The 144,179-nt window shown below is 34.9% G+C and overlaps 3 protein-coding genes across 3 annotated transcripts; 1 reads left to right on the plus strand and 2 right to left on the minus strand.

The window, feature by feature from the left end:
• Positions 1–4,216: 4,216 nt before the first annotated feature.
• Positions 4,217–4,600, minus strand: LOC139874843 (uncharacterized). The gene has a single exon (XM_071862236.1). It carries the CDS (start codon positions 4,598–4,600, stop codon positions 4,217–4,219), a length of 384 nt encoding a protein of 127 aa, XP_071718337.1.
• Positions 4,601–56,127: 51,527 nt separating this feature from the next.
• Positions 56,128–106,490, minus strand: LOC139877500 (cytochrome P450 87A3-like). Its single transcript, XM_071864932.1, has 5 exons — positions 106,288–106,490; positions 57,033–57,354; positions 56,674–56,823; positions 56,334–56,585; positions 56,128–56,223 (listed from the first exon to the last, which is right to left on the minus strand). Exons 1-5 carry the CDS (start codon positions 106,488–106,490, stop codon positions 56,128–56,130), a joined length of 1,023 nt encoding a protein of 340 aa, XP_071721033.1.
• A 13,991-nt stretch (positions 106,491–120,481) lies between these two features.
• LOC139874844 (uncharacterized mitochondrial protein AtMg00810-like) lies at positions 120,482–120,973 on the plus strand. Its single transcript, XM_071862238.1, has one exon. The coding sequence runs from the start codon at positions 120,482–120,484 to the stop codon at positions 120,971–120,973; it is 492 nt and encodes a 163-aa protein (XP_071718339.1).
• The last annotated feature ends 23,206 nt before the right edge of the window (positions 120,974–144,179 follow it).

The raw sequence follows: 144,179 nt of genomic DNA on the forward strand, positions 1-144,179 counted from the left end.
TTGAATATATCAACATAGTTTGAGCGTGGCCAAGCATCTTAATCAATTTAAATCATCGAGGGGCCCATAGATGTCAATCTCTCATCCAGATGAGAGGAACAAATCCCGTCTAGACTACACACGTCTCTCATGTGTCTCATATTATACTTAACAATAGCTTTTATGATTCCCTGGCTAAAGAACAATGTTTAACTATGTCAAAGTATAACAATCCTCACACTTAAGACCCAATATGTATCTACGGTCTAAGGATATAAAGATATTACCATTTTCAAGAATCACTTATGACATCGATCCATGAAGTGATCTTGAAACGGGTCATGTCCAATGTTTATTCTTCAATAAACATAGGTGAATTTGGTTGCAACTCCCTTGCTCTACTTTCATCTTCATGAAAGTCAACCAACTTATTCACATTAGTCTTAACTCATAACTATTCCCATAGTTGTGATCGACTATGGACGTTTTTGAATAACGGGGTTATTTAAGGATTTAAACATACTAATAAAGAACACAACAATTATTAATGAGTATGATTATCTCCAAATACATCATATCATTTAATATAAATGTTGCATAAATGTTCCAAAATATCATAATACTAAATTACAAATCATTCTAATCATTAACATTACGAAGCCCTATGCACCGAGCATGACCCTCGTGTTTTGATTGTACCAAAGCCTTTGTAAAAGGATCAGCAAGGTTTTGATCTGTGTGAACTTTGTGAATATAAACATCTCCGTCTCCCACTATGTGTCGTATATAGTGGAATCTCCTAAGGATATGTTTGGTGCTGTGATGCGATATAGGTTCTTTTGCTTGAGCAATAGCACCATTGTTGTCGCAAAATATTTCTATGGGGTCTTCTATGCTTGGCATCACCCCTAAATCAGCAATGAACTTTTTCATCCACGCAGCCTCTTGTGCTGCCTCCGATGCAGCAATGTATTTAGCTTCTGTAGTAGATTGTGCAACTACTTTCTGTTTAGAACTTTTCCAAGTTATAGCTCCTCCATTCAAGATAAAGACATATCCAGATTGTGATCGTGAATCATCTCTATCAGTTTGGAAGCTAGCATCTGTGTAGCACTTTACATTAAGATCTTCTTCCACACCACCATAAGTCAAGAACATATCTTTAGTCCTTCTCAAGTACTATAGGATGTTCTTGACAGCCATCCAGTGGCTTTCACCTGGATTTTGTTGGTATCTACTCGTCATGCTCAAAGCATACGATACGTCTGGTCTTGTGCATAACATGGCATACATAATGGATCCAATTGCAGAAGCATATGGAGTTCCATTCATTCGTCTAAGCTCATCATTTGTGCTAGGACTTTGAGACTTGCTCAATATTGTACCATGTGACATTGGCAAAAATTCGCTTTTGGAATCTTGCATCTTGAATCTTTTTAGAATCTTTTTAATATATGCACTTTGGCTCAAGCCGATTAGCCGCTTTGATCTATCTCTATGAATTTTTATTCCTAGAATATAAGCAGCATCGCCAAGGTCTTTCATTTGAAAACACTTCCCAAGCCAAGACTTTACCTTTTGTAAAGTTGGGATGTCATTTCCAATAACTATTATATCATCTGCATATAAGATTAAAAATACTACTATGCTCCCACTAGCCCTTTTGTAAACACATGGATCATCTTCATTTTGGATTAAATCAAACTCTTTTATTTTCTCGTCAAAACGAAGATTCCAGCTTCTAGATGCTTGCTTTAATCCGTAAATGGCTCTTTTAAGCTTACACACTTTATTAGGATACTTAGGATTTACAAAACCTTCAGGTTGTTCCATATAGACATCTTCACTTAAGTGTCCATTAAGGAATGCGGTTTTGACATCCATTTGCCATATCTCATAGTCATAATATGCAGCTATGGCGATGAGTATTCTAATTGATTTTAGCATGGCTAATGGAGAGAAAGTTTCGTCATAGTCAACACCATGAGTTTGAGTGAAACCTTTCGCCACTAGTCTTGCCTTAAATGTATGTACATTTCCGTCCATATCGATTTTCTTCTTGAAAATACATTTGCTCCCAACAGCCTTGCTATCAGGAGGTAGATCAACTAAGTCACATACTTCGTTGTCATACATAGACTGCATCTCTTCATTCATGGCTTCATTCCATTTCTTAGATTCAGGATCTAATGTAGCATCTTTGTAGTTAGTGGGCTCACTTTCATCCACTAAGAAAATGTCGTCATATCTTTAGGGACTATGATGAGGTCTACTAGATCTACGAATGTCTTGTGTTACTTCAGGTTCCTGAGCAACCAATTGTTTAGGTTCTTCAACAATTTGTTGATAGCTAGTGCCAACCTCAGGTGTGATATTTTGTGGTTCTTGAATTTCTTCAAGTTCTACATTACTCCCACTTGCTTTATTTAAAAGAAACTCCTTTTCTAGAAAAGTAGCGTGTCTAGAAACAAACACTTTGTTCTCGGTAGGATTGTAGAAATAATATCCCATAGAATCCTTTGGGTATCCCACAAAAATGCATTTGATAGATCTGGGGTCAAGTTTGTTGGAAGTTTCTTGTCGAACATGAGCTTCGCAACCCCAAACTTTCAAATAAGATAAATTTGGAACCTTTCCATGCCATAACTCATATGGTGTCTTATTTACCTTTTTGGTTGGTACCATATTTAGTATGTGAGCAGCAGATAATAAGGCATAGGTCCAGAAAGATGGAGGAAGTGAAGTATGATTCATCATAGATCGAACCATATCAAGTAGGGTTCGATTCCTCCGCTCAGAAACACCATTATGTTGTGGTGTTCTGGGTGGAGTGCGTTGTGAAATAATTCCACAATTCTTTAGATGATCGTCAAACTCTTGACACAAGTACTCACCTCCTCGATCCAATCGAAGAACCTTTATCGTTTTGCCTAGCTGATTTTGAACCTCATTTTGAAACACTTTGAATGTTTCAAATGCCTCATGTTTATGTTTCAATAAGTAAACATAACCAAATCTACTAAAATCATCAGTAAATATAATGAAGTATCTTTCACCATTTCTTGACATAGTTCTAAAAGGACCGCATACATCGGAATGTATAAGTCCCAAAAGATCCTTTGCTCTTTCTCCGGAACCGGAGAAAGGTGCCTTTGTCATCTTCCCGCTTAAACAAGATTCACATACATCAAATGACTCAGAGTTAGTTGATTTTAAAATTCCATCAGATTGGAGTTTGGTTATGCGTTTCTTGTTTATGTGACCAAGACGACAATGCCATAGATAAGTTTGATTTAAGTCATGCTTGGATCTTTTGGTGTTTATGTTATACATAGAACTATTATTGGATGAATCTTGTATGTCAACTTCATATATGCCATTGTGAGGTCGTGCCTCAAAATAAAAAAATATCTTTATTGAAAACTGAAATATTTCCATTAGGAAAAGCATACGAGTATCCAGATTCATACAAACGTGCAGCTGAAATAATGTTCCTAGTTAGACTAGGGACATAATAACAATTATTTAATATTAAATACAGGCCATTTAGTAATAAAAGTTCATAAGTGCCTATTGCTACGACTGCAACATGTGCTCCGTTGCCAACATGCAATACCATATCGCCTGGTTTCAGCTTCTTAATCTTTCTTAGTCCCTGCACATTATTACAAATGTGAGTTCCACAACCAGTATCAAATACCCATGAATTACTAGAGAAAGCAAATAGTTCTATCATATAGATACCTGAGGTGCTAGCATTGCTAGCCTTTGTCTTCTTCAGCTCTGCAAGGTAAGTCGGGCAGTTTCGCTTTCAATGACCAATTTCTCCACAATGGAAACAAGTGGCATCTTTGGCAGGTTTTTTTTTCTTCTTGACAGAATCCTTTGGGACAAACTTTTTGCCTTTGTAGTTGCCCTGAATCTTAGGTTTGCCTTTACCTTTGCCTTTGGCTTGTGGCTTCTTGATTTTTCCTTCCCGAATCATGAGGACTTTAGAGGTTTTGGATGGAATATTCTTCTCGGCAGTCTTAAGCATTAAATGCAACTCCGAGATAGATTTCTCCAAATTGTTCATATTGTAGCTCAAGACGAACTGGTCATATGACTTTGGTAGTGAGTTGAGGATCAAGTCTATTGCCAACTCAGGACCAATGGAAGATCCAAGCCTCTCAAGTTGATCTATGTAGCTCTTCATTTTTAGAACATAAGAGCTTACAGATGTCCCCTCTGTCATCTTTCATGCGTGTAACGCTCTGACAGTTTCAAACCGTTGTTGCCTAGCTTGTTGTTGGAACATTTCCTTTAGCTGCTTAAGCATCTCAAAGGCATCATGATGTTCCAGGTCCTTTTGCAAGTCTGGAATCATGGTGGCTAACATGAGGCATGCTACCTCTGTGGAGTCATCCGTGTGCTTAGTCCAAGCATCTCGGATGCTCTTAGTGGCATTAGCAGGGGGTTCCTCGGGAACGGGTCCATCAAGTATATACGACTTCTTTTCGACTTTGAGAACATTTCTCAAATTACGATACCAGTCTAAGAAGTTCGTATCATTGAGTTTTTCCTTCTCTAAGACAGATCTTAGAGAAAGGTGGTGAACGGGTGTAGTTGAATTGGGTGACATCTACAAAATTAACAAAGTTCTTTTAGTATTTTAATATTTGATCCTTTAATAATTAATTACCCTAACTTTCTTATGAAAAATTAATTTGTTAAAGGCTAGAATCCAAGTTACATTTAACCTTGAGTGGTTGGCTGATGCTCTCTCCACTAAGTTTAAATTAACAAGGTAGGTAGCGATTACCAATTGCAAGTCTAATACAATTTCTATATCTTAATGGGATCTTTAACAACAATTGTCAACTGGTATGCTTAATCCCATCTATGCCTTGGGCCTCTTGTGTTTGGCTGATACTCTCTCCACAAGAAGCACCAATTAAGTTGTCCTATTTAAAAACTATGATGTTCGGCCCAAGACTGTCATGGGAATCGCGAAACACCATCCCGGTAATCACAAGACGACCATGGTGGTTGGCTGATGCTCTCTCCACAACGACGTACAAATGACAAGCGAGTGTCTTAAAAAGGATGGCATAAACTTACATTTTAAAAGGGATTTTGTGTTTTGTATTATTTCAATTTGACAAAACATTTCGTATAATAATTGTTGCATGCATTCAACAATATATTATACGTATACTTTAGATAAAATCATATTTTATATGTTGGTCTTGAGTTTATAGAATCTCTATTTTAGTCACTCACGGCGTGTCCAATTTTAAACTAATATCCTATATTAATATGTATACATTGAGCGCGCTAACTTAAGACCAATTTTAGTTTCTAATAAAACTCATTTTATTTAAAACTTTATACAAGAGTTTGGTTTAAATTTATTAAATTCATAATTTATTAAAATTCATAATTTTAATGTTAACTTTGAGCTTTATGTAAAAACTCCGTTTTATTAAAACTCATTTTATACTTTTACGAAAAACCATTTTCAAAATTATATATAAATTTACCAAACTCTTATTTGTGTTTGATTTGTTAAAAAAAAAATTTATTTTCTAGCATGCAAATATCCTATATTCAAACATGCAACATACAAACATAAACACAACAATTAATAGGTGCATAGCCAAGCCTTTTCCTAATCGATTTTCGTGAGCCAAACGAAGGGACCGGGTCAATCTAAGGACATAACAAATATCCATGCTTCATTGTGATGTCTTGAAGCTCCCACTTGCCTAGTCAACATTTGGTGTTGCAAATGGCTCCAAAATTGCTTAGAACTCCATCTTGAATTTTCTTCATGTCTTGTTACATTTTTATAGATAAAATATACAAGTCTACACTAATACTTTTACATATCAAAATTAAACAAAACATGAAAAATAAAATTATTACAAACCATTATAAATGAAAGAATAATTTACAACCCAATCGAATTTCAACACAACCAAACATCCCAAAATGGTCTAAAGGCTTTCTATGCACCATGCAACTTAATATATCAACTATTATATATATATATATATATATATATATATATATATATATATATATATATATATATATATATATATATATATATATATATATATATATATATATATATATATATATATATAGCAACTTCTACAACTATACATGCATGTAAAAGGAATGGTTGTAGAAAATAAAATAACTAAGTTGCATTTTAGAAATCTACAACTTTTCCTTTTTAGAAAAAAAGTTGTTCATTTCTAATAATAAGAACAAGTTCTTATTGTATATAACATAAGTTTCTTAACACATGCAAAAGCGGCTCTTGATACCAATGAAGGGGTTTGTATGATTTTTCATAAAATTATTTAGCAGCGGAAGCATGTACAACAATTTTTAAACCTTTCAAAAACTCCCCACCAAAGATCCAATTGCATGTTGTTAAGAAAACTAAATAATAAATAGTGAGTTTAAAGACTACAACCTTTGAAGACTTTGAACTTGAGAAGTTATGGATACTAAGAATATCAAGAAGCCAACGTAGCCTTCCTCTATCGGTAATCCACACTTGAGCAAAGTTCCAATACCAAATGGATGCTAGTCCTTATCAACCAATAATAAGTGAAATAACAAGATGAAGAACACTAACACTTTTACTTACTAAAAGAGTTACTTGAAAGTTATTTGCATGGGTTAAAATGAAATGACACTTGAATCCATTTCATTCATATGTGTGTACGTATATCAATTGCAAGTGTATGTAAGTCACTTATTTAAGAAGTGTTCTTACACACATCACACATACAAAAGCAACAATAATTGCTGGACATAATGATGGCATAAGAATTATGATCATATCACTCATGACTTATGACCATACCACTCATGATTAATGACCATACCACTCATGACTTATGACCATACCATATTGTATTTTTCTAATAAATATAACACAAGAGAATGTTACTTGTAACATTACTAGTTCATGTGTACATACTTATATTCTCATGCTACATCATTATTTCTCCTAAATAATAATGTTATTAAACATTTTATGGTTGATGATATCTAAATCCCATTTAAATACTTAATTGATATTTATTTGCTATTTGCGTGTGACCCTATAGGTTCATATGTTATTAGTAGTGTATACATATATCGTGTCTTGAGCATATAAACCAACACAACGAAGCTCAAGAGAGTGATTGTGAACCTCTAGCAATTCTAAATTTGATCTCCTTAGCGTTAGAATACTCAAACGCATGTTTTGGTCAAAGTAGTTCAAACGAACAAACGGTGACAAATTATACGATTTAAACACAAAAGTGATGAAACATATCGATTAGGAAGCTCCTATTGCACTATGATACTGTATGAAATCACGTTTGTTTTGTTTATAAATCGATCACATCGAGAAATTATGATGTAAATGATGAAGATGAACAAAGTAGAAGAACATGAGTATGTAAATTTGAATTTGTATTACTTGCAAGTGTTTATTACAATATGTTGAAATTGGTTACAAGATGAGAGGGAATTTGTTATGTGTGTGAGATAAGGTGCGAGTGTAGATGTTATATGGTGAAAAGGTTTCATTCTTGATGTATGTAATTGTTGGAAATTATTTGTGGTACACCCATAAACTCATTGTGTTTGACCCACCATTAATGAGTTGTAAACTTATTTACTTTGGTAGTACACTAATGGTAATAAGTACCATTTACCCTTTGATAGTACACTTACAAAGGTAATAAGTACTATGTACTACACTAATGGTAATAAGTACCATTTACCCTTTGATAGTACACTTACAAAGGTAATAAGTATTATGTACTTTTGGTAGTGCATGGTAATAAGTAATCTATTTGTATCTATAAATAGGGAGTTAAACTCTTCTTGTAAGATACACAAAAAATACAAGAAACACACAACAAATCATTGAGAAAATCATACTCTAGTAAGTAGTAAAATTGTGAGTATAGTTGTTCAAGTGGAACATTGCAAACCGTAGAAGGAAGTTAGGCCGTGAAACTAGAAAGCCTTTCTATTGGTGATCGCTTTCCCGACCGGTGATCTAAACATCGATCCTACTCGTTCCGCTGCTAGTATTCGGTATGTCCCGAATCACTGATTTATACTACATTGGTATCCGAGCCAGGTTGTTTATTTCCCGGTTAGATGTTATTTGCTTTTCGTTATTTGATGTTGCATGAGTTATATCTATTATAGGCTAAAATAGATATACATAATATAACGATCTGCTAGGTAATTTCTCTTGTCAAGTTATTGTGAATGCTAGTTTTTATAAAGATGGATTATATTGATGTAATATTAGTAAATATTCAACACTCTTATGGGTCCATGTTTCTTTTTGTTTCGTAGCAATTAAGAAAAATGTGATGAAATGAATACATCCACTTATAACTTAATAATATTTATAATCACAGTAGATGATTTTCAACGATTATTGAAATCATGTTTTGTATCAACTCATATATGCTTCGTTGTTTGTGATTTTTAATATAATTGATTAGTATGTTTATTTATAAAATAAATAAATAAATAAATATATAAAGGGTGTTAGAAATTGAACTAGTGTTATGTCTTCTTGTGGCCTGTTATTTTTTTTTTACTTTCATGTTATTGGATTCATGTTGTTGAATTGCTTGATATAAATATGTGTTAAAATATTTTTTTAATTTAGAATTTTATGAAATGTCATATATGTCCACCATTTATTTTCTTAGAAAAAATAATATGGTTAAGTTTTAGTATTCGAAACAATTTGCATCAGATATTAGTTGAGAAATTAATTTTAAATTCAACTCAGTGCTCCGTAACTCATATGCATTTGTTTTTGTAAGGTTTAAACAAGTTCTTTTGTGACGTTTAAACATAATATGGTTAATTGACATTCGATATGAATTAATATATTTAATTTAACTTTTGGCATTTGTAACTACAATATATTAAATCATGATTAGTATTCGTCTATTAACTAGTGATTTTTGTAATCGAAAGGTTAGATTTATTAATCCATGATCAATATTGTTTATTAACTTTTGGTTTTTGTAACCGAAACGTTAAATACGTATACATTGTGTGATATTATATTTCTACGTGAAATATAAAAATATAGCACTTAAAAGGTTTCTAAGTTGAAACGTGGTATCGAAAAGTCGTACCAATTCGGATTTATAAGAATTTATAATCTTGTATATTTTTTGTGTGTGTTAATAATAGTTTCATAATAAGTTTTATAGATGATAATTGGAAACATAGTGACCTTTTTCTCTATAGCCTATAATGAACTTTTATTAATAAAATAATATAGTTGCAAGATGATTGCATATTTGGATGGATATAACTAACCTTGTATAATTGTCTTAAAAATAGAACTTTTGTGTTCAATCATGGCTTCCGCATCAAAGAACATTGTTGCTGAACTTAACAAGGGTGTTAAGTTGAATGGTGACAACTACGAAATATGGAGCATGAAACTCGAATATGTGTTGGAAGAGCAAGAGGCTCTTGTTACTCTTACTCAATCAATGGAAGTACCTGAGGTGGGTGATACGGAACAACATAAAAGGGATGCTGAAGTGTACATCACTTGGAAACGTAAGAACACCATTGCTCGCATTACGTTGCTGAGCAGCATGGATGATGACATCATGCGTGATTTTTGCAAGTATGAACTAGCAAAAGATATGTGGAAAGCATTGGCTGACAAGTTTGGTGCAACCTCGCTGACCAAACTAAGATCTCTCACTATCAAGTTTGACCAATATAAAAATAAGTCTGATCATACCATGAAAAAGCATGTCAGACAAATGTCAAACATGATAAGTGAATTGAGAAACGCAGGTCATGTTCTTACTGATGAACAACAGGTTCAAGCTATGATCCGTTCCTTGCCTCAAAGTTGGGAGCAAATGAAAATGCATCTCACACATAATGAGAACATCAAGACTTTTGAGGACTGTGCGCGCCATTTAGAGCTAGAAGAAGATCAGATTGAGGCCGGTAAATCAATCACTGAGGTGAATATGGCGACAAGCTCTAAAAATGCTTTTGGGCATAAGCGCAAGTTTCGTCACCATAAGGGTAAAGAAACTTATAAGTCCAACAAAAGGCCAAACACCAATCATCGTGGCAAGGGAACACGTCCCTCCAAGAAGGTGAACATTGCAAAGGTGAAATGCTATAATTGTAGCAACAAAGGGCATTTTGCTCGTGATTGTCCTGAGCCTAAAAAGGTATATTCTTATAATGCTTATGTTAGCAAACTTTGTGTTGCTAGTTCTGTTTTCTTAACTGAATCTCAACCTTTGTGGATTGTAGACTCAGGAGCAGCAGACCATGTAGCTAAGGACAGAGACACCTTTATAGAATTTCGGCGAGTTTCTCATGGAGCTATGTGGATTTATGTGGGAAACAACTCAAGAGTTCCAGTTGAAGGGATCTGGTCATGCAAGTTAGTCATGCGTGAAGGTCGAACCCTAATCCTACATGATGTTTTATATGCTCCTCAAATTCGTCGAAATTTGATTTCTGTTTTGGTTTTGTTAAGACTTGGTTTTCATTTGTACTTTCATGATAATGTTGTTAAGTTGTCTTTGGGAACAAACTCTTATGGTTTTGGTTATGTTCTTAATGGTTTTATCGTGATGGATATTGATTATCTTAATAATAAACCATGTTTTTCCTTAGTTGCATCTTCTAATAAGTTTGATAATGATGTAAATAACTGGCATGCTAGACTTGGTCATATCGGCCAACAAAGAATGAATAGATTAGCTAGAGATGGTTTACTAGCTAATATTGATAAAGTGGAATTGTCTACTTATGTGCATTGTCTGGCAGGAAAAACTGCGAGAAAACCATTTGGAAAAGGAACTCGTACCGATTATCCATTGCAATTAATACATTCGGATATATGTGGTCCTATGAATGTTCGATCAAGGCATGGAGTGTATTATTTCATCACATTCATTGATGATTATTCTCGATTCGGTTACGTCTACTTGATCTCTCACAAATTCGAAGCGTTGGATTGTTTTCAAAGTTATATGAATTTTGTTGAGAATCAATTAGAACGTAAGATTAAAGCATTAAGAACCGATCGAGGATGTGAATACCTATCTGATTCGTTCAAAGCTCTATGTGATGCTAAAGGTATTCAACGTCAATTAACTACTCCTAAGACTCCGCAACAAAATGGTGTTGCAGAAAGGCAGAATAGAACGCTTCTTGAAATGGTTAGGTCAATGATGGCACAAGCAAATTTACCTATCACTTTTTGGGGTGATGCTTTGTTAACTGCCACATTTATACTTAATCGCGTGCCTTCAAAATCAGTAACTTCCACATCATATGAGTTATGGATAGGTCGCAAACCTGACTTGAATGTGTTAAGACCTTGGGGTTGTGCAGCGTACACTTTGGATTCCTCACACAAATATGGAAAATTAGGTCCAAGAGGAAAGAAATGTGTTTTCATAAGATATTCTGAACAATCAAAAGGTTTTGTGTTTTTGGGCGAACACGAAAGTGGGAGCATAACTGAATTTGAATCTCGAGATGTTACATTCTTGGAAAACGAGTTTCCAAAACAAGGGGATCTTGATTAAGTTTGGTCTTTATTTGAGACTACAGAATTACCTCATTCGAGTGGGAGAAATTTGAGGAGTCAAGATGAAGAATTTGTTTCTTTGAATATAACTCCTCAACCTATTGCGAATGAAGATAATTCTGATCCGAGTGGGAGCAATATAGCAAACCAAGAACATGTTTTCTAAGAATCTCAACCCTTTGCTACCGAGCATAATTCTGATCCAAGTGGGAGCAATTTGGTAAACCAAGAATCTGTTTCAATGGATAACCAACCACGACGAAGTAGTCGTCAAAGTAAACCTCCACTTCGGTATAAGATCGAAGATGGTTATACTTTTATGGTTCAACTAGAAGAAGATGAACCAAGAAATATAAATGAAGCTCTCACTTGTCCTGCAAAGGATGAATGGTTCAAAGCAATGGAAGAAGAGATGGAGTCTATGAGATCCAACAACGTTTGGGAATTGGTTGATCTTCCAAAAGAAAGAAAATCCATAGGAAGTAAGTGGATTCTCAAAATAAAGTGTAAAGCTGATAGTAGTATTGAAAGATACAAAGCTCGACTAGTGGCAAAAGGCTACAATCAACAGGAAGGGATTGACTATGATGAAACGTTTTCACCTGTTGTAAGACTCACATCAATTCGTTTGATTCTAGCAATAGTGGCAAGTATGAACCTTGAATTACATCAAATGGATGTAAAGACTGCTTTTCTCAATGGAAATTTAGATGAAGAAATCTATATGGAACAGCCGACGGGTTTCATTAAAGAAGGCCACGAACATAAGGTTTGTAGATTACTTAAATCAATATATGGCCTCAAGCAGTCATCAAGACAATGGTATATACATTTTCACAATGAGATCACGTCACATGGCTTCAATGCGGTCAATGAAGATAATTGTGTTTATACCAAAAGGTCTAAAGGAAAACTAGTCATATTGTCATTATATGTTGATGATATATTGATTGCTGGAAATGAAAAGGAGTATGTTTTCGAGGTTAAAAGATGGTTATCATCTAACTTTGAAATGAAGGATATGGGTGAAGCTGAATATATCCTTGGAGTTAAGATTTCAAGGGATCGCTCAAGGAAATTGTTGGCTCTTTCACAAGAGACTTATATCAACAAGATTCTTGAACGTTTTAACATGCATAAATGTAACCCCATAGACACTCCTATGGCGATTGGTGATACGTTGAGCATTAGAGAGTGTCCGCAAACTCCACAAGAGAAACATAAAATGAAAAATGTTCCTTATGATAGTGCGGTTGGAAGTCTCATGTATGCTATGATGTGTACGAGACCGAATATCTGCTTTGCTGTTGGCATGGTAAGCCGATACCAATCCAATCCAGGTTTAACCCATTGGAAAGCCGTGAAAAGGATACTTAGGTATCTTAAGGGTACTAGTCATTACTCTTTGTGCTACGAAGGAAATGATCTACAAATGAGAGGCTATACTGATGCTGATTGGGGAAGAGATATGGATGAAAGAAAATCCACCTCTGGCTTTGTTTTTCTGTTAAACAAAGGTGCTATATCTTGGAGTAGCAAGAAACAATCATGTATAGCATTGTCTACAATGGAAGCTGAATTTGTGGCATTTTCAGCTGCTGCACAAGAAGCTGTGTGGCTTAGTCGATTTTTGAGTAGCTTGGGGGTTGTTGGCAATACCATTGATCGAGCATTGATATACTCTGATAATGAGGCTGCCATTGCATATTCAAAAGACCCCAAGTTTCATTATAAAACAAAGCACATTGACATAAAGTATAATTATGTTAAGGACAAGATTGCAAGAAAGGAAGTAAGTATAGAGTATATATCTACGCATGATATGGTAGCAGATCCTTTGACAAAACCCATACCTAGAGATGCATTTGTTAAGCATGTTAGGTCTCAAGGATTGCGTAGATTGTGATGAATGTACTATTTAGAAAATGTACTTACAAATTTGTGTTTATATCCAATGCAATAAGTTTTCTTTTAAATCGTTGTTTTATTGTTCGCTCTTTGTGTTGCGAATCAAGAAAAGTATGTCAGACAGATATAAGATTAGCCTACTCACATGGGTAATCAATTCCATTTCATGTGACAAATGGAAAACTGGTGTATATTAAGCACATTGTTTTAGTGACAATTGAGAGCTCAAGATTGAGATAATTAGACGCCACATTCATAAGTGTATAAATATTATGTGAATATTCAGAATTCACCCTATCTGTCATGAGTATCCAGATGTGAGTTCTTAAGAGTTTTATGAGTAGATAAGTGAACTCGAGTTTTGAACATTGAGTATGTTTGAACTATCATCTGTGCAACATTAATTTAAAGACATACCTCCATTGTGAAAGGAGAAATGTTGCAGCATGTGATTCATACCACATGTGATCAAGACGACCAATAAGAGAAATAGAAGAAACGATCTCTACTTCTATGTTATGTGAGTCCCTTGAGGTATTAGTAACCTCAATTTAATGTCCTTATGACTTTTTCTTGTCTCTTAAAGCTTAGTTTAATGTTTGCTATCTTAAGGCGTTGCTTAAGGGTTATGAGTGATTCAACCTGGCTGGACGTTCTTAGAAAAGCAAATTGAGCTAAGGCCAATGGATTCTAAGAGAAGGGAAGATCATTTGAAGTTCACATTAACTTTTATTCACCGGTCGACCAATTATCTTTTGTCTTAGTGACAAGTCTTAGTGATAAATGATAATTGTGAATACAAAATGGTTTTATGAGTAAAACTGAAATCATGCGAGTTACTAATGTGATTAATGATCTAGGATATTGCATACTAAATCTACTCTTTCCAAGTTTATTGAGATGCTATATATTCCTAACAAATGTATAGCAATTGAGCTCTCAAAGTATGCCGGTCGTACAGCCTAGTTCCCAGTATGAATGGTTTGCGTACTACACGATATGTTTTTCAAGATATATGAGTATATCAAAATTCGTTTGTGTGCGAGTGGGAGATGTTGAAAATTATTTGTGGTACACCCACAAACTCATTGTGTTTGACCCACCATTAATGAGTTGTAAACTTATTTACTTTGGTAGTACACTAATGGTAATAAGTACTGATGTCAAAGCAGAGGGGTATAAAATACTATTAAATTTTAGCAGAAAACACTATTAAATACGATACAATTTTACACAAGATATTTATTTATTTATAGAATGGATATACTTAAACCTTGCTACAACACTTATAGGCAGTGTACCTAATCGTACAGTAGTGTAGTTTTTAGTAAGTCCGGTTCGTTCCACAGGGAAATCTTTAAACAAAGCTCAACGCTATATTAGTTTACTTTTATAAAAAATACAAATATATATATAAGTAATATTATTATTATAAAGGGGGGTTTTTTTTACCGTTTAATGACCGGTTTGTCGATTTTAAAACTTTAGTTGCAGTTAAAACCTAATGTAAAATATAAAATAAATACAAGACTTTAAATTAAAGCGTAAAGTAAATAACGATAATGAAATTGCGAATAATAAAAATGCGATAAAATTAAATTGCGATAATTAAAAGTACGATAATTAAAAGTGCAATTAAATAAAATAACAATAAATAAAAGTGCGATAATTAGAAGTGCAATTAAATATAAAATAAAGGAAATTAAATATGAAATAAAAGAATTATGCTTATTTAAACTTCCGTAATCATGATGTTTGACGTGTTGATTTTAGTTCTATGCCCATGGGTTAATTGTCCTTTGTCCTGGATTATTCAATATGTCCGTCTGGTTTTTGTCCATAACAGTCCATCAGTCATAAATATAAATTGCAAGTGTCCTTGTCAAATTATTATTATACCCGAAGATAAATATTCCAACTAATTGGGGATTCGAATTGTAACAAGGTTTTAATACTTTGTTTAATGAATACACCAGGTTATCGACTGCGTGTAAACCAAGGTTTTACTACTTTGTTAACAATTACACCAATTACCCTTGAATGTAATTTCACCCCTGTTTCAATTATTCTAGTGGCTATTAATCCATTCCCGTGTCCGGTTAAATGAACGATTATTCGTACATATAAATACCCCGCCCATCGTGTCCGATCGAGTGTATATGGTAATTTATAGGGACGCCCAATTGTAAATCTTTATATTAACATTAACAAACTTTCATTTAGTTAAACAAATATAAAGCCCATTAATAGCCCATAGCCTAGTTTCCACAAGTGTCGTTCTTTTATCCAAACCCCAATTATGGTACAAAGCCCAATTACCCAATTTTAGTAATTAGCCCAACATCATGATTACTTCGTTTTAAATAAGCATAATAATAACTTAGCTACGAGACATTAATATAAAAAGGTTGAACATAACTTACAATGATTAAAAATAGCGTAGCGTTACACGGACAGAATTTCGACTTACACCCTTACAACATTCGCTAACATACCCTTATTATTAGAATTATAATTAAAATTAAAATATAAATTATAAATATAAATATATATTACTTCGTATGAAGAGAAGAAAAAAAATGATCATATTTTGATCAGAATTCGGGTTGATTTATAGCCAGGAATGATTTTTGGGGCTCCGCGACTCGCGGCCAAATAGCCTTCAAACTCCGCGAGTCGCGGAGAGGTATTTTCACTTTACACCCTTGGAGTTTCTGGCTGCCGATAGTTTTTAATATATATATATAATATATATATAATTAATATAATTAATTATATATTATATTATATTTATATACATAGTTAACTTGTAATTTTTAGTCCGTTGCGTCGAGCGTTAAGAGTTGACTCTAGTCCCGATTCCGGATTTTCGAACGTCCTCGCGTACAATTTAATATCTTGTACTTTGCGTTTTGAATCTTGTACTCTTGTGATTTTGAGACGTTTCTTATCAATAATTGGAACCTTTTTGATTGTCTTTTGTTCTTTTGAGCTTTTTGGTCGTTTGCGTCTTCAAATCTTCGTTTTCGCCTTTTGTCTTCACCTTTTATTATTTAAACGAATATCACTTGTAAATAGAACAATTGCAACTAAAAGCTTGTCTTTCTTGAGGAATAATGCTATGAAATATATGTTCGTTTTTAGCATTATCAAATATTCCCACACTTGAGCGTTGCTTGTCCTCAAGCAATATCGTCTTGAAATACTAGAATCACTTTTTTATTCTTCACACTTTGTACATCAGTGATTTCTATACGGCGGTATAAACAATGGTAGTAACGATATGGTTTACAGTCCCACATGACTATAAAAATTTAGATCCATTAAGGAAATTGGATCTTTATGAAAACATTTGATCTTTTGAAAATTAAATCTAGTTTTTACCCTTGATAAGTTTTCCGGAATAACTCTTTACCGGTGTTTGCAAAATATTTTTGTGGGTTTGGTGGGTTTCAGATTTGAAAATTTTAGCTCAAAACTTGCGGTTTTGTGTCACCCACTTGCTAACCTTGTATTAGGAAAGCAACACGTCCAGTTTACTTATTCCGTATATTACCTTTCGGCAAACTACCGTCCGGTTGTAAAGGAAAGCGTTGAACAAGCAACTGTTTAAGGCAATGTCCCGTGACATGCTTTTGATTATGGTCTATAACGTGTCGGACGCAATTACTATCCTTGGTAGGAGCAATAGTAAAGCTCACCCTTATAATTTGTCGGTCTGGCACAAGGTCCTGTCTTTGACCATGCTATGCAACCACCGTTCTTACGGTTGACACCCGATTTAGTTCAGGTGACCTAATGAATTCTAGGTGAATTCCTAGGATTTTACGTTCAATCGTAATGAACGCATTGAAAAATAGGGTTTTCAGAAAACAAATCGGTTTGTATTTTTGATCAAAATATTTTCTCGTTTAAGCTCGAGTTTAGATATCATTGAATTCCATGAGTTTGTAATTCTCAATCTTTAAGGTCAATCTCAAGGATTGAGTAATATCAGGCTTAAAAGCTGATTTTTAATCTTTAAGGAGATTATCCTTTCTGGGGATCTGATTCATTAGTCTTATCAAGCTAATTTGCACGGTGCCCCCCCATTGTACGAGATAAATCCTTCTCATGGTTAGGATAAATCTGACCACTTGGCGACCCTGTTTAATGCTGAGGTCCGTGGATTTCCTGCTGATTTTAGTAATGACTTTTCTAGATTTTTCGTCAACCTACAGCTGGTCTGAACGACAACTTCATGACCTAAATCAAGAAGCGCGTGTCTTTTTCGGAAGACTTTACTTCCTTTTAATGATGGAATTGATTCATCGTGTAGATCCATCTCTTCTTTTCTTTCATTGGGTAAAACAGTTTAGTTTAGTCCAAAGCAAAAGTATTTTCAGTTATTTGTTACAAATATATGTGACATATGTTTAAAATAACTTGGTAAATTTTCCCACACTTGGCTTTTTATTTTTCTTTTTATCGTCCTCTATTCCATTTTAAATGAATTTTGACATTTTAGTTTGTTTCTCAATTTATGTCCTTTTTGAGGTAACAATAATTTCGGTGTTAAAACCTAGTTTTATCGTTCATAAATATGTATAAACATGTTTTTGAATTCATTTAATTGAAAATTTTGAAAAATTTTACTAGAATTGGGTAGTCAGTATATAAGACTAGTGCTGTTCTTTTTTATCAGAGAGCACTAGATTCTAATACAACTACTGCTTTACTAGTATTTTAATGGTAACCAAGTGTTTAATAAAAATTTTTAAAATCCGAAAGAATTTAACCCCTTCCCACACTTAAGATCTTGCAATGCCCTCATTTGCAAGAAATCAGTAACAATTTAAATTATTGAGGGTGATTTGTGTGAAAATGATTAAATTTTTACCAAAGTTTCCAAATATATTGGCGTTTGTTTGCTGAATGATAAATGGTGCACGTCATTTGTTCATTCCGTCTTGTTGTTATTTCACATATATTTTGCATCATTGTCGTCAAAATTAGTTGCTTTTGCTGAACTTAATGCCAGTCTTTGAAAATGCGTTGTTTTACCCTGTTGTGTACATAAGATAAACTGCAAACATATATACATATTTTTGAAGTTTGGTTTATTACCCCACATTCAAAAATTATTAAAATCTAAGAATAAAAGTTAGATAATTATAAAAATGATTATAATATTAACAAAAGTATTAAACATATCAATAAATACAAATTACAAAATAAAAATAAAAATAAATAAACTAAGGATGATATTGGTACCAATAGGGGTTCCACGCATAACCATAAGTGCTATAGAATGCTTCGGCAGGGTCATACGTAGGATATGGTGGCTGCATCTCTATCGACCAAGGAGGGAAGACGGGTTTCGGTGTAGGAATATAGTTTCTACCTATATGTTGGCAATGCGCTATGATCTGGTTCTGATGAACTTGCCAATCTTCAAATGCTCTCTGTCTAGCATTTTCGTATTCCTGAGAAGCTATAAACCTTTGCATTTCTTGCATCTGGTTCCCCCCTCCTACATTACCTTGTTCTTGGTTTCTCTCTACCTGTGGATGTCTACCATTGTATCGTACTGCGGCGTTATTTCGCCGCTTCAACACTTTCGCACCATGGTATACATTTAAACCTATAGTGTCGCGGGGTTCCGGCTCTTCTACTAATAATCCCCCCCGACTTATATCCACACCGAGATATTCACCAATCAAAGTAATAAAAATACCACCTCCTATTATGCTATGTGGACGCATCCCTCGAACCATAGCTGATAAATAATAACCCACACAATATGGTATACTTACAGCGCTGTGTGGGTCTCGAATACACATATGGTAAAACAAATCTTGTTCATTTACCTTTTCTTTGTTTTTACCCCTTTGTGTAATCGAATTAGCTAAAAACCTATGTATTACTCTTAATTCGGCTCTATCTATATCCAAATAAGAGTAGTTTCCCCCTTTGAAACGGTGGTGGCTTGTCATTTGACTCCACACACCGTGTGTATCAAAATTCTCATCTATTTTCCTACCGTTTAGTATCAATCCTCTACAATCGGCAGACGCTAACTCCTCAGGCGTATATATACGTAAAGCCTGAGCCATGTCTAGTAAAGACATGTGGCGCATCGAACCGCCTAACAAAAATCTAATAAAAGAACGATCGGTTAAACTAGCTACCCGATCATTCAACTCTATACTACATAACAACTCTTCACACCATACTTTATATACAGGTCTGCGTATGGTGAATAAACATATCCAGTCATTAAAATAAGAATTACCATACCTCTGTACCAGTAATTCCCTAATTGGCCCGGCCAATTCTACAGCTTCCAAGGGTCCCCATTCTATGACCCTCGGTACCTCAACAACCTTAGAGTGAAGAGTATGCAAACCCCGTTGATATTTTGGATAATCTATCCAAAGTCTGTCAAATCGCAAGTTTGGGTGCAACTGTTCCAAGTGCATATCTGAAAAGGTCATGACTGGATGAGGTACATCCTGCTTGTAGTAGTTATCTACCTCCTGTTGTTCCAAGTTCTCAGCAGGAGCATGGCGGGCTTGGGATGAAGATTCACCCCTTTCATTCTGCAAAACACATCAAACACAAATTTTGTGCATCCAAATATGCATTAGTGTCAGCAAAATCATCAATTAAAATAATTACAATGACATTATCAATTTATATCAAACTTAAGCTTATTTTCACATTTTTATCAATTCTACACTTTTTCAAATAAGCATATACGAAAATTTTCGCCAAGTTCATAAGCATTCAACTCAAATAACATGTCAAAATAATCATTACTAGCAAATAAACAAGTCTCAAATGGCATTATCTTTCAAAAATCAAGTTCATGAATTTTGGACTTGAAAAAGTCCACTTTAATTCTCAAAATCATGTTTAGGCTCAAAGTTTGGATCATTTAACTACCTAGACATGTTACACTACTCAATTTAGCAACAATTCATGACAAAAATCGGCCATAACCTGTTTATATCAAAAAGCCCCAAATTGCTCAAGAACACAAACCCTAGATTCTAAAGATTTTGAAGTTTTTGGCTTCAAATCATGTTAACAAGCATCAATCTAGGTTATACATGCATAATATACTAACAATTTAACACTAATTACACTAAAAATTAACAAAATTCAAATTATGAAAATATGCTCAAGAACACACTAAAATTCGGATTTAAAGGTGATTTGGGGTGTAATTGTACCTGTTTTCTTGAGTAGTTCCTAGATATCATCCTTCTCAACATGATTGTAGTGAAAAATTTGAAGATTAACGGTGAAAAATCGAGTTTTTGGGATGATTTTCGTGGGTTTTCTTGGGTTTTTTCGAGCTGTATTTGGGTGTTTTTGTGTGTGTGTGAGTGATCAGTCGAGCAGCTCTTTTATTTTTTTTTCTGGGTTTTGGAACCTCCGCGAGTCGCGGAGGTTTTCACTGAAAACTCCGCGAGTCGCGGAGTTTATTATATATATTTTTTTTTTTTTTTTTTTTTTTTTTTATAATCTTTATAATCTTTAACTTATAAAACAATTAAGAAATTAATTTTAAAATTTTGTTTCCCTTGTTATTTAGGACGAGATCGTTTCGGATCGATGTCCTAGTCCGTCCTTCGACAAAATTTTAAAATTTGTCTTTTTGTAGCGATTGTTTTAAAAGCTAAGATTTTTGGGTTTTTTTAATGTTTTTGGCATACTTTAAATCAACAAGATTAAAAATAATGATAATAAAAGTTCTCGTCCCTCCCTCGGGTAAAGCAATTTCGGTTCAGAGACCTAGTCTTCAACTTACGACGAATTTTAAAAATCATATTTTTAACTTAATGAGATAAAGTAAATTTTTGTTTTTAAATTCACACAACTTAAATATAAAATTCAAAATTAATATTAAAAATTCAAAATTCACACCAAACTTAAAATTTGAAATGCATAAAATTAAAATTTCATATTTTAAAACTTAAAAATTCACACCAAACTTAATTTAAAAATTTATAAATTCATACCAAACTTATATTAATTTTTCAAATATTTACAAATTTTAAAATATTGTTTTTACAAAGTTTACAATATTAATTTAAGATTTAAATATTAAGATTAAAAACATGGTAAAAATAAAATTAAAAATCTTTTTGTCTTTTTATCCCACTTTAATCAATCAAATATTATCAAAAATATGCGCCCCTCTTTTCGGTAAAGTAATTTCGGTTCCAAGACCTAATTTAACTCATGACGAATTTTTGAAATATTTTGGGTTGATTGATTAAAGATATTTATACCTTAAGAATAAACGTTAAATTTCGCAGTGATGTAATAAATTTTTGAATGATATCAATAATTTCGGTCGCCAAACCTAATTTTATTTAATACCAATTTAATACTTTTTAGCGAACAAATTAGCGTTTATTATCAAAAGGTTAAAAATAAAAATAAAAATAAAAACTGTACAGACATACCTGTGAAATAGATTTCTTAGTTATATGATCTATTATATTCATAAGATAGTCGGTTTAATTGGTCTTCCATGGCTGCATAGGCGTAACCTCGAGCATTCATTGTCTTTTCTTCTAAACATATGAATGGTCCGTCTCTGCATAAAGTAACAAATTCGGTATTTGAATAGGTTTGATTATTTGAACATTTACCTCCATGTGACCATTTTCCGCATTTGTGACACTTTTCTAGGTGTCGTGCTCTTCTTTTCGCTGCGGATTTTGATTTTCCTTTACCAAATTGTAACTTATTATCTTCGCATCTGGATCCTTTTCTAACTCCGTCCATTCTTTCTCTGATTACTGATACTATTTCACTCGGTAGTATGTCATTATTACGTTTAGTGATCAAAGCGTGTAGCATTAGACCATGGTTTAGTTCACAGGCAGTCTTCATTTTGTAAAAACCTAAAAAAAAATAAAAATTCAGAATGGGGGGAGAAGACTAGTTCTTTAGGGTCTGCTAGGGAAAGACCATACGTGTTCCATTTTCGAGAATTACACGAAAACAGACAATCTAACTCTAACAGAAATATATATTATCCTTTAAAGACTTGATTCTCCCCATACTTAGTTAGCTGTGGTGTCGAAATTGTGATTAACTTCGTTGTCGACTTCCATCGGACCATGTATGTAATGTTTAACTCTGTGACCATTAACTTTAAATTCAATCCCATTTGAATTTATTAATTCTATCGTTCCGTATGGGAAAACTCTTTTGACTATGAATGGTCCAGACCATCTTGATTTCAATTTTCCAGGAAATAGCTTGAATCGTGAATTGAAAAGAAGAACTCTGTCTCCTTCTTTGAATTCTTTTGATCTTCTGATTCTTTTATCATGCCATTTCTTCGTTCTTTCTTTATAGATTAACGAATTTTCGTATGCTTCATGTCTTAATTCTTCTAATTCGTTTAGTTGACTTAATCGTAGATGTCCAGCTTCATGTAAATCAAGATTACATGTCTTCAAAGCCCAAAATGCTTTGTGTTCAATTTCTACTGGAAGATGACATGCTTTTCCATAAACAAGTCTAAAAGGTGTGGTTCCAATTGGAGTTTTGTAGGCTGTTCTAAAAGCCCAGAGTGCATCCTCCAATTTAATGGACCATTCCTTTGGATTTGATCCTACGGTTTTCTCTAGAATACGTTTTAAAGCTCGGTTGGTATTTTCAACTTGTCCACTTGTTTGTGGATGATATGCGGTGGAGATTTTATGAGTTACTCCATATCTTTTAAGAACTTTCTCAAGTTGATTATTACAGAAATGAGTACCCCGATCACTTATTAAAGCTTTCGGTGTTCCAAACCTTGCAAAAAGACGTTTTAAAAAGTTGACTACAACTCGTGCATCGTTAGTTGGGAGAGCTTGTGCTTCCGCCCATTTAGATACATAATCAATGGCTACGAGTATATATAGATTATTATGAGATTTTGGAAATGGACCCATAAAGTCAATACCCCAAATGTCAAATACTTCACATACTTGGATGACATTTTGTGGCATTTCATCACGTTGACTTATTTTTCCGGCCCTTTGACATGCATCACAGGATTTGCAAAGAAGGTGTGCGTCTTTGTAAATTGTAGGCCAATAGAATCCAGCTTCATAAACTTTTCTTGCTGTTAGTTGAGGCCCATAATGCCCTCCTGTTGGTCCTGTGTGACAATGGTTTAAAATTTTACTAGCTTCATCTCCAAATACACATCGGCGTATTATTCCATCGGGACAACTTTTAAACAGATGTGGATCTTCCCAGAAATAGTGTTTTATATCACTGAAGAATTTCTTTCGTCTTTGGTACGATAATCCTTTTTCAAGGAATCCACAAACTAAGTAGTTTGCATAGTCTGCAAACCATGGGATTTCTTTATAATCTATCTTCAATAGATATTCATCAGGAAAGTTGTCTTGTATGGCTGATTCATTCAAAACTTCTAATTCGGGATTTTCAAGACGAGAAAGATGATCAGCGGCGAGATTTTCTGCTCCTTTTTTATCTCGGATTTCAATATCAAACTCTTGTAAGAGTAAGATCCAACGGATTAATCTTGGTTTAGCATCTTGTTTTGAAAATAGGTATCTAAGAGCAGAATGGTCGGTATAGACCACCGTTTTTGCTAGAACGAGATATGATCGAAATTTGTCAAAAGCAAAGACAATAGCAAGGAGTTCTTTTTCAGTAGTTGTATAGTTCGTTTGTGCTCCTTGTAACGTCTTACTAGCATAATATATAGGTTGAAATCGTTTTTCAATCCTTTGTCCTAAAACGGCTCCCATTGCAAAATCACTTGCATCGCACATTAGTTCAAATGGTAGATTCCAATTTGGTGTTATCATGATCGGTGCATTAGTGAGTTTTTCTTTAAGAATATTAAAAGATTTGATACATTCATCTGAAAAGATGAATGGCGCATCCTTTTCTAGGAGTTTATTCATAGGAGTGGCAATTTTAGAAAAATCTTTTATGAAACGTCGGTAAAAACCGGCATGCCCTAGAAAACTCCTAACTCCTCTAACATTGGTGGGATGTGGAAGTTTAGCAATTACATCTACTTTAGCTCTATCCACTTCAATTCCTTCTTTTGAAATTTTATGTCCAAGAACGATGCCTTCTTTAACCATGAAATGGCATTTCTCCCAATTAAGTACTAGATTTGATTTTTCGCATCTAATTAGCATTCGTTCCAGATTAACTAGACATGATTTAAATGTATCACCGAAGACTGAAAAGTCATCCATGAATACTTCCATGCATTCTTCTATCATGTCGTGAAAAATCGCCATCATGCACCTTTGAAAGGTTGCAGGGGCGTTACAAAGTCCAAATGGCATTCTTTTGTAAGCAAAAGTACCATAAGGGCACGTGAATGTGGTTTTCTCTTGGTCCTCGGGTGCTATTGGAATTTGAAAATATCCGGAAAATCCATCTAGAAAACAATAGTAACTATTTCCGGCTAATCTTTCCAACATTTGATCTATGAAAGGTAAGGGAAAGTGATCTTTTCTGGTGGCGTCATTTAATTTTCTATAATCAATACATACACGCCATCCTGTTACAGTCCTAGTAGGAATAAGCTCATTTTTCTCATTTGTAATAACAGTCATGCCACCCTTCTTAGGCACGCATTGAACTGGGCTTACCCATGGACTATCAGAAATTGGATAAATTAAACCTGCATCTAGCAGTTTAATAATCTCTTTCTTAACTACGTCTTGCATGTTAGGATTTAGTCTTCGTTGGCGTTGCACATACGTTTTATGACCTTCTTCCATAAGGATTTTATGTGTGCAATACGAAGGACTTATTCCTTTAATATCATGAATCTTCCATGCAATGGCTGGTTTATGAGCTTTCAACACAGAAATGAGTTGTGATTTCTCATTTTCAGTAAGAGAAGACGATATTATTACAGGTAATTCAGATTCACCATGTAAATAAGCGTATTCCAAATGGTTTGGAAGTGGCTTTAACTCTAATTTCGGAGGTTCTTCTATCGATGATTTATATCGATATCTGTCTTCTTCTTTTAGCATTTGAATTTCTTCTGTTGTTGGTTCATATCCATTAGCTATAAGTGTAGCTAACATTTCAGCTTCATCAATTGGTTCATTACCTTCTCCTAAAGAACATTCTCCTGTTCCTTGTAATTCTGGAAATTCTTTTAATAATTCTGCATGTGCATCTATAGTTTGAATATAATAACATGTATCATCTGCAGATTGTGGTTGTTGCATGGCTCTATCCACTGAAAAGGTAACACTCTCATCCTCTATACTTAGGGTCAGTTTCTTACCGAACACGTCTATCATTGCTTTAGCCGTGTTTAAGAATGGTCTTCCTAATATGAGAGGAACTTGAGAATCTTCTTCCATGTCCAAAACAACAAAGTCTACTGGAAATACTAAAGTACCAACTTTAACTAGCATGTTCTCCATTATCCCTCTAGGATATTTTATTGATCTATCGGCTAGTTGTATGCTTATTCTTGTTGGTTTCAATTCTCCGAGGTCTAGTTTAGCGTATAGTGAATACGGCATTAAATTTATACTAGCACCTAAATCAGCCAATGCTTCTATTGAACTAAGGCTACCCAGAAAACATGGAATTGTGAAACTTCCTGGATCAGATAGTTTTTCTGGTATCTTATTCAACAGCACTGCTGAACAATTAGCATTCATAGTAACAGCCGAGAGTTCTTCCATTTTCTTTCTATTCGTGATTAGATCTTTCAAGAATTTAGCATATCTTGGCATTCCTGAAATCACATCAATGAAAGGAAGATTTACATTTATCTGTTTAAACATATCCAAGAATTTGGATTGCTCGGCTTCAAGTTTCTCTTTCTTCATTTTACTCGGATAAGGAAGAGGTGGTTGGTATGGTTTAACATAAGGTTTATCCTTAACTGTGTTATCTTCATTAACCTTCTCAACTACCGGTTCTTTTTCCTTATCTTGATCAGGTTCTGGTTCTTGTGGAGTAGGAATAGTTTCATCAGAAGTTACAGGTATTTCAGGTGTTTTAAGTGTTGTACCACTTCTTGTGGTAATAGCTTTAGCTGTCTCATTCCGGGGGTTAGCATTTGTATCACTAGGTAGACTTCCCGGTTTTCTTTCACCTATTAACCTTGCTAGGTTACTTACTTCTTGTTCCAGATTTTGAATAGAAGCTTGTTGATTTCTAAGTGCTTGAGCATTTTGTTCATTTGTTTGTTTTTGAGATGTGAAAAACTGCGTTTGAGTTTCAACTAGCTTCGTCATCATATCTTCTAAATTCGGCTTTTTATCATCGGTTTGTTGTGGTGGTTTGTTTTGAAAATTTGGTCTTTGCTGATTGTAAGTATTATTGGATACTTGTTGATTGCTAGGACCTTGTTGGTTGTTGTATGGAATATTTCGGTTATAATTCTGGTTTTGATTGTAAATCGGTCTTGGCGGTTGATAATTATTCTGATAATTATTTCCAGGCCTTTGGTTTATGTATGAAATATTCTCTCTTTGTTCCATTGTTAATTCAATACTGAGACAATCTTTTGTCAAATGTGGTCCTCCACACTGCTCACAACTAATTCGTATAGCATGAATATCTTTAGTCATCTTTTCCATTCGTCTCTCGAAAGCATCTATCTTTGCGGAAATGGAATCTAAGTCATGGCTAGAATCGGCTCTAGCTGCTTTAGATGATCTAATGATATCTTTTTCTTGGTGCCACTCATGTGAGTGGGAAGCAGTGTTATCAATAATTTTGTAAGCATCAGTTTCGGTTTTCTTCATAATAGAACCACCAGCTGCTATATCTATATCTTTCCTTGTAGTGATGTCGCATCCTCGGTAAAATATTTGTACTATTTGACAGGTGTCTAAACCATGTTGCGGACATCCTCTTAACAACTTTCCATATCTTGTCCACGCCTCATATAGAGTTTCATTTGGTTTCTGTGTGAACGTAACAATTTCTGCTTGAAGTCTTACGGCTTTAGATGCGGGAAAAAATTGTTTAAGAAATTTGTCAATTAAAACATCCCATGTATCGATCGCCCCTTCAGGTAACGATTCCAACCAATCTTTGGCTTCTCCCTTTAAAGTCCAGGGAAATAACATGAGATATATTTGTTCATCCTCCACTTCTCGGATTTTAAATAGTGTGCAGATCCTATTAAAGGTACGTAGATGTTCATTTGGATCTTCCTTCGGCGCACCACTAAATTGGCATTGATTAGTCACCATGTGTAGAATTTGTCCTTTGATTTCATAATCTGGCGCATTAATGTCTGGATGAGTAATTGCGTGACCTTGGCCAGTGCGTTTAGCTCTCATTCGGTCTTCCATACTTAAAGGTTCCAGATTCTCCATAATTGAATTTGTTGACTCGGTATCACTAGATAATTCAGATTTAATGGTTCGTTCCTCAACAATCTCTGTTTGAATGATTGGTGGTTCCGGAGGAAAGTTTAATGGTTCAGGATCTATGAACCGTTCCTGAATATTTTCTGGATTCTCAATTGTGAGGTTTGTTTCAAAAAATGGATTATCGGAAATTTGAACTGAAGTACTTGGTCGACTGGATGACGATTCTAAAGAAAAATCAACAGCGGTTATATTTGTTAAACGATGTCTTGATCGAGTTACAGGTGGTGAACGTACAAAAGGTGATGAACGTCTTGCTCGGTGCATTCACTGAATATCCTATTAGTTTTAAAAAGGAAAAAAAAATTATAATAAGTTATCCAATCAATAGACTTTTCTGATTTTGCCCACGTTTCGAATAGCCAAAAGATGCAGCAGAGGGGCAGGATTCGTTTGGTCTCAATATAATTGAGGACTGTTTGGCTCCAATAACCCGGTCCACGTACAAATCCAACTATTACTACGAACCAGAAAATTTTGATGTCTATCAATTTAACCACTTAAAATAAATTTTCGTAATTTTTAGAAATTTAGATAAGAAGTAGAAAAAAAAATTCTATGTCCTAAAACTAGAATAGCGAGAAATAAGAGAGAAAAAGATTGCGCGTCGAAAAATGTCGAAAAAGAAAAAAATGGTTGAAAAATAAAAGGTGACGGAAAAATAAAAGAAACTTATCAAAACTTAAAAATACTTAACTAATTTAACCTTATTACTACAACTAACTTAAAATTATAATCGCAAATTGAAATTACTAATTGGAATGATAATTGATACATAGTAAAAGGTCTAAAAATATTAAAACTTACAAGAGAAACTAAATCCCAAATGAAAATAACTTAAAAAGAAACTAAAACTTAAAAAGGCGTCGCAAAATTCTAAGCACCTAAATCTTAGTCTAAAGAAAAAGCACTTAAGGAATTCTACGGCAAAGCCTAAAAATCTAGGAGTAAAAATAACTATAGTAAAAACTAAGTTTAAAATTAAATATGAGCTAAAAAATACAAATATTACGCTACAATGATTAAAAAGGTACAAAATATAAAAATATACAAAAAGTTGTAAAAGGTACAATTTTTATAAAAATATTATTTTTATATTATTTATTTAATAAAACTACTAATTTTACAATTTAATTAAACTTATTTAAACTAAATACATAAATTAAATAAAAATAAAGCTTAAAACTAATAATAATAATAATAATAATAATGTTTAAATAATAATAATAAATAATAACCCGTGATTAATGCGGTTTTAGGGTTTTTGTCCGTGTGTCAGAAGGTCTCCGCGAGTTGCGGTGAATAAAGAGGAAAACCCCGCGAGTCGCGGGGTTCAGGAATTCAGTTGACAGGTTTTGTTTTTACGCGTTTTTCTTTATTTTTTTTTTTTTATTATTTTCTGTTTTCTGTTTTTAATTTAAATAAACGATTTTTAATAAAATTTATATTTTTATAAATTAAAATAAAGATAAAGAAACTTATAAAACTTAAATATTTAACAAAATCCTAAAAATGCTTATATTTTTGTTTTTTATATTTTTGAATAATTAAAACGTATTTCTACAAAAGCAAATTTTTAATAAAAGTAACTAAAAAATCTTGTTTTTTTTTTTTTTATATATTAGCGTTGCGCTTCCGGCTTTTAAGAGTAATTCCCCGGCAGCGGCGCCAAAAATACTTGATGTCAAAGCAGAGGGGTATAAAATACTATTAAATTTTAGCAGAAAACACTATTAAATACGATACAATTTTACACAAGATATTTATTTATTTATAGAATGGATATACTTAAACCTTGCTACAACACTTATAGGCAGTGTACCTAATCGTACAGTAGTGTAGTTTTTAGTAAGTCCGGTTCGTTCCACAGGGAAATCTTTAAACAAAGCTCAACGCTATATTAGTTTACTTTTATAAAAAATACAAATATATATATAAGTAATATTATTATTATAAAGGGGGGTTTTTTTTACCGTTTAATGACCGGTTTGTCGATTTTAAAACTTTAGTTGCAGTTAAAACCTAATGTAAAATATAAAATAAATACAAGACTTTAAATTAAAGCGTAAAGTAAATAACGATAATGAAATTGCGAATAATAAAAATGCGATAAAATTAAATTGCGATAATTAAAAGTACGATAATTAAAAGTGCAATTAAATAAAATAACAATAAATAAAAGTGCGATAATTAGAAGTGCAATTAAATATAAAATAAAGGAAATTAAATATGAAATAAAAGAATTATGCTTATTTAAACTTCCGTAATCATGATGTTTGACGTGTTGATTTTAGTTCTATGCCCATGGGTTAATTGTCCTTTGTCCTGGATTATTCAATATGTCCGTCTGGTTTTTGTCCATAACAGTCCATCAGTCATAAATATAAATTGCAAGTGTCCTTGTCAAATTATTATTATACCCGAAGATAAATATTCCAACTAATTGGGGATTCGAATTGTAACAAGGTTTTAATACTTTGTTTAATGAATACACCAGGTTATCGACTGCGTGTAAACCAAGGTTTTACTACTTTGTTAACAATTACACCAATTACCCTTGAATGTAATTTCACCCCTGTTTCAATTATTCTAGTGGCTATTAATCCATTCCCGTGTCCGGTTAAATGAACGATTATTCGTACATATAAATACCCCGCCCATCGTGTCCGATCGAGTGTATATGGTAATTTATAGGGACGCCCAATTGTAAATCTTTATATTAACATTAACAAACTTTCATTTAGTTAAACAAATATAAAGCCCATTAATAGCCCATAGCCTAGTTTCCACAAGTGTCGTTCTTTTATCCAAACCCCAATTATGGTACAAAGCCCAATTACCCAATTTTAGTAATTAGCCCAACATCATGATTACTTCGTTTTAAATAAGCATAATAATAACTTAGCTACGAGACATTAATATAAAAAGGTTGAACATAACTTACAATGATTAAAAATAGCGTAGCGTTACACGGACAGAATTTCGACTTACACCCTTACAACATTCGCTAACATACCCTTATTATTAGAATTATAATTAAAATTAAAATATAAATTATAAATATAAATATATATTACTTCGTATGAAGAGAAGAAAAAAAATGATCATATTTTGATCAGAATTCGGGTTGATTTATAGCCAGGAATGATTTTTGGGGCTCCGCGACTCGCGGCCAAATAGCCTTCAAACTCCGCGAGTCGCGGAGAGGTATTTTCACTTTACACCCTTGGAGTTTCTGGCTGCCGATAGTTTTTAATATATATATATAATATATATATAATTAATATAATTAATTATATATTATATTATATTTATATACATAGTTAACTTGTAATTTTTAGTCCGTTGCGTCGAGCGTTAAGAGTTGACTCTAGTCCCGATTCCGGATTTTCGAACGTCCTCGCGTACAATTTAATATCTTGTACTTTGCGTTTTGAATCTTGTACTCTTGTGATTTTGAGACGTTTCTTATCAATAATTGGAACCTTTTTGATTGTCTTTTGTTCTTTTGAGCTTTTTGGTCGTTTGCGTCTTCAAATCTTCGTTTTCGCCTTTTGTCTTCACCTTTTATTATTTAAACGAATATCACTTGTAAATAGAACAATTGCAACTAAAAGCTTGTCTTTCTTGAGGAATAATGCTATGAAATATATGTTCGTTTTTAGCATTATCAAGTACCATTTACACTTTGATAGTACACTTACAAAGGTAATAAGTACTATGTACTACACTAATGGTAATAAGTACCATTTACCCTTTGATAGTACACTTACAAAGGTAATAAGTATTATGTACTTTTGGTAGTACATGGTAATAAGTACTCTATTTGTATCTATAAATAGGGAGTTAAACTCTTCTTGTAAGATACAAAAAAAATACAAGAAACACACAACAAATCATTGAGAAAATCATACTCTAGTAAGTAGTAAAATTGTGAGTATAGTTGTTCAAGTGGAACATTGCAAACCGTAGAAGGAAGTTAGGCCGTGAAACTAGAAAGCCTTTCTATTGGTGATCGCTTTCCCGACCGGTGATCTAAACGTCGATCCTACTCGTTCCGCTGCTAGTATTCGGTATGTCTCGAATCACTGATTTATACTACAGTAATGGTATTTATACCTCCATACTATCTATACTTACATTACTAATTCTAATTACAACATACATCATTTTTGAACTTAACCGTACGTAAATTGAATTATAAACTTTGTATAAAGTGTTAATCATATCTATTTGGATTAAATGAATACATTGCTGGAACATGTATCTGGTATGACGTGGTTACATGACAATAATATGTATGTATGTTTCTTGTAGGTTTAAACGTTTGGGATTCTTCAAACATCTAACTATTCTTATGACAAATAGTGGAATTAAGGAATGCTCCATGGCTCTTAAAATACTTGTTCACATTACTATTTATATTTGTCACCAAATAATTATTGACAAGCGCGGATCTACTATGATTTTAGTGGTAGAACGGGCTACGAGTGAAGATACACCGGAAATTCTTTTGGACTTTTAACTTGTGATACAACTAGATAATGTATTTTTTTTAATGCCACCATGACCATCGTAATCTTTTGTTAGTTTTAAATTAGTGACACTCGTGACTATGAATCCTAAATCCGCCACTGATTGTTGATCTAAAAAAATAACTATTGAATTCATTCTATTTTACTCTCATTTATTTATCCCAATGATTTATATCTAAAACAAATTTCAGTAAAACACACTTTGAATATTATTTAGAAAACTAATATTTACTACATATATCTTAAATCTAACAAAACATTATTTTATAATGCACTATAATAGTTAAGAATTTTCCTAACGAAATCACCCAACAACAAACCTGCAACTTTTTTTCTAATGACGTATCGTTAGTAAAGATATTAAATTTATTATATAAGTATTATTTGAGATAATATTTAATAACATTCAAAGAAGACTTGTCGTCAGTAAAAAGGTTCGTAACTTTGACCTTGTAAGTCAAAGTGGGACTCACTTGTCATCAAAAAGAATAAATTATTGTTGTTGACATAAGGTTTTCCAACGAAGATTCTCTAACGACACAGTTTGTCGACGTGGTCGCTAAAGAGTTATACCAACGACAGGTTGCCACTTATTGTTATCGGTATATCCCTTCATTCAAATAATGAGGCACCGGGACGAAGGGAGTATAATTCTTGCGACAAAGTTCTTATAATGGAGTTGATGTAATTTCATAAATTAAACACAACCTAGTAAATGGAGGGCCTGCTTAGCTGGGCCCCGTTGTTTGCATGCGAGATGGTTATTAATTATATGTTTTCTATTAAAATATAATAAAATTGATTCAAATGCTTGCACAAATAATAATAATAATAATTGTTAAACGGAAGTAAATAATAATCGATATGAACAATCTAGTTATTTACGTTAACAACATCTATCTAATAAGGATATAATTAGAAAATCCAAAAGATATATAATCCTTTAAAATATAGTATAATTGATTAAAATGTTTTCACAAATAAATAATTGTTAAGCAAAAGTAATTAATAATCAATATGGACAATCTATGTATATACGTTAACAACATCTAATAAAGTTATAATTAGAAAATCCAAAACATATATAATCATTAAATTCAAAAATAATAAATTATTTTTTAATAAATTTAGGAAATTAAACACTTAAAAAATAAGTTAAAATAATCACTTATGTGGTATTCATGTGTGAGTGATACGTGAATTGGTATTGGTAACGAATGTTAAAAAAGAATTTGATTAACCACATGTACCTCATACAAATTGAAAAATATAAATTAGCATTGATCATACATGAAATAAATACAGTGACGATTCCAGAATTAACAGTTAATGGGGTCCCGAATATTTTTTCCAGTAGTAATTATATCTGCATACTATTTTAATGGTAGTTTACTCTGAGAGGCATACGTTGTCAAGCATTGTAAGACTTGGTTTTCGTTAAATAAATGAATGCTACTTTTTGAAAACGTCGCATATAGTGCGTCGACTGGACTTTGACCTCAAATGTAACACGCCACGTCAAGCCGCATTTTGACGGGGTGTTATACCGTCCATAATTTATGGTTCAATATTTTATTTTGGGATGTTCCAAATTAATTGTCCACTTCTATAAATAGAAAATAATAAGAAGATTAAGTTCTATTATGCCTTTAAAGTGTGTGTATAGAATTAGAAAATGAAAAGGTAAAGGTAAAACTGAAAAGCATATAAAAAGTATAACTTTTATGACATTTTCTTACACTATATATGTTTTGTGTGAGGACAACTTGTAACGACCCGAATTTTTCAGATCGTTTTACACTTATAAGATTAATATTTACATAAATTAAACCTTACCAACATGATAAGCAATCTAAATTGTTGAGACTTATGTTTTTGAAAAGAGTTTTACACAACGTTTGACCGTCTAGTTGACCGATGATATCACGAACTATATAACATATGATAATTATACGTTTGTGTATATATATGTATATATACATATTTAACATGATCTAAGGATGTTTTAATACCTCATTTTGTATTAATAACAATAAGTTATAAGTATATTTTGAAACTACTAACTTAAGTTTTCAAAACAATAACCATACGTAACGTTATTTGACATAAATACTTATGACCTATAATGTTTATACATATATCGTATATGTAATGTATTTAATCACTTTTAAGGACTTAAATACATAAAACAATATAAGTGTATTCACAAAAGATAGCTATATTTGAATCCTCGTTCCGTTTTCACAAGATTTCTATACGTATATCTAGAGTATATGTACTCGTATCATACCTAGCTTCAATACATATTTACTATTGGTATATACACATCAAATCACCACCAACCAGCCCTTGTTCATGCCTTATGTATAAGGTAACTACTTTGTTATCTAGTATGACTAATTATACAAGAAAACAACCTAAAATCTTGTCTTTGTTCATCATAAATCACGCCACCACCATCATTTATACATGCATCCATTTTCAATTTTTGATACATCATTTCTCTAGCTAAACACACACACTTACTAGCCTCATGTATCTCTAAGAACTCCAGCAAAAATCCTCTCAAGAATCACCTTAAACACCACCATAACAAGATCAAACAAAAACACTACAAAAATACAACTTTCAATTCAAGTTTATGTCTTAAGTTGCTTTCAAACTTTCATCCAATTCCATCACTCTTTTGGTTCTAGGTTTTTACTCCTCTTTTACAGCAATCTTGTCCAAGTAACTTGAGGTAGTAACTTTGTTCATAACCTTATTCGATTCATATATATATAGCTATCTTATTTTATGGTATACAATTTTAACAACAAGAACATAGTTTGAATGATTTCAAACTTGTTTGCAAACTAAATAGATCCTTCTAACTTAACTTTTAAAATACTTCAAGACCTGTAATATATCATAAATATATGTTAATTTAACAAGGTATAACTTGGTTTTTCAAAGAACACCTTAAAAACTGAATTTACGACGTCGGAGTGCAACCGGGGGCTGTTTTGGGTTGGATAATTAAAAACTATTTTGAACCTTGAATTGGAGGTTTATTTTCTGGAAAAATGATTTTTACTATGAATATGATAACACATAAAAATTTCATGATTTAACTCAAAGTATAAGTATTTTTAGAAAAATAATCATTTAAGGTTGTTTACATGATGGAAAATGATTAACTTCATAAGTTTCACTAAAGTTTGACCTATGACCTGTGATTTCGAATACAAACTAAGGTATTTACAGTTCATAGTCTTAAAGAGGGACTCGATCCAAGGAAGTGGCAAGTTGAATCAACGAAAACGGAGTTGTAACGAAGAAACTATGACCAAAACGAGATCGGATATCTAAGACTAGTTTAGCTACGAAAATAATTGGAGAAAATTAAATAAATCACATCTTTTTAAAATAACATGATATTTTATATATATGTACTCATAATTTAATTTTATATGGTTCAGGATCACCCGTAAACAATACGAGAAGATTAATTATAAGATCCCATGATTGTACGCAACACGTCATTTGACAACACCGGTACTTTATGTACGCAACACGTCATTTGACAACACCGGTACCGTGGGTCAAGATTAATCCCGACCAATACGAATACGATGGGGGTTTTATTTATTTCGATGGGGGTTTTATTTATTTATTAAACACCTAAATATGAACCATTAAAAATTGAATTGCTAACTACGGACTAAGAAGACATTAAAAGTATTATAAGTATATATATGTGACGATTGTTTAAAATGAAAATATATTGATAAATTATATATGGATAGGTTCGTGATATCAACCGGAGACCAAGTCAAAATATATATATCTTCAAGGCAAAAGTGAGTATATAGTCCCACTTTTAAACTCTAAATATTTCGGGATGAGAATACATGTATTTTATGTTTTACAATATGGACACAAGTAACTGAAAAATATATTCTACGTTGAGTTGTACCACTGGCATACTTCCCTGTAGCTTGGTAACTACTATTTACAGTGGTATTGTAAATGCGAATCCTGTTGATAGATCTATCGGGCCTGACAACCCCAACCGGACTGGACGACCAGTATTCAACGGTTGCACAGTACTTCGTTTCGGTGACTACACTTGGTACGGTGTAGTAAGATTTCATAATAAAGGGAATATGCGACGTTGATTAAATGTTAAGTATGGTTATCAAGTGCTCAACAACTTAGAATATTTTTATTGAAACGTTTATATATGAAATCTTGTGGTCTATATTTATACCGCTGCCGGCATTAAACCTATATCTCACCAACTTTATGTTGACGTTTTAAGCATGTTCATTCTCAGGTGATAATTAGAAGCTTCCGCTGCAACATGTTGAATTTAAGCAGGATCTTGCGTACTCATATTTGTGTCAAAAATAAAACTGCATATCCGAGGATTTGTATTGTAAAATATGCTAGAAATCGTGTTGTTATCATCATTTGTAAAGTTTGTAAGTCTAAGATTATCGCTAAACGATAATCATCTTTATTTTGTCTAAAGCTTGTATCAAAATAAGAATTATGGTTTGTAATGTAAAATATATGCAGTTGTTCTTTTAAAAATGTCGCATATAGAGGTCAATACCTCGCAATGAAATCATACGTTATCTAACACGTTCTTATGGTTAAGGACGGGTTATATCATGTGGTATCAGAGCGGTGGTCTTAGCGAACCAGGTTTGCATTAGTGTGTCTAACTAATAAGTCGTTAGGATACATTAGTAAGTCTGGACTTTGACCGGGTCTGATTTAAAAACCATTGCTTATCATTGTTGGTTAAAATTTATATGTAAATATTATGTAGTACTAATGGGTTAGTTGTTATGTGATAGATGTCGGGCTCGAAACTTATTATCACATTCAGCGACTCCGAACCAGAATCTTCAGATGGTGTTCTAGACATTAACCTATCCGATGACGAAAATAATATCTTTGGGGAAGACTCACAAATTCCGGATGAACCGACTATAGAGAACCCGGAAAGTGAACCCGAGGAGGAAAGTGAACCCGAGGAGGAAAGTGAACCCGAGGAGGAAAGTGAACCCGAGGAAGAAATACAGGAAATTACAAAAGACAAGTTCAAACTAGGAAAGAAACGAAAGGCTAATGAATTAGAAAATTCAAATCCCGAGTTTAGTGAGGATGATGTGGCACCAACTCCACTAGACACTACCACCCCTATTCCCGCTATTCCTATTCGTTCTATCCCGGCATCCAGTTCTTCAGCCCCACCGCCAAAATATAGGCAGACAGCTAGGATAAGCGTTAGGCCATTCCTTGAACCTAAACGTCCTAGAAAATAGACCAAACGATGCGCTGCCGTATTAAACCATGGGATCATATAATGTTTTGTATAATATTATTATAGTGGTTTGCTTAATGTTCGATGTAAGATAAGCATATGTAAAATAGTGAAGTATGAAATGCAATAATTTTCCATGGTTAAGTATTATTTAGATTGTAGTAATTGGTTCCGTACTAAGCTATTAAGTATGAACTTTAACGGGTAGGTACTACCCTAGATATAATTATAAAACGCTAATAAGAAGAAAAGGCTTTTATAATAATAACTGGTTCATATTATTAATAAGCTATAATGTACTATAAATACACACTACATCTATAATATTCCATGTGAATAATTATTTTCTTTCATTAGGAAATGGCGCGATTGAATCGAATGACGGAACAAGAAGTCGAGGAATTCATCAACCAGCGAGTCAATGATAGAATGTTATGGGTCGAAGCTGCAAGAGCTGCTGCAGTTAACCCAAATCCTCGTGTAGGATGCACCTACAAGACGTTTCAAGCTTGCAAGCCCTCATCATTCAGTGGAACGGAAGGACCGATCGGTTTAACCCGGTGGATAGAAAAGATGGAGACTGTGTTTAAAATCAGTGGTTGTGTTGAAAAGGACATGACCAAGTATGCATCGTGCACTTTACAAGATAGTGCACTCACGTGGTGGAAAAATTATGTGAAGGCTATAGGAGGAGATGTAGCTTATGATACTCCATGGGAAGAATTCAAAATAATGTTAATCAACGAGTATTGTCCAAGGAACGAGGTTAGAAAGTTGGAAGATGAATTACGAAGTCTGAAGGTTATTGGTACTGAAATCACCAACTACAATCAGCCATTCATGGAATTAGTTTTGCTATGTCCTGAATTGGTTCCAACCGAAGAACGGAAGATTGAAATGTACAAAGATGGTTTGCCCAAAAAGGTCAAGGCAAATGTTACAGCATCGAAACCTAAGACAATTCATGAAGTTATAACCATGGCAAACGAGCTAATGGATCAGGTCATCATGGATAAGAAAGTATCCAATACTGATGTGAAGGTATCAGGTAACAAAAGAAAGTGGAATGGAAATTATGGTCGAGGTAACCAACAACAATCTTTTAAGAAACAAGAAATCACGCAAGGTGCGGGTAGTGGTTTAAGCTTTGGTTACAAAGGACAAAATCCTTTATGTAACCGATGCCACAAACATCACTCTGGCTACTGTAATGTGGTATGCAACAAATGTAATCGAAAGGGTCATCTTGCTGAAGATTGTAGGGCTCTCGTTACAAATACAAATGGTATCAAGACTCCTGCCACCAATGCAAATAGAACTGCTTTGGCTACCATTACTTGTTATGGGTGTGGAAAACAGGGTCATTATAAGAGCCAGTGTCCGAATCCAGAGAAGAATAATGGATCTGCACGAGGAAGAGCATTTGTTATTAATGCTAGAGAGGCACGTGAAGACCCGGAGCTTGTTACGGGTACGTTTACCATTAATAACTTATCAGCGTCTATTATATTTGATACTGGTGCCGATAGAAGTTACGTGTGTAGAAATTTTTACACTAAATTGAATTGTTCATCATTACCTCTAGATGCTAAGTACATGATTGAGTTAGCTAATGGTAAACTAATTAAAGCCGATAAAATTTGTCGTGATTGTGAAATAAATTTAGCCGGAGAAACGTTTAAAATTGACTTAATACCCGTAGAATTAGGAAGTTTTGATGTAATAGTCGGCATGGACTGGATGTCCAAAGTAGGAGCTGAAGTTGTGTGTGCCAAGAAGGCAATTTGCATTCCTAGTAAGGATAAAATGCCGGTGATGATTTATGGAGAGAAGGGTAATTCAAAGCTAAAACTCATTAGCTGTTTGAAAGCCAAGAAGTGTTTAGAAAAGGGATGTTATGCTATTCTAGCACATGTTAATAAAGTCGAAAAGAAAGAAAAAGAGAAGTGCATCAACGATGTGCCTGTGGCAAGAGATTTTCCTGAAGTTTTTCCGGAAGAGTTGCCGGGATTACCTCCATTTAGATCTGTAGAATTTCAAATAGATTTAGTACCAGGAGCTGCACCAGTGGCTCGTGCTCCATATAGACTTGCACCGTCCGAATTAAAAGAAATTCAAAGTCAGTTAAAAGAATTACTAGACCGTGGATTCATACGACCAAGCACTTCACCGTGGGGAGCTCCAATTTTGTTTGTTAAGAAGAAAGATGGATCTTTTAGGATGTGTATAGATTATCGTGAATTAAATAAGTTAACTATCAAGAATCGGTATCCACTACCGAGAATTGATGACTTATTTGATCAACTGCAAGGATCATGTGTTTATTCGAAAATCGACCTAAGATCGGGTTATCATCAATTACGTGTCAAAGAAGAGGACATTCCGAAAACTGCTTTTCGGACACATTATGGTCATTACGAATTTTTGGTCATGCCGTTTGGATTGACGAATGCGCCAGCTGTATTCATAGACCTCATGAATCGAGTTTGTAGTCCATATTTAGATAAGTTTGTTATCGTTTTCATTGATGATATTCTTATCTATTCCAAGAGTGAGCAAGAGCATGAACAGCATTTAAGGTTGATATTAGAGTTGTTGAGAAAAGAACAGCTATATGCTAAATTTTCTAAATGTGCTTTCTGGTTGAAAGAAGTGCAATTTCTTGGCCACGTTGTTAGTAGCAAAGGAATTCAGGTTGATCCAGCAAAAATTGAAGCCATTGAAAAATGGGAGACTCCTACGACACCAATGCAGATACGCCAATTTTTGGGTGTAGCCGGTTATTATAGAAGGTTTATTCAAGATTTTTCCCGAATAGCTAAGCCGTTGACAGCATTAACGCAAAAAGGGAAGAAATATGAATGGACTTCTGAGCAGGAGAGTGCATTTCAATTACTGAAAAAGAAGTTGACTACGGCGCCTATTTTATCGTTACCAGAAGGGAACGATGATTTTGAAATATATTTTTACGCTTCGCGACAAGGTTTTGGTTGCGTTCTTATGCAACGGAAGAAAGTTATTGCATACGCATCCCGACAATTGAAGATTCACGAGCGGAATTATACGACGCATGATCTAGAACTGGGAGCAGTCGTGTTTGCATTGAAGATATGGAGACACTACTTGTATGGGGTTAAATGCACTGTGTTTACTGATCATAAAAGCCTTCAACATATTTTTGATCAGAAACAGCTGAACATGAGGCAACGTAGGTGGGTCGAGTTAATAAACGACTATGATTGTGAAATTCGTTATCATCCCGGGAAAGCGAATGTGGTGGCTGACGCACTAAGCAGAAAGGAACGAGAACCAATTCGAGTACGAGCGATGAACATAAAAATTCGCATGAATCTCAACTCACAAATCAAAGAAGTTCAACGAGAAGCACTTACTAAAGAAAATATAGGAAATGAAATAATGAAGAAGTATGAGAAGCAACTCGTTATACGGGAAGATGGAATTCGATATTTTGCAAATCGTATTTGGGTACCGAAGTTGGGTGGATTAAGGAAGTTGATATTGAACGAGACACATAAGACAAGATACTCGATACATCCTGGAGTGGGAAAGATGTACCAAGATCTTAAGACACATTATTGGTGGCCTAATTTAAAGACAGACGTTGCAACATATGTTGGGGAATGTTTAACTTGTTCCAAAGTCAAAGCAGAACACCAGAAGCCGTCAGGGTTACTTCAACAACCAGAAATCCCAGAATGGAAATGGGATGGTATTACCATAGATTTCATCACGAAGTTACCAAAGACTGCCTGGGGATACGACACCATTTGGGTCATTGTTGATCGTCTTACCAAATCTGCACATCTCTTGCCTATAAAGGAAACGGATAGAATGGAGAAATTATTACGATTATATATAAAGGAAATAGTTTCAAGGCATGGAATACCTATTTCCATTATATCTGATCGTGATAGTAGATTTACCTCAAAGTTCTGGCAATCACTACAGGAGGCACTAGGAACTCGTTTGGATATGAGTACCGCATATCATCCGCAAACCGACGGGCAGAGTGAAAGAACAATTCAGACTCTTGAAGACATGCTCAGGGCATGTGTGATCGATTTTGGAAACGGATGGGATAAATATCTGCCATTAGCAGAATTCTCGTATAATAATAGTTATCATGCGAGCATTAAAGCTGCGCCATTCGAAGCATTGTACGGAAGGAAGTGTAGATCTCCTATCTGTTGGAATGAAATAGGAGATCGACAATTAACTGGTCCCGAGATCATACATGAAACTACTGAAAAGATAGTACAAATCAAGGAGAGATTGAAAACAGCCCGTAGTCGCCAAAAGAGCTACGCCGATGTCCGAAGGAAACCATTAGAGTTTCAGATCGGTGACATGGTTATGCTAAAGGTGTCACCTTGGAAAGGTGTAATACGTTTCGGTAAAAGAGGTAAACTGAACCCAAGATATGTAGGCCCGTTCAAAATCATCGAACGCATCGGACCGGTAGCTTATCGACTCGAGTTACCACAACAACTCACCGGGGTACATAATTCATTTCACGTCTCAAACCTCAAGAAATGTCTTGCAAAGGAAGATCTCACCATTCCTCTTGAAGAAATCCAAGTCGACGAGAAACTACAATTCATAGAAGAACCAGTCGAAATCATGGACCGTGAAGTTAAACAACTCAAGCAGAGCAACATACCAATCGTCAAGGTTCGTTGGAATGCTCGAAGAGGTCCCGAGTTTACTTGGGAACGAGAGGATCAGATGAAACAAAAGTACCCACATTTGTTTCCCGAGAACGCAAAATAGGTACAACTTTAAAATTTTGGGACGAAATTTATTTAACGGGTAGGTACTGTAACGACCCGGATTTTTCCGATCGTTTTACACTTATAAGATTAATATTTACATAAATTAAACCTTACCAACATGATAAGCAATCTAAATTGTTGAGACTTATGTTTTTGAAAAGAGTTTTACACAACGTTTGACCGTCTAGTTGACCGATGATATCACGAACTATATAACATATGATAATTATACGTTTGTATATATATATGTATATATACATATTTAACATGATCTAAGGATGTTTTAATACCTCATTTTGTATTAATAACAATAAGTTATAAGTATATTTTGAAACTACTAACTTAAGTTTTCAAAACAATAACCATACGTAACGTTATTTGACATATATACTTATGACCTATAATGTTTATACATATATCGTATATGTAATGTATTTAATCACTTTTAAGGACTTAAATACATAAAACAATATAAGTGTATTCACAAAAGATAGCTATATTTGAATCCTCGTTCCGTTTTCACAAGATTTCTATACGTATATCTAGAGTATATGTACTCGTATCATACCTAGCTTCTATACATATTTACTATTGGTATATACACATCAAATCACCACCAACCAGCCCTTGTTCATGCCTTATATATAAGGTAACTACTTTGTTATCTAGTATGACTAATTATACAAGAAAACAACCTAAAATCTTGTCTTTGTTCATCATAAATCACGCCACCACCATCATTTATACATGCATCCATTTTCAATTTTTGATACATCATTTCTCTAGCTAAACACACACACTTACTAGCCTCATGTATCTCTAAGAACTCCAGCAAAAATCCTCTCAAGAATCACCTTAAACACCACCATAACAAGATCAAACAAAAACACTACAAAAATACAACTTTCAATTCAAGTTTATGTCTTAAGTTGCTTCCAAACTTTCATCCAATTCCATCACTCTTTTGGTTCTAGGTTTTTACTCCTCTTTCACAGCAATCTTGTCCAAGTAACTTGAGGTAGTAACTTTGTTCATAACCTTATTCGATTCATATATATATAGCTATCTTATTTTATGGTATACAATTTTAACAACAAGAACATAGTTTGAATGATTTCAAACTTGTTTGCAAACTAAATAGATCCTTATAACTTAACTTTTAAAATACTTCAAGACCTGTAATATATCATAAATATATGTTAATTTAACAAGGTATAACTTAGTTTTTCAAAGAACACCTTAAAAACTGAATTTACGACGTCGGAGTGCAACCGGGGGCTGTTTTGGGTTGGATAATTAAAAACTATTTTGAACCTTGAATTGGAGGTTTATTTTCTGGAAAAATGATTTTTACTATGAATATGATAACACATAAAAATTTCATGATTTAACTCAAAGTATAAGTATTTTTAGAAAAATAATCATTTAAGGTTGTTTACATGATGGAAAATGATCAACTTCATAAGTTTCACTAAAGTTTGACTTATGACCTGTGATTTCGAATACAAACTAAGGTATTTACAGTTCATAGTATTAAAGAGGGACTCGATCCAAGGAAGTGGCAAGTTGAATCAACGAAAACGGAGTTGTAACGAAGAAACTATGACCAAAACGAGATCGGATATCTAAGACTAGTTTAGCTACGAAAATAATTGGAGAAAATTAAATAAATCACATCTTTTTAAAATAACATGATATTTTATATATATGTACTCATAATTTAATTTTATATGGTTCAGGATCACCCGTAAACAATACGAGAAGATTAATCATAAGATCCCATGATTGTACGCAACACGTCATTTGACAACACCGGTACTTTATGTACGCAACACGTCATTTGACAACACCGGTACCGTGGGTCAAGATTAATCCCGACCAATACGAATACGATGGGGGTTTTATTTATTTCGATGGGGGTTTTATTTATTTATTAAACACCTAAATATGAACCATTAAAAATTGAATTGCTAACTACGGACTAAGAAGACATTAAAAGTATTATAAGTATATATATGTGACGATTGTTTAAAATGAAAATATATTGATAAATTATATATGGATAGGTTCGTGATATCAACCGGAGACCAAGTCAAAATATATATATCTTCAAGGCAAAAGTGAGTATATAGTCCCAATTTTAAACTCTAAATATTTCGGGATGAGAATACATGTATTTTATGTTTTACGATATGGACACAAGTAACTGAAAAATATATTCTACGTTGAGTTGTACCACTGGCATACTTCCCTGTAGCTTGGTAACTACTATTTACAGCGGTATTGTAAATGCGAATCCTGTTGATAGATCTATCGGGCCTGACAACCCCAACCGGACTGGACGACCAGTATTCAACGGTTGCACAGTACTTCGTTTCGGTAACTACACTTGGTACGGTGTAGTAAGATTTCATAATAAAGGGAATATGCGACGTTGATTAAATGTTAAGTATGGTTATCAAGTGCTCAACAACTTAGAATATTTTTATTGAAACGTTTATATATGAAATCTTGTGGTCTATATTTATACCGCTGCCGGCATTAAACCTATATCTCACCAACTTTATGTTGACGTTTTAAGCGTGTTCATTCTCAGGTGATAATTAGAAGCTTCCGCTGCAACATGTTGAATTTAAGCAGGATCTTGCGTACTCATATTTGTGTCAAAAATAAAACTGCATATCCGAGGATTTGTATTGTAAAATATGCTAGAAATCGTGTTGTTATCATCATTTGTAAAGTTTGTAAGTCTAAGATTATCGCTAAACGATAATCATCTTTATTTTGTCTAAAGCTTGTATCAAAATAAGAATTATGGTTTGTAATGTAAAATATATGCAGTTGTTCTTTTAAAAATGTCGCATATAGAGGTCAATACCTCGCAATGAAATCATACGTTATCTAACACGTTCTTATGGTTAAGGACGGGTTATATCATGTGGTATCAGAGCGGTGGTCTTAGCGAACCAGGTTTGCATTAGTGTGTCTAACTGATAAGTCGTTAGGATACATTAGTAAGTCTGGACTTTGACCGGGTCTGATTTAAAAACCATTGCTTATCATTGTTGGTTAAAATTTATATGTAAATATTATGTAGTACTAATGGGTTAGTTGTTATGTGATAGATGTCGGGCTCGAAACTTATTATCACATTCAGCGACTCCGAACCAGAATCTTCAGATGGTGTTCCAGTCATTAACCTATCCGATGACGAAAATAATATCTTTGGGGAAGACTCACAAATTCCGGATGAACCGACTATAGAGAACCCGGAAAGTGAACCCGAGGAGGAAAGTGAACCCGAGGAGGAAAGTGAACCCGAGGAGGAAAGTGAACCCGAGGAAGAAATACAGGAAATTACAAAAGACAAGTTCAAACTAGGAAAGAAACGAAAGGCTAATGAATTAGAAAATTCAAATCCCGAGTTTAGTGAGGATGATGTGGCACCAACTCCACTAGACACTACCACCCCTATTCCCGCTATTCCTATTCGTTCTATCCCGGCATCCAGTTCTTCAGCCCCACCGCCAAAATATAGGCAGACAGCTAGGATAAGCGTTAGGCCATTCCTTGAACCTAAACATCCTAGAAAATAGACCAAACGATGCGCTGCCGTATTAAACCATGGGATCATATAATGTTTTGTATAATATTATTAGAGTGGTTTGCTTAATGTTCGATGTAAGATAAGCATATGTAAAATAGTGAAGTATGAAATGCAATAATTTTCCATGGTTAAGTATTATTTAGATTGTAGTAATTGGTTCCGTACTAAGCTATTAAGTATGAACTTTAACGGGTAGGTACTACCCTAGATATAATTATAAAACGCTAATAAGAAGAAAAGGCTTTTATAATAATAACTGGTTCATATTATTAATAAGCTATAATGTACTATAAATACACACTACATCTATAATATTCCATGTGAATAATTATTTTCTTTCATTAGGAAATGGCGCGATTGAATCGAATGACGGAACAAGAAGTCGAGGAATTCATCAACCAGCGAGTCAATGACAGAATGTTATGGGTCGAAGCTGCAAGAGCTGCTGCAGTTAACCCAAATCCTCGTGTAGGATGCACCTACAAGACGTTTCAAGCTTGCAAGCCCTCATCATTCAGTGGAACGGAAGGACCGATCGGTTTAACCCAGTGGATAGAAAAGATGGAGACTGTGTTTAAAATCAGTGGTTGTGTTGAAAAGGACATGACCAAGTATGCATCATGCACTTTACAAGATAGTGCACTCACGTGGTGGAAAAATTATGTGAAGGCTGTAGGAGGAGATGTAGCTTATGATACTCCATGGGAAGAATTCAAAATAATGTTAATCAACGAGTATTGTCCAAGGAACGAGGTTAGGAAGTTGGAAGATGAATTACGAAGTCTGAAGGTTATTGGTACTGAAATCACCAACTACAATCAGCCATTCATGGAATTAGTTTTGCTATGTCCTGAATTGGTTCCAACCGAAGAACGGAAGATTGAAATGTACAAAGATGGTTTGCCCAAAAAGGTCAAGGCAAATGTTACAGCATCGAAACCTAAGACAATTCATGAAGCTATAACCATGGCAAACGAGCTAATGGATCAGGTCATCATTGATAAGAAAGTATCCAATACTGATGTGAAGGTATCAGGTAACAAAAGAAAGTGGAATGGAAATTATGGTCGAGGTAACCAACAACAATCTTTTAAGAAACAAGAAATCACGCAAGGTGCGGGTAGTGGTTTAAGCTTTGGTTACAAAGGACAAAATCCTTTATGTAACCGATGCCACAAACATCACTCTGGCTACTGTAATGTGGTATGCAACAAATGTAATCGAAAGGGTCATCTTGCTGAAGATTGTAGGGCTCTCGTTACAAATACAAATGGTATCAAGACTCCTGCCACCAATGCAAATAGAACTGCTTTGGCTACCATTACTTGTTATGGGTGTGGAAAACAGGGTCATTATAAGAGCCAGTGTCCGAATCCAGAGAAGAATAATGGATCTGCACGAGGAAGAGCATTTGTTATTAATGCTAGAGAGGCACGTGAAGACCCGGAGCTTGTTACGGGTACGTTTACCATTAATAACTTATCAGCGTCTATTATATTTGATACTGGTGCCGATAGAAGTTACGTGTGTAGAAATTTTTACACTAAATTGAATTGTTCATCATTACCTCTAGATGCTAAGTACATGATTGAGTTAGCTAATGGTAAACTAATTAAAGCCGATAAAATTTGTCGTGATTGTGAAATAAATTTAGCCGGAGAAACGTTTAAAATTGACTTAATACCCGTAGAATTAGGAAGTTTTGATGTAATAGTCGGCATGGATTGGATGTCCAAAGTAGGAGCTGAAGTTGTGTGTGCCAAGAAGGCAATTTGCATTCCTAGTAAGGATAAAATGCCGGTGATGATTTATGGAGAGAAGGGTAATTCAAAGCTAAAACTCATTAGCTGTTTGAAAGCCAAGAAGTGTTTAGAAAAGGGATGTTATGCTATTCTAGCACATGTTAATAAAGTCGAAAAGAAAGAAAAAGAGAAGTGCATCAACGATGTGCCTGTGGCAAGAGATTTTCCTGAAGTTTTTCCGGAAGAGTTGCCGGGATTACCTCCATTTAGATCTGTAGAATTTCAAATAGATTTAGTACCAGGAGCTGCACCAGTGGCTCGTGCTCAATATAGACTTGCACCGTCCGAATTAAAAGAACTTCAAAGTCAGTTAAAAGAATTACTAGACCGTGGATTCATACGACCAAGCACTTCACCGTGGGGAGCTCCAATTTTGTTTGTTAAGAAGAAAGATGGATCTTTTAGGATGTGTATAGATTATCGTGAATTAAATAAGTTAACTATCAAGAATCGGTATCCACTACCGTGAATTGATGACTTATTTGATCAACTGCAAGGATCATGTGTTTATTCGAAAATCGACCTAAGATCGGGTTATCATCAATTACGTGTCAAAGAAGAGGACATTCCGAAAACTGCTTTTCGGACACATTATGGTCATTACGAATTTTTGGTCATGCCGTTTGGATTGATGAATGCGCCAGCTGTATTCATGGACCTCATGAATCGAGTTTGTAGTCCATATTTAGATAAGTTTGTTATCGTTTTCATTGATGATATTCTTATCTATTCCAAGAGTGAGCAAGAGCATGAACAACATTTAAGGTTGATATTAGAGTTGTTGAGAAAAGAACAGCTATATGCTAAATTTTCTAAATGTGCTTTCTAGTTGAAAGAAGTGCAATTTCTTGGCCACGTTGTTAGTAGCAAAGGAATTCAGGTTGATCCAGCAAAAATTGAAGCCATTGAAAAATGGGAGACTCCTAAGACACCAATGCAGATACGCCAATTTTTGGGTGTAGCCGGTTATTATAGAAGGTTTATTCAAGATTTTTCCCGAATAGCTAAGCCGTTGACAGCGTTAACGCAAAAAGGGAAGAAATATGAATGGACTTCTGAGCAGGAGAGTGCATTTCAATTACTGAAAAAGAAGTTGACTACGGCGCCTATTTTATCGTTACCAGAAGGGAACGATGATTTTGAAATATATTGTGACGCTTCGCGACAAGGTTTTGGTTGCGTTCTTATGCAACGGAAGAAAGTTATTGCATACGCATCCCGACAATTGAAGATTCACGAGCGGAATTATACGACGCATGATCTAGAACTGGGAGCAGTCGTGTTTGCATTGAAGATATGGAGACACTACTTGTATGGGGTTAAATGCACTGTGTTTACTGATCATAAAAGCCTTCAACATATTTTTGATCAGAAACAGCTGAACATGAGGCAACGTAGGTGGGTTGAGTTAATAAACGACTATGATTGTGAAATTCGTTATCATCCCGGGAAAGCGAATGTGGTGGCTGACGCACTAAGCAGAAAGGAACGAGAACCAATTCGAGTACGAGCGATAAACATAAAAATTCGCATGAATCTCAACTCACAAATCAAAGAAGTTCAACGAGAAGCACTTACTAAAGAAAATATAGGAAATGAAATAATGAAGAAGTATGAGAAGCAACTCGTTATACGGGAAGATGGAATTCGATATTTTGCAAATCGTATTTGGGTACCGAAGTTGGGTGGATTAAGGAAGTTGATATTGAACGAGACACATAAGACAAGATACTCGATACATCCTGGAGTGGGAAAGATGTACCAAGATCTTAAGACACATTATTGGTGGCCTAATTTAAAGACAGACGTTGCAACATATGTTGGGGAGTGTTTAACTTGTTCCAAAGTCAAAGCAGAACACCAGAAGCCGTCAGGGTTACTTCAACAACCAGAAATCCCAGAATGGAAATGGGATGGTATTACCATAGATTTCATCACGAAGTTACCAAAGACTGCCTGGGGATACGACACCATTTGGGTAATTGTTGATCGTCTTACCAAATCTGCACATTTCTTGCCTATAAAGGAAACGGATAGAATGGAGAAATTATTACGATTATATATAAAGGAAATAGTTTCAAGGCATGGAATACCTATTTCCATTATATCTGATCGTGATAGTAGATTTACCTCAAAGTTCTGGCAATCACTACAGGAGGCACTAGGAACTCGTTTGGATATGAGTACCGCATATCATCCGCAAACCGACGGGCAGAGTGAAAGAACAATTCAGACTCTTGAAGACATGCTCAGGGCATGTGTGATCGATTTTGGAAACGGATGGGATAAATATCTGCCATTAGCAGAATTCTCGTATAATAATAGTTATCATGCGAGCATTAAAGCTGCGCCATTCGAAGTATTGTACGGAAGGAAGTGTAGATCTCCTATCTGTTGGAATAAAGTAGGAGATCGACAATTAACTGGTCCCGAGATCATACATGAAACTACTGAAAAGATAGTACAAATCAAGGAGAGATTGAAAACAGCCCGTAGTCGCCAAAAGAGCTACACCGATGTCTGAAGGAAACCATTAGAGTTTCAGATCGGTGACATGGTTATGCTAAAGGTGTCACCTTGGAAAGGTGTAATACGTTTAGGTAAAAGAGGTAAACTGAACCCAAGATATGTAGGCCCGTTCAAAATCATCGAACGCATCGGACCGGTAGCTTATCGACTCGAGTTACCACAACAACTCACCGGGGTACATAATTCATTTCACGTCTCAAACCTCAAGAAATGTCTTGCAAAGGAAGATCTCACCATTCCTCTTGAAGAAATCCAAGTCGACGAGAAACTACAATTCATAGAAGAACCAGTCGAAATCATGGACCGTGAAGTTAAACAACTCAAGCAGAGCAACATACCAATCGTCAAGGTTCGTTGGAATGCTCGAAGAGGTCCCGAGTTTACTTGGGAACGAGAGGATCAGATGAAACAAAAGTACCCACATTTGTTTCCCGAGAACGCAAAATAGGTACAACTTTAAAATTTCGGGACGAAATTTATTTAACGGGTAGGTACTGTAACGACCCGGATTTTTCCGATCGTTTTACACTTATAAGATTAATATTTACATAAATTAAACCTTACCAACATGATAAGCAATCTAAATTGTTGAGACTTATGTTTTTGAAAAGAGTTTTACACAACGTTTGACCGTCTAGTTGACCGATGATATCACGAACTATATAACATATGATAATTATATGTTTGTGTATATATATGTATATATACATATTTAACATGATCTAAGGATGTTGTAATACCTCATTTTGTATTAATAACAATAAGTTATAAGTATATTTTGAAACTACTAACTTAAGTTTTCAAAACAATAACCATACGTAATGTTATTTGACATAAATACTTATGACCTATAATGTTTATACATATATCGTATATGTAATGTATTTAATCACTTTTAAGGACTTAAATACATAAAACAATATAAGTGTATTCACAAAAGATAGCTATATTTGAATCCTCGTTCCGTTTTCACAAGATTTCTATACGAATATCTAGAGTATATGTACTCGTATCATACCTAGCTTCTATACATATTTACTATTGGTATATACACATCAAATCACCACCAACCAGCCCTTGTTCATGCCTTATGTTTAAGGTAACTACTTTGTTATCTAGTATGACTAATTATACAAGAAAACAACCTAAAATCTTGTCTTTGTTCATCATAAATCACGCCACCACCATCATTTATACATGCATCCATTTTCAATTTTTGATACATCATTTCTCTAGCTAAACACACACACTTACTAGCCTCATGTATCTCTAAGAACTCCAGCAAAAATCCTCTCAAGAATCACCTTAAACACCACCATAACAAGATCAAACAAAAACACTACAAAAATACAACTTTCAATTCAAGTTTATGTCTTAAGTTGCTTCCAAACTTTCATCCAATTCCATCACTCTTTTGGTTCTAGGTTTTTACTCCTCTTTCACAGCAATCTTGTCTAAGTAACTTGAGGTAGTAACTTTGTTCATAACCTTATTCGATTCATATATATATAGCTATCTTATTTTATGGTATACAATTTTAACAACAAGAACATAGTTTGAATGATTTCAAACTTGTTTGCAAACTAAATAGATCCTTCTAACTTAACTTTTAAAATACTTCAAGACCTGTAATATATCATAAATATATGTTAATTTAACAAGGTATAACTTGGTTTTTCAAAGAACACCTTAAAAACTGAATTTACGACGTCGGAGTGCAACCGGGGGCTGTTTTGGGTTGGATAATTAAAAACTATTTTGAACCTTGAATTGGAGGTTTATTTTCTGGAAAAATGATTTTTACTATGAATATGATAACACATAAAAATTTCATGATTTAACTCAAAGTATAAGTATTTTTAGAAAAATAATCATTTAAGGTTGTTTACATGATGGAAAATGATTAACTTCATAAGTTTCACTAAAGTTTGACCTATGACCTGTGATTTCGAATACAAACTAAGGTATTTACAGTTCATAGTCTTAAAGAGGGACTCGATCCAAGGAAGTGGCAAGTTGAATCAACGAAAACGGAGTTGTAACGAAGAAACTATGACCAAAACGAGATCGGATATCTAAGACTAGTTTAGCTACGAAAATAATTGGAGAAAATTAAATAAATCACATCTTTTTAAAATAACATGATATTTTATATATATGTACTCATAATTTAATTTTATATGGTTCAGGATCACCCGTAAACAATACGAGAAGATTAATTATAAGATCCCATGATTGTACGCAACACGTCATTTGACAACACCGGTACTTTATGTACGCAACACGTCATTTGACAACACCGGTACCGTGGGTCAAGATTAATCCCGACCAATACGAATACGATGGGGGTTTTATTTATTTCGATGGGGGTTTTATTTATTTATTAAACACCTAAATATGAACCATTAAAAATTGAATTGCTAACTACGGACTAAGAAGACATTAAAAGTATTATAAGTATATATATGTGACGATTGTTTAAAATGAAAATATATTGATAAATTATATATGGATAGGTTCGTGATATCAATCGGAGACCAAGTCAAAATATATATATCTTCAAGGCAAAAGTGAGTATATAGTCCCACTTTTAAACTCTAAATATTTCGGGATGAGAATACATGTATTTTATGTTTTACGATATGGACACAAGTAACTGAAAAATATATTCTACGTTGAGTTGTACCACTGGCATACTTCCCTGTAGCTTGGTAACTACTATTTACAGCGGTATTGTAAATGCGAATCCTGTTGATAGATCTATCGGGCCTGACAACCCCAACCGGACTGGACGACCAGTATTCAACGGTTGCACAGTACTTCGTTTCGGTGACTACACTTGGTACGGTGTAGTAAGATTTCATAATAAAGGGAATATGCGACGTTGATTAAATGTTAAGTATGGTTATCAAGTGCTCAACAACTTAGAATATTTTTATTGAAACGTTTATATATGAAATCTTGTGGTCTATATTTATACCGCTGCCGGCATTAAACCTATATCTCACCAACTTTATGTTGACGTTTTAAGCATGTTCATTCTCAGGTGATAATTAGAAGCTTCCGCTGCAACATGTTGAATTTAAGCAGGATCTTGCGTACTCATATTTGTGTCAAAAATAAAACTGCATATCCGAGGATTTGTATTGTAAAATATGCTAGAAATCGTGTTGTTATCATCATTTGTAAAGTTTGTAAGTCTAAGATTATCGCTAAACGATAATCATCTTTATTTTGTCTAAAGCTTGTATCAAAATAAGAATTATGGTTTGTAATGTAAAATATATGCAGTTGTTCTTTTAAAAATGTCGCATATAGAGGTCAATACCTCGCAATGAAATCATACGTTATCTAACACGTTCTTATGGTTAAGGACGGGTTATGACACAACTAAATATAAATAGAACGGAAGGAGTATTTTATAATGTTTACATTGAAGTGTCAAAAACAATTTATATCAATCCATAACATAATACTCCGTATATGATTAATTTACTCAAATGACCCACTTATATGTATTGGACCAATAATTGTTATTACCAATAGATTGATGATGAGATAGATATGGTGTGGTTCTCACTTAAGGGTGTGTTTATTTTTATATTTATTTAATATATTCAATACTCATACTATAAAATTATAAGTAGCCTAAATTCAATTACTTTATTAGTTCAAACTATCAAATTATAATCTCTAAAAAGTTATGGGGTCCCATTATTATATTTAGTGGTGTCCTATACAAAAAAAAAAAAAAAAAAATTTGCAATAAATTTCGAAAAACTAGTGGTGTCACATGACCCCGTAACTCTCTTACTAAACTCGCCACTGAACAAACACTAACTAATAAAATTGTAGGAAAGTACAACAATTAGTATATATATAAATAAATTGAAATATAAATATAAATATAAATAAATATAAATATAAATATAAATACTACATGTTTGTTTAAACGAAACAGTTTAATGATATGTTTTAGGTATTAAGTGAACGTAAATGTAAAGTCATTTAATTTAATTACCCGTGGAATCACATAGTCCGACTAAAAAACTCGTCAGCTGAACATTTCATCAAACACCTAAAATACATATCAAACAATCTATATCCAATCATAAGAGATAATATTGGTTGTTATTTTATTTTAAAAGTGTAAATTAAACTATAAATTTAGAATTGGTTTCCTTTTCCTAGCTTTTATACCTTCTCGTACTCAATTCAAAATAATTAATTAAAATAATTCAAAATTATTTAATTTTAATAATTAAAATAATTATTAATAAGATTTAATAATAATAATAATTAATTAATAAGATTTAATTTTAATTTAAAATTATTTAGATTAATTACATCACCCACTATGATTAAATTTTTTTTCTTTTTCTTTTTTATTTTTTCTTAACAAAGGAATTAGTCTAACAATAATGACATCATCATTGGATTTTAATATTAACTATAGATAGAAGATTACCAAATTTAAACATGAAGGTGTACATGAAGGAATTAATCTCCTTATATCTTCGAACTATAGATAAGCAAACTAGCTAGTAACTTCAACGATATAACATAACACCAAATCACATACGTAAACAGTGTCTAATACCGTGATATTTTGCTGCTACTAGTATTCATACGAGATCTTCCTTTCTCTTTGGGAGAACTAAGTAGTACTTAATTAGCTGATGCTGATATCTTATTTTCATTTGATTGAACATCTTTCTTAGAGAACTTAACATGAAATCCATTTGGAAATAGTAAACCGGGAGTTCGTACAATTTCACCTCCTTTGATTATTAGCTTCCACCTTATAATACGAATAAATTCAAGTTAGTTAGTATAGTTACAGTTACCTTGTTTAATTTAATTTAAAATTAAAATATAAAAATAACATATAGTCCATATATTATAGTGATTTGTCTTTTATGCTTACTGATATTTGGTCACTAGGCAATGAAGAAACACAGCCATTTGAAGTCTTGCAAAATCTGATCCAACACAAAACCTTTGGCCACCTCCAAATGCCATGAACGTCTTCGATGCAGTTTTCAAATCCATCCCTTGCTTGAAAAATGGAAATTTCGAATTAATGAATACAGATACACTGATATCTAACCACCCTAAGATAGCTCAATGGTTGGGGCCCTGAGTTCTCCCAAGAGGTTAGAGGTTCAAACCTCATTGAAAGCATATCCTGAGGTGCCTAGGGAAAATGATCAGAAAAAGTCACGAGATACCCAGATAGACCGCGTACATTTGAGTAAAAAATATTTATCTTCCTCAAGTTGTCTGAACAGAGAAAACCTTACCCGTATCTTATTGAAAATAACTAGAAATACGTACCTCCCATCGCCATGGATTGAAGTCAACTGGATTGTTATAGTTGACAGGGTCCAAATGGACAGCAGGGGGACAAACCATTACCACCCAACCAGATGGAATAGTATAATCTGTATGAGTTAACCGAAGTTTCCATATCATTATACACCTTTTTGAACCTTACTACATGTCTTTCATTTGAAATTTATAATTAATTTAGTTAATCATGTACCTTTGAACTTGACATCTTTTGTCGCCTTCCTGAATATTACCGGAGCTATATTCGCCAATCTTAGTGATTCAAATGTAACCTTTAACATCATACCTGAAATGTGAATTTCATCGACTTATATTCTTCCCACGTAAGTCCAGAGTCGGGGTTTTCACGATTTTTTATTATTTTCTCATGTTCATCCTGCATCAAGTAGGAATGTGTACATGTTTGTTCATTAAGTGAAATATTATCTAAGAAGCTAAGAAACTAAATCATATAATAATTTTAATTTGATCCACTCGTTATTATACCGTTAATTCTTTCAGTGCCTGAGGATTATCTGTGAGAAGCTTTACAGCTACTAACATTGCAGTAGATGTTGTTTCATAGCTTGCAAACAAAAGCAAAAACATCAAGTCTAATGCTATTTCCTCTGTAAGAATTGTATCATCTTTCTTTAGTTCTTCAAGAACATAATCAAAATAATCGCAGTTGGACTTATTAGGATTTGTACGACGTTCCTCAAGCATGTTCTTAAGCATCTTCATCGCCTTCTTACTTCCCTTAATAATTTAAATTTAAATAAACTTTAATAAGTTGTAATAATTAAACAAAATTATGTCTCCTGTTGGATCATACTAATTTTCATACCTGTACACACTTGCGGTAAGATGTTCCAGGGATTGCTATAGGAACCGATATTAAAACCTCCATGAAAGCATCAAAGTTCTCTCTTAAATTCTCGGATGAATTTTGTAGATCATAACTTATTAATTTTTTCGCAGTAAGACCAAATACAAGCTGTTGAAAACCAAAAGTTGTACATCATCAGATCCGAAAAGTTGAAATTTAATAGTAAAATAAACAGGTTTTCATGTTGTTAAGGTGCATAAATAACTATATTGCACATTTGAATAACAGCCACCAAATAGTCAATGTACAATACACTTTTGCATAATGGTTGGCGTTATAAAATCTAAAATTATTTAGTTGAGATTTCTTCAACTTACATTTGCGGTTCCAGCTTTTAATTCCACTATTTCTTGGCTTGTTTCCCATCTCTGTATAGTTGTTGTTGCTGCACTTTCAACCTCAGAAAGCATATTTTTAAGTGTCTCATAACCAACTAAATTTAGTACCATGTTCTTAGTGTACTTATGAAGGTACCCTTGCAATGTACTTAAATTATGCTCTCCGAATACCTTTGTCATGCTATTCGGATACCAGCTTTGGAACAGACCCTCTTGTTGGAAGATCTTATAGTTAAGATTTGAATCAGTTGATACTATAACCTTCATTCCAACTATACTAGTTCGAAAGATCGACCCATATCTGTAATATAAATATCTTTATATAAAATTTAACGGTCTATATACTACGTACACCTATATATATATATATATATATATATATATATATATATATATATATATATATATATATATACACACACTAGGTTTTAGAGCCCGTGCGTTGCACGGGTGTGTAAAAAGCCGTGCAAAAATCGTAACAGATTATATGATTCAAGTATATAAATAGCGAAAGTAAATAAAACGTTAGAGCACGTGTATTGAACGGGTGGGTAAAAGTATTGTGCAAAATTAATTGATTTTTTCAAACAATTATCCTTGAGTTTAAGAGCTCGTGACCATGGTATTGATAAATTTTAAAAGTTCTTCTGAGTTTAAGAGCCCGTGGTATTGACAAATTTAAAAAGTGGTTTTGGGTGGTGTTAGTAACTTAATGTCTACAATTTTTTTTTTTATTTCTCTCCATTAATATCTATTTAATCATATATAAATTATATACTACGTATTATTTAGAGAAAATATAAGTCCGTAGAAAATTTGTCATGAAACGTGTCACATGAAAACACGTTAGTAAAGTCTAAGTTACATTTGTTTTATGTTATCATTATACAATAATTCTTGTATAAAACATATATATGTCACATGTCATCTTCATCTTCCCGTGTGTTACACGAGTGTGTAAAAAGTCGTGCAAAAACCGTAGCAGATTATATCATTCAAATATGTAAATAGCAAAAACAAATAAAAAGTTGGAGTCCATGATTTACACGGGTGGGTAAAATAATCGTGAAAATTAATTGATTTTTTCAAACAATTATTCTTGAGTTTATGAGCCCGTGACCATGGTATTGAAAATTTTTAAAAGTTCTTTTGGGTTTAAGAGCTCGTGGTATTGACAAATTTAAAAAGTGATTTTGGACGGTGTTAGTAACTTAGCGTCTACAATTTTTTTTCCCTCCATTAATATCTTTTTAATTAGATATAAATTATATACTACGTAATATTTAGAGAAAATATGAGTCCATTGAAAATTTGTCATAGAACGTGTCAAATGAAAATACGTTAGTAAGGTCTAAATTATATTTGTTCCATGTTATCATTATACAATAATTCTTGTATAAAACATATATATGTCACATGTCATTTTCATCTTCATCATCGAGATTATTATTATTACTAATACTCGGATTAATTAGTATTAGTAGTGTCTGTTAATAAGAAGGATCAATTTATATATATATATATATATATATATATATATATATATATATATATATATATATATATATATATATATATATATATATATATATATTCTTAAATAATTTTTAACCATAATCAAGAAAAACTTTTTGATTTATCTATATGTATAGATAGTAGAGGAATCAAATGAAATTTTTTTTTGTGTGAGAACCCTGAGAACTCAAAAATACACTTAAATTCGAGCAAAAATGGGAAATTCGAGCAAAAAAACTCCATATTCGAGCAAAAAATAGGACACGGACGAACAAAAAAACATGATAGTCGAGCAAAAATGGAGAAAGTCGAACAAAAAAAAACAAGGACGAACAAAAATTTGATATTCGAACAAAAATTGTGATATTCGAAAAAAATGTGTTCTACATTTTTGAAATTCGAACGAAAAATGTCGAACACATAGGTAGTCGAACAAAAATTTTGATATTCGAACAAAAATGTGTTCTACATTTTTTTCGAAAAAAATAAAAAAATAAATTTTTTTTTTGCTCGACTATGAAATTTTTGTTCATCTGTGTTTTGTATTCTTGCTCGAATTCCCCTTTTTTGCTCGTCCGCCACATTTTTTCTCGAATTTCAGTGTATTTTTGAGTTCCTAGAGTTCTCACACTAAAAAATTTTTACTGGATCCTCTCCATATATATATATATATATATATATATATATATATATATATATATATATATATATATATATATATATATATATATATATATAAATCAAGAGGGAAACACTTTTTTGGGGGAAGTGGGGGGAAGTAATTTTTTTTCGTTTTTTCGATTTTTTTTTTCAGGCATCAAGATCACATGAAAATATGAACATTTAAAAAAGACACTTTGTGATGAATGTTATTATTTTGGCGGTAAAACGCTCGAAAAAAATGAAAACATTCAATGCATTGAATGTTTTGATTCTGAGTTTTTTTTAAGGGGTTAGAATTTAGGGTTTAGAAATTAGGGGGTTAAAAATAAGGGTTTAGCTATTAGGGTTTAGAAATTAGGGTTTTGGGTTTAGAAATTAGGGTTTAGGGTTTATAAATTAGGGTTTAGATTGAATATTTTAACACGAACGGTTTAGAGTTTAAGGTTTAGGGTTTAGGGACTAAACCCAAAACACTAAACCCAAACCCCAAACCCCAAACCCTAAACTCTAAATCGGGGTAAATTTTGAAAAAAAAAACACTTCACACAAGATGAAAACAAAACGATGCAAATAAACTCAGAATCAAAACATTCAATGCATTGAATGTTTTTATTTTTTTCTTCGAGCATTTTACCGCCAAAATCATAATATTCGTCACAAAGTGTCTTTTTTAAATGTTCATATTTTTACCTAATTTTGATGTCTGAAATTTTTTTTTCGAAAAAACCAAAATCTAAAAAAAAAAATTACTTCCTGTAACAACCCGACATCTTAAATCCCAAAAACGCGTAACAAAAAAAAAAATTTGTAAGTCAGTGCATCTGGACGGCGTCCAGAATCCTGGACGGCGTCCAGCTCAGAAAGGTGGGACGGCGTCCAAGGTTTGGGACGGCGTCCAGCTCAACACAACTGGGACGGCGTCCAAGCAATTGGGACGGCGTCCCAATGAACTGCCAGGGACTGATCACGGGTCCAACTCACGTGAGCAGAAAACCCGCTTCCCGACACTTTTAAACGAAAACCTTTTTACCACAAGTCAATATAAGTGAAACTAAGAGATTTTCATCATCAAATCAAGTTTTACATCAACGGGCCCACATCGCCCATTTTACGAGTTTAGTTCAAAAATAAAAGTTTCGGCCAAATACAAGTTTAAGTTCCAAACGACACTAGAGCATGGTGTTTGGGGTTAGACTACCCAATCTCGGTCGAACTCCAAAAGCTAACACCCAAAAGCATCCCCTATCAAAACAAGCGGGAGACCACTAATCCAATTGAACGCTCTTACCCTTGTCAACGCCCGAGCCTATAAAAAGGTAAACAACGAGAGGGTAAGCAAAGCTTAGTGAATGCAATAATTATACATATACATATATAATATACCTACTTGCATTCACTTACACACCGCATAATCGCTAGTAATAACAATTAGCATACAACTCCAAGTAAACTAAAATACCTCCAAATAACGCAACTAGCAACATCAATCTCATAAGCTCCACAAAATATAATATGATACATCACGACATACACATAAACAACTATATGGTTAACCATAAACGCGTCATGATGCTACCGGCTCCGTGGTTCACACCATACGCAATGCTATGACGCTACCTGCTCCGTGGTTCACGTCACTACGCATTTGAGTCATACTCTTTTATAGTGCTACCGGCTCCGTGGTTCACACTTTGGTGCTACCGGCTCCGTGGTTCACACCTCATTTTTTAGTGCTACCGGCTCCGTGGTTCACACTTTGATGCTACCAGCTCCATGGTTCACATCTCAAAACATGTACTATGATGCTACCGGCTCCGTGGTTCACATCTCAATGGTTCACATCTCAAAACATGCACTATGATGCTACCGGCTCCGTGGTTCACATCTCAAAACATGCACTATGATGCTACCGGTTCACATCTTAGTACATTCACACACACACACACTATGACATTCCCGGCTCCATGGGTCATACCATAACATACAAATAAATATACCATATACATACATGTATAATTACTCCACTCACCTTAGAGTCTTTTTGCGAACGCTAACCGAGCTTGCGACTTCAATGTAACGTACCTATTACATTTTAGCACCTAATCAAATCACAACATAAGTCGGTCAACCAACTCACTCAACATTCTAGAGTCCTTTGACCCAAGGTGCAATTCCGACCCATTTTGCACCCTTAACCCTAATAGTGGGTTAACTTCACCCAAAACCCTAACTCTAGCCAATTAAGGTCTTAACACACTTTTAACCACAAAGTTAACTCGTTTTCATACATGCAAGACAACCTAGGTCATCAAAGACCCATTTGACCCATTTCAAGGTCAACACACCCATTTGGGTCACCCACAACCCAAATCACACCTACTAACATTAACTATAAATGTACTAGTAATTACTTAGGTCTTTAAGACCCATTTACACCATTTACCCTTTCAAAACCCTAGGTTAGTCACCATTTGGGTCTTCATAACCCAAACTTACCCAAAACCCCAAATCACTCACACATAGGTTTTATGTACAACCTTAACCCAAACCCTAACCCTTAAACATATTAACTAGAGAAATCAAGTTTAGGGCTTACCACCACAATCAAAACGAAGCTAACGACGAGATGAACAACTTTAATGCTCGAGCTAAAACCCGAAACAAGCTTCTTCTTCTCTGATTTGAGCTTTCTCACACTTGAATCACACTCTCTCACTAGGATTTAAGTGGATGAAGTTTGGTGGTTAGAAATGGAGTAATGAGGCTCAACCAAACTGATTTAGGGCCTTTAATTCGTCCACCAAGTGAAATTACCAATTTACCTATCTAAAATATTTAAAAACCCAATTCTGGCTCGACAGATCATCTGGACGGCGTCCAGATTTCTGGACGGCGTCCAGGCCTTCAAATGGGGCGGCATCCCAGATGTTTGGACGGCGTCCAAACCAAAAAGAAAACAGGATCTTACAACTCTCCCCCACTTAAACCGGATTGCGACCTCACAATCCACGCCGCATGACAAGCAGGAAGATAAACCAAGACAAACTCTTCGGGCTCCCAAGTAAACTCGGAGCCTATAATTCGACGCCATTGGAATTTAAAAGTCCTCACCTCCTTATTTCTCAATTTCTTAACCTTTTCATCAAGTATTGCAACCGGCTCCTCAACATACTCTAACTTATTATTTAGCTCAATCTCGTCTAACGACACCCACGAAGAATCATTCGCAAGACACTTATGGAGATGGGAAACATGAAATGTATTATGGATACCCGCAAGTTCTTCGGGTAATTCCAAACGATATGCAACTTCGCCAACACGAGCTAAAACTTTGAATGGTCCAATAAACCGAGGAGCTAACTTTCCCCGTTTTCGAAATCTAATAATACCCTTCCAAGGCGAAACCTTAAGCATCACCATATCACCTTCCTGAAATTCGATCGTTCATCTACGTTTATCGGCATACGACTTTTGTCTATCTTGAGCCTTCTTCAAATGTTCCCGAATAATATCAATCTTGTTATTCGTCTCCAAAACCAATTCGGTACTCCCGATTTCCCTTTGACCCACTTCACCCCAACAAATTGGAGTTCGACACCTTCGCCCGTAAAGCATCTCATAAGGTGGCATCCCGATACTAGTATGATAACTATTATTGTACGAGAATTCCACCAAAGGAAAATGCTCATCCCAACTACAACCGAAATCAATAATGCACGCCCGTAACATATCTTCCAAAGTTTGATTCGTACGTTCGATTTGACCGTCCGTTTGAGGATGATACGCCGTTCTCAATTTCAATTGCATTCCCATATCTTCGTGAAACTTTTCCCAAAACCGAGATGTAAAACGGGTATCTCGATCCGAAATAATAGATATAGGAACCCCATGTCGCGAGACCACTTCCTTGATAAACAACTTAGCTAAGGACTCCGAAGATATTGCTTCTTTAATGGGAAGAAACAAAGCACTTTTCGTCAATCTATCAACTATTACCCAAATCGTGTCAAATTGGGTTCTCGCCGTCTTAGGTAACTTTGTTATGAAATCCATGGTAATGTGCTCCCATTTCCATTTCGGGATTTCTAACGGTTGCAACTTACCATACGGATTTTGGTGCTCTGCTTTAACTTGCAAACAAGTAACACATTGCTCAACATATTTTACAACATCACGCTTCATGCCCGGCCACCAATAATCTTTCTTCAAGTCAAGATACATTTTCGTCGCGCCCGGGTGAATGGAATATTTTGACTTATGTGCTTCATCAAGTAGCACCCGTCGGTAATCACCCATCTTAGGCACCCCACACCCTTCCTTGAAAAGACAACAACCCACGCGAACCCATAGTAATAAACTCCGATTGGCCCACGATTCGCTCCGTATGCTTGTTGTGAACGTAAGCCTCTATTTGAATCTCACCAAGCTTCACAAAAAAAAAATCATTAGTAATAATCAAACGTAACGATCCTACTCGTATCGCCGGATGTTGACTCTTTCGACTCAACGCATCCGCGACAATGTTCGTCTTACCCGGATGATAAAGTATCTCACAATCATAGTCTTTCACCACATCCATCCATCTACGTTGACGATAATTCAAATCTCGTTGAGTAAAAAGATGTTTTAAATTCTTGTGATCTGAATAAATCGTACATTTGACACCATACAAGTAGTGGCGCCAAATTTTCATCGCATGTACAACCGCCGCCAACTCGAGATCATGAGTCGGATATCTCGTTTCATGTTCCTTTAATTGTCGAAAGGCATAAGTGATGACTTTACCTCTTTGCATTAGAACACACCCGAGACCATTTAGAGAAGCATCACAATAAACCGTCATGTCTTCTACCCCTTCCGGCAACACTAACACCGGAGCTTGACATAACTTCTCTTTTAACAATTGAAAAGCAATTTCTTGCTCGTCCTCCCAATTAAACCTAGCATTCTTTCTCGTCAACTTCGTCAATGGAGAAGCAATCTTAGAAAAGTCTTTGATAAACCGACGATAATAACCGGCCAATTCGAGAAAACTTCGGATTTCCGTAGGCATAGTCGGTCGTCCCCAACTCTTCACCGTCTCGATCTTCCCCGGATCTACTTGAATACCGTTTTCATTCACAATATGACCAAGGAATTGAACTTCCCTTAGCCAAAATTCACATTTGGAGAACTTTGCATACAACTTCTCCTTTCATAGCGTCTTCAATACTTCACGCAAATGACGTTCATGTTCGTTCATACTTTTCGAGTAGACTAGTATGTCGTCAATGAACACTATTACTGAGTTGTCCAACATAGGTTGGCACACTCGGTTCATAAGATCCATGAATGCCGCCGGTGCATTCGTAAGACCAAAAGGCATAACTACGAACTCAAAATGCCCATAACGCGTTCGAAAAGCCATTTTCTCAATGTCCTCCTCACGAACCCGCATTTGGTGATAGCCGGACCGTAGGTCGATTTTAGAGAAATACGTTGCACCTTGAAGTTGATCAAACAAATCGTCAATCCTAGGTAACGGATAACGATTCTTGATCGTCACTTTATTCAACTCACGGTAATCAATGCACATACGCATACTACCATCTTTCTTTTTCACAAATAACACCGGAGCACCCCATGGCGAAGCACTCGGTCGGATAAAACCTTTCTCAAGCAACTCTTGGGTTTGATTTAAAAACTCTTGCATTTCCTTCGGCGCTAAACGGTAAGGAGTTTTAGCGATGGGGGTAGCCCCCGGAACCAACTCAATGCGAAATTCAACTTGTCTTTCTGCCGGAACACCCGGTAACTCATCCAGAAAAACGTCTTCAAATTCATTAACCACCGGAATTTCACGAATGGGTGGTGGCTCATTACGAGTATCAACAACATGAGCAAGGAAAGCCATGCCACCAGTAACAACGAGACGACGTGCCCGTGCAAAAGTGCATATTGGCACCGGTCTCCTTACTTATCACCATGAATAATCAACTCTCCCCCACTTGGGGTCTTCAAACGAATAAACTTATCATGGCATGCAATATCGGCTCTATAACGATCGAGCCAATCCATACCAACGACAATATCAAAATCGCCCAAGGTCATTGGAATGAGATCAATTTTAAAGGTTTCGGCACCGAAAACAACATCACAATTTTCACACACATCAACCACTAGCACCGTCTTGCCGTCCGCTATTTCGACTTCTACCGGACGACTTAACTTAGCTACCGGTCTATCAAGTTTAGGCACAAATTTAGGAGACACAAACGACAAATTTGCACCGCTATCAAATAGAATTCTTGCCGGATTAGAATTAACCATGAAAGTACCTGAGACAACTTCGTTTGATTGCTTGGCTTCATCATTGGTCATCAAATAATTTCGACCCCTTGCCGTACCCGCCGCCTTCTCTAACCGCTTAACATTATCACTGCGCGTCTCGGGACACTCCGGTCTCTTGTGCCCTTCTTTTCCACAATTATAACATGTGACTTTTGGTGTTGAAGTTGCACTTGTACAATCACGAGCCATGTGTCCATGTTGCCCACAACTATAACATTTGGGCCTAAAACCCCTGGACGTACCCTTCTTCACACTACCAACACTCTCGGAACCCTTTTTGCTCTTCGTATTGGAAAAGTTCAATTGATTCGAATTCTCGAACTTCCTCTTACCAAGAGTAAAACCCCCCTTTCTTATCACAAGCGCTTCAAAACCCTTAGCCATATTGAACAACTCGTCAAAACTTTTCAACACATTCACACTAATCTTTTCTTGATAACTATCGTTCAAGGTTCGATAGAAATCTTCTTTCAACATTTTATCATTCCCGACATACTCCGGGCAAAATTGAGTCTTGGACAAAAACACGGATTTGAGAGTGTTCAAATCCATCGACCCTTGCCTCAAGGAATGTAGCTCGTCCTTAAGCCTTGTAAGATCGGTCGAAGTTCGGTACTCATCAAAAAACTCCACTTTGAATTCATCCCACGTGAAGTCCATACATTGCTCTTCACCATAAAGTTGGATCTTAGCATCCCACCACAATTTAGCATCGCACATTAACATGCTACAACCATACCTTGTCTTTTTATCAAGAGGGCATTCACACGTACGAAAGGCCCCCTCCATATCGGAGATCCACCGGGCACTCTTAAGTGGGTCCCGTTCACCCTCAAAGGTAGGAGGTTGGGCATCCTTGAAGTTCTTAAAGAAAAAGTCACGTCTACCCACATTATCTTCGTGAAGGACGGCCTTAACTTGCTCCCTCACAACATTGACTAGTTGCTCGTCAATCGAGTCTAGAAACATCTTCTTAATCTCTACGAGATACTCCACCTTTTGAGCCTTAAGAATGGCCTCAATCTTGGCTGTAAGCTCGGTGTCCTCACTCGTACCACCGTTATCAATCTCGGGTCCATTTCTCGTCTTCATTCTATAAAACGAAATAGGTTAAACGACGAAACAAAAGGACACAACACGTAAGTATATACATGTACCCACACTACTCCATCTTGCTCAACAATCGTCGTGCATTGCTTGTTTGACACGATTTTCACCCGTAACAATGGTAGCTAATCATTGTTACGCGAGCACGTCGCATTAACTTGCTAGTACAACGTCTATCTAGCTTGATGATTCGCCAAACACAACACAAAGCAATTATTACATGGTTAGTTCACATAAACCTATGCACTAACAATTCCCGATCCGACCCAAAGTCCTACAAGTCCCACATAAGCGTACACACAATAAAGTCTAAGTCTAGGCACCTATCTCAAGTCGCCTAAATCCCTTAGACAATGCTCTGATACAACTTGTAACAACCCGACATCTTAAATCCCAAAAACGCGTACCAAAAAAAAAAATTTGTAAGTCAGTGCATCTGGACGGCGTCTGTCACGACCCTACTTTTTCCGTTATCTTTTTCCGTTAATTATTTAACGACAGTTAACTGTTAGTGTGCCACGTCATTTCTATAACCTATATTATTATTTTTGTAATAATATATATATAATAATTATTATGTGTTATGTGAATATATGTATTCATATTTTAATTTATACGTTTCTACGTTCCGCGGATTTCCATCCGGCGAATCTTTTCGGTTTTTAAACCAACGGTCGAGCTTTCGGGATTTTTAAATCCTAAATATTTTAAATATGATATTTTATGATCATATTATTAGTAGGTGTATTTATATTTATTTTTCGTCGCGCGTTCGTTATCTTTCCGGATTTTTAATCGCGTAAGCGTGTTTTCGCGTTTCGGGCTTCGTTCGGGATTTCGGGCCACAAGGATTTCACCATTTAGAAAAATTGGGCCATGGGGCCCACCCCCATGACCCCCATTCGGCCGAAGTCCACCAAGGGAGGGAGTATACTCCCTTGATTTTTCTTTTTCCACTTCATTTTACAAAATCACAAAACCTAAATCTATTTTTGCTCTCTCCTCCTCCCTTCTCCTTTCTAGGCCGTCGCCACCACCACCTTACATCACCATCTTCACCACTTTTTATTGCTTGGATCATCAATTGGCTTGCATAATCGGATTCCTCTCGTCTTTCTCTACACATCCATATTCTTTGATTCTCGATTAGGGTATAAACCCTAACCCTAGAACTTTTCATATTTATTTATATTTCTGTATTTTGGGTTTATATTATTAGTATGATGTATATTAGTTGTTGTAATGTTGTTTGGATGCGTAGAATTACTCGTTTGCATATGTTTTCGGTTTGTAAATTTTGGACAGCAGTTTGATTCGTATATTCTGACTTTGTAACTGATATGAATGTTAAAATAAAGTACATAAATGAGTTCCTCTCATCAAGACATTAATTTTAGACTCCGGATTCATGTCGTTTCGATTCCCGGAGCCCTAGATATGCTTAATTTGGTTTTTGTTAAAGATTGAAAGGTGTTCTTGGCATGAACAAGGTTGGGTCCGACTTTGTGACCATCCTTGGTGTCTTTAGGGTGTGTTATTTGGTTAGGACTGATGGTGGGACGAAATTTTATGTTCGGGTCACCTAAATCCGAGCCACGGTTCACCTGTTGTGCCCGAATTACTGTTTTGAGTAAATTGATTTCCCAAATGTTGTCATGGCTGATATCCACGACCTAGGGACTGTTCTTGGAGTGCTCTTGAGTTCATATTTGTGTCGGGTGGTTTGAGAAGGTGAAGTTGCATATGTGGCTTGCCCGAAACCGACACCCGGGGCTCAAGATACGACCCGACGAACTTTTAAACTTAAAACTTATGGTTCATGATTAAACTTATGTTAAAATTAATGGATTTCATTATTAATCAATTACTTATGATAAAAGAAGTAATTATTATTTAAAACTTATGATATAAATATTTATTATATCATTTAATTATTAATTATAATTTAATTAACATTTTAATTAAACTTATGATTAGTAATACTTTTATTATTAAAGGAAAATACTTATGATAAGTATTAAATTTGTTTTTGAGAAATTATTAAAAGACTTATAATAAATATTAAATAATTATTTAATTATTATAAGACTTAATTATTATTTAATTATGATTTAATTATTAAATACTTATGATTTAATAATTTTAATTAGAAACTTATGATATGATTAATAATTCATTATTAATTAATAATACTTATGATATGATTTAAAATTTATTATAAATTAATAATATTTATATTATGATTAATATTTAATTAATTAATTAAATACTTATGTTATGCTAATTATAACATTTCAACTTATATTAACTTTAATAATTCATTTTATTTAATTAAACTTATGTTAAGACATTATTATACACTTTTGACTTTAAATAACATTATAACCTATGTTATTATTATAACTTACACTTTTAAAATTAATGTTGACTATGTTTGACCAAGGTTGACTTTTGAGTTGACTTTCAGTTGACTTTGACTTTCAGTTGACTTCTGTTGACTTTCTAAATAAGGAAACTTTCCTAACTTCAAAACTTTCTAAAAATAGAACTTTCTAAATTTGGAAACTTTCCAAAAATAGAAACTTTCCAAAAATAGAAACTTTCCTAAAATAGAAAACTTTCCAAAAATGGAAACCTGCTAAAAATAGAAACTTTCTAAAAATAGAAAGTGTGTGTCCTTATGCTGTTCCAATCAAACCGATGCTTGCTGAGTAATGTTCTATGCCTACTTGCAACATGTACAATAGCTATCATACTATGACTTGGCCTAAGTTAGTTATTTATTTCGACCTGCTTTATTTATAGGTCGGCGTTGTGATCTTTCTTGATCACATTACTTTACTTACTGTTCGCTTGTTTGTGAGATTTCTTCAGTTGCTATTTAAGGTGAGTTATAGTCCCGTTTTTACATACTTTTCAAAGTATATTTTTGGGATGTGATTACATGCAGATTTTTATTTACGTTTAGACACAAGTAACAGTTAAATTTAATTATTCATTGTGAGTTGGACAAAAATATTCCCTAGTCTGGTAACTGTAATCATTGGTTTCTACCGGTGAACGCGAATCCTACGGATAGATCTATCGGGTTTGACAACCCCATTTCGAGCTAGTCGCGCTAGCAAATTTATAATCGGAATGTTTAGTACTTCGTAATTTGTTGTAGATACACTGTCCAAGTGTATATTTTTATTGTGTTTGGCAAGGGTAAATAAAGGGTTAAGTGGTTACCAGGTGGCTCATTGATAATGGAATAATGTTTAATGTTTTCTAACATTTTTTTAAATCTTGTGGTCTAAAGTTTACTTATTTATTTAAACCTATAATTCACTCAACCTTTGTGTTGACAGTTTACTTGCATGTTTTCACAGGTACTTGAGTTATTTGATGCTTCCGCTGTCGTTAGAAGAGTCTGCATGCATTTGGGCAGATTTTATGAAACTATTTATGAAACTTAAGTTTGCATTATATTTTGAATAATTTAAATTGTGGGTTTGTTGGCAATGTTTTGTGTCAACTTTTGGTTCATTACTATGGTTGGTTGATTTAAACTACTTATTTGGGTTTGTTTCCTTTTTGGGCAACATTTTGAAATAAAAGAATGCAACTTTGTTTATTTAATTCATTTAAGTCCGATCAAGCTGTGGGACCAACTGACGGATCCGTTAAGTGTTTTGACGGGGTCGTCTCATGTGGTATCAGAGCTCTGGTTGTAGGGAACTAGGCGGTCTTAATGTGGTCAACCCGTGGTTATTAGGGTGCATTAGAGTCTAGTCTACAGCCCGACCTTTTTGCTATAGCATTATTATGCATTTCATTTCGTATAAGTTATATTATTAGCTTTTATATCTTTTTGGTATGTGGTTTGCGGTTTTGCTGTTTGCAGATGTCGACTTCGAGCGATAACTCTGTTGCTGCTCCTGCTCCACCGTCTCCTGCTAGACGTCGTGCTAATCAACCAGAGATCGATGATCCTGTTCATTACTATTTTTCTACCATTACTCATATGAACCGGGCTTATAATGAGGTGACACGTATTAACGCCCTTAGTGATTGTTTGCGCACCTTGCCACATAATGAAGTTATGGACGAGATCCGTGCCGACATGGGTAACTTTATCACTTTCAAGCATAGGGTTGAGGATGCGAACCGCAAGCGTGATCGAGAAGTTAATGCTAAGTTTGAGGCTCTCGAGAGCACTGTTCGTGTGTTGAAGGAAGAGTTGGATGTTGTGAAAGGGAAGTTGCGTAAGTATGAGGATCCTGCTGAGACTCATGCTGGACCAGCTTATCACACCCGCTCTAAGCGAATGTGATGTGATTATTCATATTGATTATCTATTTCATCAGACTTAATGTCCTTTTTATACATACATTTTGGGTTATGTACGGCATTTTGCCGAGGATTTTATTAAGATTTTGTTATGGGATATTTTTCATTATGTATGGATGGTTATTTTTATGACATCTATTATCATTATCATGTTTTATTTCTGATGTTGTGGCTCTTGGCATGTTATGTTATGCGTAATATATGTTCATGTATGTTAGGTGCTATGTATGTTGTATGATGTTATCATAAAATATGTATGCATGTGATGGTTATTTCTATAACAATCATAACTGTCATGTTATTACTCATAGTGTTAGTTGACTAATATCTTAATGGTTAGTCTTTTCGTGTTTTGATCTATTCCTTTATGACACTAGTATTATTCTTGGTACTAACGGATGTGTTATTCTATTTTGAAGATCATGCCTCCAAGAGAGTCCACTGAAGCGCGTATGCAACGCCTGATCAATGAAGGAATTGCTGCTGCTATGGCAGCAAATGCTAATGTTAACGCCAATGTGAATAACAACGTGGGATGCTCCCACAAAACTTTTATGGCTGGTCGACCTCAAGAATTCAGTGGTACGGATGGACCAATAGGGCTTACTCGTTGGTTCGAGAAAATCGAATCTATTTTCAGGGTCAGTCGAGTCCGTGAAGAGGACAAAGTTAGTTTCGCTAGTTGCACTCTCAAGGATAGTGCCTTGACATGGTGGAACAATCTGGTTAGTAGTTTGGGAAGCGATGTAGCTTATGGTTTGGCCTGGAATGATTTTAAGGAAAGATTGATCACCCGCTATAGACCTCGGGGTGAGCTCAAGAAGCTAGAGATTGAGCTCAAGAATTTGAAAATTCATGGCACCGAGTTAGATGCCTATGAACGAAGGTTTTTCGAGTTAACTTTGCTGTGTCCTAGGGTTTATGCGGATGAGGACCGCAAAATTGAGGCTTACATTGATGGTTTGTCCGAGAAGATTGAACACGGGGTTGAGTCCAGTGAACCCCAGACTATTGAGGCAGCTATGTCTATGGCCCACAAACTTAATGACAAGGTGTTGAGAAGAAGCAAGACTACAGTTGTTGAAAGCAGTGAGGAGGTTGTCAAGAAGGCTGATAATGGGAAACGAAAGTGGGATAACAACCGCAATCAAAACCAAAATCAGCAGAAGAAACAGGATACCTCAGGTGCTAACAACAGAAATCAGCGTGTGTGCCCTCGTTGCTATAAAGTTCATGATGGTTACTGCACAGTTACTTGTAAGAGGTGCTCTAAGCAAGGGCACATTGCTAAAGATTGTACAGTGCTTTTGCCGGGGTCTGCTACTCCCGCGACTGGTGGTAATAATAATAATGTTGGTAATAGAGGTGGTAACGGTAACGGTAATGGGAAATCGAATAATGGAGGTAATCCAAGGGTTTGTTATGAGTGTGGGAAGCCGGGGCATTTCCGAGATGCTTGTCCCAACAAGAAGACTGCAGAGACTGCACGTGGCCGAGCGTTCAACATTAATGCTAAGGATGCGGAGGAAGATCCTAAGCTTGTTACTGGTACGTTCTCAGTCAACGATTTATCAGTTTATGTGTTATTTGATTCAGGGGCTGATTTAAGTTTCGTGTCGAGTAAATTAAGTCCGAGAATCAAAACGCCGTTAACTCTCTTAGACAATACTTATGTTGTTGAAGTAGCTAATGGTAAGGAACTTACTGCTAAGGCTGTACATCGTAAGTGTAACATTAATCTGGGTGGTAGGGATTTCGAGATAGATTTGATACCGATTGAACTTGGTAGTTTTGATGTTGTTATTGGTATGGATTGGTTGTCCGCGAACCGTGCCGAGATCGTCTGTTATGATAAGGCTATTCGTATTACTGATGTGATTGGAGAGCCACTGATGGTCTTTGGAGATAAGAAATGCACACAGTTAAACCTTATTAGCTGTATGAAAGTTCGTAAACATCTCCGCAAAGGCTGTCATGCTATCCTTGCTCATGTTGTTGATCCTAGTAAGGAAGTAAAGAACGTTGATGACGTTCATATTGTTAGGGATTTTCCCGAGGTGTTTCCCGATGACTTACCTGGCCTTCCGCCGCAACGCGCGGTAGAATTCCAAATTGATCTTGTTCCCGGCGCTGCTCCTGTAGCACGTGCTCCTTATCGTCTTGCGCCTTCTGAACTTCAAGAATTGTCAAGTCAACTCCGTGAGTTGTTAGACAAGGGTTTTATTCGTCCTAGTTCGTCCCCTTGGGGAGCTCCTGTTCTGTTTGTTAAGAAGAAGGATGGTTCTTTTCGTTTATGCATTGATTATCGTGAACTGAATAAGCTCACTGTTAAAAATCGTTATCCTCTTCCGAGAATTGATGATCTGTTCGATCAGCTTCAGGGTTCTTCTGTTTATTCAAAAATTGATCTTCGTTCTGGCTATCATCAGTTGCGTGTTAAAGAATCTGATGTTTCAAAAACTGCTTTTCGCACCCGTTACGGTCACTTTGAATTTCTTGTTATGCCGTTCGGATTGACAAATGCACCTGCTGTGTTCATGGACCTCATGAACCGTGTGTGTAGACCCTATCTGGACAAGTTCGTTATTGTTTTCATCGACGACATCTTTATCTATTCTAAGAGTGATGAAGAGCACGAAGAACATTTGAGGTTAGTGCTTGATTTGTTAAAGAAAGAAGAGTTGTACGCTAAGTTCTCTAAGTGTGCTTTTTGGTTAAGAGAAGTTCAGTTCCTTGGTCACATTGTTAGCAAACAAGGAATACAAGTTGATCCTGCTAAAATTGAGGCGATTGAAAAGTGGGAAACCCCGAAAACTCCTACTCAAATTCGTCAGTTCTTAGGATTGGCAGGTTACTATCGAAGGTTCATCCAGGATTTCTCTCGTATAGCGAAACCTCTGACTGGTTTAACACATAAAGGGAAAAAGTATGAGTGGAAGGATGAACAGGAGAATGCTTTTCAGATTTTGAAGAAGAAACTGACTACCGCTCCGATATTGTCTCTACCGGAGGGTAATGATGATTTTGTTGTTTATTGTGACGCTTCGCGTCAAGGCTTTGGTTGTGTTTTGATGCAACGAAATAAAGTTATTGCGTACGCATCACGTCAGTTGAAGATTCACGAGCAGAACTATACAACTCATGATTTAGAGTTGGGGGCCGTTGTTTTTGCACTTAAAATTTTGAGACATTATTTGTATGGGGTCAAGAGTACTGTGTACACAGATCACAAAAGTCTTCAACATATCCTCGATCAGAAACAGTTGAACATGAGACAACGAAGATGGATTGAGACGTTGAATGATTACGATTGTGACCTTTTGTATCACCCAGGTAAGGCCAATGTTGTGGCTGATGCATTGAGTTGTAAGGAAAGGACTGAACCTCGCAGGGTTAGGGCCTTGAATATGACAGTTAGATCAAACCTCGCAAGGCAGATTCTTGAGGCACAACAAGAAGCCTTAAAGGAAGAGAATTTTGTGAAAGAGAACGTAAGAGGTATGGCTAAGAAATTTGAGATTCGAGCAGATGGTACTATGTACTTTGTAGGACGTCTTTGGGTTCCGAAGTTTGGTGAACTGCGACAACTTGTTTTGGATGAGGCTCATAAGTCTAGGTACTCTATTTATCCTGGTTCAGGAAAGATGTATCATGATCTTAAGGAGCTGTATTGGTGGCCAAATTTGAAAGGTGATGTGGCTACGTATGTGGCTAAGTGTTTGACCTGTTCTAAGGTCAAGGCTGAACATCAAAAACCGTCCGGATTGTTGGTACAACCAGAAATTCCCGAGTGGAAGTGGGAAGGTATCACTATGGATTTTATCACTAAGTTACCAAGAGTTTCGGGTGGCTACGATGCGATTTGGGTGATTGTAGATCGACTCACTAAGTCGGCTCACTTTTTGCCAATTAGGGAAACCGATTCCATGGAGAAACTCACCCGTTTGTATTTGAAAGAGATTGTTTCGAGGCATGGTGTTCCCGTTTCTATAATTTCCGACAGAGATAGTCGATTTGTATCGAGATTTTGGCAATCGTTGCAAGAAGCCTTGGGCACTAGATTGGATATGAGCACCGCTTATCATCCTCAAACGGATGGTCAAAGTGAGAGGACCATTCAGACATTAGAAGATATGTTGCGAGCTTGTGTGATTGATTTTGGAAATGGGTGGGATAAGTATTTGCCGTTAGCTGAGTTTTCTTATAACAACAGCTACCACGCAAGTATTAAAGCCGCACCGTTTGAAGCTTTGTATGGTAGGAAATGTAGATCTCCTATTTGTTGGAATGAGGTTGGGGATGCTCAACTTACAGGTCCAGAGATTATTCACGAGACTACTGAGAAGATTGTTCAAATTAAAGAAAGGTTGAGAACTGCTAGAAGTCGGCAAAAGAGTTATGCCGACAAAGGAAGGAAAGATGTTGAATTTCAAGTTGGTGATCGTGTTATGTTAAAGGTTTCGCCTTGGAAGGGTGTTATTCGTTTTGGTAAAAGAGGGATGTTAAGTCCTCGTTTCGTGGGACCGTTTGAGATCATTGAAAGAGTTGGACCTGTGGCTTATTGTTTGAAGTTGCCACAAGAACTCAGTGCTGTTCACGATGTTTTCCATATTTCGAACTTAAAGAAGTGTTTGGCTGAATTTGATCAGACTATTCCTTTGGAGGAACTTCAAGTTGACAAGCAATTGCATTTTATTGAGGAGCCAGTTGAGATCATGGACCGAGAGGTTAAGACTCTTAAACAGAGCAGAATTCCTATTGTTCGGGTCTGATGGAACGCTAGACGCGGTCCCGAGTTCACTTGGGAGCGTGAAGACCAAATGAAGCAGAAGTATCCGCATTTGTTCTCAGATGCCGAGTCAACCCCTGCGCCTGCTTAAATTTCGGGACGAAATTTCCGTAACGGGGAGGTACTGTCACGACCCTACTTTTTCCGTTATCTTTTTCCGTTAATTATTTAACGACCGTTAACTGTTAGTGTGCCACGTCATTTCTATAACCTATATTATTATTTTTGTAATAATATATATATAATAATTATTATGTGTTATGTGAATATATGTATTCATATTTTAATTTATACGTTTCTACGTTCCGCGGATTTCCATCCGGCGAATCTTTTCGGTTTTTAAACCAACGGTCGAGCTTTCGGGATTTTTAAATCCTAAATATTTTAAATATGATATTTTATGATCATATTATTAGTAGGTGTATTTATATTTATTTTTCGTCGCGCGTTCGTTATCTTTCCGGATTTTTAATCGCGTAAGCGTGTTTTCGAGTTTCGGGCTTCGTTCGGGATTTCGGGCCACAAGGATTTCACCATTTAGCAAAATTGGGCCATGGGGCCCACCCCCATGACCCCCATTCGGCCGAAGTCCACCAAGGGAGGGAGTATACTCCCTTGATTTTTCTTTTTCCACTTCATTTTACAAAATCACAAAACCTAAATCTATTTTTGCTCTCTCCTCCTCCCTTCTCCTTTCTAGGCCGTCGCCACCACCACCTTACATCACCATCTTCACCACTTTTTATTGCTTGGATCATCAATTGGCTTGCATAATCGGATTCCTCTCGTCTTTCTCTACACATCCATATTCTTTGATTCTCGATTAGGGTATAAACCCTAACCCTAGAACTTTTCATATTTATTTATATTTCTTTATTTTGGGTTTATATTATTAGTATGATGTATATTAGTTGTTGTAATGTTGTTTGGATGCGTAGAATTACTCGTTTGCATATGTTTTCGGTTTGTAAATTTTGGACAGCAGTTTGATTCGTATATTATGACTTTGTAACTGATATGAATGTTAAAATAAAGTACATAAATGAGTTCCTCTCATCAAGACACTAATTTTAGACTCCGGATTCATGTCGTTTCGATTCCCGGAGCCCTAGATATGCTTAATTTGGTTTTTGTTAAAGATTGAAAGGTGTTCTTGGCATGAACAAGGTTGGGTCCGACTTTGTGACCATCCTTGGTGTCTTTAGGGTGTGTTATTTGGTTAGGACTGATGGTGGGACGAAATTTTATGTTCGGGTCACCTAAATCCGAGCCACGGTTCACCCGTTGTGCCCGAATTACTGTTTTGAGTAAATTGATTTCCCAAATGTTGTCATGGCTGATATCCACGACCTAGGGACTGTTCTTGGAGTGTTCTTGAGTTCATATTTATGTCGGGTGGTTTGATAAGGTGAAGTTGCATATGTGGCTTGTCCGAAACCGACACCCGGGGCTCAAGATACGACCCGACGAACTTTTAAACTTAAAACTTATGGTTCATGATTAAACTTATGTTAAAATTAATGGATTTCATTATTAATCAATTACTTATGATAAAAGAAGTAATTATTATTATTTAAAACTTATGATATAAATATTTATTATATCATTTAATTATTAATTATAATTTAATTAACATTTTAAATAAACTTATGATTAGTAATACTTTTATTATTAAAGGAAAATACTTATGATAAGTATTAAATTTGTTTTTGAGAAATTATTAAAAGACTTATAATAAATATTAAATAATTATTTAATTATTATAAGACTTAATTATTATTTAATTATGATTTAATTATTAAATACTTATGATTTAATAATTTTAATTAGAAACTTATGATATGATTAATAATTCATTATTAATTAATAATACTTATGATATGATTTAAAATTTATTATAAATTAATAATATTTATATTATGATTAATATTTAATTAATTAATTAAATACTTATGTTATGCTAATTATAACATTTCAACTTATATTAACTTTAATAATTCATTTTATTTAATTAAACTTATGTTAAGACATTATTATACACTTTTGACTTTAAATAACATTATAACCTATGTTATTATTATAACTTACACTTTTAAAATTAATGTTGACTATGTTTGACCAAGGTTGACTTTTGAGTTGACTTTCGGTTGACTTTGACTTTCAGTTGACTTCTGTTGACTTTCTAAATAAGGAAACTTTCCTAACTTCAAAACTTTCTAAAAATAGAACTTTCTAAATTTGGAAACTTTCCAAAAATAGAAACTTTCCAAAAATAGAAACTTTCCAAAAATAGAAACTTTCCTAAAATAGAAAACTTTCCAAAAATGGAAACCTGCTAAAAATAGAAACTTTCTAAAAATAGAAAGTGTGTGTCCTTATGCTGTTCCAATCAAACCGATGCTTGCTGAGTAATGTTCTATGCCTACTTGCAACATGTACAATAGCTATCATACTAAGACTTGGCCTAAGTTAGTTATTTATTTCGACCTGCTTTATTTATAGGTCGGCGTTGTGATCTTTCTTGATCACATTACTTTACTTGCTGTTCGCTTGTTTGTGAGATTTCTTCAGTTGCTATTTAAGGTGAGTTATAGTCCCGTTTTTACATACTTTTCAAAGTATATTTTTGGGATGTGATTACATGCAGATTTTTATTTACGTTTAGACACAAGTAACAGTTAAATTTAATTATTCATTGTGAGTTGGACAAAAATATTCCCTAGTCTGGTAACTGTAATCATTGGTTTCTACCGGTGAACGCGAATCCTACGGATAGATCTATCGGGTTTGACAACCCCATTTCGAGCTAGTCGCGCTAGCAATTTATAATCGGAATGTTTAGTACTTCGTAATTTGTTGTAGATACACTGTCCAAGTGTATATTTTTATTGTGTTTGGCAAGGGTAAATAAAGGGTTAAGTGGTTACCAGGTGGCTCATTGATAATGGAATAATGTTTAATGTTTTCTAACATTTTTTTAAATCTTGTGGTCTAAAGTTTACTTATTTATTTAAACCTATAATTCACTCAACCTTTGTGTTGACAGTTTACTTGCATGTTTTCACAGGTACTTGAGTTATTTGATGCTTCCGCTGTCGTTAGAAGAGTCTGCATGCATTTGGGCAGATTTTATGAAACTATTTATGAAACTTAAGTTTGCATTCTATTTTGAATAATTTAAATTGTGGGTTTGTTGGCAATGTTTTGTGTCAACTTTTGGTTCATTACTATGGTTGGTTGATTTAAACTACTTATTTGGGTTTGTTTCCTTTTTGGGCAATATTTTGAAATAAAAGAATGCAACTTTGTTTATTTAATTCATTTAAGTCCGATCAAGCTGTGGGACCAACTGACGGATCCGTTAAGTGTTTTCACGGGGTCGTCTCAGCGTCCAGCTCAGAAAGGTGGGACGGCGTCCAAGGTTTGGGACGGCGTCTAGCTCAACACAACTGAGACGGCGTCCAAGCAATTGGGACGGCGTCCTAACGAACTGCCAGGGACAGATCACTGGTCCAACTCACGTTAGCGGAAAACCCGCTTCCCGACACTTTTAAACGAAAACCTTTTTACCACAAGTCAATATAAGTGAAACTAAGAGATTTTCATCATCAAATCAAGTTTTACATCAACGGGCCCACATCGCCCATTTTACGAGTTTCGTTCAAAAATAAAAGTTTCGGCCAAATACAAGTTTAAGTTCCAAACGACACGAGAGCATGGTGTTTGGGGTTAAACCACCCAATCTCGGTCGAACTCCAAAAGCTAACACCCAAAAGCATCCCCTATCAAAACATGCGGGAGACCACTTATCCAATTGAACGCTCTTACCCTTGTCAACGCCCGAGCGTATAAAAAGGTAAACAACGAGAGGGTAAGCAAAGCTTAGTGAATGCAATAATTATACATATATAATATACCTACTTGTATTCACTTACACACCGCATAATCGCTAGTAATAACAATTAGCATACAACTCCAAGTAAACTAAAATACCTCCAAATAACGCAACTAGCAACATCAATCTCATAAGCTCCACAAAATATAATATGATACATCACGACATACACATAAACAACTATATGGTTAACCATAAACGCGTCATGATGCTACCGGCTCCGTGGTTCACACCATACGCAATGCTATGATGCTACCTGCTCCGTGGTTCACGTCACTAAGCATTTGAGTCATACTCTTTTATAGTGCTACCGGCTCCGTGGTTCACACTTTGGTGCTACTGGCTCTGTGGTTCACACCTCATTTTATAGTGCTACCGGCTCCGTGGTTCACACTTTGATGCTACTGGCTCCATGGTTCACATCTCAAAACATGCACTATGATGCTACCGGCTCCGTGGTTCACATCTCAAAACATGCACTATGATGCTACCGGCTCCGTGGTTCACATCTCAAAACATGCACTATGATACTACCGGTTCACATCTTAGTACATTCACACACACACACTATGGCATTCCCGGCTCCATGGGTCATACCATAACATACAAATAAATATACCATATACATACATGTATAATTACTCCACTCACCTTAGAGTCTTTTTGCGAACGCTAACCGAGCTTGCGACTTCAATGTAACGTACCTATTACATTTTAGCACCTAATCAAATCACCACATAAGTTGGTCAACCAACTCACTCAACATTTTAGAGTCCTTTGACCCAAGTTGCAATTCCGACCCATTTTACACCCTTAACCTTAATAGTGGGTTAACTTCACCCAAAACCCCAACTCTAGCCAATTAAGGTCTTAACACACTTTTAACCACAAAGTTAACTCATTTTCATACATGCAAGACAACCTAGGTCATCAAAGACCCATTTGACCCATTTCAAGGTCAACACACCCATTTGGGTCACCCACAACCCAAATCACACCCACTAACATTAACTATAAGTGTACTAGTAATTACTTAGGTCTTTAAGACCCATTTACACCATTTACCCTTTCAAAACCCTAGGTTAGTCACCATTTGGGTCTTCATGGCCCAAACTTACCCAAAACCTCCAAATCACTCACACATGGGTTTTATATACAACCTTAACCCAAACCCTAACCCTTAAACATATTAACTAGAGAAATCAAGTTTAGGGCTTACCACTACAATCAAAACGAAGCTAACGAGGAGATGAACAACTTTACTGCTCGAGCTAAAACCCAAAATAAGCTTCTTCTTCTCCGATTTGAGCTTTCTCACACTTGAATCACACTCTCTCACTAGGATTTAAGTGGGTGAAGTTTGGTGGTTAGAAATGGAGTAATAAGGCTCAACCAAACTGATCTAGGGCCTTTAATTCGTCCACCAAGTGAAATTACCAATTTACCCACCTAAAATATTTAAAAACCCAATTCTGGCTCGACAGATCATCTAGACGGCGTCCAGATTTCTGGACGGCGTCCAGGCCTTCAGAATGGGACGGCGTCCCAGTTGTTTGGACGGCGTCCAAACCAAAAAGAAAATAGGATCTTACACTTCCCCCCACTTCTCCCAAAAAAGTGTTTCCCTCTTGATTATGACCCTTATATATATATATATATATATATATATATATATATATATATATATATATATATATATATATATATATATATGTGTGTGTGTGTGTGTGTGTGTGTGTGTGTGTGTGTGTGTGTATGTGTGTGTGTGTGCACGCACGCGCAATATATGTGTGTGTGCGCGCATGTGCTCAAGCACGCGACGAAGATTTCTACCGGGAGTGTGTCGAAGACTTCTAGCGGAAAAAATGCTGCTAATACCTTTTAGCAGCAAATTTTCTAGTCAATTGGGGCGCTTTTTATGCCTCTAATTCCTCTATTTTCTGTAGTGAGCATTAAATGTCAGATGTGTGAAAGATATAAAAAAAGGATTAGTTCAGGAAGGCGCGTCGCGACCCTATCTGGTGCGACGCGACCTAGTGCATAAGCAAGAGACAAGTCGAAGAAAACCTTCTGTTTCGAGTTTGTACGTGTAGGAGCGACGCGTCCCCATCTGGGCGCGTCGTGGAATCTGTGACGGGAAGGAAACTTCCAGAATTTATTTTACTTGCTCCTTAAGTTGTTGTATGCCTATAAATACATCTTATTGTAACCCTAAACCATATGTACGAAAAATATCAATAAAATCACTCTAGTTGCTGTGGACTAATGAAATCACATTGATTGCATATAACCACGTAATTCTTGTGTCGTTTTCTTTACTTTTCTTTATTATCGTTCGTTTGTTGTTTGTGGGATCACCAAATCTGAATTGGTGATTGTTGTTTGGCTCCATAAATTCCTAACAACTGGTATCTAGAGCACAAGGTTCGATTAAAGGGCACGATGGCAGACGAAGGAAAGTTTGAATTGATCGGTTCGATGAGGAGGATTTCGGGTTTTGGAAGATGCAAATAGAGGATTGTTTGTATCAGAAAAAACTGCACTTACCTTTAAAAAAGGAAAAACCTGATGATGTTAAACACGAAGATTGGATCTACTAGATCGCCAAGCTTTGGAGGCGGTTAGGATGTCTCTTGCAAAAAACGTTGCTTACAACGTTATTAACGAGAAGACTACGTTTGGGTGCATTAAAGCAGTTACAAACATGTATGAGAAACCTAATGCTGCCAATAAGGTTTTTCTCATGCGTCAATTGTTCAACCAAAAGATGAAGGAGGGTGCTAGTGCTACGGATCATATCAATGATTTTAACAATCTCATCTCAAGACTTGATTAAGTGGAGATTGTATTTGATGATGAACTTCAGGCACTGATCTTGCTTTCGTCTTTGCCTGAAAGTTGGTCAGGTACCGTACGACAGTTAGTAGTTCTACGGGAACTTCTAAACTCAAATTTGAGGGGATTCGGGATTTGATTCATGGAGAAGATACTCATAGGAGGAATTCCGGGGAATCGTCAGGGTCGCTCTTAAATACTGACAACAGGGGCAGGAAGAACGATAAGGTTACGAAGAAGGGTAAGAAATTCAAGAAGGGTCACTTTAGCACTCAATGTAAGAATCAGAAAGCGGATAACGCTAGGGTGAACTTTACTTCCGGAGATACGGATGAAGCTTTGGTGTGTTGTGTTGAAAATTCGTTTAAAGCTTGGATCATGGATTCGGGTGCATCATTCCACGCTAATCCCAGTAAGGAGATGATGAAGAATTTTAAACCGTATCAGGGGAAAGTAAGATTGACGGATGACAAGCGCTTAGACATAAGAGGCATAGGAAACGTGATATTAAAGACATCCCAAGGATCCGATTGGACGTTGAAAGATGTGAGGTACATTCCGAATTTAAAATGGAAGCTTATCTCAGTTGGTTAATTGGATGAAGAAGGCAATCACACTACCTTTGGTGATCGCAAGTGGCAAGTTGTAATAACCAGCCTTTTTCCGTTAATTTATTTTAACACCCGTCTTTTTTTAAATAATATCTCTCGTTATCTAATTCGTATCTTCTGTTAATTAGCGTTTTTAATATTCCCGTTATTTAATTATAACATCTCTCGTTTATTCTAGCGTATTTAGAATAATTCGTTTGGTTAATTCACGCACCCGATTTTAAACTCGAGGGACTAAAGTTTCCAAGGGACCAAACTAGTTGACTAGGTCAACTAGTCAAGCCCCATCCTCCTCCACTCATTTTTCACCTCCCCATTTTGATACTTCCACCTTTTTCTCTCAACTCTCAACAACAAATATTCACCATCTAAATCCAATCTAGGAAGCTCATCACAAAACAAAATACATATTTGTGATCCTTGCATCATCCTCTTCAATTTGGTACCAATTTCATAGCTTGAGGTAAGCTTTTCAAAATCTCTAACTTTCATAAATTAGACCTTTAAACTTAATAGTGTGTTAATTAGTGTTTATGGCTCATTGTGATGTCGTGTATGTAATTTGTATGCTCGATCTTGTTATTTTGAGTAACTAGCATGAACTTGAAAAAGGGTTTGTTTAATCTTTGGATTTTGGTTGATTAAATGTTGTTAGATGTTAAACCTTATGTGTTAAAAGTGTTACTAGCATCATTAGCTTCGATTTAGTATGTTGGATGACATGAAAATCTCACATTAACATGATTATTGATTTTGTGATTCATGGTTAGGGTTTGATAACATTCAAAATGAATTTTTGATGCCTTGAATGCTATGGGACATTTTGGTAAGTGTTTAGTTGTATTGTATGTTTAATTACCTACGAAACGGCACATCGTATATGTAAATTGAGTTCCCGAATCATGAAATGCATTTTATGAACTTGAAACTTTAAATGATGAACTTTTAATGATTATTCGACGAGTATTTTGTTGTGGTAAATGATGAATTTAATTGATGATATGTGTTTAGTTGTATTCCTTGTCAAAATACCTTTCCAACGATATAAGATACGTGTTTTGAGTGTTCTCGGTTCATAAATTGCGTTTAAAATTGTTTTGGTTCGAGACTTGTGAAATTTCAGCATTTCAGCAGCCCAGGTGTTGGACGCCGTCCCAAACCTTGGACGTCGTCCTCTTCTTCATTGTTGGACGCCGTCCAGCCATTCTGGACGCCGTCCAGATGAACTGCCAAGAGCTGTCCAAATTTGTCAATTTTCGTTTAATTTCAACTATGCTACGTACCTCCGATTAACATGCAACTTGTTCTAACATGCTCATATATGATTTTGTAACTTATAAAAATTGTCCGAGACCCGACCCAAAAATGTTGACTTTTTCGTTGACTTTGACTTGACCAAAGTTGACTTTTATTCAAACTTAACCTATACTTTGTTTAATCGTTATAACCTCTCTCATGTACTTGTTTCTTGCATGAAACTTGACAACTTGATTCACATGCTATATAATCGAGTCGTAACGAGCCATAGGACTAATTGAACACATTTCGCCCGACCTTGTTTCGTAACCGGCAATTGATATAACTTACTTGTTTAGGTCAAGACTAAACAACTTTCATGCACATGTTTACTTTGTGAAGTACATTTATACTCGTGTACTCAAGGTGAGATCATAGTCCCATATTTTCAACAACTTTTATACTTTTAAATCATGGGATGAGAAACATGTACGGTTTATACTTTTATACTTTGAACACAAGTACGAAAACAAACATTCCACGTACGAGTTAGAACAAAAATCCTTAAGTCCAATTATCATCAGTTACACTTGCAGGGTGTAAGTGTAAGCGTGAACTTATGTTGTGTGGTTATACGGGTTTGACGAACCCTCATTCGGACGGCTCGCTACCGTTAGCGGATAAAATATATTTTCGGGTATAGTGTAGGTTCTAACACTATGATTCAGAGGTACCATTCAGTTAAGCCTTGATAATTGGGTGCTCGACAAACAAACAACATCTTTGGAATGCAACGATTTGGATAATCAACTTCATACTAAATCTTTTGGTTCAAAAAACATATGTTTACAAATACACCTATGATTTCAGCAACGTTTTTCGTTGACAGTTTTCTATATGTTTCTCAGGTTCTTGATTGGCTACTTGATACATGCTTCCGCACACTTTGATTACTTGCTTGGGGTCAAGCATACATGCATACGCAAGTGATAGCACCTTTGGATTCAAACTTAATGTTTACATGCATACGCTATTGATAGCATTCGTGATTTTTCAACTAATATTATGTCGCAAGTTATTTCAATTATACTTATTAACTTTTGTAAACTTATACTTGTTGTCGAATCGTTTGGTAAACTAAACTTTGCAAGTCATACACGTTTCAAATGAATGCGACATAATTTTGGTCAAACGCGTCTCATTTAGGGACTATGACCACGTAACAGGACCTAAGTTGACGGCGCCGTAAATGGCGATTTTGTGGGGTCGTCACAGTTGGTATTAGAGGGTTGGTTATAGGGATCTAGGTTATGCATTAGTGTGTCTGACAGAGTCGTTAGGACGCATTAGTGAATCTAGACTACAACCGGATAGTTAATCATTGCATTCTAACTTGCATTTGCTATAGATAGCAGTTACTTGACTACTTGTGCATTTATACTTGAATATTTCTTAGGCGAACATCTTAATGGTACCAAATTTTTATTATACGAACTCGTACTATGCCACTTTCGGGTAACACTCGTAAACTTAAGATTCATACACGTAAGGATGACGACGACTTCATTAGTTATACGAGTTCGGGAACTCTGTCTCCCATGTTGTTATTCACCACTATTAGCTTACTATCCACAAGTGCTGTAAAGTTTCCACCACTATGGCAATCATTAAACACTACCTATGTTACACCGGTGTCCTTCACTATCTACCACTTCTTGTTACTACCACCACTACTCTAGGTGAGTATCGTCATCACTACTTATCACTACGGTTGCGTACTACTCGTTATCATAATTCGTAACTCCTTTCGTACCTAAAGACATTATTGTTTGACTTGAACCGCATTGACGTGAACAACCAGTTATATACTTCCCTCGGGAAACGTATCTTCAAAGTTGCACTAATTATTTCGATTAAATACGAGTCACGTTAGAGATGCCCTTACACTTTGTTCATTTTAAATCTTCACGATTACACGAACTCAATTCTATGGAGTGATGTGGCAATGGAGGTATGAGTTAGTGTAATATAACGACACTCGATCAATGTGGTTATATTATGGTAAGTCATATCAAAGTTCTAATGACTCGTGATGGTGATTGGACTCGATCAACCTAGTCACCACCATGTGCCATGTACATGACTTTATTTTTCCTTGTTGCCATCCGAAAACTCTGAGAATATTGATAACAACCATACCAAGGACACACCTTTGATTATCGCCAAATCATATTGATGCTTCTGAATAAATGACCAATTCTTTCAACTTCAAAACATATGTTATACGTGTATATTATATCGTTTTCGCACAGTTTTATCGACAAACTACAAAATGCTTGATATGCTCGCATCGAGGCGAAAATTTCTCTCACATTACACTCGTACTTTCGTATAAGGAAATCTTTTACCTAAATTCTCAAAGGAGAGAGAGACTCTTCACATTATACTAGTATTCGCCACGAGGGTGAATAGTCCTAACGAACGTTTTTAGAAACCGATAAATCTTCCGCGACGCGAATTTTCTGAGAAACGAAAACTTGTTCAAATATATCTTAAATAAATGTACCTCGTTTCGAATCGAGATGCTCGCTTCACTTCTAAATTTTGGAGTGCCTTACAAGAAGCCTTGGGGACACGTTTAAACATGAGTGTCGCGTACCATCCACAAACCGACAGACCAAGCAAACGTACGATTCATACCTTGGAAGACGTATTACGAACTTGTATTGTTGCCTTTAGCCGACTCCTCATACAATGATAGTTATCATTCGAGTATTAACGCCGCACCTTTCGAATTTTTATATGGTCGCAAATGTTGTTCTCCTAATTGTTGGGCCGAAGTAGGTGACAAGCAAATCGCCGGACCAGAACTCATTCATGAAATAACCGTTAAGATCGTTCAAATCCAAGAAAGGCTCAAGACGGCCCGTAGTCGTCAAAAGAGCTATGCCGATGTTAGACGTAAACCTCTCAAATTCCAAGTGAGTGACCGTGTAATGTTAAAAGTCACACCTTGAAAAGGTGTGATCCGTTTCGGGGAAACGTGAAAAGCTAAATCCGTGATATTTTGATCCTTTGGAAATCCTGGAGCGTATTGGACCCGTTGCTTACCGTTTCGAACTCCCAACTCAATCGAATTCCGTTCATCCTACATTCCATTTATCAAACTTTAAGAAGTGTCTTTTCGAACAAAAACTTGTTCTTCCTTTCGATGAGCTTACTATCGATGACAAACTACACTTCATAGGAGAACCGGTTGAAATTATGGATCGTGAAACCAAACCTTAAAACAATGTAAAATCCCGATTGTCAAGTTCATTGGAATGCCAAAGGAGGTACCTTCACTTATTCATAGAATTGGAAACGCAAGGTCTCGAGGAAGAAACATCGACTACTACTTCCAACTAAATTTCGGGACGAAATTTCTTTTAAGGTGTAGGTAATGTCATAACCCGCCTTTTTTCGTTAATTTATTTTAACACCCGTCTTTTTTTTAAATAATATCTCTCGTTGTCTAAATTCGTATCTTCTGTTAATTAGCGTTTTTAATATTCCCATTATTTAATTATAACATCTCTCATTTATTCTAGCGTATTTAGAATAATTCGTTTGGTTAATTCACGCACCCGCTTTTAAACTCGAGGGACTAAAGTTGCCAAGGGACCAAACTAGTTGACTAGGTCAACTAGTCAAGCCCCATCTTCCTCCACTCATTTTTCACCTCCCCATTTTCTTACTTCCTCCTTTTTCTCTCAACTCTCAATAATAAAGATTCATCATCTAAATCCAATCTAGGAAGCTCATCACAAAACAAACTACATATTTGTGATCCTTGTATCATCCTCTTCAATTTGGTACCAATTTCATAGCTTGGGGTAAGCTTTTCAAAATCTCTAACTTTCGTAAATTAGACCTTCAAACTTAATAGTGTGTTAATTAGTGTCTATGGCTCATTGTGATGTCGTGTATGTAATTTGTATGCTCGATCTTCTTATTTTGAGTAACTAGCATGAACTTGAAAAAGGGTTTATTTAATATTGGATTTTAGTTGATTAAATGTTGTTAGATGTTAAACCTTATATGTTAAAAGTGTTACTAGCATCATTAGTTTTGATTTGGTATGTTGGATGACATGAAAATCTCACATTAACATGATTATTGATTTTGTGATTCTTGGTTAGGGTTTGATAGCATTCAAAATGAACTTTTGATGCCTTGAATGCTATGAGACATTATTGGTAAGTGTTTAGTTGTATTGTATGTTTTATTACCAACGAAACGGCACATCGTATATGTAAATTGGGTTCCTGAATCATGAAATGCATTTTATGAACTTGAAACTTTAAATGATGAACTTTTAACGATTATTCGACGAGGATTTTATTGTGGTAAATGATGAATTTGATTGATGATATGTGTTTATTTGTATTCCTTGTCAAAATACCTTTTCAACAATATAAGATACGTGTTTTGAGTATTCTCGGTTCATAAATTGTGTTTAAAAGTGTTTTGGTTCAAGACGTGAAATTTCAGCATTTCAGTAGCCCAGGTGTTTTGGACGCCGTCCCAAACCTTGGACACCATCCTCTTCTTCATTGTTGGACGCCGTCCAGCCATTCTGGATGCCGTCCAGATGAACTGCCAAGGGCTGTCCAAATTTGTCAATTTTCATTTAATTCCAACTATGCTACGCATAGGGATGGCAATGGATAGGATATGGATCGGGTGAGGCCGTATCCATATCCATATCCATATCCATATCCATTTATTTTTTTTACTTTTCATCCGGCCATATCAATATCCGTCGGGTGAAGCGGGTTAATGGATAATTATCCATATCCGTTTAAATTTATTTTATTTTTAACAATTATAAGTGGTGGTTCAAAATATACGATCAAAAGTAATATTTTTAATAGTTTATGCGACCGAAAATCACATTTTACTAATCTATATAACAAATATTCAATAGATAACCTATTAAACGTGTAAAGATATCGACATGTAAGTTGCTTACTTTTAGTTACATGGAATCACATTTGAACCACCAAAGTACGATAAATACATTTGATTATTTAAACAAAACAAAATATAAGAAGAAAGTTATATTTTTTAGAAAAAATATAAAGAAAGATGAATATGAATATAATTAATGAAATATCACTACATAATTGATACTAATTTGAGTGATAAATTTATATATTTAGTTATTTCGGGTGAAAGCGGGTTCATCCATGGATTAAATTTTTTCATCCATATCCATTTAGATCGTCCATATCCACGAATAATCGGGTAGATCGGATGGATATCCACTTGATCGGGTATCCATTGCCATCCCTAGCTACGCACCTCCGATTAACATGCAACTTGTTCTAACATGCTCATATATGATTATGTAACTTAGAAAAATTGTCTGAGACCGACCCGAACGTGTTGACTTTGACTTGACCAAAGTTGACTTTTATTCAAACTTAATCAATACTTTGTTTAATCGTTATAACCTCTCTTATGTACTTGTATCTTGCATGAAACTTGACAACTTGATTCACATGCTATATAATCGAGTCGTAACGAGCCATAGGACTAATTGAACACATTTCGCCCGACCTTGTGTCGTAACCGGCAATTGATATAACTTACTTGTTTAGTTCAAGACTAAATAACTTTCATGCACACGTTTACTTTGTGAAGTACCTTTATACTCGTGCACTCAAGGTGAGATCATAGTCCCATCTTTTCAACAACTTTTATACTTTTAAATCATGGGATGAGAAACATATACGGTTTATACTTTTATACTTTGAACACAAGTACGAAAACAAACATTCCACGTACGAGTTAGAACAAAAATCCTCAAGTCCAATTATCATTAGTTACACTTGCAGGGTGTAAGTGTAAGAGTGAACTTATGTTGTGTGGCCATACGGGTTTGACGAATCCTCATTCGGACGGTTCACTACCGTTAGCTGATGAAATATATTTTCGGGTATAGTGTAGGTTCTAACACTATGATTCAGAGGAACCATTCAGTTAAGTCTTGATAATTGGGTGCTCGACAAACAAACAAAATCTTTGGAATGCAACGATTTGGATAATCAACTTCATACTAAATCTTGTGGTTCAAAAACATACGTTTACAAATACACCTATGATTTCACCAACGTTTTTCGTTGACAGTTTTCTATATGTTTCTCAGATTCTTGATTGGCTACTTGATACATGCTTCCGCACACTTTGATTACTTGCTTAGGGTCAAGCATACATGCATACGCTAGTGATAGCACCTTTGGATTCAAACTTAATGTTTACATGCATACGCTATTGATAGCATTCGTGATTTTTCAACTAATATTATGTCGCAAGTTATTTCAATTATACTTATTAACTTTTGTAAACTTATACTTGTTGTCGAACCATTTGGTAAACTAAACTTTGCAAGTCATACACGTTTCAAATGAATGCGACATAATTTTGGTCAAACGCATCTCATTTAGGGACTATGACCACGTAACGAGACCTAAGTTGATGGCGCCACCAATGGCGATTTTGTGGGGTCGTCACACAAGTTAAAAGGGATTGTCGTATTGTGGCATCAGGATATAAAATGAGAACTTTATAAATGGTCGAGGTATTCGATGATGATGATGATGAGGTTAATGTGACGAGTAATGTAGGGGCCGATTCTACTATATAGCACCGTCATTTAAGGCATATGAATGAGAAAGGGATGAAGTTTCTAGTTTCTAATGGGAAGATTCCAGATTTAAAGAAGGTGAATATCGGGTTTTGCGAACCATGTATCTTGGGGAAGCCAAAGAAGGAGAAGCTTGAACTTGTTCATTCCGATGTCTATGGACCTACAACGGCCAAGTCACATGGTGGCTCTCGCTACTATGTCACCTTCATTGGTGACTTCACAAGGAAGGTATAGGTTTATTTTCTTAAAGTTAAATCTGATTTATTTGCTACCTTTAAAGTGTGAAGAGCTGCTGTTGAAAATGAGACTAACTTGAAAGTTAAGTGCTTGATATCTGACAATGGCGGAGAATACAGCAGCAAAGATTTTAAAGACTATTGTGCAGCACATGGTATTCGTATGTTGAAAACAGTTATAGAAACACCACAGCATAATGGGTTGCCGAACGCATGAACCGGACGCTCAATGAGCGGGCTAGAAGTATGTGGTTACATGCGGGTCTACCAAAGATGTTTTGGGCAGATTCCGTGAACACGACGGTTTATTTGATTAATAGGAGATCCTAGACACCGTTAGAGTTTCGAATTCTTAAAGAAGAATGGACCGATAATAGGTGAGTTTGGCTCACTTATGGGTTTTCGATTGTAATGTGTATGTGAAGATCAACGACATTGACAAAGACAAGCTTGATCCAAAATCAAGAAGATGTACATTTATCGGGTATGGTTTGGATGACATGGGTTATAGGTGTTGGGACAATGAGCCAAGAAAGGTGATTCGTAGTCGAGATGTTATCTTTGATGAAAACTCATTGTATGGCACTAAGGTAACAGTTAATTCCAATAATGATCCGATTATGTTTGATGATTTTGCTGATATGAATACAGGTTCCAGTGGGAGTTCGGAAACTATTGAATTACAAATTAACGATGAGGATCAAAACGATGGGGCTGATTTGGAGAGTGGTGAAAGCTCTGAAAGTAATGGGAGCTCTAATGGTGGAGAAAGTGGCGATGTAACTCAATCACCACAACCCGTTACACCACCATTGAGACGCTCAAGTAGAATGCCCAAACCTAAGGTTAGGTTTTCTCCATCGGCAAACTATTTACTCTATACCGAAAATGGTGAACCCGAGAGTTATTTTGAAGCAAGACATTCTAAAGAATCCATACAATGGGAGCTTACTATGAAAGAAGAAATGCGATCACTAATAAAGAACAAGATATGGTCACTAGTGAAATTACCTCCAAATAAAAAGGTGTTGCACAATAAATAGGTCTTTCGGGTCAAAGATGAGTTAGATGGAAAAAATGGTACAAGGCTCGGTTGGTAGTTAAAGGATTTCAATAAATGGAGGGGGTCGATGTTAAAGAGAGATTCTCGCTGGTTGTGAAGATGACTACTATTCGGTTAGTTTTGAGTATTGTTGCTGCTGATGACTTACATCTAGAACAGTTAGATGTTAAGACCGCATTTTTACATGGGGATCTTAATGAAGAGATTCACAAGATGCAACCAATGGCTTCGAGGTAGTTGGTAAAGAGAAGTGGGTTTGTAAATTAAAGAAAAGTCTGTATGGGTTGAAACAAGCACCTCGGCAATGGTACTTGAAGTTCGATGACTTTATGAATAGGAAAGGGTTCATGAGAAGCAATTCGGATCATTGTTGTTACTTGAAGAAATTCAAGTCTTCCTATGTTATATTGTTACTATATGTTGATGATATGTTGATTGCAGGATCGGACATGTCGAAAATTAATAAGTTGAAGAGATAGCTATCTCTTGAGTTCGAAATGAAAGATTTGGGTGCTGCTGAACAGATACTCGGGATGAGTATTACAAGGAATCGAGTTGAAGGTACTTTAATTTTGTCTCAAACCATGTATATTGAGAAAGTGTTAGAGCGGTTCAACATGGAAGACTCAAAGGCACGATCCTTACCTTTAGACGGTACTTTGAAGTTATCGAATAGTTAATCACCTACAACGGATAAAGAGAAAGAGTTAATGGCTCAAGTCCCTTATGCATATGCAGTTGGAAGTATTATGTATGATATGGTATGTACAAGACCCGACATAGCTCATGCAGTGGGAGTTGTGAGCCGGTTTATGTCAAATCCAGGTATTGAGCATTGGGAAGGAATAAAGTGGCTTTTGCGCTACTTAAGAGGTACTTCTAAAATGGGGTTACAATTCACTAAAGGTGATTCCATTTTAAGAGGGTACGTTGATGCTGATTTGGGTGGATGTGATGATTCAGGGAAAAGCACTACCGGTTATGTTTTCACGGTTGGGAAGACTGCGGTTAGTTGGTTGTCTAGACTCCAAAGATGTGTTGCATTATCAACAACGGAGGCTGAATATATGGCCTCCGCTAAAGCAAGAAAAGAACTAGTTTGGTTGAAGAATTTTATAATGGACTTAAGGCGAGTTGAAAAAAATTAGATCCTTTACTATGATAATCAAAGTGCTATCCATTTAGGGAAGAACCTGGTGTTTCATGGTCGTACGAAACACATAAAGCTAAGGTATCATAAAATTCGCGAACTCATCGAAGATGGTACTTTAGTTGTTATAAAAATTCCTGGTACTGAGAATCCTGCTGATATGTGTACCAAGGAGGTTACGATCGGGAAGTTGAAGTTTTGCATAACTTCAACTGGTCTTCTTGCTAACTGAAAATAGAAGACGTCGACTAGAGTGATAAAGGGTTATTAGTGTTAGATTTTGACAAGTAGTGTTGAAGACCTTGTATCAAAAGTCTGCTCTTCCTGCGATGTTGAGTTTGCGTGTCCCATGTTTGATTGGCGGTATAAAGAAGGTGGTTCGACGTTCGTGGTTGTAATGGTTGGCGTTGGGTTATTGTTTTGACTATATTCAAGTGGGAAATTGTCAGATGTGTGAAGGATATCAAAACAAAAGGAGAAGTTCGGGTACAGATAGAGGCGCGCCGCAGCCCTACCTAGCGCATCGCGGCCCTACCAGGCGTGACGCGGCCTAGTGCATAAACAAGAGACAAGTCGAAGAAAACCTTCTGTTTTGAGTTTGTAGGTGGAGGCGCGACGCAGCCCCATCTGGGTGCGCCGCAGGTTGTCTGACAAGAAGAAAACTTCCAGAATTTATTCTACTTTCTCCTTAAGTTGTTGTATACTTATAAATACATCTTATTGTAACCCTATACCGTATGTACGAAAAATATCAATAAAATCACTCTAGTTGGCCGTGGACTAAAGCGATCACACCGATTACGTATAACCACGTAATTCTTGTGTTGTTTTCTTTACTTTTCTATATTATCGTTCGTTTGTTGTTTGTGGGATCACGAAATCTGAATTGGTGATTATTGTTTGGATCCATAAATTCCCAACATTAAATATTCAAGAAACCATAATAACATTAAACTTTAATGAACTTTAACTTTTGTCCTAATTACATATATAGCTGCTAGCTTTAAGGACATATATTTTAAGTTTAAACGTAGGAGTATTGCATATTGTGTATTTAGTGGTAGCACGTGCTACTAATCAATCTAGCCAACGAAGTGTAACATTTTTTGTGTTTTCATTAAAAATACGAAAGTGCAAATGATGGATATAAAAATGAGTTGCGGGTTTGTTGTTTTGTTGTTTTCAGGAAGAAAATGATGACATATATGGTCACGTGATCCCTACGATTCAAAAGTTTTACAGTACGTTTATATGGGTTTTATGTAAGGGTATAAGTTACTGAGTGGTCATATACTTTTCATTTTAGTCCAATATATGTCATATACCAAAAAAAACAAAAAAACTAGTGTAGACTATATACTTTAAAATAATGTGTTTATATAAACCAATATAACTTGTTATCTTGTTTGAAAAATCTTCATTGCCACGTCAGTTTTCCGGTTATCTTCTCTGATCAAATTTCGGCAACAAAAAAAAATTCCAGTTATTAATAAGATCAACCCATTTATTTCAGATCCCAGGTAATTCTTACTCCATATTTGATTTTTATTTTCTTACTCCATCAATTTTTATTTTTCTAGTTTAGCACGAATCTGAGAAAAGTAAAAATGAGGAAAGCTTGATAACCGTCTAGTGAATGTTTCCTTAAAAACTCGGAGGCTAACTCAAAGTTTCATCAAGTTATGAGAATTTTTCGTTTCAAAAAATTGATACTGAAATCGACTGATTTCAGTAATTTGGTTATATGTTTGTGAAATCCATCAATAAGTTCATGTTTAGAATGATCTACCGCAACTAACTACAAATTTTGACGAGTTTTGATCAAGTTTTGTGGGGTTTTCGATTTCTACCACCATAAGCCGCCATGGATGGAGATGAAGATGGCCAGATTTTTCTGTAGAAGATGAAGATGACCTGTTTAGCAAGTAGGAGGTTACTTTTTGTATACACTGATACGCTTTTTGAAAGTATGTGATCTACATCGGTATTTTTTGAGGTATATAATCTATATTGAAACAAATGAAAAAAGTGTATGACTATTGAGTAACAATAACCTTCCTTTATGTGATTTAATAAAGAATTTTAATGAAAAATTGAGTTATATAGGTGAATTTAGTGAATGTGGAGGAGAAAAGCAATCCTAAGAAGAAGGGAAATGTGTTGGTCCCAATTGTACTTGTAATTTAATTTGCGCATAAGACCCTTGATTTTATTTATACTTTTAACTTATAATTTAAGTTGTATATATGCCTCTATTTTTTTGAAGAAAAAACATAATATTATAAAATATATAAAAAGAAGATTTGATGATCTAGGGCGTTACATGAAGTGTTACATATACAGATATCGAATCTGTTTAAAAGTAAATCTAATGTTCAACGTGAACTTGATTGAAATAAAACTATAACATTGAAGAACACCAACAATGATCGGAGGCGAAGAGCCTCGAAACAACCACTAGTCGATACCAAGAAGCTAGTGCTTCCGTGAGAAGTAACCGCCACCTAAACCACCAAATCCTAAAAAATTCCTCACCTGAACCGAAGTCTGCAGCAGCTTACCTCAATCCACAAGCCCCCACAACCAACCATATCAATCCCAAACCCGTTAATCTGTAACCCATCCACTTGCCGAGTAACCCAAGAACACCCACCTTGAGACCGCATCAATCGGAAAACTGTAACAAAACCCCCATTAGCTAGCCCATCCAAGCAAACCCCTGAACAATAGTCAACTCAGAAACTTTTACATGTCGAGCCCCTAGAAGGTCGGAAGACAACCGAGAATAATACTCCAAAAAACTATCTTTTGGTGCTTAGCAGCCCTAGAGTCACTAAGGTGGCAACAATACCGGACTGTTCCGAACCGAATCTGGTGACAAGGAAGATGGAACAAGCGGGAAAGAAATAAACAAACATCGCAATGGAACCACTGGCCTAGAACCCACACACCAATGAGCCCCAAACAAGCCCGCCAAGTGACCCGACCAAAACAACCAAGTCGGACCACCCAAATAACATCAGCAAGATCTAAGATGTGACGACACGGAAATTTCCGACCAAATTTAAACTTAATCTTTATATGTTTCCGACACGATAAGCAAAGTCTGTAATGTTAAAATCTTAAAATCTTTGAACTATATACATGGATACACTTAAACCTTTGACCATCCCCGACGATTCATGAATGGTTGTGTGTAAATAAAAAATGTATGTAAATATATATATATATATATATATATATATATATATAAGTATATTTTGAATTAATAAAATATAATTTAATCATTGAAGTTAAAAATGTAAAATAATAAAACAGAATCATTAAGTAATTATGAGAAGTGAATCTATATATAAATATATATGACTTCTAATATATTGTAATCTTAGAAATAATAATTAGTCAATAAAAGTTATTATATGATATACTATATGAATAATAAATATTACATAAGTAATAATACATATATGTAATACAAATATAACTATAGTTGTTATAATAATATTGTTATTACTTTCAATATTAATGTAAATACTAGTATTATTAATATTATTATAAATATATAAAATCTATAAATGTGAATTTGATATATATAAATTATTATAGTATTGTTATTACTAATATTATTATTATCATTAATAATATTAGTATTATTATAACTAGTATTGTTATTATTATTAATATTAATATGATTATTACTGTTATGATTGTTATTATTATTAACATTAATACTATAATTATTATTGTCATTAACATTATTAATTTAAACAGTAATCATCAATTATTATTATCAAGTATTAGTAATATCATGTTCATTAGTAGTATTATTACATTCAGTATTATTAGTAATATTAAAGTTGATAATATTAGCATTACCAAAATTATTAATTGTATCTTTATTTGAAATATATATTATATTAAGTATTATAAGTAATGGTATTATTATAATTATTTTTACATTAAAACTATTATTATTGTTATTAATATTAGTATTTTTGTTAATATAAATGGTAATAATATTATTACCCTTAATACATTGATAATTATTATTATTAGTTAAAAACGTAATTATATATAATTACAGAGATATATATAAATACGTATACATATATAAAGCCCAGATTAATATATATAAAATTATAAACACAGATATAGATATATGTATATAAATACGGACATATACATGAATAAATACGTATTCCGTTTAACATCACCATCAAAGATTTATTTTCTGTCTGTAATCTTGTTAAAGGTTAATCTCAATTCACAATGCATCCAAAATCTGTTGAGTGTAACCATCAGACTTATTTTTTTTATTTCATCTGCTACATGATTTTGGTACTTCATGTCTGTGAATAGGTAGTCATCGACCTCAACTTCCAATACCAAACAAAAATCGAATATATCACATGTACTAGCTCTAATTATTCAATTGTCATCTTTATATATAGATTACATCTAACTGTAATGGTAAATTAAAACAGAAACCATAAAAATCAAGCTTTTTCTTCTCTGTTCTTGGTCATTTTGCCAAAAGATTGATTACATAATTAATTTCAAAATCTAGAAATGTCATGTTGTTAGAAATCGTCCACTTAAACTGTCTGTAAGTTTTCAGACTCAAATTCTTTATATTCATCTTAAATTTCAAAGTCAAACTTATATTTCAAAAAGTCAAAGAAGTTGTTCATCCTAAAATTTGAAATGGTTTTGATGTTTTTGATTAAATTGATAATTTCTTAAGTTTCTGTAAATGATTTAAAACGTATTTCATTTAGGATTCATGATCTATAACGTACTCAATTTCAAAATCTATTGTTTTTCTTTTATACATAACAGCGACAGTCAGCTATTATGCTGTCATTTTTTTATTTTTTTCTCGTTTTAATTCAAGATCAAAATAGACGGATTATACTTTGTGTAGAAGTCCTAAAACCGTTTACTAAATTAAGTAGCATGTACGAATCAATAGGTGATTGATGGAATATTTTTGATGAAGAAGATGATGTGAAGGAAAAAGAATACGGGTTAAATTAAATTTGGTTCTCTAAGTATATGTGATGAAGGGTATACGGGAGGTCTCGGGTTCGATTCCTGTTGGTGACAACTATATTTTTTTAGCACTTTTAGAGGTAGTTTCCTAAACCAAAAATTATTATTATTATTATTACTATTACTATTAGTATTGTTACTATGATTATTATTATTATTATTATTATTATTATTATTATTATTATTATTATTATTATTATTATTATTATAATAAAAAACTTAAAAGTTTTAAAACTTACAAAAAATTAGTGGGAAGCCTAGAGACAATCTGGGCCCCCACACCTCTAGCAATAGCAAAACCTATCCTAGTAAAAATATGAGCAGCAGCACCGGCACTAATATCTTGCGCCATCGAACTCTTCTGAACCCGCTTTAGCAAAGAAACAGCCTCCTTCTCTAATTCCCCCAGGGAAGAAAATGAGAAAGGAATGAAACCATATTATTAAGAATTGGTAATACTATTATTGTTAGTAATATTATTATCAAGTATTATAAATATTGTGGTTATCATTATTAATATCTATATTATTATTAATTTCATAAATATTATTATTAGTATCGTTTTATAATTATTAGTATTATTATTATCAGTAACTTAGGTATTATTATTAGTATTATCATTACTAATATTACAAAGTATCATTAATAGACTTATCATAATTGTTATTTATTTGAATTATTATTATTAGCACTGTAGTTATCATTATAAGTATCAAAATTATTATTATTATTATCATCATCATAAGTAATAATATCGATATTATAATAAGTGTTATTATTATTATTAAAATCATTAATTATAACTATCAGTAACAATAAAATTAATATTTTTACAACTATTATTATTATTAATATCATTATTGTTATCACTAATAGAATTATTAATATTACTATTTTTATCAGTAATATTAAGTATTATCAATATTATCATTTTTTTACCACTACAAATATTATGTTAGTATTATTATAATTACTAATTTCAACAAACAAATGATAATCATATAAAAGTATATTTAACTTAACTATATTAATATTTTTACTTAAAATGAATACATTAATTAAAATAATAAAATATATATAAGTTATATCACTAATAATAATATAAATATTTGTTCGATTATGATTATATATTAATAAATATACAAATGATATAGGTTCGTGAATCCGAGGCCAATCCTGCATTGTTCAGTTTCGTCATATGTATTTTTACTACAAAATACAGTATAGTGAGTTTTATTACTCCCTTTTTATATATATTTTTGGGACTGAGAATACATGCGCTAATTTTATTAATGTTTTACGAAATAGACACAAGTGATCAAAAACTACATTCTATGGGTGGATTATGAATATTGAATATCACCCCTTTTTAGCTTGGTAACCTATAATTAGGAAACGGGTATGGCCCCTAATTGACGCGAATCCTAAAGATAGATCTATGGACCTCGACAAGTCCCATTCGGGGTACGGATGCTTTAGTACTTCGAGATTATTATTATTATACAGACGAGAGGTTCTGTTTGGGGGATATTCTATGCATTAAAGTTAAGTCAGTTATTAAGCGTTCACCATATGAATGATTTTTAATTCGCGAGTTACGCGTGTTATTTTATGCTCGGGTTACGTGTACAATTAAATATCTGAAATCTTGTTTTCTATTAAAATGATGGAAATGAATGTTTATGATAAACTAATGAACTCACCAACCTTTTGGTTGACACTTGAAAGCATGTTTATTCTCAGGTTTGAAAGAAATCTTCCGCTGTGCATTTGCTCATTCTAAAGATATTACTTGGAGTCCTTCATGGCATATTTCAAAAGACGTTGCATTCGAGTCATTAAGTTCATCAAGATTGATAAGAAGTCATTGATAGTTTGATATATTAGGAAATAGTATGCATGCCTGTTAACTTTAAAGAAAGTTTGTCTTTTAAAAACGAATGCAATGTTTGTAAAATGTATCATATAGAGGTCAAGTACCTCGCGATGAAATCAACTATTATGAATCGTTTATAATGTATATGAACGGGTCCTTTCATAAGAGGCTAGGGGGACGATGAGAAAAAATTATTGTTTTGAAAAAGGTTAAAGAAAAGCTCCAATGAAGCCACCGGAGAAAAGAACTCGCACCTTCAACAGATCGGAAAATACATGATGAGCAAGTACAAAAACAAAAACAACCACGTACCAAAATGAACCCAACACAGAGCCTCGAAAGGCTCGCCGCCTACTCCTAGATCTCGCCGAAATAGTAGTGGGGCCCACCACTGAAAAAATGTTACAAGTACCGAGCCCAGTCACCAAAATCCGATCTGGTCAACCCCTACCAAACCCAGTCAATGCCAGAACACAGAAGACCAAAGCCTTCTCGCATTGTGTCCACCACTGCCGGAAGCAAATTCGGCGGAAGCAACTCGAGAGAACTAATAGGGTAACCGGATCTGAAGAGAGGAGAAGGAGAAAAGGAAAAAAGAAGTAAAGTAAAGCCATCGGACCACCAGCGAGGTGCCGGTGGCCAGAAAGGTGATTCATGATGAAAGAATCAAAACAAACGCAAGAGTTTTTCAAGAGATTGTAGATGAAATGGAAAAGAAAGAAGGTTAAAAGCTTGTAACCTAGAACAAAAATAAGGTTGTGTGGGAAGAAGTTAACAGTTTAAAAAAAGGAGATCTGATCGGATTTTAGTTATGAAGATGGGTTGGGATTTGAGAGAGAAATAAAAGAGGAGTGAGAAATTTCAGGTACCACTCAATTTTGTTGAAATCTCCTTTGTATATCTTGCCTCTTGATACTATTTATTACTCTGTATCTATTAACTACTACAAAATATTAGTTTTTTGTATTGATTTAAGGACATTGACTACGAAACAGATTTGAAAGAATTTTATAAAAGCGAGAACTAACTAAATAAAAGTAAACTAGACCTTAATTAAGAAACAAATAAGAAAATACAAAACACTTAAATACCATAAAAAGCTTTATTATTGAAATTTACTCAAATGTTTGTGTGTGATATATAACATTATATAACAAAATTCTTAGATTTATAAAAGCTTTTTAATTTTCGATCAAAATTTTAATCAACAAATAGTAAAGCTAGTGATGAAATTTGTTTTGTTCATCCAGTAACGCATAGTTCACTCTGGATGTGCCACTGTTTATGATGTCTTAATTAACAATTTTTAAGCTTCTTCTTCAATTATGTTGGATCACTTATCAATTATAAAAAAGTTAGGCTACTAAACATTTTTAAGAGTACCAAATTATGGCCATTAAATTAGCGTACTCGAGGTGTCTTTTTATGTTAAAATATTATAATGTTTTTCTAGATTAATATAGATTAGTCTAGAATTAGTAAGTTAAATTAGATATTTAATAGTAGATATTTAAGTAGTAGTGACTAGAAATTGCTAGAGAATTACTTAGTCAAAAATATCAAGAATTGCTAGAATGATCTAGCCGATATATTGAGCCTATAAATAGGCTAGTGGTCTTGCAAAATGTACATAACACACAACACATCAATAAAAGTTCATTCCCTTCTTATACAACTATTATCCATATTTTCTACTTTAAAAAAACATATCCCCTCGTAACATTAATTACCACTCATCACTATTTTATCACAACTAAAACAAAACTAATTTTCACATTTATAAATCTAAACAAACTATAAATCTAACAAGTGGTATCAGAGCCATTTTGGGCATTCGTTCGAATACACCATGACTACCGTCGGTGCATACAATATTCCAGTCCCCATATTTGATGGCGACAACTATGATTTTTGGAGTATCCGAATGAAGACATATTTCCAAGCACAAAGCTTGTGGGATATTATCGAAGTCGGGTTCACAACTCCAAAAGATGTCGGAACTCTGTCCGCGAAAGAACAAGAAAAATACAACAAAAATGTTGTAAGAAATGCTGCTGCTCTTGGCTACATTCAACAAGCCTTAACACCGTCTATCTTTCCACGAATCATGGGAGCTACGACAGCCAAAGAGGTGTGGAAGATCCTTCAAGAAGAATTTCAAGGAAATGTCAAGGTGAGATCCGTCAAACTACTAACTCTAAGACGAGATTTTGAAAATTTAAATATGAAAGAGACTGAGACCGTAAAAGATTACTATTCTAGAATTAAAGAAATAGTAAATCAAATGAGAGCCTATGGAGATAATATAACTGATAAGAGGATCGTAGAAAAAATACTTATCAGTATGACAGAAAAATATGATCATGTCATTACTGCTATCGAAGAGTCGAAAGACATCGAGACTCTGTCGGTACCAGAATTAATTGGCTCTCTTGAAGCATATGAGGCTAGACTGAGTCGGCGTAGTGAAAACTCACTTGAAAGTGCCTTTCAGTCTAAACTCAAATTAAGGTCTAAAAAATCTAATAATGGGGGGAAAAGAAATCTTGAAGAAAATTCGAGAGGAGGAGCAAAACCCAGAACCGGGTTCGATCAAAAAAGAAAAAGCTACCCTCCATGTGGTATTTGCAAAAGGACAAACCACTTGGAGAAAGATTGTTTTCACAAAGGGAAACCAAGATGCAATAACTGCAAAAGATTTGGGCATCTAGAAAAAGATTGTCGTTTAAAACAAAATCATCAAGCTAACTTCACGGAAGAAAGTGAAGATATACCGGAGAACAAAAATCAGCTATTCTATGTCTGCCATGTCGCAAATAAACAGAGGGACGATACTTGGTTGATCGACAGCGGGTGCAGCAATCACATGACAGGAGATGAAAAGTTATTTGATAGTATCAACACGTCCGTAAAGTCCCGCGTCAAACTAGGGAATGGAGCGCTTGTTGACACTAAAGGCAAAGGAGAAACGTCACAAACTCCAAGAAAAATCAGAAAAGGAATATTTTTGGGCTATAGCACACAGTCAAAAGGCTATCGAGTCTATAACCTAAAGACCAATAACATCGTGATTAGTCGAGACGTGGAGTTTGACGAAGACGCTTCTTGGAACTGGGAAAAAGATAAAGTTGAAAAACAAACATATCTGCCGCGGATATCTATTGAAACTCCAGCTCAATAACCACTACAAATGGAGCATTCTAGTGATGCAAGTACCGGATAAATGAGCCCTACTACGCCAACTTCTCCGACGGCCACATTACCCATAGCGCAAGAAGATTCAAGTCCGGAGTCAACACCTGGAAGAGTTAAAAGGTTAGCATAGGTGTACGAGACTTGCAACTTCACAACAATAGAACCTGAAAGCTATGAAGTTGCAGCCAAAGATGAAAAGTGGGTGGCTGCTATGAACGAAGAAATCAGAATGATAGAGAAAAATAACACATGGAAGTTAGTTGATCATTCCACAGACAAAGAAATCATTGGAGTTAAGTGGGTTTACAAAACAAAACTCAACCCTGATGGTTCTATACAAAAACATAAAGCGAGGCTAGTAGCTAAAGGCTACTCGCAACAGCCTGGAGTCAACTACACCGAAACTTTCGCACCTGTAGCATGACTGGATACTATAAGAGCACTTGTGGCACTAGCAGCTCAACGAAGTTGGAAGATTCATCAACTAGATGTAAAATCTGCCTTTCTAAATGGGTTTCTCGAAGAAGAAATATATGTAGAGCAACCACAAGGGTTCATCCAGGAAGGAAAAGAAGATAAAGTCCTGAAGCTAAAGAACGCCTTATATGGACTTAAACAAGCGCCACGCGCATGGTACAGTCGCATAGACAACTACTTCACAAGTTCAGGATTCAGGAGGAGTCAAAGTGAGCCTACACTCTACATCAAAACCCAAGGTAACTCTGACACTCTCATTATTTCCTTGTATGTCGATGATCTAATATATACTGGAAACAATGAGAGAATGATACAAGAGTTTAAAGAAGACATGATGAAAACGTTCGAGATGAGCGACCTTGGTTTGATGCGCTATTTTCTTGGCATCGAAATCACTCAAGAAAAGGAAGGCATCTTCATATGCCAAACGAAATACACATAAAATCTCCTGAAAAAGTTTGAACTATACGGTTGTAAAACCGTCGCGACGCCGCTAGTTGCTAATGAGAAGATGAGACAAGAAGATGGATTGGAGAAAGCAGACGCTTCAACATTCAGAAGTCTCATCGAAAGTCTACTATATCTAACAGTAACAAGACCAGACATCATGTACGCAACAAGTCTAGTATCCAGGTACATGCAAAACCATATTCAAATACATTATGGAGCTTCTAAAAGAATATTAAGCTACTTGCAAGGTACCATGGACTATGGAATATGGTACAAGCCCACTATATACTCGAAGCTTCATGGATACACTGATAGTGATTGGACCGGATCGATGGATGACATGAGAAGTACTTTTGGATACGCATTCACACTTGGATCTGGTGTGTATTCTCATGGACATCAAAGAAATAAGAAACAGTGGCACAATCATCAGCCGAAGCCGAGTATGTAGCAGCTGCAAACTCAGCTAATCAAGCTATATGGCTAAAGAGAATTCTAGAAGACATGGGCGAAAAACAAGAAGGCGCTACAAAAATATTCTGCGACAACAAGTCTGCAATTGCAATGGCTAAGAATCATGTATTTCATGGCAGATCAAAACATATTGACATCAAATATCACTTTTTGCGAGAAGTCTCCGCCAAGAAAGATATTGAATTAAAATACTGCAAGACCGAAGAGCAGATTGCAGACATATTCACCAAAGCACTACCAAGACCAAAGTTCGAGTTCTTACGCAACATGCTCGGAGTAACCTCGAAAAACATTAAGGAGGAGTGTTAAAATATTATAATGTTTTTCTAGATTAATATAGATTAGTCTAGAATTAGTAAGTTAAATTAGATATTTAATAGTAGATATTTAAGTAGTAGTGACTAAAAATTGCTAGAGAATTAGTTAGTCAAAATATCAAGAATTGCTAGAATGATCTAGCCGACATATTGAGCCTATAAATAGGCTAATGGTCTTGCAAAATGTACATAACACACAACACATCAATAAAAGTTCATTCCCTTCTTATACAACTATTATCCATATTTTCTACTTTAAAAAAACATATCCCCTCATAACATTAATTACCACTCATCACTATTTTATCACAACTAAAACAAAACTAATTTTCACATTTATAAATCTAAACAAACTATAAATCTAACATTTTAACTATGAGTCTGATTGATGAAGTCCAGAGATGAAAGAAACGTATATATTTGTGATAGGGATATGTCTTTCTTTCTTTTTTGAACGGTGGTTAGGAGTCTCTTACGGGACCTCCGAACGCGATGTCGGAACTCACCCACCCGATCATTTTCTAGGACGAACATTATAATCCCATCACCCCTCGGGACGAAACCCGCACGGAGAATTCATTCGGGCATTGCACGTGGTAAAACCCCTTCGGGTGAGGCTCGAAAGCAAAACGTCCGCAACCTCCGAGGCCCATGAAATGAGCGGGTGACCTCAAGTGAAATATTTTGCAACTCATGGGATCGAACCCCCGACATCCCTTATGAGAAGTCAGGTCATCCCAATACTCCAATACCTTGAGAATAGGGTACATCTTCCTGATATATAAATTCTAAAAAACGAACTATATTGTTAAAATGTGAAGATTTAGATATAGTTTATCACTGCATATTCCTCTATTCATGCATGTTCATATGTAAACATGTTCAAAAATCTGTAAAGTAGACCTGAAATTATATCTAAACAATTGAGTAAAGTCACCTTTTCATCCTGTCTCTGATAAAGGGAGGGGTGTCCCAGGTTCGGTTTGGAGCGAAAAACTGTAGAGTTTCTCCTAGTAGCGGCCAACCCATTGAACCTGGAGGAAGTTTGCCATTGCATTTTGGATTCCTCCACCTATAAACCCAATGTGTAAGACTAACCACAAATAAAGTTGCAATCAACACAATGATATTATGCCACATTTTAAATTAGGTAGTGTGTGTTAATTTTAAAGATGAAAGAGACGTAATATATAATTAAGAAGGTATTGTGGTTATGATGTATAAGTGTGAGAAGTACGTAAGTTATATAGGCATCCATGAGATGAGATGAGTATTATAAATTTCTAAAATATAAAATAAAATGGAAACAATCATGTTAATTGTTAATGAATATTATATTATATATAAATCTATAGTTTCTATTGAAATCCTATAATGATGGTGATGTCATTATTATGTTATTTCTTTTATTAACAAAAAATCAAAAATAAAAAGAATCAAATCTAAGCAATCTTGATAATGTCATTAACATTAATTAAATATTTTATTATTTATTTAAGGTTTTTATCATATATACCATTTTTAACTTTAATAATAACATATTTACCCACTTAAATATGATTATATCATATTAGCCCATTTTAAACATATAAACTCATCATATTTACTCATTTATGCAACCTTAATGTGATACGTCTTTATGCCCTAATTTTTTTAGCGGCAATTATTCATGCTTGCTTTTTTTTCTTCTCCGAGCTATGTACTATGATATTAACTACCATAATCAATACATGCTAATCATCTAATCCTCAACGGTATAAAGCTATTATAAGGTGAGAAAACATAATGTGATCACTATTAGTTATATTTATATATCTTTAGCTGACTGAAATTTTTTTTATTGTTGTTAATTTCTCTTAATTGATAGGCTACGGATACTATAAATCACGTTTTGTCAATATTTTTGTAAAAACAATGACAAGTTTCTTAGTCGGAATATGTTGTTTCACGGGTCATTAAACTAAATGACTTTAGCATTTACGTTCACTTAATACATAAAACACATCGTTAAACTGTTTCATTTAAACAAATCTGTGATTCCACGGGTCATTTCACTAGTAATATAATATATCTATACTCTATACCATATATATAAATCAAAAAACTTTTTGCTTAGGCATAATTTTCTTATTAAATTAAATTAATTTTTAATTATCTATTGTTAATATTAAAATGCTATAATGATGATATCATAAATAGTCATTTTTCTTCATAGAAAAAAATCAAAAAGAAAATAGGAAAAAATGTAACCCACTTGAATGACATCATAAATAAATTTCATCTACAACTAAAATTTTATTTTTACAATTAATTATGATTATTAGTTATTACTATCTCCGTCTCATTCCAATAGGCCATTATTCTATTTTGGGCTGTCCCATTTTGATAGTCCACTTCCATAAATAGAAAGAAAAGAAGATATTTCATTGGTGGATTTGGAGAGAGAAGATATTTCATTGGTGGAGAAATGAAGTTAGTGAGATTTCCTAAAACTGCGTGTTTTTTGTCTGTGGACTATTGGAATGAGACGGAGGTAGTATTATTATAATCATAATAATTATTATTATAATATTAATATTTAAATATGGATTCTTTTTACGGGATTAATTACGTTACATATGTATGCGAAAATACATGTCTCTATATATTTATAAAAACAACAACAAGTTTCTTAGTCAGAATATGTGGTTTTACGGTCATTAAACTAAATGATTTTAGCATTTACATTCACTTAATTCCTAAAACATATCATTAAACTGTTTCGTTTAATCAAATCCGTGGTTCCACGGGTCATTTCACTAGTAATTTAATATATACCTATAGATATAGATTTAGACATTTAGGTTATATATAATTAGTTAATTATTTATAACAAAAAAAAATCCAATTTCTACGTAAGGACATTCCAAATCCGTGTGACAAAATAAATTATAAATGATATTATATATACATATTTAAAATTATATCTGATAAATATACACTAACTTAACCATTCCTTATAAAATTCCAATTTTTTTAACGGCCAAAGAATCTTATATTAAATCAAAAATGATCCCTAACAAGGCGCTAAGGGATGATTACAACGGAATAGATAGCCATAAGTTCCAATTTGAAACTAAATGACCTCTATTTTTAATTCAATTAAAAGCAACATTTCTAATAACATCAAATAAATTACTTCTAATACAAAATGAATCGTGAAAAACAACTCCATTCTGGAAACGCCAAAGAGCCCATAAGGAACAAATCACAACCGCAACAATACGATTCTTGGAAGAAGCTTGTAACCTCACGCCTTCGAGCCAAAAAACGAACGTATCCTACGTGGAAAATGACGACATAACACACTCGAGCCAAATACGAATCTTGCACCAAATATAACGATCCAATTGACACTAAAAGAACAAGTGTTCACGGTTTTCTACCCCATCATTACAAACCGGGCATACTATCGAGCCAATATCAATACCCCTCGCGGATAGGTTCGAACGAACGGGGATCGTATCTAAACGAAAACGCCATAAGAAAATATTGACTTTACGTGGGAGAAAAGTGTACCAAGTCATTTGAACATTGGTAGAAGGTAAAGTCATGTGATCAATGTAATTACGAATCATTTTAACTGTGTACGTAGCATCATTACTAATAGAGCAACTCCAAAAATCTGCACCTTCACGTAAACATGGACAGGGGAGCTAACGAATCAGCAAATCAAGAGCCTCCTGGTTTCGGCTCCCTAGATTGGACCGTGTCCAAGACCAAATCCAGCCTCCCTGCTCAATCTTATCGGCAATGGAACATGAAGGGTTTCGGTCAAGAAGATAGAGACGATTATACTTGGTAGCAAGGGTGGTATTGCCAACCCATAAATCGAGCCAAAATCTGATGGACGTACCATTACCAACACCCATTTTCAGCGTATCACTAGGAAGCAATCTGTTCGAAACACACTTGGAACAAGCTGAAACTATATTAGACCATACACAAGAAGTGCCATCTCTTAAACTTTCGAAACTTGGGCCATAAAAAAAAAAAAAATTTAACCCACATATCATCGGGATATGTTAAATATCTCCATCTCCATTTAAATATAAGAGCTAAGTTAAACGCTTTTAGGCTCCCAACATTAAGACCCGCTTTATAAAATTCCAATTTCTACGTTAGGACATTCCAAACAAAATAAATTACAAATGATATATATTAAATATTTAATTATTATAATAGAAAATATTAAATAATCTTTTTCGACAATTAGATATAGTTATTAGTTATTAAAAGTGATATTAAAGTAATAATTGGTAAGGTTAATTTCATATTTTCACAAAATAAATATTAAATATGAAATTATGATTTGCTAATTGAAATTATATTTTATATGGAAGCGCTAAGACCCGCTGCTTTATTCCATTTTCCGAAAATAATTGTGTCATCGGCGTATTGAAGATGAGACACTATTACTTTATCATTCCCGACCTCGACTCCTTTTATTAACTTCGTCATATCCCGAGAGTTTATCGACTCTCATAGTTAAAGCAATGGACTAATCAGATATCTCTAAATTTCAATTAAAAACAATGATAATGAATCGAAAGGTAAAATAGATATTTGTTAGCAGTTGCTTTAACTTTATAAGGGACACATATTTTTATAGTGATATAAATTATTGACTATTGTAGTGTTATGATAGGAATGGTGGTAGTGATAAGAGATATACAGATGAGTGTTATAAAAGGAATGGCGGTGATAAGAGATATAGAGATGTGCTCAATTATGGGTGTTATGATAGGAATGGTCTTAGGGACCCGATTCGAGGGGGGAAATGGAGTAGCATATTTCTATTTCTATTTCTATTTCTATTTCTAATTGATTAACGTGAAACTTATTTGGGCGGTGTTACTTTTTTTTAGGTATACTCCGTAACTTCTATTCATATTTACTAAAAGACTCATTGGGTCATGATGTCATTAAAAAACATTTTTTAAACTTAAAAAAATTAAAATAAAAAAATTTAAAACATCCATAATGATATCATTAAACTAATTACTATTACTATATTATCTAATACACAAAAACGGTGAATAGTAACTAGGGGCATTTTCATCCTTTCACTTTTTTTCTTTATTCTAATTAAGTTTCACTACACCAACAAAAATTCCCACACTTTTTTCAAATATTCAAATCGACCCCCCAAACAGGGGGGTAAAGTGTCAAATAACCATTTTCATAAAAGATCTTAAATGGGTCATATCTTCTAGCTCGCAGTGAGTTAAATTTTTCTGACACCATTGTTAAACTCGAAAAAACTTTAGGAACACAACGTCACTAACTATACGCAAAACGGACGCTTTTTAAAAAATGCTAAATATTTTGGGTACTTTTCATACATGTTGATTTTGCGTTAAATTTTTAAAAGTCGATAATTACATAGGTAAACGGGGAGATAGACATATATTCTTAATTTAAAATAACATTTAAATCTTTCACGGGTTATACCTTTTAGTTCGACTCGAGTTGCGCTTCAACGACATCATTCTTTAGCCACGAAATAATTTTACAAACTAAACGTAATAAAATACATTGAAAACCGAACCCCCGGCTCGAAGCGAGGGTTCAACAACTAGTTATATATATTTAATAAAAATTAAAAGATGTTAAGCGAATGTATAATATGAAAAACATTATGTACAACCTTATGATAAAATACCCTCATAACTGTTGAATCTATGAATTCGATATGTAAAAATGTAAGAATTTGATCTTTGTATTGATTATAAGATTGATACAGATTGTATTGAAAATTAAGAACATATGAGAGTGTTCTTATATACTAGAAACTTTGTAACAGTTAATTCTAACTGAGGATGGATCCAATTATACTTTTGGAACCCCTTTTACAAATGTGGAAATCTGCTGTTTTTGTTGTAGCCGTTGTGTTGCCTTGTGACTCTCCTAAAACTGGAAATGATGAAGTACATAGACTTCTGATCCAAGTCAATGTTTCCTAATCAGGAAATGATCCCTTTTGGTTCTGTATTCTAACACTCCCCTCAAGTTGAATAGTGGGATTTCCAATATTCAACTTGTAAAGAACTTCACTGAAGAGTCTTTCATATGTATATATATATATGTATGTATATATATATATATATGTATATATATATGTACATATATATATATATATATATGTATGTATATATGTACATATATATATATATACATATGTACATATATATTAATATATATATATATATATATATATATATATATATATATATATATATGTATATATATACATACATATATATATATATATATATATGTACATATATATACATATATATCTATATATATGTACATATATATATATGTACATATATATAGATATATGTACATATATATATATATAGATATATATATATATATGTACATATATATATATACATATATGTATATGTATATATATATATATATATATATACTGACTTGGTGAGAATATCAGCTAGCTGATCTTCGGATCTAATTGAAGGAATAGAAATGATTTCACCGTCTAGCTTCTCTCTGATAAAGTGTCGATCGATTTCAACATATTTTGTTCGGTCATGTTGAACAGGATTTTCTGAAATAGCGATTGCTGCTTCATTATCGCACAGGATTTGAATAGCTTCTTGTGGTGGAAAACCAATCTCCATTAGTAGCTTCATGATCCATAAGGCCTCGACTACTCTTTTAGCTATTCCTCTGAATTCTGATTCGGCACTTGAAAGGGAGACAACCTTTTGTTTCTTACTTCTCCATGCAACTAAATTATCCCCGAAAAGTGTGAAGAATCCGGATGTAGATTTTCTATCCCCTTTTTCTCCAGTCCAACTTGCATCTGTATATATATGAGTCTTTAGGTGTCCATGTCTCTTAAAAACAACTCCATGATCCGCTGTTTTCTTCAAATATCTGATGATTCTCATTACAGCTTCCATATAGTGAACCTTTGGTTGATGCAAGAATTGACTCACAACTCCAACTGCATGTGTTATATCAGGTCGAGTGTGAGCAAGATAGATGAATTTTCCCACCATCCTTTGGTATTGCCCTTTATCAGCAATATCAGCTTCATCTTCCATATATAACTTCTGGTTTGGAATCATTGGAGTATCAGCTGGTTTGCAACCAATCAGACATGTTTCTGCAAGAAAATCAAGAACATACTTCTTTCATTTCAAATTCTTTAAATAAGTTCATTTTTAAGTTAGAAATTTCCTCTTTATCATTTTCTGTTATTATTATATCATCAACATAAATGATTAAACATGTAATTAAATTTCCTTTTCGTTTAAAAAAGAGAGTATGATCCGAGTTACTTTGTTTGAAATCATATTTTTTTCATAAATAAGGTAAATATCCCAAGCCAAGCCCGTGAGAATTGTTTTAACCCATATAAAGATTTCATAAGTCGACAAGTTTCCCCATTTTTGAAGTTTTCGGAGAATCCCGAAGGGGCTTCCATATAGACTTCTTCTTTTAGTTCACCATATAGAAAGGCATTCTTCACATCAAATTGGTGGAGTGGCCATTCTTCATTTGCAGCAACTGAGAAAAGAATCTTGATGGTATCAATCTTCGCAACTGGTGAAAAAGTCTAGAATAATCTATTCCATATGTTTGAGTATATCCCTTGGCAACTAGACGGGCTTTGTATCTTTCAATGGTACCATGTGGTTTGTATTTTATTGTAAACACCCATCGATTCCCTACTAGTTTTTCCTTGAGGGATTACACATTTTTCCCATGTGTCTCTTTTCATGAGTGCTTCCATTTCTTCTTTCATGGCCTTCTTCCATTTTTCAGATTACATGGCTTGATCAACCCTTGTTGGGATTTCTTCAGAATATAAAGCAGAATTGATTTTTTGTGCTTCACTAGATATGTTTCCTTGTGCAATATTAGCAATTGGGTATTGTGATCTTTGAGCTTCTTTTTCTGAAGAGTATCTCTTTAATGGTACTCCTCTGTTGGCTCTTTATGGTAGAACATATCTTTCTGTGGTTTTAACAGAGGTTGGACTATTTTGTTCTCCTTGTTCATTACTTGAGGAGATTTCATTTGATTCAATGTTTGGTGATTTGGGATCAGGATTTGGTGTTTCGCGATCAGGATTTGGTGTTTCGGGATCAGGATTTGGTGATTCGGGATCAGGATTTGGTGTTTCGGGATCAGGATTTGGTGTTTCGGGATCAGGATTTGGTGTTTCAATGTTACTATGTTTAGGTGTCCAGGTTATCCAACTGAGAGTGTCATTATCCTCTTTCTCCCCCTCACTCGTGAGTTGGGTATCATAAAAATATTTGGTTTCGACAAAGTCACAGTTCATTGTAGTAAAAACATGACGTCTCTTGGGACTATAACACCTATACCCTTTTTGGTTAATTCCAGAGCCCACCATGACACATTTTTCCGCACATGGATCTAGTTTGGTACGTTCATTTTTTGGAATGTGGACAAAGACCGAGCACCCAAATATTCGAGGTTCAATGCTAAATGAAGTCAGAAGGGTATGAAATTGAGAAAGAGTATCTCTCGGAGTTTTTGTGCCCAAAATTTTGGTAGGTAGCGGAAGCAAGAGCTTCGGGCCAAAAACTTTTCAGAACTTTCGATTCAATTAATAAAGCTCTTGTCATTTCCAAGAGTAGCTGATTTTTTCGTTCAGCTACTCCATTTTGTTCGGGAGTGTGAGCACATGATGTTTGGTGAATAATCCCTTTATCTACACAAAATTGTTTCATTGACGTATTGACAAACTCACCCCCATTGTCAGATCTTAAAATTTGTATATTTTTATTGAATTGAGTTTGTACCATTTTATAAAAATGGGAAACTTTTTCAAAAACTTCTGATTTGTGAATTAAAAAATTAATCCAGGTCATGCGTGAATGGTCATCAATAAACAAGACAAAGTACCGGAAATTTTTTTCCCCAATAACCGGTGCAGGACCCCACACATCAGAGTGGATTAGAGCAAAAGGTACATCTTTTCTAGTATTACTAGGTTTGAATGTACTTCGGTGGCTTTTGGCCAAAATACAAGTCTCACAGTTTAAATTAACATTAGATTTAAAAAGGCTAGGAAATAAAGCATGTAAGTATCCGGCAGAAGGGTGACCCAGTCTCCTATGGTATAACCATGCCTCTCTATCGGGTGTTCCGTGTGCAAGCATTAAAGAACCTTGTTGGGTTACTTCGTCTACATAGTATAACCCACCCCGTTCAGTGCCTCGCCCAATAATCACCCCGGTCCTGATATCTTGTAGGATACAAAAAGTAGGGTGTAATAAAATAGAACAATTCATTTCTTTTGTAACGTGACTAACGGATAGAAGTTTATGAGATAGGGTTGGAATATATAAACAATTTGACAGTTTCAAAGTCGGAGTGACTTCAATTCTCCCACCCCCTTCAACTTGTACAATCCCTCCATTAGCCGTTTGAACTTTATTAATACGAGGTTTTGATTCGGAATAGAAATCGGACTTTTCAAAAGTCATTGTGTGGGTAGCACCGCAGTCAAAAATCCATTCAGTATTTTTTGTATTATATGAAACCAAATTAGCTTTTCCTATAAAACGTTCGTTATTTAAATGTTTAATTTCTGAACAAATAGAGTGTCGAGCCTGTTTAAAGCTGTTATTTATAACATGATTTTGAGTTTGAGCTAAATTAACAAAACAATCCTTATTATTTATAATTTGGGCCATTTCTTTTCTTCTAAGCCCACCCTTATTCTCAAGTCCCTTCTTAAAAGAATGATCTGTATCACTCACCCATTTAGGGTTCGACATGTCTTTCTTCTCTTTATCAGTCACCAATTTAGGGTTCATATTTCTTTCCTTTTTATCAACTTCTGGTGATTTTGTTTGAAGATAAGGATCTAATCCTTCATCTTCCTCGATTGTATGAAGGCAATCAAACTAATTATAGTTTTCTTCGACCGATTTGGATTTATCCCTTTTAATTTTAGTCGATTTCTGAGATGAGGAACTAGGGTTGGAGGGTTTAACCCTCACCCATTTGATCGGTTTTTCCAGAGAACAAGAAATTGAAGGTAAGATTTTACCTCTTGTGGTGCCGTTGCAGGTATCTGTATGGTTGTCGCTGGCCGCCGCCACTATTGTTGCAACCTTGTTCACCACTCTGCTACTTTTCTGGTTACTCCACCATTCTGGATAACCAATTAGCTTGAAACGTTGAATTATTGTGTGTTGTGACAAACCACAATAAACACAACTCAGCTCTTGTGGTGGTCGCTGGTGGTTTGAAGTGATTGTTTCTGTTTTGGTAATGGAAGTAGATGGTTTCTATTTTAATGGTTGATAGAGAGCAGCCAGGTAACTGTGTTTAATATTTTGTATGCTTAAATCGTTATAGCTTGTTTGATTAATCGAGCTACCGTCATTATTTGACATGGCAGCTATGTTTATTGAGCTACCGTCACGTCTTGACATGGCAGCTTGAAAAGATTTCTCTGGTAAATGATTGAAGCTGAAAAATGGATGTATTGATCCCTCGATCTACACCGTTAGCTCTGATACCATGTTGAATCTATGAATTCGATATGTAAAAATGTAAGAATTTGATCTTTGTATTGATTATAAGATTGATAAAGATTGTATTGAAAATTAAGAACATATGAGAGTGTTCTTATATACTAGAAACTTTATAACAGCTAATTCTAACTGAGGATGGATCCAATTATACTTTTGGAACCCCTTTTACAAATGTGGAAATATGCTGTTTTTGTTGTAGCCGTTGTGTTGCCTTGTGACTCTCCTAAAACTGGAAATGATGAAGTACATAGACTTCTGATCCAAGTCAATGTTTCCTAATAAGGAAATGATCCCTTTTGGTTCTGTATTCTAACAATAGCCATATGTATAATATTTGAAGCATTATGCACAACCTTATGATAAAACACAATCATGATCATATGTATAATATTTGAAGTATTATGTAGAACCTTATGATAAACACTCTCATGATCATATGTACAATTTTTAAAACAACTAATGTAGCAGTAGCTTAGTGGTACCCGATGCCTTAGAAGCTGGGACCCGCCATATGGAAGCTTGACCAATATATGACGCAGGTTCAATCCTCACTCAAGGCAAGGATTTGAAACTTTTGTGACAGTGGAATGATGATTGTCCCGTCGCATGATTGGGGACCCGATGGAGGTAATTTTCCGACATCCAATCCTTTCGGGGTGGGTTTCATGGATTTCTGAAGTAAACACAGAGGGTCGGGGTGTCCCAGCCAAAGTTACCCTTTTTGACCGATATAATCACTTTTTTGTTAGCCGATATATTATTAGTCTAGATTGTTAGTTATTATGTTTGTAAGCCCACTCTTATAAGGGCCTTCTTAGAATGTTCCATGCCCATTAGGTTATGTTTACATGGGCTATTTATATGTATGACTTGATGATGATTAATGACAATTTACACAATGACAATTACGTACTATAATTCTCTATAACATGTTATCACTCGCCAGGGATTTTTGAAAACCCTAAAAGTGCCTACAACCACACGCCTCACCCTTCCCCACCATCATTCAATCACATCATCTCCATCAGCCTCTTTATTCAACTTCTACGCCTTCTTCCATGGCTCCTTCCGGTAAATATGACAAAGTTTACACCATTAACTCGGTTACACACCTCATACCAATCAAGCTAGATCTCGCCAAGCTAAACTACACTCATTGGAGCACTCTCTTTGCAAACCATTGTTCCACCTACAACGTGGATGCTTTTCTTACAAACGCAGTCACCACTCATGATGACGAAGAAACAAAGAAAGCTGATGCCGCCGTTCTTGGGTGGATCTACCTAACGATCTCCGAACCCCTCGTAGAACGGCTTCTAAACACGCAATCGAAAACTTCTTTTGCAGCATGGGAATTCTTGAAAAAGATTTTTCAAGACAATAAAAGATCCAAAGTCGTGGAATTCACTGCCAAACTTCGCGCCCTGAATATTGGAAATTTCACACCTAAACAATACTTTCGCAAAATTGATTCTATCTCGGCCATGCTCGCTAATCTCGGTACCACCATTCAAGATGAAGACCTTGTCACCTACGCGATCCATGGACTTAATGGTCGTTTCCCTCACGCAAAACACATTATACTTCATAGCAATCCCTTCCCAAGTTACGAAACCGTACGATCCATGATCACGCTAGAACAAATGGAATTGACACGTGGAAACCAACCAATGGAGACCAACGGCACGCCCTCGGCATCCACTGCCTTGGTCGCACAACCTGCCACCACAACCGCCGCACCATCACGAACCACTCCGAGTACTCAGATTTATCGCAATTTTAATCGGGGACATTGTAGATTTGGTGCCAACTGCCGCTACTTGCACCAACCTAGTCACTTGAATTCTGCAACCAAATCAGGCCCAAGTGGTTCTCGGTCCAGCACACTTTTACAGGCCCAGCTCCTTGACATCATTGCGGCCCAACAGCGCTTGCTTTCTCACCAGGACTCGTACAGGCCCACTCATCCTCGGTCCATGCCATCGTTTCAATTTAGGGCCCGAACACCGTTGACCCAGCAGCTCAGTCCGTCGGGTTTTCCAGCCCTAGGTCCATAACCAAATTGGGCCGGACCCGTCTATTCCCCTGTACAGCCTGCTTCCAGCCCTGCTGCCTTTGGGCCTGTTTATTAACCAGCTCAGTATCCCATTGCTGCTCCGTCTGTTACTGCTACAAGTGGGCCACCAGCCCAGTTCGTCCCTAGATCACAACAGCTAACGCATGGCCCATCAGGACAGCCCACTGCTATTCCACAAGCATTTAGCACCGATACTTTTCAAGAGGTAATGCCGGATGGCACATGGACACAGGTGCTTCCTCTCATCTCTCTTCTAGCATTAATTGTTTAAATACTATTTTTTAATTATTGCATGTACCCCTCGGTCGCCGTTGGTGATGGCAATTCCATTCCAGTCACCAACACATGTCATAGCGTGTTGCCTAACATTCACCACCCCTTATACCTCAATAATGTCCTTATCACCCCCAATATTGTTAAAAACCTTATCTATGTACGTCGATTTGCCCGTGATAATAAAGTATCTGTTTGTTTTAATGAAATTGGTTTTTCTGTGAAGGATTATCTGACCAACCGCCAGCTCTTCTGATGTGATAGCACCGGAGATCTCTACCCGTTCACCTGCCAGCCTTCGCAACCACAACAGCAAGCCTTACTTACCACCTCCACCACTTAGCCTCAACGTCTTGGTCACCCTATTGTTGAAGATTTTCGTCATCTCATGTCTAATAATTTTATAGTTTGTAATAAAACGAAGCCTCCCGAGTTTTGTCATGCATGCCAACTTGGCAAACACGTGAGGCTTTCGTTTCATAGCTCTACTTCTAATGTTGCTTCGGTTTTTGATATTATACATTCTGATTTGTGGACATCGCCAGTTTTAAGTTTAAATGGTTTTAAGTATTATGTTTTGTTCTTGGATCATTATTCACATTACTTATGGGTATATCCACTACGTAACAAATCAGAAGTATTAAACATATTTATCCAATTCCGTGCGTTTGTTAAGACACAATTTAATACCGAAATAAAAGCCTTACAATGTGATCGGGGGGGGGGGGGGGGGGGGGGAATTTGACAACACCGCATTACATAACCTTTTTAAAACAAATGGGATCCAATTTCACCTTTCATGCACACAAACATCACAACAAAATGGGAAATCCAAACGAATGATATGTACTATTAATAATTTGATACGTACTCTACTTTTCCAAGCCATACTACCCCCAACCTACTGGACCGAAGCATTACATATATCCGCTTACCTCCTAAACCTTTTACCATCATCCGCCATTTCCTACGAACACCCGCACACACGATTATACAACCAACCTCCTACATACTTCACCCTCCGTGTATTCGGTTGCCTTTGTTATCCATACCTTAACACCACAAATAAACTTGCCCCTCGATCTACTCCATGAATTTTTCTCGGTTACCCATCTAACCATCGGGGCTATCGGTGTCTCGATCTCAAAACTAACAAAATCATCCTCTTACGCCATGTCAAGTTTCACGAACATATTTTTCCTTACGGGTCCGACATCTCTGCTTCCACTACATCTACTCCCACTGATTCTTACGACTTTCTTAATCCACCTCCTAACCCCCTCTCACGTGCTTTTGCCGAGCACTCACCCGATGTCTCTCCACCCCCGTCACCCAATCCTATCGGTTCACCCACACCTCCAAACACACCTCCCACGCCGCCATCCCCACCCTCTCCACCATCACCGATACCGCAACCTCCACCCACGAACACCACTTATATTCACCCAATGGTTACCCATCACCGTGTTGGTACTAACAAACCTGTCCAACGCCTTAACCTTCATATCTCCACCATTTCACCTCTGCCCACATCATACCCACAAGCTTTCCGTGACCCTAATTGGTAACACGCTATAACTGAAGAGTATAATGCTTTAATTAAAAATAGTACATGGACCCTTGTGCCCCGCCCTTCGGACACGAACATAGTTCGCTCCATGTGGCTATTTAAGCACAAGTTTAATGCAGATGGGACCCTCAGCAGGTATAAGGCTAGACTTGTAGCCAACAGTCGTAGTCAGCAGGTTGGTATTGAATGCGACGAGACCTTTAGCCCGGTGGTTAAACCAACCACCATTCGGACAGTTCTCAGCTTAGCCATTTCTCGACATTGGCTAGTTCACCAGCTCAATGTCAAGAATGCTTTTCTTCACGGTAACCTTACTGAGACTGTATATATTCATTAGCCACCAGGTTTTCGTGACCCTTCGAGACCCGATCATGTTTGTCTCCTGCATAAATCTCTTTATGAATTAAAGTAGGCACCTCGTGCATGGTACCAGCGGTTTGCTGGATACGCTCAGAGTGTTGGTTTTCAGCAAAGCCGCTGTGACACTTCTTTGTTTATATATTGACAGGGAGCTGACACCGCCTATCTACTACTTTATGTTGATGATATCGTTTTGACAGCTTCGTCTGAAGCCTTTTTATAGCAGGTGATTACCTCCTTACATCGCGAGTTTTCTATGACTGACCTGGGTCCTCTTAACTACTTTTTGGGTATTTCGGTTACACGTAATTCTTCGGGGATGTTCCTCTCTCAGAAGAAATATGCGACTGAGATTATTGAGCATGCTGATATGACAGGTTGTCACCCGTGTCGTACGCCTGTTGAGACTAGTTCGAAATTGGGCACTTCCGGACCTGCGGTTCCTGACCCGACACTTTATCGGAGTCTTGCTGGGGCTCTACAGTATCTGACCTTTACACGGTCGGACATTAGTTATGCGGTTCAGCATATTTTCCTATTCATGCATGATCCTCGTGAACAGCATATGTCCGCATTTAAGAGGATTTTACGTTATCTACAGGGTACATTGGATCACGGTCTTCAGCTTTATGCATCTTTTACCACATCTCTTACTGCTTATTCGGATGCTGATTGGGCTAGTTGCCCCAGCACCCGTCGTTCCACTTCGGGGTATTGTGTTTTCTTGGGCAGCAATCTTCTCTCCTAGTCCTCTAAGCGATAGATGACACCTTCTCACTCCAGTGCCGAAGCCGAGTATCGTGGGGTTGCTAATGCCGTCGCGGAAACATATTGGCTCTGCAACCTTCTCCTCGAACTTCACTGTCCGTTATTCTCTGCTACTATTGTGTATTGTGACAACGTTAGTGCAGTTTACATGTCAGGGAACCCGGTTCAACATCAGCGAACGAAGCATATTGAGATTGATATACATTTTGTGCGTGACCTTGTGACTAAGGGACATGTGCGCGTTCTTCACGTTCCTTCTCGCTATCAGTATGCCGACATCTTCACCAAAGGACTTCCCTCTATTTTGTTTGATGAGTTCCGATCCAGTTTGAGCGTTCGATCTGCTCCCGCTCCAACTGCGGGGGGGCTGTTAGCCGATATATTATTAGTCCAGATTGTTAGTTATTATGTTTGTAAGCCCACTCTTATAAGGGCCTTCTTAGAATGTTCCATGCCCATTAGGGTTATGTTTACATGGGCTATTTATATGTATGACTTGATGATGATTAGTGACAATTTACACAATCACAATTACGTACTATAATTCTCTGTAACATTTTTGACCTTTTTGTTTTTCACTCGTTTCGGGTTCAACTACTAATATATATATATATATATATATATATATATATATATATATATATATATATATATATATATATATATATATATATATATATATATATACATAGAAAAGTGGGATGTGCACGAAAGAAGGCTTTCGCAGAAGCAAAAAACCTCAATCCATGGTTTACCTGGGCTAAAAAAAAGCGCTGCTCTTTTTATCTTTTCTTCATCGATCGAGATTCTTCATTATCCGCATATGGCCTTTTTTTCCTAGGCGCTCATTTTGTATGGGCTTTTAGTTTAATGTTTTTATTCAGTGGACGTTGTTATTGGCAAGAACTTATTGAATCCATCGTTTGGGCTCATAATAAATTAAAAGTTGCTCCTGCTACCCAGCCGAGAGCCTTAAGCATTGTACAAGGACGTGCTATATATATATATATATATATATATATATATATATATATATATATATATATATATATATATATATATATATATATATATATATATATATGGGCAGGATCAATGGGGAAGTAACCAATCAGGGGGAAGCGGGGAGAAGCAAAATTTTATTTTTTTCGTTTTTTTTTGGAATTTTTTTTTTGGCATCAAGATCACACGAAAATATGAACATTTAGAAGATACACTTCGTGATGAATGTTATTATTTAGGCGGAAAAACGACCGACAAAAATAACATTCAAGATAATATTGTTCGTGAAGAATATGAACGTTTTTTTTTCATGTTTTGTGAAGTAAAATTTAGCCCGATTTAGAGTTTAGGGTTTAGGGTTTGGTGTTTTGGGTTTATTCCATAAACCCAAAACACCAAACCCTAAACCCTAAACCCTAAATCCTAAACTCTAAACCGTTCGTGTTAAAAACTCAATCTATACCCTAAATTTAAACCCTAAACCCTAAATTTCTAAACCCTAATATCTAAACCCTATAAACCATAATATCTAAACCCTAATATCTAAACTCAAATAGCTAAAACCTCAACATACGCTCGAAAAACACAATAATTGTTATATATTACTTCTTCGAGCGTTTTTCCGCCAAAATAAAAACATTTATCACAAAGTTTCTCTACTAAATGTTCATATTTTCATCCCATCTATAATGTTCGTGAACAAAGTTTTTAAAAAAAATAAAAAATAAAAAAAAAGTTTTTACTTCTCCCCGCTTCCCCCCGATTGGTTACTTCCCTCTTGATCCTACCCCTATATATATATATATATATATATATATATATATATATATATATATATATATATAATTGTTTTTTTTTTTTTTTTTTTGCTTTTTATTTTCTTTTCGGTTTTCCGGTAGAGTTTTGAGTAGGCTTATGTGTTGGGTTTCGGATTCTTATGGTGGATTTGAAAGTTCTCAAATTAATTTTCGTGTAAAACGGTGTTTGAGTTTGCCCAATTATATGATCCCAATTGTATAAAGCCCAATGTAGGTGATCAAGAAAAAACGAAAAAAGGTTTATCTACGGCCCATTTAACACTTGCACTCGGGGCGATTCTACCTTATAGGCTGTGGGGTCCGATGACCCCACTACTTCGAAATTTTTTTATACAATGTACTCTTTAAATTGTATAGGACACCACTAAATTCAACTATAGGACCCCATATAATTTTAAAATTTGGGGTTTTTATGAGTTAAACAACCACTAAAGTACTCTTAAAATATAATTAGCTCTGAAATTTTTTTGAGGGACCCCATTGAATTTTCATCCTAGATTCGCCACTGCTTGCACACAATTATATTCTTGTTATTATTATGTCGTCTTAACAATTTAAGTATCTTTCATCATGTTTGTATGTTATCTTACTAGATTATAACAATTATAAATTATTATACTTTTAGCGAATGTAACAATCCTATAAAGGAATTCACACAAAGCCATAACATTCACCCCACAGTAAATCTGGTTCGCATATTGTTAGGATATGCCTTTGGTTATCAATCAAGTTTACATGGTGGTACCATTGATTCTATCTGAATTTGATATCCTCCAACTTTGTATAAGTTGAAGTAATATTCAACAGCTCAATTAGATCATTGCTCTTTCAAATTCAATCTCATTTTTCATCCTCCCCTGCTTTTATTTATCATATAATTAATTACGTACGTCCCGCCATGGCCGTCACGTGAGACGCATGGCGTATCCTGTAGCTGGACGTTTAGCTTCAGCTCCTGGTTGGATACCAAGTCAACGTCGCTCTCAGGCCACGATTATCCCTACGCTACGCCACCCGTAGCGTACGTTAACCATTTGACTTGGTTTACACAGCTATTTGTCCGTCCGACAAATCAGGAGAACGTGGAGCAGTTAGTGGGCATGATTAGAGGATTCCAGGAGTGGTAATCGTGGTTTAGTGGGCTAGTGGTGGTTATCCTTGGTAACCGCCATCTTATGCCTATAAATACTGCTCATAATCACACATTTAGCAATTAATCAACATTTTGCACTTACCACCGCTGATTACTCTTCTAAACTCACCTTGGAGGCTCGGCTGAAATGTCCCGTTCATATTGATTATAAACGTTCCATATTAATTGATTTCGTTGCGAGGTTTTGACCTCTGTATGAGACGTTTTTCAAAGACTGCATTCATTTTTAAAACAACCATAACCTTTATTTTATCAATAAAGGTTTTAAAAACATTACGTAGATTATCAAATAATGATAATCTAAAATATACTGTTTACACATGACCATTACATAATAGTTTACAATAGAAATATATCACATCGACATATGTTTCTTGAATACAGTTTTTACACAATATCATACAAACAAGGACTCCAAATCTTGTCCTTATTTTAGTATGCAACAGCAGAAGCTCTTAGTATTCACCTGAGAATAAACATGCTTTAAACGTCAACAAAAATGTTGGTGAGTTATAGGTTTAACCTATATATATCAAATCGTAACAATATATCACAAGATTTCATATTTCAATACACATCCCATACATAGAGATAAAAATCATTCATATGGTGAACATCTGGTAACCGACATTAACAAGATGCATATATAAGAATATCCCCATCATTCCGGGACACCCTTCGGATATGATATAAATTTCGAAGTACTAAAGTATCCGGTACTTTGGATGGGGTTTGTTAGGCCCAATAGATCTATCTTTAGGATTCGCGTCAATTAGGGTGTCTGTTCCCTAATTCTTAGATTACCATACTTAATAAAAAGGGGCATATTCGATTTCGATAATTCAACCATAGAATGTAGTTTCACGTACTTGTGTCTATTTTGTAAATCATTTATAAAACCTGCATGTATTCTCATCCCAAAAATATTAGATTTTAAAAGTGGGACTATAACTCACTTTCACATATATTTCCTTCCTCGGAAATAAGACTTGGCCACGGATCGATTCACGAACCTATACAAATATGTACATATATATCAAAGTATGATCAAAATATAATTACAACCATTTTTATTATGTTTTAAAGATTTGAGTGTATTAAGTCAGCTGTCCTCGTTAGTAACCTACAACTAGTTGTCCACAGTTAGATGTACAGAAATAAATCGATATATATTATCTTAAATCAATCCACGACCCAGTGTATACACGTCTCAGGCCAGATCACAACTCAAAGTATATATATTTTTGGAATCAACCTCAACCCTGTATAGCTAACTCCAACATTACTGCATATAGAGTGTCTATGGTTGTTCCAAATAATATATATACATGGGTCGATATGATATGTCAAAACATTTGCATACGTGTCTATGGTATCCCAAGATTACATAATATATTAGAATACATGTATAATACAATATAAGTTAGCTAGGATACGATTTGTATAGATTTGTTAAACATTTCCCGTAGCTAAAAAGATCAAAAATATCTAATCTTGTTTTACCCATAACTTCTTCATTTTAAATCCATTTTGAGTGAATCAAATTGTTATGGTTTCATTTTGAACTCTAATTTAAGAATCCAAACAGAAAAATTATTGGTTTATAGTCAGAAATTTAAGTTACATGTCAATTACTAAAGAGGTAGTCATTTTCGTCGAAAGAACGACATCTTGATGACCATTTTGAAAAACATACTTTCACTTTGAGTTTAACCAAGATTTTTGGATATAGTTTCATGTTCATATGAAAAATCATTTTCCCAGAAGAACAACTTTTAAATCAAAGTTTATCATAGTTTTTAATTATCCAAACCAAAACAGCCCCAGGTTTCACTACGACGGCGTATATCCGATTTTATGGTGTTCATCGTGTTTCCAGGTTTTAAATCATTAAGTTAGCATATCATATAGATATAGAACATGTGTTTAGTTTATTTTAAAAGTCAAGTTAGAAGGATTAACTTTTGTTTGTGAACAAGTTTAGAATTAACTAAACTATGTTCTAGTGATTACAAGTTTAAACCTTCGAATAAGATAGCTTTATATGTATGAATCGAATGATGTTATGAACATCATTACTACCTCAAGTTTTTTGGATAAAACTACTGGAAATGAGAAAAATGGATCTAGCTTCAAAGGATCCTTGGATGGATTGAAAGTTCTTGAAGCAGAATCATGACACGAAAATAGTTCAAGTAAGATTTTCACTTAAAATAAGATTGTTATAGTTGTAGAAATTGAATCAAAGTTTGAATATGAATATTACCTTGAATTAGAAAAATAACCTACTGTAAATAACTGATGTTTTAGCAGAGAGGTATAAAATACTATTAAATTTTAGCAGGAAATACTATTAAATACGATATATTTTTACACAAGTTTTAATTATTTATTTACAAAATGGATATACCTAAACCTTGCTACAACACTATAGGCAGTGTACCTAATCGTAGAGTAGTATAGTTTTTAGTAAGTCCGGTTCGTTCCACAGGGAATCTTTTTAACCAAAGCTTAACGCTATATTAGTTTACTTTTATACAAATATATATATATAAGTAATATTATTATTATAAAGGGGGGTTTTTACCGTTTAATGACCGGTTTGTCGATTTTAAAACTTTAGTCGCAGTTAAAACCAAATGTAAAATATTAAAAATAAATACAAGACTTAAATTAAAGCGTAAAGTAAATAACGATAATGAAATTGCGAATAATAAAAGTGCGATAAAATAAACATGCGATAATTAAAAAGTACGATAATTAAAAGTGCAATTAAATATAATAACAATAAATAAAAGTGCTATAATTAGAAGTGCAATTAAATATAAAATAAAGGAGATTAAATATGAAATAAAAGAATTATGCTTATTTAAACTTCCGTAATCATGATGTTTGACGTGTTGATTTTAGTTTTATGCCCATGGGTTAATTGTCCTTTGTCCTGGATTATTTAATATGTCCGTCTGGTTTTTGTCCATAACAGTCCATCAGTCATAAATATAAAGTGCGAGTGTCCTCGTCAAATTATCCTTATACCCGAAGTTAAATATTCCAACTAATTGGGGACTTAAACTGTAACAAGATTTTAATACTTTGTTTAATAATTACACCAGGATGTCGACTGAGTGTAACCCAAGGTTTTAATATTTTGTTATCAATTATACCAAGTGTCCTTGTACATAATTTCACCCCTGTTTTAATTATTCTAGTGGCTATTAATCCATTCCCGTGTCCGGTTAAATGAACGATTATTCGTACATATAAATACCCCGCCCATCGTGTCCGATCGAGTGTATATGGTAATTTATAGGGACGCCCAATTGTAAATCTTTATATTAACATTAACAAACTATCATTTAGTTAAACAAATATAAAGCCCATTAATAGCCCATAGTCTAATTTCCACAAGTGTCGTTCTTTTGTCCAAACCCCAATTATGGTACAAAGCCCAATTACCCAATTTTAGTAATTAGCCCAATATCATGATTACTTCGGATTTAATAAGCATAATAATAACTTAGCTACGAGACATTAAATTAAAAAGATTGAACATAACTTACAATGATTAAAAATAGCGTAGCGTTACACGGACAGAATTTCGACTTACACCCTTACAACATTCGCTAACATACCCTTATTATTAAGATTAAAATTAAAATTAAAATTAAAATTAAAATATAAATATAAATATTTACGTAGTATTATGAGAGAAGAAGAAAAAGATGATGAAAAATGCTCAGAATTCGGTTGCTTTTATAGGGACTTTCAAAACTTGGGGCTCCGCGACTCGCGGCATTTTTGGCCTTCAAACTCCGCGAGTCGCGGAGATTGAAATTACAGCTCAGTCCAGTTTGGAGTCTTTCTTGCCGACGGTTTTTATTATTTATTATAATATATAAATAATTATAAGAATTATTTAAATATTATATTATATTTATGTGCATAGTTGACTTGTAATTTTTAGTCCGTTGCGTCGAGCGTTGAGAGTTGACTCTGGTCCTGGTTCCGGATTTTCGAACGTCCTTGCATACAATTTAATATCTTGTACTTTGCGTTTTGAATCTTGTACTCTTGTAATTTCGAGACGTTGTTTTATCAATAATTGGAACCTCTTTGATTGTCTTTTGTACTTTTGAGCTTTTTGGTCGTTTGCGTCTTCAATTCGTCGAATCTGTCTTTTGTCTTCACCTTTTATTATTTAAACGAATATCACTTGTAAATAGAACAATTGCAACTAAAAGCTTGTCTTTCTTGAGGAATAATGCTATGAAATATATGTTCGTTTTTAGCATTATCAAATATTCCCACACTTGAGCGTTGCTTGTCCTCAAGCAATATCGTCTTGAAATACTAGAATCACTTCTTTATTCTTCACACTTTATACATCAGTGATTTCTATACGGCGGTATAAACAATGGTAGTAACGATATGGTTTACAGTCCCACATGACTATAAAAATTTAGATCCATTAAGGAAATTGGATCTTTATGAAAACATTTGATCTTTTAAAAATTAAATCTAGTTTTTACCCTAGATAAGTTTTCCGGAATAACCCTTCACCGGTGTTTGCAAAATATTTTTGTGGGTTTGGTGGGTTTCAGATTTGAAAATTTTAGCTCAAAACTTGCGGTTTTGTGTCACTCACTTGCTAACCTTGTATTTGGAAAGCAACACGTCCAGTTTACTTGTCCCGTATATTACTTTTCGGTAAACTACCGTCCGGTTGTAAAGGAGAGCGTTGAACAAGCAACTGTTAAGGCAATGTCCCCTGACATGCTTTTAATTATGGTCTATAACGTGTCGGACGCAATTACTATCCTTGGTAGGAGCAATAGTAAAGCTCACCCTTATGATTTTTTGGTCTGGCACAAGGTCCTGTCTTTGACCATGCTATGTAACCACCGTTCTTACGGTTGACACCCGATTTAGTTCAGGTGACCAAATGAATTCCAGTGAATTCCTAGGATTTTACGTTCAATGGTAAAGAATGCATTGAAAATAGGGTTTTCAGAAAACAAATCGGTTTGTAATTTTGATCAAAATATTTTCTCGTTCAAGCTCGATTTTAGATATCATTGAATTCCATGAGTTTGAATTCTCAATCTTTAAGGTCAATCTCTAGGATTGAGTAATATCAGGCTTAAAAGCTGATTTTTGATCTTTTAAGGAGATTTTCCTTTCTGGGGATCTGATTCATTAGTCTTATCCAGCTAATTTGCATGGTGCCCCCCCCCATTTTACGAGATAAATCCTTCTCATGGTTAGGATAAATCTGACCACTTGGCGACCCTGTTTAATGCTGAGGTCCGTGGATTTCCTGCTGATTTTAGTGATGACTTTTCTAGATTTTTCGTCAACCTACAGCTGGTCTGGACGACAACTTCCTGACCTAAATCAAGAAGCGCGTGTCTTTTTCGGAAGACTTTACTTCCTTTTAATGATGGAATTGATTCATCGTGTAGATCCATCTTTCTTACAGTAAATCAGGTAAAACTTTTTAGTTTAGTCCAAAGCAAAAGTATTTTCAGTTATTTGTACAAAAATATGTGGCATATGTTTAAGATAACTTGGTAATTTTTCCCACACTTGGCTTTTATTTTCCTTTTTTATCGTCCTCTATTCCATTTTAAATGAATTTTAACATTTTGGTTTGTTTCTCAATTTATGTCCTTTTCGAGGTAACAATAATTTCGGTGTTATAACCTAGTTTTATCGTTCATAAATATGTATAAACATGATTTTGAGTTCATTTAATTGAAAATTTTGTAAAATTTTACTAGAATTGGGTAGTCAGTATATAAGACTAGGGCTGTTCTTTATTATCAGAGAGCACTAGATTCTAATACAACTACTGCTTTACTAGTATTTTTAATGGTAACCCAGTGTTTAAAGTAAAAATGTTAAAATCCGAAAGAATTTAACCCCTTCCCACACTTAAGATCTTGCAATGCCCTCATTTGCAAGAAATCAGTTACAATTTAAATTATTGAGGGTGATTTGTGTGAAAATGATTAAATTTTTACCAAAGTTTCCAAATATATTGGCGTTTGTTTGCTGAATGATAAATGGTGCACATCATTTGTTCATTCCGTCTTGTTGTTATTTCACATTTATTTTGCATCTTGTCGTCAAAATTAGTTGCTTTTGCTGAACTTAATGCCAGTCTTTGAAAATGCGTTGTTTTACCCTGTTGTGTACATAAGATAAACTGCAAACATATATACATATTTTTGAAGTTTGGTATATTACCCCACATTCAAAAATTATTAAAATCTAGGAATAAAAGTTAGAAAATTATAAAAACTATTACAATATTAACATAAGTATTAAATGTATCAATATTATAAATTACAAAATAAATAAAACTAAGTAGACTAGGGATGATACTGGTACCAATAGGGGTTCCAGGCATAACCATAGGTGCTATAGAATGCTTCGGCAGGGTTATACGTAGGATACGGTGGTTGCATCTCTATAGACCAGGGAGGGAAGATGGGTTTTGGTGTAGGAATATAGTTTCTACCTATATGTTGGCAATGAGCTATGATTTGGTGCTGATGAACTTGCCAATCTTCAAATGCTCTCTGTCTAGCATTTTCGTACTCCTGTGAAGCTATAAACCTTTGCATTTCTTGCATCTCATTTCCCCCTCCTACATTACCTTGCTGTTGGTTTCTCTCAACCTGTGAATGTCTACCATGGTATTGTACTGCGGCGTTATTTCGCCTCTTCAAAACTTTCGCACCATGGTATACATTTAAACCTATAGTATCGCGGGGTTCTGGTTCTTCCACTAATAATCCCCCCCGACTTATATCCACACCGAGATATTCACCAATCAAAGTAATAAAAATACCACCTCCTATTATGCTATGCGGTCGCATCCCCCTAACCATAGCTGATAAATAATAACCCACACAATAAGTTATACTTACAGCGCTTTGTGGGTCTCGAATACACATATGGTAAAACAAATCCTGTTCATTTACCTTTTCCTTGTTCTTACCTCTTTGTATAATCGAATTAGCTAAAAACCTATGAATCACTCTTAATTAGGCTCTATCTATATCCAAATAAGAGTAATTTCCCCCTTTGAAACGGTGATGGCTTGTCATTTGACTCCACACACCGTGTGTATCAAAATTTTCATCTATCTTTCTACCGTTTAGTATCAACCCTCTACAATCGGCAGATGCTAACTCCTCAGGCGTATATATACGTAAAGCCTGAGCCATGTCTAGTAAAGACATGTGGCGCATCGAACCTCCTAACAAAAATCTAATAAATGATCGGTCGGTTAAACTAGCTACCCGATCATTTAATTCTATACTACATAACAATTCTTCACACCATACTTTATATACAGGTCTACGCATGGTGAATAAACTTACCCAGTCATTAAAAGTAGAATTACCATACCTCTGTACAAGTAATTCCCTAATTGTCCCGGCCAATTCTACAGCTTCTAAAGGTCCCCATTCTATGACCCTCGGTACCTCAACAACCTTAGAATGAAGAGTATATAAACCCCTTTGGTATTTTGGATAATCTATCAAAAGTCTGTCAAATCTCAGGTTCGGGTGCAACTCTTCCAAGTGCACATCAGAAAAGGTCATGACTGGATGAGGTATATCCTGCTTGTAGTAGTTATCCACCTCCTGTTGTTCCGCATTCTCAGCAGGAGCATTGCGAGCTTGGGATGAAGATTCACCCCTTTCAGTCTGCAAAACACATCAAACACAATTTTTTTGCATCCAAATATGCATTAGTGTCAGCAAAATCATCAATCAAAATAATTACAATGACATGATCAATTTATATCAAACTTAAGCTTATTTTCACATTTTTATCAAATCTACACTTTTTCAAATAAGCATATACGAAAATGTTCGCCAAGTTCATAAGCATTCAATTCAAATAACATGTCAAAATAATCATTACTAGCAATTAAACAAGTTTCAAATGACATTATCTTTCAAAAATCAAGTTCATGAATTTTAGACTTGAAAAAGTCCACTTTAATTCTCAAAATCATGTTTAGGCTCAAAGTTTGGATCATTTAACTACCTAGACATGTTACACTACTTAATTTAGCAACAATTCATGACAAAAATCGGCCATAACCTGTTTATATCAAAAAGCCCCAAATTTTCTCAAGAACACAAACCCTAGATTACTCAAAATTTGAAGTTTAAGGCTTCTAATCATGTTAAATAGCATCAATCTACGTTATACAAGCATAATACATAAACAATTTAAGCCTAATTACACTAAAAAGCATCAAAATCAAATTGGGGAAAAAATTGCTCAAGAACACTAATTTCGGATTAAATGGTGTTTAGGTGTAGAAATTTACCGTTTTTCTTGAGTAATTCCTAGATAGCATCCTTCTCAACATGATTTTAGTAAAAGATTTGATGATTAACGGTTAAAAATTGTGATTTTGGGGTGTATTTTTCGGGTTTTTGTTCGCAGTGTTTTGTGTTGTGGGTTGTGTGGACTGAGCTGTTTCAGCTCTTATTTTTTTCTGTAATCCGATCCTCCCGCGACTCGCGGTGTTTAAAGCTTCAAACTCCGCGAGTCGCGGAGTTTGCTTTTTTTTTTTTTTTTATAGCATCTTATACTAATTAAAATAATTAATTAATTAATTTAAAATTTTGTTTCCCTTGTTATTTAGGACGAGGTCGTTTCGGATCGATGTCCTAGTCCGTCCTTTGACAAAATTTTAAAATTTGTCTTTTTGTAGCGATTGTTTTAAAAGCTAAGATTTTTGGGTTTTTTAATGTTTTTGGCATACTTTAATTCAATAAGATTAAAAATAATGATAATAAAAATTCTCGTCCCTCCCTTGGGTAAAGTAATTTCGGTTCAAAGACCTAGTCTTCAACTTACGACGAATTTTAAAAATCATATTTTTAACTTAATGAGATAAAGTAAATTTTTGTTTTTAAATTCACACAATTTAAATATAAAATTCAAAATTAATATTAAAAATTCACACCAAACTTACAATTTAAAATGCATAAAATTAAAAATTCATATTTTAAAAATTCACACCAAACTTAATTTAAAAATTCATATTATAAATTCACACCAAACTTAATTTAAAAATTCAAATATTTACAATTTTAAAAATATTGTTTTTACAAAGTTTACAATATTAATTTAAGATTTAAATATTAATTTTAAAAACATGGTAAAAATAAAATTAAAAATCTTTTTGGCTTTTTATCCCACTTTAATCAATCAAATATTATCAAAAATATGCGTCCCTCTTTTCGGTAAAGTAATTTCGGTCCCAAGACCTAATTTAACTCATGACGAATTTTTGAAATATTTTGGGTTGATTGTTTAAAGATATTTATACCTTAAGAATAAACGTTAAATTTCGCAGTGATGTAATAAATTTTTGTATGATATCAATAATTTCGGTCACCAAACCTAATTTTATTCAATACCAATTTAATAATTTTTAGCGAACAAATTAGCGTTTATTATCAAAAGGTTAAAAATAAAAAAATAAAATAAAATAAAAACTGTACAGACTTACCTGTGAAATAGATTTCTTAGTTATATGATCTATCCCATTCATAAGATAGTCGGTTTAATTGGTTTTCCATGGCTACATAGGCGTAACCTCGAGCATTCAGTGTCTTTTCTTCTAAACATATGAACGGTCCGTCTCTGCATAAAGTAACAAATTCGGTGTTTGAATAGGTTTGATTATTTGAACATTTACCTCCATGTGACCATTTTCCGCATTTGTGACATCTTTCTAGGTGTCGTGCTCTTCTTTTCGCTGCGGATTTTGATTTTCCTTTACCAAATTGTAACTTATTATCTTCGCATCTGGATTCTTTTCTAACTCCGTCCATTCTTTCTCTGATTACTGATACTATTTCACTTGGTAGTGTGTCATTATTACGTTTAGTGATCAAAGCATGTAGCATTAGACCATGGTTTAGTTCACAGGCAGTCTTCATTTCCTAAAAAAAATAAAAATTCAGAATGGGGGGAGAAGACTAGTTCTTTAGGGTCTGCTAGGGAAAGACCATTCGGGTTCCATTTTCGAGAACTACACGAAAACAGACAATCTAACTCTAACAGAAATACATAAATCCCCTATACTTAGTTAGCTGTGGTGTCGAAATTGTGATTAACTTCGTTGTCGACTTCCATCGGACTATGTATGTAGTGTTTAACTCTGTGACCATTAACTTTAAATTCAATCCCATTTGAATTTATTAATTCTATCGTTCCGTATGGGAAAACTCTTTTAACTATGAATGGTCCAGACCATCTTGATTTCAATTTTCCAGGAAATAGCTTGAATCGTGAATTGAAAAGAAGAACTTTGTCTCCTTCTTTAAATTCTTTTAAACTTCTGATTCTTTTATCATGCCATTTCTTCGTTCTTTCTTTATAGATTAACGAATTTTCGTATGCTTCATGTCTTAATTCTTCTAATTCGTTTAGTTGACTTAATCGTAGACGTCCGGCTTCATGTAAATCAAGATTACATGTCTTCAAAGCCCAAAATGCTTTGTGTTCAATTTCTACTGGAAGATGACATGCTTTTCCATAAACAAGTCTAAAAGGTGTGGTTCCAATTGGAGTTTTGTAGGCTGTTCTAAAAGCCCAGAGTGCATCCTCCAATTTAATGGACCATTCCTTCGGATTTGATCCTACGGTTTTCTCTAGAATACGTTTTAAAGCTCGGTTGGTATTTTCAACTTGTCCACTTGTTTGTGGATGATATGCGGTGGAGATTTTATGAGTTACTCCATATCTTTTAAGAACTTTCTCAAGTTGATTATTACAGAAATGAGTACCCCGATCACTTATTAAAGCTTTCGGTGTTCCAAACCTTGCAAAAAGACGTTTTAAAAAGTTGACTACAACTCGTGCATCGTTAGTTGGGAGAGCTTGTGCTTCCGCCCATTTAGATACATAATCAATGGCTACGAGTATATATAGATTATTATGAGATTTTGGAAATGGACCCATAAAGTCAATACCCCAAATGTCAAATACTTCACATACTTGGATGATATTTTGTGGCATTTCATCACGTTGACTTATTTTTCCGGCCCTTTGACAAGCATCACAGGATTTGCAAAGAAGGTGTGCGTCTTTGTAAATTGTAGGCCAATAGAATCCAGCATCATAAACTTTTCTTGCTGTTAGTTGAGGCCCATAATGCCCTCCTATTGGTCCTGTGTGACAATGGTTTAAAATTTTACTAGCTTCATCTCCAAATACACATCGGCGTATTATTCCATCTGGACAACTTTTAAACAGATGTGGATCTTCCCAAAAATAGTGTTTTATATCACTGAAGAATTTCTTTCGTCTTTGGTACGATAATCCTTTTTCAAGGAATCCACATACTAAGTAGTTTGCATAGTCTGCAAACCATGGAATTTCTTTATAATCTATCTTCAATAGATATTCATCAGGAAAGTTGTCTTGTATGGCCGATTCATTTAGAACTTCTAATTCGGGATTTTCAAGACGAGAAAGGTGATCAGCGGCGAGATTTTCTGCTCCTCTTTTATCTCGGATTTCAATATCAAACTCTTGTAAGAGTAAGATCCAATGGATTAATCTTGGTTTAGCATCTTGTTTCGAAAATAGGTATCTAAGAGCAGAATGGTCGGTATAGACCACCGTTTTTGCTAGAACGAGATATGATCGAAATTTGTCAAAAGCAAAGACAATAGCAAGGAGTTCTTTTTCAGTAGTTGTATAGTTCGTTTGTTGTAACGACCCGCACTTTTTCGATCGTTCTATACTTATAAGATTAATATTTACATAAATTAAACCTTACCAACATGATAAGCAATCCAAATTGTCGAGACTTATGTTTTTCAAAAAGAGTTTTACACAACGTTTGACCGTCTAGTTTGACCGATGATATCACGAACTATACAATATATGATAATTATACGTTTGTGTATATATATGTATATATACATATTTAACATGACCTAAGAATGTTTTAATATCTCATTTTGTATTAATAACAATAAGTTATAAGTATATTTTGAAACTACTAACTTAAGTTTTCAAAACGATAACCATACGTAACGTTATTTGACTTAAATACTTATGACCTATAATGTTTATACATATATCGTATAAGTAATGTATTTAATCACTTTTAAAGACTTAAATACATAAAACAATATAAGTATATTTACAAAAGATAACTATATTTGAATCCTCGTTCCGTTTTCTCAAAGATTTCTATACGTATACCTAGGGTATATGTACCCGTATCATACGCAGCTTCTAGATGTATTTACTATTGGTATATACCAATAAAAATCTGCTCCTTAGCAGCCTTAAATGATTAAGAAACATGTGGAACCAACCATTTGTCAAGTAGCATGAATTATTTAGCAAGAAAACAAAGTTAGGTATCTTTTTTTCCTTTATAACCTAAAAACGTTTTTATGCATGCACACCATTTCTTCACCCCATTTTCTCATACTTACACTTCCATTTCTCTCTCAAAATACTCTTAACTTCATACTTGATCATCTCCAAGCATTTTCCCCATCATTTAGCTTCAAAAACAACACTTAAACCTCATAAGAAAACCTTACAAAAACACTTCAAGAAATCCTTCCAAGAACACCAACTTACTTCCAATCTTTCATCCACTTCCATCACCCTTTTGGTTCTAGGTTCTTACTCCTCTTTTACAACAACCTTGTCCAAGGAACTTGAGGTAGAATCTATGTTCATAACCTTATTCGATTCATATATATATAGCTATCTTATTTTGTGGTATAAAATTTTAACAACAAGAACATAGTTTGAATGTTTTCAAACTTGTTTGCAAACTAAATAGATCCTTCTAACTTAACTTTTAAAATACTCCAAGACCTATAATATAACTTAAATATATGCTAATTTAATAAGGTATAACTTGGTTTTTCAAAGATTATCTTAAAAACTGTTTTTACGACGTCGGAGTGCCACCGGGGGCTGTTTTGGGTTGGATAATTAAAAACCATCTTAAACTTTGAATTGGAGGTTTATTTTCTGGAAAAATGATTTTTACTATGAATATGATAACACATAAAAATTTCATGATTTAACTCAAAGTATAAGTATTTTTAGAAAAATAATCATTTAAGGTTGTTTACATGATGGAAAATGATTAACTTCATAAGTTTCACTAAAGTTTGACCTATGCCGTGTGATTTTGAATACAAACTAAGGTATTTATAGTTCATAGTCTTAAAGAGGGACTCGATCCAAGGAGATGGCAAGTTGAATCAACGAAAACGGAGTTGTAACGAAGAAACTATGACCGAAACAAAATCGGATATCCAAGACTAGTTTAGCCACGAAAATAATTGGGAAAAATTAAATAAATCACATCTTTTTAAGTTAACATGATATTTTATATATATGTACTTATAATTCAATTTTATATGGTTCAGGATCACCCGTAAACAACACGAGAAGATTAATCATAAGATCCCATGATTGTACGCAACACGTCATTTGACAACACCGGTACTTTATGTACGCAACACGTCATTTGACAACACCGGTACCGTGGGTCAAGATTAATCTCGACCAATACATATACGATGGGGTTTTATTTATTTCGTTGGGGGTTTTATTTATTTCATTGCGGGTATATTAAACATCTAAAAATGAACCATTAAAATTGAATTACTAACAACGAACTGCTAACTACGGACTAAGGAATTATTCAAAGTATTAAAAGTATAACAAGTATATATATGTGACGTTTGTTTAAAAAGAAAAGGTATTGATATATTATATATGGATAGGTTCGTGATATCAACCGGAGACCAAGTCAAATTATATATATATCTTCAAGACGAAAGTGAGTATATAGTCCCACTTTTAAACTCTAAATATTTCGGGATGAGAATACATGTATTTTATGTTTTACGTTATGGACACAAGTAACTGAAAAATATATTCTACGTTGAGTTGTACCACTGGCATACTTCCCTGTAGCTTGGTAACTGTTATTTACAGCGGTATTGTAAACGCGAATCCTGTTGATAGATCTATCGGGCCTGACAACCCCAACCGGACTGGACGACCAGTATTCAACGGTTGCACAGTACTTCGTTTCGTGACTACACTTGGTACGGTGTAGTAAGATTTCATAATAAAGGGAATATGCGACGTGATTAAATGTTAAGTATGGTTACCAAGTGCTCAACCACTTAGAATATTTTTATTAAACTGTTTATATACGAAATCTTGTGGTCTATATATATATATTGCTGCCGGCATTAAACCTATATCTCACCAACTTTATGTTGACCTTTTAAAACATGTCTATTCTCAGGTGATTACTAAAGCTTCCGCTGCATTATGTTGAATTTGAGCAGGATCTTGCGTACGCATATTTGTGTCAAAAATAAAACTGCATACCCAAGGATTTGTGTTGTAAAATATGCTCGAAATCGTGTTGTTATCATTATATGTAAAGTTTGTAAGTCGAAGATTATCGCTAAACGATAATCATCTTTTTATTGTCTAAAGCTTGTAACAAAAATAATGGTTATGGTTTGTAATGTATAATATATGCAGTTTCTCTTTTAAAAATGTCGCATATAGAGGTCAATACCTCGCAATGAAATCATACGTTATCTAACACGTTCTTATGGTTAAGGACGGGTTATGACATGTGGTATCAGAGCGGTGGTCTTAGCGAACCAGGTTTGCATTAGTGTGTCTAACTGATAAGTCGTTAGGATACATTAGTAAGTCTGGACTTTGACCGGGTCTGATTTAAAAACCATTGCTTATCATTGTTGGTTAAAATTTATATGTAAATATTATGTAGTACTAATGGGTTAGTTGTTGTGTGATAGATGTCGGGCTCAAAACTTGTCATCACGTTCAGCGACTCCGAACCAGAATCTTCAGATGGTGTTCCAGTCATTAACCTATCCGATGACGAAAATAATATCTTTGGGGAAGACTCACAAATTCCGGATGAACCGACTATAGAGAACCCGGAAAGTGAACCCGAGGAGGAAAGTGAACCCGAGGAGGAAAGTGAACCCGAGGAGGAAAGTGAACCCGAGGAAGAAATACAGGAAATTACAAAAGACGAGTTCGAACTAGGAAAGAAACGAAAGGCTAATGAATTAGAAAATTCAAATCCCGAGTTTAGTAAGGATGATGTGGCACCAACTCCACTAGACACTACCACCCCTATTCCCGCTATTCCTATTTGTTCTATCCCGGCATCCAGTTCTTCAGTCCCACAGCCAAAATATAGGCAGACAGCCAGGATAAGCGTTAAGCGATTCTTTGAACCTAAACGTCCTAGAAAATAGACCAAACGATGCGCTGCCGTATTAAACCATGAGATCATATAATGTTTTGTATAATATTATTAGTGTGGTTTGCTTAATGTTCGATGTAAGATAAGCATATGTAAAATAGTGAAGTGTGAAATGCAATAATTTTCCATGGTTAAGTATTACTTAGATGGTAGTAATTGATTCTGTACTAAGCTATTAAGTATGGACATTAACGGGTAGGTACTACCCTAGATATAATTATAAAACGCTAATAAGAAGAAAAGGCTTTTATAATAATACCTGGTTCATATTATTAATAAGCTATAATGTACTGTAAATATACACTACATCTATAATATTCCATGTGAATAATTATTTTCTTTTCATTCTTATAGAAGAATATGGCGCGATTGAACCGAATGACGGAACAAGAAATCCAGGAACTCATCAATCAGCGAGTGAACGACAGAATGTTATGGGTCGAGGCTGCAAGAGGTGCTGCAGTTAACCCAAATCCTCGTGTGGGGTGCACTTACAAAACTTTTCAAGCTTGCAAGCCCTCATCATTCAGTGGAACAGAAGGACCAATCGGTTTAACCCGGTGGATAGAAAAGATGGAGACTGTGTTTAAAATCAGTGGTTGTGTTGAAAAGGACATGACCAAGTATGCATCGTGCACTTTACAAGATAGTGCACTCACGTGGTGGAAAAATTATGTGAAGGCTGTAGGAGGAGATGTAGCTTATGATACTCCTTGGGAAGAATTCAAAACAATGTTAATCAACGAGTATTGTCCAAGGAACGAGGTTAGGAAGTTGGAAGATGAATTACGAAGCCTGAAGGTTGTTGGTACTGAAATCACCAACTACAATCAGCGATTCATGGAATTAGTTTTGCTATGTCCTGAATTGGTTCCAACCAAAGAACGGAAGATTGAAATGTACAAAGATGGTTTGCCCAAAAAGGTCAAGGCAAACGTTACAGCATCGAAACCTAAGACAATTCATGAAGCTATAACCATGGCAAACGAGCTAATGGATCAGGTCATCATGGATAAGAAAGCATCCAATACTGATGTGAAGGTATCAGGTAACAAAAGAAAGTGGAATGGAAATTATGATCGAGGTAACCAACAACAATCTTTTAAGAAACAAGAAACCATACAAGGTGCAGGTAGTGGTTCAAGCTTTGGTTACAAAGGACAAAATCCTTTATGCAACCGATGCCACAAACATCACTCTGGCTACTGTAATGTGGTATGCAACAAATGTAATCGAAAGGGTCATCTTGCTGAAGATTGTAGGGCTCTCGTTACAAATACAAATGGTACCAAGACTCCTGCCACCAATGCAAATAGAACTGCTTTGGCTACCATTACTTGTTATGGGTGTGGAAAACAAGGTCACTATAAGAGCCAGTGTCCGAATCCAGAGAAGAATAATGGATCTGCACGTGGAAGAGCATTTGTTATTAATGCTAGAGAGGCGTGTGAAGACCCGGAGCTTGTTACGGGTACGTTTACCATTAATAACTTATCCGCATCTATTATATTTGATACTGGTGCCGATAGAAGTTACGTGAGTAGAGGCTTTTACGCTAAATTGAATTGTTCATCATTACCTCTAGATGCTAAGTACATGATTGAGTTAGCTAATGGTAAACTAATTAAAGCCGATAAAATTTGCCGTGATTGTAAAATAAATTTAGCCGGAGAAACATTTAAAATTGACTTAATACCCGTAGAATTAGGAAGTTTTGATGTAATAGTCGGCATGGACTGGATGTCCAAAGTAGGAGCTGAAGTTGTGTGTGCCAAGAAGGCAATTCGCATTCCTTGTAAGGATAGAATGCCGGTGATGATTTATGGAGAGAAGGGTAACTCAAAGCTAAAACTCATTAGTTATTTGAAAGCTCAAAAGTGCTTGAAGAAAGGGTGCTATGCTATCTTAGCACATGTTAATAAAGTCGAAAAAAAAGAAAAAGAGAAGTGCATCAACGACGTGCCTGTGGCAAGAGATTTTCCTGAAGTTTTTCCGGAAGAGTTGCTGGGATTACCTCCATTTAGATCTGTAGAATTTCAAATAGATTTAGTACCAGGAGCCGCACCAGTGGCTCGTGCTCCATATAGACTTGCACCGTCCGAGTTAAAAGAACTTCAGAGTCAGTTAAAAGAATTACTGGATCATGGATTCATACGACCAAGTACTTCACCGTGGGGAGCTCCGATTCTATTTGTTAAAAAGAAAGATGGATCTTTTAGGATGTGTATAGATTATCGTGAATTAAATAAGTTAACTATCAAAAATCGGTATCCACTACCGAGAATTGACGACTTATTTGATCAACTCCAGGGATCATGTGTTTATTCGAAAATCGACCTAAGATCGGGCTATCATCAACTACGTGTCAAAGAAGAGGACATTCCGAAAACTGCTTTTCGGATACGTTATGGTCATTACGAATTTTTGGTCATGCTGTTTGGATTGACGAATGCGCCAGCTGTATTCATGGACCTCATGAATCGAGTTTGTAGTCCGTATTTAGATAAGTTTGTTATCGTTTTCATTGATGACATTCTTATCTATTCCAAGAGTGAGCAAGAGCATGAGCAGCATTTAAGGTTGATATTAGAGTTGTTGAGAAAAGAACAGCTATACGCTAAATTTTCTAAGTGTGCTTTCTGGTTGAAAGAAGTGCAATTTCTTGGCCACGTTGTTAGTAGCAAAGGAATTCAGGTTGATCCAGCAAAAATTGAAGCCATTGAAAAATGGGAGACTCCTAAAACACCAATGCAGATACGCCAATTTTTGGGTTTAGCCGGTTATTATAGAAGGTTTATTCAAGATTTTTCCCGAATAGCTAAGCCGTTGACAGCATTAACGCAAAAAGGGAAGAAATACGAATGGACCTCGGAGCAGGAGAACGCATTTCAATTACTGAAGAAGAAGTTAACTACGGCGCCTATTTTATCGTTACCTGAAGGGAACGATGATTTTGAAATATATTGTGACGCTTCGCGACAAGGTTTTGGTTGTGTTCTTATGCAACGAAAGAAAGTTATTGCATACGCATCCCGACAATTAAAGATTCACGAGCGGAATTATACGACGCATGATCTAGAACTGGGAGCAGTCGTGTTTGCATTGAAGATATGGAGACACTACTTGTATGGGGTTAAATGCACTGTGTTTACTGATCATAAAAGCCTTCAACATATTTTCGATCAAAAACAGCTGAACATGAGGCAACGTAGGTGGGTTGAGTTAATAAATGACTATGATTGTGAAATTCGTTATCATCCCGGGAAAGCGAACGTGGTGGCCGACGCTCTAAGCAGAAAGGAACGAGAACCAATTCGAGTACGAGCGATGAACATAAAAATTCGCATGAATCTCAACTCACAAATCAAAGAAGTTCAACGAGAAGCACTTACTAAAGAAAATATAGGAAATGAAATAATGAAGAAGTATGAGAAGCAACTCGTTATGCGGGAAGATGGAATTCGATATTTTGCAAATCGTATTTGGGTACCGAAGTTGGGTGGATTAAGGAAGTTGATATTGAACGAGGCACATAAGACAAGATATTCGATACATCCTGGAGTTGGAAAGATGTACCAAGATCTTAAGACGCATTATTGGTGGCCTAATTTGAAGACAGACGTTGCAACATATGTTGGGGAATGTTTAACTTGTTCCAAAGTCAAAGCAGAACACCAGAAGCCGTCAGGGTTACTTCAACAACCAGAAATTCCAGAATGGAAATGGGATGGTATTACCATGGATTTCATCACGAAGTTACCAAAGACTGCCTGGGGATACAACACCATTTGGGTGATTGTTGATCGTCTCACCAAGTCTGCACATTTCTTGCCTATGAAGGAAACGGATAGAATGGAGAAACTATTACGATTGTATATAAAGGAAATTGTTTCAAGGCATGGAATACCTATTTCCATTATATCTGATCGTGATAGTAGATTTACCTCAAAGTTCTAGCAATCACTACAGGAGGCCCTAGGAACTCGTTTGGATATGAGCACCGCATATCATCCGCAAACCGACGGGCAGAGTGAAAGAACAATTCAGACTCTTGAAGACATGCTCAGGGCATGTGTGATCGATTTTGGAAACGGATGGGATAAATATTTACCATTAGCAGAATTCTCGTATAATAATAGTTATCATGCGAGCATTAAAGCTGCGCCATTCGAAGCATTGTACGGAAGGAAGTGTAGATCTCCTATCTGTTGGAATGAAGTAGGAGATCGACAATTAACTGGTCCCGAGATCATACATGAAACTACTGAAAAGATAGTACAAATCAAGGAGAGATTGAAAACAGCCCGTAGTCGCCAAAAGAGCTACGCCGATGTCCGAAGGAAACCATTAGAGTTTCAGATAGGTGACATGGTTATGCTAAAGGTGTCACCTTGGAAAGGTGTGATACGTTTTGGAAAAAGGGGTAAACTGAACCCAAGATATGTAGGCCCGTTCAAGATCATCGAACGCATTGGACCGGTAGCTTATCGACTCGAGTTACCGCAACAACTCGCCGGAGTACATAATACCTTTCACGTCTCGAACCTTAAGAAGTGTCTTGCAAAGGAAGACCTCACCATTCCTCTTGAAGAAATCCATGTCGACGAGAAACTACAATTCGTCGAAGAACCAATGGAAATCATGGACCGTGAAGTTAAACAGCTCAAGCAGAGCAACATACCGATCGTTAAGGTTCGTTGGAATGCTCGAAGAGGTCCCGAGTTTACGTGGGAACGGGAGGATCAGATGAAACAAAAGTATCCACACTTGTTTCTCGATGACGCAAAATAGGTACAATTTTAAAATTTCGGGACGAAATTTATTTAACGGGGAGGTAATGTAACGACCCGCACTT

Source organism: Rutidosis leptorrhynchoides, chromosome 11, assembly GCF_046630445.1.
Source record: "Rutidosis leptorrhynchoides isolate AG116_Rl617_1_P2 chromosome 11, CSIRO_AGI_Rlap_v1, whole genome shotgun sequence".
Taxonomy (NCBI): Eukaryota; Viridiplantae; Streptophyta; class Magnoliopsida; order Asterales; family Asteraceae; genus Rutidosis; species Rutidosis leptorrhynchoides.

Bases quoted from the DNA above. Each gene is read 5' to 3' on its own strand.
- LOC139874843 (XM_071862236.1), bottom strand. From the start codon at position 4,600: ATGTCACCCAATTCAACTACACCCGTTCACCACCTTTCTCTAAGATCT.
- LOC139877500 (XM_071864932.1), bottom strand. From the start codon at position 106,490: ATGTGGCATAATATCATTGTGTTGATTGCAACTTTATTTGTGGTTAGT. The intron at 57,355-106,287 runs GTGACTTTACTC...TTTATATTACAG, and splicing joins ATCAGAGACAGGATGAAAAG to ATATGGGTCGATCTTTCGAA. The intron at 56,586-56,673 runs GTATGAAAATTA...TAAATTATTAAG, and splicing joins CTTACCGCAAGTGTGTACAG to GGAAGTAAGAAGGCGATGAA.
- LOC139874844 (XM_071862238.1), top strand. From the start codon at position 120,482: ATGACTGACCTGGGTCCTCTTAACTACTTTTTGGGTATTTCGGTTACA.